This window comes from Oncorhynchus kisutch, linkage group LG6 (genome assembly GCF_002021735.2).
Source record: "Oncorhynchus kisutch isolate 150728-3 linkage group LG6, Okis_V2, whole genome shotgun sequence".
NCBI classification, from domain to species: Eukaryota; Metazoa; Chordata; class Actinopteri; order Salmoniformes; family Salmonidae; genus Oncorhynchus; species Oncorhynchus kisutch.
In genome coordinates, this window is record NC_034179.2 from 55,158,625 (window position 1) to 55,301,434 (window position 142,810).

General features: G+C 42.7%; 4 protein-coding genes across 6 annotated transcripts in view; 1 reads left to right on the plus strand and 3 right to left on the minus strand.

The window, feature by feature from the left end:
* Positions 1–20,746, minus strand: part of LOC109892997 (RING finger protein 145) — a 25,251-nt gene extending 4,505 nt beyond the window's left edge. Inside the window, exons 1-8 of the mRNA XM_020485957.2 lie at positions 20,510–20,746; positions 12,375–12,591; positions 7,050–7,158; positions 5,853–5,944; positions 1,119–1,354; positions 725–900; positions 321–461; positions 1–134 (exon numbers count right to left, since the gene is read on the minus strand). The exon at positions 1–134 is cut by the window's left edge and continues 49 nt beyond it. Coding sequence (XP_020341546.1) covers positions 1–134; positions 321–461; positions 725–900; positions 1,119–1,354; positions 5,853–5,944; positions 7,050–7,158; positions 12,375–12,558 — 1,072 coding nt within the window. The 5' untranslated portion in view covers positions 12,559–12,591; positions 20,510–20,746. The remainder of the gene's footprint in view (positions 135–320; positions 462–724; positions 901–1,118; positions 1,355–5,852; positions 5,945–7,049; positions 7,159–12,374; positions 12,592–20,509) is intronic.
* A 6,566-nt stretch (positions 20,747–27,312) lies between these two features.
* On the plus strand, positions 27,313–40,254 carry LOC109892179 (ubiquitin-like domain-containing CTD phosphatase 1). Of its 2 annotated transcripts, XR_004210335.1 has the most exons (12): positions 27,313–27,508; positions 28,051–28,225; positions 28,485–28,576; positions 28,693–28,778; positions 28,945–29,060; positions 29,260–29,358; positions 29,446–29,483; positions 29,957–30,055; positions 30,167–30,283; positions 35,564–35,691; positions 35,838–36,087; positions 36,273–40,254. XR_004210335.1 is itself a non-coding variant. In XM_020484621.2 (11 exons), exons 2-11 carry the CDS (start codon positions 28,072–28,074, stop codon positions 35,863–35,865), a joined length of 957 nt encoding a protein of 318 aa, XP_020340210.1. In that variant the 5' UTR covers positions 27,313–27,508; positions 28,051–28,071; the 3' UTR covers positions 35,866–40,254. The 2 variants fall into 2 exon arrangements, 1 of the variants encoding a protein (XP_020340210.1); XM_020484621.2 differs by having other exon boundaries at positions 35,838–40,254.
* Positions 40,255–40,381: 127 nt separating this feature from the next.
* On the minus strand, positions 40,382–43,183 carry il12bb (interleukin 12B, b). Of its 2 annotated transcripts, none has more exons than XR_004210336.1 (9): positions 43,055–43,183; positions 42,817–42,907; positions 42,356–42,634; positions 42,149–42,254; positions 41,754–41,920; positions 41,408–41,559; positions 40,986–41,063; positions 40,820–40,850; positions 40,382–40,703 (listed from the first exon to the last, which is right to left on the minus strand). XR_004210336.1 is itself a non-coding variant. In XM_020485958.2 (9 exons), the coding sequence occupies exons 2-8, from the start codon at positions 42,905–42,907 to the stop codon at positions 40,823–40,825; spliced, it is 954 nt and encodes a 317-aa protein (XP_020341547.1). In that variant the 5' UTR covers positions 43,055–43,182; the 3' UTR covers positions 40,382–40,703; positions 40,820–40,822. The 2 variants fall into 2 exon arrangements, 1 of the variants encoding a protein (XP_020341547.1); XM_020485958.2 differs by having other exon boundaries at positions 40,986–41,116; positions 43,055–43,182.
* Positions 43,184–47,910: 4,727 nt separating this feature from the next.
* Positions 47,911–118,349, minus strand: LOC109892999 (ubiquitin domain-containing protein 2). The gene is made up of 3 exons (XM_020485960.2): positions 118,026–118,349; positions 81,393–81,629; positions 47,911–49,410 (listed from the first exon to the last, which is right to left on the minus strand). Exons 1-3 carry the CDS (start codon positions 118,093–118,095, stop codon positions 48,953–48,955), a joined length of 765 nt encoding a protein of 254 aa, XP_020341549.1. The 5' UTR covers positions 118,096–118,349; the 3' UTR covers positions 47,911–48,952.
* Positions 118,350–142,810: the final 24,461 nt, after the last annotated feature.

Genomic DNA, 142,810 nt, shown 5'->3' on the forward strand with positions numbered 1-142,810 from the left:
GCATGGACTGCAGGATGGAGGCCACCACGATGAAGAGGATGATACTGAGGAGGAAGGCTCGGTGGATGACCTGCAGCTCAATCAGACCCGTCTGCACAGCCAGGATCAGTAGCGTGATGCCCTCCGTCATTCCCCTGAGATGGTGAGAGACAGAGCAAGGGGGAAAAAAAGAGAGAGAGAGAGAGAAAGAGAGATTCATAAATAATGTGGTGCTTTCAGTCAGTCAGTCAAAAAAAAAAGAAGATTCCTCATTGTTCAAGCTATGGGACGGGGTTAACACACAACATAAAATGGGCTGAATGAGAATGCGGCTGACTGACCGATGCATGGTGTTGTCATTCATGAAGGCCCGGTAGCCCTGCAGGTAAAACTTGCAGAGGGTGAGGACGCCCAGCGCCACAAAGGACACGGTGAAGACCAGGCCCAGCAGGGAGTAGGGGGTGCTGCAGCACTCTGCAATACTGAAGGGACAGAAGGGGACCGTAAGAGAACTCACTAAACCAATTCAGAGATCATGTATGTATTTGTAATAGATGGCACGTCACATTCTCTTTGTTTACGACAGACAGACATAATAAAGGACTGAAATTGTAGAACTTCAGATTAAATAATGTCGTGCAAAAGTTCCGTCAAAAACAGATCGACTTGGGTTTCCAACTTCTCGGATTCCACGAGAGAAGGGAAAAGGGTTTCTAGTGTTCTAGGAAGCAGTGCCCTGTCCCACCTGGTGAGGAAGAGGAAGAGCAACCTCTCTCTGGAGGTGGGCTTGTCACGGCTACTGAAGTAGGTGTAGATCTGCAGGGCAAACAGCACCAGCCAGAAGCACATGAAGAGGACGGGCAGAACCAGCTGGTTCCACAGGGACATCCCCAGAGCCAGCAGCCCATACACCTCCACCACCTGGGCACAGGAGGACATGGAACAGAGGATGCCACAGATATTGTTAGCTATGAGAAATAAAAACACAGAGACAGCAGCAAACTGATAGATTTACAGTCTTGTGTGTGAAAGAAAAGTGACAATTGGGTGATCGAGTAGTCATTGAATCGCCTCCAGTCTAGAGCCAGCAGACACTTAGCTGGCGTGGAAATAATTCAGTGCCACGCAGACTATTTTACCTGCACCAGCTCCCTGTAGGCTGTCTTGGCCAGGTTGTAGGGCACCAGCAGGTTGGAGGCCAGGAAGTAGATGACCTCGAGGCCTGTGAAGATCATGGCGAAGCGGTTGATGAACACGATGGTCTCCAGGGGGACCAGGCAGAGGCGCGCCACCAGGGGGAGCAGGTGAGCAGAGAACAACCAGATCCTCTTGGTCTGCATGACGCAGGAGCACAGGGTGCACACCACCAGCTGAGCTGGAGAGAGAGGCGGGGGGACAGGAGGGACGGGGTTAACACACTGCAGGTGAACGCCCAGTCTATAGGAGCACACACCGTATCTGAACTGTGTAGTAACATGGAACAGCTGAATCTTAAAAGGGCGAGTGTTCCAAGATCTGACTTGTGGAGTCAAAATGTGCAACGCCCTCGAGGACAAATAAGGCACCTCAAAGAGTTCATTGAGGCCCGGAGCACGTGCATCTTGACCGCTACATGCCCCAAGTTAACTCTGATGACACAGTGCTAAAGCATGTGATGGCACTAGAAAGCTAAGAGACTCGTCATCACACGCGAGAGAAATGACAGACGGAATGAGACACAGTGAAGTCATAACGTCAGATCCAGTCTGTCTCCAGGAGCTGGAGCGTGACGTCCCTGAGGCTGGTGACGACGGCACAGAGAGGCAGCATGTTCCCTAACACTCTAGGGACTAGGCCAAGAGGTCCCTGCCTACTGCTCTCCTGTGTTACTGGGAAAACATGAACCCTCATTGCGACCCGCCTGCAGAACATGCATGAAGATTCGAGTGTCCCTAGAAAGCAACTGTGCAGTACAGCAGTCAGGACTCATGGCTGAATGTGCATCGAGAGTAGCCTTACCCAAAGTACTTAAGTGATTGAACCTAAAAAGGCCAAAGTTCAACAACTGTCCCAAGCCAAGTCAGCACACCGTGCCAAAGGGAATCATCGATCAGTCCCTCCCTCTATGTAAAATGTTAGGGAAAGGGTTACTTAGAGTGGCACACCAATCTTATTTTCACCCCATTTAACACCTGATTTACTTAACAAAACACACATCCCACCCCCAGGTGGTGAAGGTAGGAAACAACATCTCCACTTCACTGACCCTCAATACTGGGGCCCCACATGGGGTGTGTGCTCAGCCCCCTCCTGTACTCCCTGTTCACCCACGACTGCGTGGCCACGCACACCTCCAACTCAATCATCAAGTTTGCAGACGACACAACAGTAGTGGGCTTGATTATCAGCCTAGAAAGAGGTGAGGGCACTCGGAGTGTGGTGTCAGGAAAACAACCTCTCACTCAACGTCAACAAAACAAAGGAGATGATCGTGGACTTCAAGAAACAGCAGAGGGAGTATCTCCATATCCACATTGGAGGGCCAGCAGTGGAGAAGGTGGAAAGTTAAGTTCCTTGGCGTACACATCACAAACTGAAATGATCCACTCACACAGATAGTGTGGTGAAGGCATAACTGCGCTTCTTCAACCTATGGAGGCTGAAGAAATTTGGCTTGTCACCCAAAACCCTGACAAACTTTTACAGATGCACAATCGAGAGCATCCTGTCGGGCTGTATCACAGCCTTGTACGGCAACTGCACCACCCTCAACCGCAAGGCTCTCCAGAGGGTGGTGCGGTCTGCACAACGCATCATCGGGGGTAAACTACCTGCCCTCCATGACATCTACAGCACCCGATGTCACAGGAAGGCCAAAAAGATCATCAAGGACATTAACCACCTGAGCCACTGCCTGTTCACAATGCTACCATCCAGAAGGCAAGGACAGTACAGGTGCATCAAAGCTGGGACCAAGAGACTGAAAAACAGCTTCTATCTCAAGGACATCAGACTGCTAAACAGCAATCACCAACTCAGAGAGGCTGCTGCCTGCATTGAGACCCAATCACTGGCCACTTATAATTAAATGGATCACTAGTCACTTTATACAATACACTCGATATAATGCCACTTTAATAACATTTGCATATCTTACATTACTCATATCATATGTATATACTGTATTTTACAGAAATGTGGCCCAGTGGGACTGTGGCCCAGTGGGACTTACATGTAAGTATATGGCTGAGCGATGGCCGAGCGGCATAGGCGAGGTGCAATAGATGGTATTTTATACCATCTATTGCACCTCGCCTATGCCGCTCGGCCATCGCTCAGCCATATACTTACATGTACATATTCTCATTCACCCCTTTAGACTTGTGTGCATTTGGTAGGTGTTGGGGAACTGTTAGATTACTTGTTAGATATTGCTGCACTGTCGGAACTAGAAGCACAAACATTTTACTGTATTTGACTGTACTTTACTGTATTTATACTTGGGATATTACTTTTCAACAGTAAAAGTACATTTGAAAAAATCACTGGAAGACATCTAAGGGTGCTCCTGTTTTCAAATGGTCAAAGTAGCAGTGTTTAGTCACAGAGAAGGATGAATCTTCTCAGCATCAGAAACAGATAATTGCGTAACTGTCAGTCATTTCACAGGAAGGCTTCCTATTCATGATGAAACTCACTTCTTCCCCTTTTGGGCTTTCAGGTTTTCACTGAGCTCTCAAGCGAACACTATTGTGGGCCGGCTGTATTTTCAGAAGAGGCAGAACCCACACCTCGGTAACATAAAACCTGACAGACACTAGTCGCACTACAGAGCACCTGACACTCTTACGACAAGCAGCACAACAAGAAATATGTCAATGAGTGAGCAAGAAGGGGAAAGACAGAGGCCTGTCTGAGTTGTGTGCGCTCCCATTGTACGGGAGACTGTCGTCACTCCCTCTCTCACTCTGTAGAAGCACCTTTGGCAGCGAGAGAGAGCGAGGAGCTCTGCGGCAAACGGCACCTCAGATCGTCAGATTATACAGCACCCACTGCCAACCTCCTGAACTCTCCTCCCCTCGCTCCTCAGCCGCCTACCTTCTGCCTGACAGGATGAAGCAAAGGAACACGGCCTTTTCCTTTGTCTGAAAAGGTTCTAGGGCGAATAAAACTAGCTCGAGCACTCAGAAGACCGTTAGAATTGAACAATGGCCAGACAGGGAGAAGAAAAACAGAGCAGACTCGGAGACAAAGATAGGCGTTGGATTGATAAAAGGATGTAGAAGAAAATGGGATGTGGAAGAAAATATATATAAAATACTGTGAGTGATGAAGTGTACAATCACCATGTTATCGAGTAAAAGCAGACTTTAGGGCGACTACAAAGTGACTCATAGATTCTCAGAAAGTGGGGTAAGAGAAGTGTGGGGGTGTAAGAGGCTGGTATGGGACCTGTGAGACTGTGGCCCAGTGGGACTGTTTAGTGAGTTAACTATGAGGTTGGTAGTGAAGGTGGGACTGTTTAATTACAGTGCCTTCATAAAGTACTCATACCCATTGAAGTATTCCACATTTTGTTGTCTTACAGCTTGAATTCAAAATGGATCAAATGTATTATTTTCTCACCTATCTACACACAATACCCCATATTGACAAAGTGAAAAACATGTTTTTAGTAATTGTAGCTAATTTATTGAATATGAAACACAGAAATCTCATTTACAGAAGTTTTCACACCCCTGAGTTAATACAAAATAGAAGTACCTGTGGCAGCGATTACAGCTGATTCTTTCTGGGTAATTGTATAAGAGCTTTCCGCACCTGGATTGTGCAACATTTACCCATTATTCTTTTCACAATTCTTCAAGCGCTGTCAAATTGGTGTTTGATCATTGCTAGACATCCATTTTCTGGTCTTATCATATATTTTCAAGTAGATTTAAGTCAAAACTGTAACTCAACCCCTCAGGTACATTCACTGTCTTCTTGGTAAGCAACTTCAGTTTAGATTTGGCATTGTGTTTTAAGTTGTTGTCCTGCTGAAATCTGAATTAATCTCCCAGTGTCTGGTTGAAAGCAGAACCAGATTCTCCTCTAGGATTTTGCCTGTGCTTCGCTCTATTCCGTTTATTTTTATCCTGAAAAACTCCCCAGTCCTTAACGATTACAAGCATACCCATAACATAATGCAGCCACCACTATGCTTGAAAATATGGAGAGTGGTACTCAGTATTGTGTTGTATTGGATTTACCACAAACATAATACTTTGTATTCAGGACAAAAAGTGAATTGCTTTGCCACATTTTTTTGCAGTATTACTTTAATGCCTTGCTGCTAACAGGATGCATGTTTTTGAATATTTCTATTCTATACAGCCTTCCTTCCTTTTCACTGTCAATTTGTTGTTTAGAATTCCCTGAGTGCTTTCCTCCTACGGCAACTGAGTTAGGAAGGATGCCTGTATCTTTGTAGTAAGGGACCTTACAGATAATTGTATGTGTGGGGTAGAGATGAGGTAGTCATTCAAAAATCATGTGTGCAATAATAGTGTTTAACGAGTGAGTCTATGCAACTTACTATGTGACTTGTTAAGGAAATATTTACTTCTGAACTACTTCTGAACTTGGCTTCTGAACTCCTTGCCATAAAGGAGTTGAATACTCATACTCAAGACATTTCAGCTTTTCATATGCATTTGTAAACATTTCTAAAAACATAATTCCACATTATGGGATATAGTGTGTCTAGGCCAGTGACAAAAAACAAACAATTTTAAATCCATTCTGTAACACAACAAAATCTGGAAAAAGTGAATGGGTGTGAATACTTTCTGAAGGCACTGTAGCTGCCTGTGAGGGTGGTGGTGAAGGTGGGACTGTGTTTAGTTAATTACCTATGAGGGCGGTGGAGAAACGGTTCATAGACAGCGCCTCCAGGTAGAGCGGTCCCTCGTACCCGGAGTCCAGCTCACTGCGGACATAATCCCTGAAACACGAAGACAACACAGTCAGAGGTCAGCTCTTGCAGTCCCACCTGCTGTCTTCTGTCCTCACTGGTTAAAACACAGAACCACGCCTCAGAGAATTCAACAAGAGTTAAAGCACAATCAAGGCCAGTAGAAGCCACCAAATAGTCCAGAGCCAGAATCCTAATATGGTCAGAAAGTCACTACTGTAATACCGGTAACTGTTTTATGTAGAGGTCGACCGATTATGATTTTTCAACGCCGATACTGATACCGATTATTGGAGGACCAAAAAGGCCGATACCGATTAATCGGACAATTTTTAAAAATGTATTTGTAATCATGACAATTACAACAATACTGAATGAACACTTATTTTAACTTAATATAATACATCAATAAAATCAATTTAGCCTCAAGTAAATAATGAAACATGTTCAATTTGGTTTAAATAATGCAAAAACAAAGTGTTGGAGAAGAAAGTAAAAGTGCAATATGTGCTATGTAAGAAAGCTAACGTTTCAGTTCCTTGCTCAGAACATGAGAACATATGAAAGCTGGTAGTTCCTTTTAACACGAGTCTTCAATATTCCCAGGTAAGAAGTTTTAGGTTGTAGTTATTATAGGAATTATAGGACTATTTCCCTCTATACCATTTGTATTTCATTAACCTTTGACTATTAGATGTTCTTATAGGCAATTTAGTATTGCCAGTGTAACCGTATGGCTTCCGTCCCTCTCCTCGCTCCTCCCTGGGCTCGAACCAGGAACACAACGACAACAGCCACACTCGAAGCAGCGTTACCCATGCAGAGCAAGGGGAACAACTACTAGAAGGCTCAGAGTGAATGACGTTTGAAACGCTATTAGCGCGCGCTAACTAGCTAGCCATTTCACTTCGGTTACACCAGCCTCATCTCGGGAGTTGATAGGCTTGAAGTCATAAACAGCGCAATGCTTGACGCATAACGAAGAGCTGCTGGCGAAACACACGAAAGTGCTGTTTGAATGAATGTTTACGCGCCTGCTTCTGCCTACCACCGCTCAGTCAGATACTTAGATACTTGTATTCTCAGTCAAGGATTATTTTAGCTATAGTTCCTGTAGTGTGTGTCTCTCTCTCACCTGGAGACTTGGTGTCCGGCGAAGAGCAGCAGGGCGGTGAGCACGTACAGGTAGAGCTTCACCAGGTGCTGACGAGGCAGAGTCAGGAGCACCAGGCTGAGGATGTAACCTGACACACAGCAGAGCAGAGACAGTCAGGACAGTGAATCACAGAAGGAATAAGGGGTCTTTACAGTACAGCCATGAAGTGGAATAATGCACAAAGACGGCTTTTTTTAAAGGGACAAAAATATATGTGCCTGCTTCAGCTGCTGTTGGTCTCACACATATTAAGGAATAGTTTATTAACACGGACGTCCACTACTGTCTAACTGGCATTCACTTCTTGAATAATCCTCAACTGTTATTCCAATCATCTCAGATGAGTTCTATTATCACGAGGACAGTGAAACCAATAACCCTGCCTGCCCTCCGCCATCTTGGTTGAGCGTGGCCTGCCTGGTTTAGTGGAGTCAGCAGAAAACGGTCAGAAGGGAAAATCTCAATTGCATACTCCTCGCGTCCTCGCTCTCTTCACCTACTTCTCAAAATCCATTAGATGGGGGGAAAAAAAGTCAGAGGTCCCTCCTTTTGAGGCGGCAGCGAGGGGAGAGGATACGAGGAGTATGTCATTGAGATTCTCCTCCAGACAAATCAACAGGCACCAAAACGCCAGGGACTCGATTGGCCGACCTGGACCCAGCGTGCAACAGATCCACCCAGCCAATCCATCCTGGGGATTCCATTAGCAGACAGCTAACATGCCCACTCCTCTAAAGCTCTCTCCACCATCCTGCGCACAGACAGTGTGTGTGTGTGCGTGTCAAACATGCAACTTAACCTGGTCAAACAATCAATAAAGGGCAGGGAGCATGACAACAACAGTGGGGGATAAGAGGATAGTTAGCCATTGAGGCTTGAAAGTGTGGTCAGTGGACTGAATCATTCTGGCATGACAACAACTACACAGACAGATACTGATATCATTCTACCTCCCATGAAAACCAAAACGATTATGATCCTCTAAGTCTAAGTGCCACGGGCCCTGACTGGGGTCAGTGTTCCGAGCCAGTGGTGTGTGTGTGGCCAAGTCAGGGTGAGCCAGCCTCACTGTGACAGGCAGCCAGGCTGACGGGGACGGGAGATTAGAGCTTTGTGTGGGCAGTTTTACCCTCCCTCTCTCCCTCCTCGGCCTGTGGCCACCACCGGATGCTGCTTACGTAATCCTGAGAGGAGGAGATGGAGCTATATTCTGCAAGCCGGCAAGGCCGCCACGTCACTGCTGTCAATAGGCTTATCCATGAGCCTCCGTTCTGGTCTGGATGCTCAGTCACAACCATCACAAAGCAGAAAACAGAGAAGTGTGGCGGTAGGACGGGAGAGGAAGCTCTGCTGACGACATGCCTTGAACACAATCAGAACCAGATAAAACCTTGACTGAAAGAAGAAGTCCATACTGTAATCTTAAGAGTGCAAGCTCTTACTTTACAGAGCCTGGTGTTTGGTTAGTAGCCTAGCACCTTCCTGAAGTGGTGAATATGAGTCAGTGTGTTTAACAATGTGTGGGTGCTTTAGTTGGAGAGGCTCCTGCTCGCAGTTGCACTCTCAGAACCCACGCCCCAGAGGGAGGGAGGCTACGGCCAGTCAGGAACACAGCCTTAGACCACTCAGTCATTGTCACCTTACGTGTGCTGCGTTGGTACAGGTCAAAAATCTTAACAGGGCCTGAATAGAAAAAGTAGAGGCCCAGTTTCCCAGCATACCCAACTCACAGGTTCCTATGCCCACCTGACAAACTCAAGTCACGTGCTCCCCAGCCACTCCTCCAGACATGCTCACTACTGAGGGAACATTAAGCAGATAGTGAAAATAATGAAGTCTGACTATAAAAAGGTACATTAAAATAAAATATATATATTTTTTTTAATCCTGTGCCTGGGGCAAACAATTTCACAAAACGAATATAGCCGTCCTGGTGATATTGGCCTAGCTAGGCTTACTGACTCATGGGTCCATAGGGGAGGGATGGGCCTGACAGTATCTGTATAGTGCTCATATAAAAGCCTTCCAGCCATGGTCAGGTGCAGCAATGTGTATTAACAAGAGCACATCCTGTTCCTTGGCCTGCATTAGGTAAGCCAACACAACACAGATGAGAAGGACTTGTTTAACAGCAGAGACAGCGATAAAACAGAGCCGTTAATCCACAGCCATGGATCCAGAGCTATTTTCTACGCAAAGTCATGCAGACAGGACAAAGAGTGGACCGATGTGAAAGAATCATCAGTGCTGGCAGTATAAATACACTGCCCCTAATCGTCCATAAGCAACACAGTTAGAGAAAGACTACAGCAATAGGCTATAGCAAGAGCCAAAATGATGAAAAATGCTAATAAAATGAGATAGGGCCTCATGAGATATGAAATATTTGCTGAAACCTAGAAATACAGTTAAAAGATTTGAGAATATCCTGCTCCCCATCCATCTATTTCCAAGAGAGACATCAGCAGCACACACACACACTGAGGTTCAGTCCAGTCCACGGTTTTCTGCTGCCCAGTGTGTTCATCAGCAAATACCAGCCTCATTGTCACACCCACAAACTTCAGCCAAGTATGCAAAGCCACTAAAAAGACCACTGGTGAGGTCAAGGAAAGTTTGTACACACACAGTATACATACAAAATTAGAAAAAATTACAGTAAAAATAACAATATATATTTAAAAAATATGTAATTCCTTCCCATTGATAATTAGCATATCTAGTGACTGCATTATAGTCGAGGCCTTCTCCTTTCCCCTGGAAAGAGAGTCTTCTTTGAGAGGGGAGGGGATGACTTCGTTCTCCTACTCCCTGCACGGGCCAGCCCCCCAGCCCCCCGTGCAAAGCAGTTAACAATTTGTGCATGGTATTGGTTAAAGGAAAGATTCACCCATTTTGAATGTTATATCGTATTTGTGCATCTCGGAGAGATGGGTGAATGCATTCAAAATGGGTGAATCTTTCCTTTAACACTTCTGTGCACATTTCAAGGTTAATTATACCACCTTGAGCATCACGGAAAGTCCCATTAAAATACTTGGGTCTCGGATGGTGGAAAAAAAGCAGAGGTAAATTACAAAGGAGAGGAAAATGTGTCTGAGCCAAAGTTTCACCATGACAACGTTTAAAAAAAAAAGTGTCCGACTGCAGGCAGACAGTTGCAGCAGCAGATGTCTAAGGTCAGGCCATGCCATGCCATGCTTTAATTAGGAAACAAGCATTCAGCGAACACCCTGCCTTCACTGAGCTCTTTAGTGGGCCAGGCCCACTCTCAAGCAGAGCATAGACATACTGAATCAGAAGTACTGTCTGTGCCCATGTTGACGTGCCATTAGAAATACAAAACGTAGCAGAAGCATGTTCACCCTTACAGTCAACGCTGACTACAAACTGTCAGACTTTATCCTCGTGTCACTGCTTTTATCCTGTCTGAGCTAAATCTACGACAAACCTAAAAGCATTTCAAATGCAACGCCATTCAAGACAGTAGTAGGTTTAAAAATGCTTAGCTGAACTTAAACGATATGCATTTATACCATGGCATTGTTGAATACTCGTTTTTAAATAGCTTGAATGGGCATTCAAACGCGTTAATTATTTCCCTATAAAGCACTGTACAATTCAATTGCTGTAGTTCATTCTCATGTGTTCTATGTTCGAGCTGCTCTTGAAATTAAAAGTTTAATTGTTTCATTTGATTTTCATAGTAAGCGAGGACGGATGGTTTGGTTAGCTAAGCTAGCAAGTCTATCTGGTTACCAAGGCAGCAGCTGTAGCTATCTATTTCAGTGGATGCCAAACACATTTTTACCGGCAAAAATGAACACATTTCAAATTATAGCTATGGTATAAGCGGGATAATGAACTCGGGGGCTCAACGCGTTCTCTGGAAAACAATGCAACATCGTGAAAGTTCAGTGTCACGACGTGCTACACACTTTCCACATCGTGTTGTATTATTTTCCATAGAACGCATAGTCCCCTCGATTATCACTTAAATAGTCCATAAATTACATTCATATGCATGAGACCCAACCATGAAAAACTGGGTCCCAGTTTTACATACTGCGACTGCAGTGTTTTTCCTGGTCAGGCACACGAGTGATACTGCAGCACTACAGCCCAAACAACCTATTGGCTGACAACATTTCTAGCTTTTCTTGGCCACTCCAAAACAGAAAGTGCAAACAGAACCTATCTGACGATTACAACATCATTAAAGATGGACTATATGGGCTATTTACTGCAAATAGCATGGCTGAGTGATTTTAAGTCATAGTCAATCGATTAATAATATAATAATACTCTTAGCAAAAATATTTCTTTAAGTTACAATATGTACAAAAGTTTGGAACTTTTGTGAAACATCACAGCACAGTTGAAAAATATATGGCAAATAGATGATGTTCAGAGATGGGAGTGGTTGAGTGGAGCTGATGGATGGAACTAAAAACAAACTAACAGATAACTATTGTAAAATGTATATAGTACGGATAAACTGGAAGCAGAAGACTAAGAGATGTTGTAAATTAGTTTACTCCGATTAGGGGAAAGATGGAAGGGTAAAACAAAATAATCTCTCTCCACACACACACACAAGTTTGGGGTCACTTAGAAATGTCCTTGTTTTTGTCCTTTAAAATAACATCAAATTGATCAGAAATACAGTGTAGACATTGTTAATGTTGTAAATTACTATTGTATGTGGAAACCTTTTTTATGGAATATCTACATAGGCGTACAGAGGCCCATTACAATCCACCATCACTCCTGTGTTTCAATGGCAAATTGTGTTAGCTAATCCAAGTTAATCATTTTAAAAAGGCAAATTGATCATTAGAAAACCCTTTTGCAATTATGTTAGCACAGCTGAAAACGGTTGTTCTAATTTAAGAAGCAATAAAAACTGGCCTTCAAGAAACTGAAGATCATGTACAGCGCTGTGAACTTCTCCCTTCACAGAACAGCGCAATCTGGCGCTAACCAGAACAGAAAGGGGAGTGGGAGGCCCCGTGCACAACTGAGCAAGAGGACAAGTACATTAGTGTGTATAGTTTGAGAAACAAGTCCTCAACTGGCAGCTTCATTAAATAGTACCCGCAAAACACCAGTCTCAACGTCAACAATGAAGAGGCGACTTTAAAATGTTATATTGGCTAATATAGAAAGAAACGCCAGCTTATAAAAATGAATTTTCACATTATTCAGAAGTGGATGGGTGCTTTAGTCAAAATATGCTGTTGAAAAGTACAAATGCTATAAATGACCACTCAAAGGGCAGCACTGGAGCGGGGTGGTACTGACCAACATAGTGCAGGTAGAGAGCCAGGTACTTGTACTGAAAGAGAGGGTTGTTGTTGAGGCTGCTTCTCTGGATCTTCTGGAAGAAGGAGCTGACATCCCAGCGGTAAAGTACCTCCAGCAGCATGATGCTGGGTACACGCAGCCCCACGTTCAGCACCGCCTCCAGCTTGTCTTTCACCAACATGGCTCCGACGCGGCAAGATACACACTAATATGACTGGACAGGGGGACGGAAAGATAGGGAGAAGAGAGAGGGAGCAAAAAGTGAGCCTGAGGTGCTATAAAATGATAGCACGCAGACAAAGAAAACTGGTAAAATATTTATTTATTTATTATGCAACTAGCTGTTTTTTCAGAGCTTCATAGGTTAAATCAAATCAGTCATAAAATAAATACACGAGAAATAAAAAAGTACATGAGAATAAAATAAATACACAAGAATATACAATAGTGATGGGAAGGGGGAATCGATACACTAAGTGATATTATTTCTGGACTATATTATATAGATACTTTGACATTTTTTGTTGTTGCTACATAGCGTTAGCTAGTGCCAAATGGGCTGTACCTGCGACAAAACACTGGTATTTTTCATCCTATAGCTTGTTTAAATAGTGAGCCAACATGTTTTCAATGCTTTTAATTTCCATGACTGATCAAAACTAATTCTCTCATGCCAGCTCATCTCTCTGCAGCAGACATAGTGAGCAAAATCTAATTGTAATATCAAATTGCAATACATAAAGAATAGTGAGAATCGGAATACATATCGTATTGACGCATCGTGATAATATTGTATCGTGAGGTCCCTGGCAATTCCCAGCCCTAATATAAAGGTCAATATCCATACCAATCAATGAAAGTGATACTGGTTACAGTTGTGTAATTTTAACGCGGTGGCTGTACAGTAATATGCTAAAACTGATAGCCGTGCTGAAAATGAGCACCGCACGCGACAAGAAGTTGCCCCCACCGTTCCTGCTAATTGGGCAACTTCGTCACTTTTTGTTGTCCCGAGTTAGGGAAATGCTGTAAATTAAGAGGACTACGTATTTTGAAGGATAAGAAGTTGAGGATTATAATAAATACCGCTTTGATGTCATACAAGCAGCCAAACACCCGAGAGTCCAAATGTGTACTTCACATTTTCATATCATAAAACGCATGTCATATACAGTGTCAACGTTTTTGATGTACATTTACAAGATGACATAGCGTCATACCCTGGGTTGTTTTGAAAAAAATTAACCCGGTTTGTCTAGTGTGATGAAAATTCACAACAGAACACACACCTGAATGAACAAATTACAATCCCGTTTCTCTGAATAGACTTGTGAAAGTCTAACACCATAAGCGCATTTTATAACTTAGCTAGTCATGTTGGCAATAGAACAAGCTTTAACAAGCGATTTAAAATGGCCACATTTTTTGATTGTGTAAACAACAGTAATTGTTTGATGGCGGAGATGCAGGGCTGTGTTCCAAACAAAACAACTAAAAGTGTGATTACTCTAGTTCCTTAACGGCACAGCTAAGGAGAGCTAAAAAAAAAAAAGAAGCACTGTATAGAAGACTCGTCTTTAAGTCAAATGTGCATTGAAATTACGTAGGAACTGTGCACACTTGGAGACACCAGTTAGTCCTCTCACTCAACCCATTTATTTGTCTCACATTTTAAGGAATATTCTTATCATGTTGTTGAATGTATCAAATGCAGTGAAAAGTACAGCAAATGTAAAATGCACACAAACATTATATGAAGAAAATGTAGCCTGTTTCAGAAGAACATAATAGCATATTCTGGGTCTTCCTTCTTAGGCCCTGATCTGGCATAGTTCATTTAGCAGACAAGATTTCTAGTAAGAATACAATTGATATTTTCCCCCAAACGATTTAGAAGGGAGTGCATACATGTGGCTATTCTGTGTTTAAAGTGACCATTTGAAACAGGTCCTCCTATATGGTTAATTTAGAGTTATTTATGCAACTTTGGTTGTGATACAAACCTTAGAATCTATTAGAAATCAATACATTTAGGCTAAGGCTGCATGAACAAGAAATTAGGATTTGAAAAAAAGTTGCATGAAATCCATGCGATCTGCTGTTGCTTTGCGCAGGCTGCACACACTTCATCAATCTCTGATTTATAATTTGACAAGCACTTGATAATATTCTCACCCATCAGAGTATTCTCAATTTAATGTGGCCTTTACATATAGCCTACTAATATACGGTGTCTTCAGAAAGTACTCACACTTGACTTCTCCCATATTTTGTTGTGTTACAGCCTGAATTTGAAATTGATTAAATGTAGAGTCACTGGCCAACACACAATTTAACTAGGCAAGTCAGTTAAGAACAAATAGTTATTTTCAATGACGGCCTAGGAACAGTGGGTTAACTGCCTTGTTCAGGGGTGGAACGACAGATTTTTACCTTGTCAGCTCAGGGATTTGATCTTGCAACCTTTCGGTTACTAGTCCAACGCTCTAACCACTAGGCTACCTGCCACCCAGGCTTAATGTCAAAGTGGAAGGATGCTTTGATTTGTTTTTACAAATTAATTTAAAAAATGATTAGCTGAAATGTTTGGGTCAATAAGTATTCAACCCCTTTGTTATGGCAAGCATACAATAAGTTCAGGAGTAAAACTTTGCCAAGTCACATGGGCTCCCAAGTGGCACAGCGGTCTAAGGCACAGAGGTGTCACTACAGACCCTGGTTCGATTTCAGGCTGTATCACAACCGGCTTTGATTGGGAGTCCCATAGAGCAGCTTATAATTGGCCCAGCATTGTCTGGGGTAGGCCGTCATTGTAAATAAGAATGTGTTTGTAACTGACTTAACTAGTTAAATAAAGGTTAATTAAAATAAATATCTGCATGGACTCACTGTGTGCAATAAGTGTTTAACATAATTTTTGAATGACTACATCTCCACATAAAAATATCTGTAAGGTTCCTCAGTTGAGCAGGTAATTTCAAACACAGATTCAACCACAAAGACCAGGGAGGTTTTCCAATGCCTCACAATCCAAGCAGACATTGAATATCCCTTTGTTTATGGTGAAGTTATTCATTACACTTTGGATGGTGTATCAATACACCCAGTCGTCACTAAAGATACAGGCTTCCTTCCTAACTCAGTTGACGGAGAGGAAGGAAAGTGCTCAGGGATTTCCCCATGAGGTCATTGGTGACTTTAAAGCAGTTACAGAGTTTAATGGCTGTGATAGGAGAAAACTGAGAATGCAGCAACAGCATTGTAGTTACTCCACAATACTAACCTTAATAACAGAGTGAAAAGAAGAACGCTTATACAGAATAAAAATATTCCAAAACATGCATCCTGTTTGCAACAAGGCACTAAAGTAAAAATGCTAAAAATGTGGCAAAGCAATTCACTTTTTGTACTGAAAAAAAGTGATGTTGTATTGGATTAGCTCCAAACACATTACAGAGTACCATGCTCCATAATTTTCAAGCTAGTGGTGGCTGTACCATGTTATGGGTATCCTTGCAATCATTCAGGACTGTGGATTTTTTCAGGATAAAAAAAGATACAGAATAGAGCTAACCACTGGCAAAATCCTAGAGGAGAACCTGGTTCAGTCTGCTTTCCACCAGACACTGGGAAATGAATTTACCTTTCAGCAGGACAATAACCTAAAACACAAGGACACATCTACACTGGAGTTGCTTACCAAGAAGACAGTGAATGTTCCTGAGAGGCCAAGTTACAGTTTTGACTTAAATCTACTGGAAAAACTATGGCAAGACTGATAACTGTTTTTATGGCCACAATTTTAAAAAGTTAACACAAGTTGCATTTAGAATTGTTATTTGTTGCGCAATAGATTAGGCAAAGAGGTCAATGGAACTCAACCAAAACAATGGAAATACCATGGAAACACATTGGAAAAAGATTCTGTGGGGGAAAGATCACGAGTGTCCTCGCTGCCCTCCTGACAAAATTAGTCTAATTTTGGCTATTGTTTGTGTATTTCAAACTATACTGAACAAAAATATAAAATGCAGCATGTAAAGTATTGCTCCCATGTGTTTCATGAGCTGAAATAAAAGATCCCAGAAATGTTCGATATGCACAAAAAGCTTATTTCTCTCAAATTTGGAGCACAACTTTGTTTATATCCCTGTTAGTGAGCATTTCTCCTTTGCCAAGATAATCCATACACATGACAGGTGTGGCATATCAAGAAGCAGATTAAACAGCATGATTACCCAGGTGCACCTTGTGATGGGGACAAAAGGCCACTAAAATGTGCAGTTTTGACTGCACATTTTGTCTCAAGTTGAGGGAGTGTGCAATTGGCATGCTGACTGTAGGAATGTCCACCAGAGCTGTTGCCAGAGAATTTTTATGTTAATCTCTCTACCATAAACCACCATCATTTTAGAGAATTTGGCAGTACAGCCAACCGGCCTCACAACCGCAGATGACATGTAACCACGTCATCCCAGGACCTTCACATCTGGCTTCTTCATCTGCGGCATCGTCTGAGGGGGTGCTGATGAGTATTTCTGTTTGTAATAAATCCCTTTTGTGGGGAAAAACTTATTCCGATTGGCTGGGTCTTGCTCTCCAGTGGGTGGACCCACACATGGCTGCACCCCTTGCCCAGTCATGTGAAATCCATAGATTTGGGCCTAACAAATTCATTTCAATTGACTGACTTCCTTATATGAACTGTAACTCAGTAAAATTGTTGAAATTGTTGCGTTTATATTATTGTTCAGTATACGTTGAGGTAAAAAATAGGATTATAAACTGGGTGGTTCAAGCCCTGAATTCTGATTGATATACCACAGGTATGATGAAACATTTGCTTTTACCGTTTTAATAAACGTAACCGGTTTATAATAGCTATAAGGCACGTCATGGGTTTGTAGTTTATGGCCAATATACCACACCCACTCGTGCCTTAAGTATAATGCTTGTATGGATGTCAACCACAATAAATGTTGATGTTATCGTCATCAATCAACTGCATTACAGTTAAAAATGACTTGACTACCACACCACCGATTTCTGTATGCTAACTCTACTACCAGCTTATACGAACGGCATTTAGCAGTCACTTCTTCTAAACCTGAAAATGGACAACTTCTAAATGTTATGCATTGAAAACAGCCAAATATATTTCGAAATCGAACTTTATTAACCACATTGTGGGCCTATTACAATACATCAATCATGACGGATTTGACAAATATTCACTTTGTTTGATCAAATTTGTTGAATGTGAGCCAATTCGTCATTGTAAATAAGAATGTGTTCTTAACTGACTTGCCTAGTTAAATAAAATAAAAATACCGCATCCATCTATTCCCTACTGTTTGCGCTCCACTGACCTCTTTATTGCATCCATGCGCAACGACTGGGCTTATAAAAGCACGTTTCACTCCAGTAGCAGCTTTCTGAGGTGCTCTCGCACTGTCTGACAGGTGATAGGCTATTCCGCTTAATTTAATTCCACTACATTATGCAAATTAACCTATAGAACGAAAGCATGACTGGTCAAATGTATTTTCAGCAGCTAACCGATTAATGGATACCCATCAACATCCCTCTATCATTTGATGCAATATTTCATAATGGAAATAGAGATAACGGAAACAGACGTCCAGTAACAGTTACATGGTAAAAGAGTTACAGACATGCAAAATAGCAATAAAATGATCTCTGGATCGGTATTTCTAGGGCAAAAACGTATTCCGATCGAAGACTTAGTAAAAGTAATTAGCTGACAGCAAAAAAAATATACATTGCTAGTTTAAGAGTGGAATTGTATCTATTTGCCACACAGCCAAGCATCCCAACTTGTACATGCATCGACCTGAAATACTGTAAGCGTTCATGTCATAATGATGAGTTAGTTAAGTGGTGTATGGTCATGATGCTTGTCTTTGCCCTTTCACATGATCTGTAAGACAGGTTGGTTATATTTAACCTACCATGTCAAAGACATGCTAATAACTAGTGCCCAATCAGAAATGCAGCTTTTGACCAATGGGTAAAATGTTAATTGTGTAGATAATCCTATAAAGAAAACCAAAGGTTCAAACCTCATGTCTCTATCATAATCCGTTCAAAAATTATTGGTGATTTTACCCTTGTAGGATAGACGGAATTAGAGGTGACTAAATCAAGAGGCCAGAGAAAAAGTGGAAAATATGAAATAAATCACACCAGCTAGGCTGGATTCTGTGCAAGAATTAAGGTTACTGGCTACCTAACACATTCACTTTCCCGTTGAACTCATATTTCTTCTCGAATCACAGGACATTTAACAATATAGCGGTAAGATTGATATCGATTTTGAAACATGCCGTCTTTTCATATTATTTATTTTTATTTTCTAAATGTCATTTTTAAAGATTACTCACAAAAACAAGCAGTTCTCTTAAATGTCAACAGAGCACATAAAACAGGTTAGTAGCACCTTAATTTGAGAGGACGGGCACTTGGTAATGGATGAAAAGGAATAAGTGGAACGGTATCAACATCAAACACATGGTTTTATGGGTTTGATGCCATTCCATTCGCTACGTTCCAGCCGTCCTCCCCTCCACAGGCGTATACCAAGCTTTTTATTTTCCAAAACATTTTACATTTAATACAGCTCGTCATGGTAATTTTGCTTTGAAGACGATGACCACAAAATGTAAAATACTCAAAAGTTGTAACGAGAAACCTGCACTGCCACGTCGGAGCTTGACGGATGGATTTGGTTATGAAATCCAACTTCTTGGATAGAATGTTAACGAAATGTTAGAGACCCCACTGAACGATTCAGAACACGAATAATCATGTATTGGTAAAAATGTATTTTATAACATAAGGTGAAATGTTATCACCAATGTGTGTTTTCACCCACTCTGGGCAGAGTAGGTGGACACCCTATAAGAGGGATGGGAAGCTTTGATGAGGGTGGGGGACACACGAAATCTGAACTCAAGAAGGCCCCAGTGGTTTATGAAGTAAGAGCCAGTCTTAGTCTTTTGCGAGCCCAAAGTTAAAAATGTGTTTTCTCCCCTCTTGACAGCGAGGATACTTTTGATTTAGAGTAATTTCCTGCTATGGGTCTGAGAGAGGCTGTGCGGTCCTCCATTTGCAGGCAGACACTGACGGAGTGGATATCCCATCCATTGAATTACATATAGAACTGATTCATACGAGCTCTGAGATCCCCATCCCCTGGCCCTCATTTTCAGATGGCCTTTTGAACATACAATTATGAAACATACAGGTCCACTGTACCAAGCGTACAATTTTCTAGTTACATCACTTTGTAATTCACATCCATCTGCAATGCCCATGATGACTGGAAACGTAACGTTAGCTAACAAGACCAATTCGCATTATGATTACATAACCGAAATGATGTGAACTATGGTTATACAGGCACCGGATTACGTTATGTTGAGGGTTAAGTTAGCACAGCTATACAAGTCTAGCCCGACATCGAGCTAGTTACACTATATTAACGGTTTGTTGGGCTCCGAGCGTTCATGACATGAACTTTAATAACCTCGCCAAACCAACGTTGGCAGCGGCTACCTAAACGTAATTAGTTGTGCCCTGCAAGAAGGGTGATGAATTGTCACATACTCTCAATCTCATATTCCAAAATGTACCAAACTACAACTACGTACATTTAGAGGGTCGTAAAACGAGACAATATGCTAAAAGTCAGTGGTTTAGCTAACTAGCTATGCATCACGTATGTTAGCAAACGCAGATGAGCAGAGTCGGGACGGGCGAAAAACTGCATTGATGACCCGCCTATATCAATGTAACGTTACCTGATGTTTTTAATAATGGAAAACGACCACCATGCATAGTTTAGCTAGCTAAAAAAATAAAGCACGAGATCAACAGCTGCTCACGATTTAAATTAATCTAGCAACAGCTGGCTAGAAACATTGCTAGCTAACTACGCCTTATCGCAGAACTGCATGTATTGTGTCGCTAACCAGCCAGCTAAATAGGTAATGCTAGGTGCTAGCTAGCTAGCCCCTCGAGAGTCAAAACAATCCAGGTTAGCTAGCAAGCTAGCTGAGTAGCCAAGTTCGCGTTATCAACATTGCCCCACTGAAAAACAAAGAACCTACATTGCAAGAGCGACGTTGACGACGTTAAAGTGAGTTTGAGGATGCTTCTCCGGTCGAATATCAACCATTTTAACTCGGCTTCTCCCGAGTTAACGGTTGAAACGATGGGATTTCCACCATGGATCGAGTCTTCTGCTGCCGCCGCTTCTTTTCCTTATTCTATGGTATATTGGCGTTCGCACAATTTAGTGTGTATGCCGCCACCTACTGTGAGGGATGAAAACAGGATGAAAACGGAGCCTGTGTGTGTGTGTGTGTGTGTAAATAAATAAGCTAAATCAAACTACTTTTCTGTAAAAAAAAAAAAGTTAAACAGATCTGGAGAGCCTGGGAGGGCGAGCATTCGTATGGTGCCGTACCCTTTGCAAGTCTTCCGATGTAAACTCCTGGAGTCCCAAAAGCATTTCTGCCGCAACCACAATAATGTAGTTTATTTTACACTTGAACCAAACCATTTATATCTGTGGCAATGAAAACCCCCAAATCCACCTTTTAACACACCGTTGATTGGCTGCAAAACCCTTGAGTGAGTAGGTGTCCAAACTTTTGACTGGTGATGAAATTGATCAAGTGGTTTGTGCACACCGACTGACCCGCATGGTCGACGGAGTGAAGAATCCCCCTCCTTCCCAAACATTATGCCTTCTAATTGTAGTAGCTGTACTCATAATATACAGGAAAACGATCGCCTTATGGTGAGGATAACCTTGCTGCAAGCCCAACTTCAGACGCAATCGTTAGGCAAGGGTCATTTAAGTGTTGGAAAGGATGAAACCGCGTCTGTGTCACCAATAAGTACAGATAGTATTATAAATCCCCTCGCACAGTACCCTCAGCTGGACAATTTTCTCATGGCTTCTGGAAGGAAATGCTGTAGGAATGCTCAACCGGTGTCGCCCATTCAGCCGACATAAACTTCCAACCGGTTCTCCCCATTTAGTAATGAGTCTGAGGCCGAGCCTTCTCTGGTTTCTCCACACGTTACGGGGTCTGAGACACCCGAAGCCTCCCACCATTAGCTCTGACAAATTGAAAACCCTAGTCACTGGCGATTCCATTACCAGCAGTATTATACTTAAAAAGAATCATCCAGCGATCATACACTGTTTACCCGTTTTAGCTCAGGCTAAGGCTAAAACTGTCGACGGTAGCGAGTATAGGGATATTGTTATCCACGTGGGCACCAATGATGTTAGATGAAACAGTCAGAGGTCACCAAACGAAACACAGCTTCAGCTGTAAGTCGTCTAGAAAGATGTGTCGGGATCGAGTAATTGTCTCTGGCCCCCTCCCAGTTAGGGGGAGTGATGAGTTCTACAGCAGTCTCACAACTCAATCGCTGGTTGAAAACTGTTTTCTGCCCCTCCCAAAATATAGAATTTGTAGATAATTGGCCATCCTTCTGGGACTCACCCACAAACAGGACCAAGCCTGGCCTGCTGAGGAGTGACGGACTCCATCCTAGCTGGAGGGGTGCTCTCATTTTATCTTTGAACATAGACAGTGCTCTAAATCCTCTAGCTCCACAATGACATAGGGTGCAGGCCAGGCAGTAGGCTGTTAGCCAACCTGCCAGTTTAGTGGGGTCTGCCACTAGCACAGTCAGTGTAGTCAGCTCAGCTGTCTCCATTGAGACCGTGTTTGTGCAGCGATCTAGGTTGGGCAAAACTAAACATGGCAGTGTTTGCTTTAGCAACCTCACTGGAATAAAGACCTTCTCCATTCCTGTCATTATTGAAAGAGATTGTGATATCTCACATCTCAAAATAGGGCTACTTAATGTTAGATCCCTCACTTCCAGGCAGTTATAGTTAATGAACTAATCACTGATCATAATCCTGATGTGATTGGCCTGACTGAAACATGGCTTAAACCAGATTAATGGACTGTGTTAAATGAGGCCTCTCCTCCTGGTTACACTAGTGACCATTGACCGTGAGCATCACATAAAGGCGGAGGTGTTGCTAACATTTACCATACCAAATTTCAATTTACCCCCCCCCCCCCCCCCAAAAAAAGACTTGAGTTTTCATATTTTGAGATTCTAGTCATGAAATCTATGCAGCCTACTCAATCACTTTTTATAGCTACTGTTTACAGGCCTCCTAGGCCATATACAGCATTCCTCACTGAGTTCCCTGAATTCCTATCGGACCTTGTAGTCATGGCAGATAATATTCAAATTTTTGGTGATTTTAATATTCAAATGGAAAAGTCCACAGACTCACTCCAAAAGGCTTTCAAAGCCATCATCGTGGGATTTGTCCAACATGTCTCCGGACCTACTCACTGCCACAGTCATACTCTGGACATCGTTTTGTCCCATGGAATAAATGTTGTGGATCTTACTGTTTTTCCTCATAATCCTGGACTATCGGACCACCATTTTATGACGTTTGCAATCGCAAAAAATTATCTGCTCAGACCCTAACCAACGATCATCAAAAGCCGTGCTATAAATTCTCAGACAACCCAAAGATTCCTAGATGCCCTTCCAGACTTCCTCCACCTACCAAAGGACTATCAGAGTACAACAATCGGTTAACCACCTAACTGTGGAACTAAATTTAACCTTGCGTAATACCCTAGATGCAGTCGCACCGCTAAAAACAAAAAACATTTGTCATAAGAAACTAGCTCCCTGGTATACAGAAAATACCCGAGCCCTGAAGCAAGCTTCCAGAAAATTGGAACAGAAATGGTGCTACACCAAACTGGAAGTCTTCCGTGCAGTATCGATCATCCTATTTTTCAAACTTAATTGAGGAGAATAAGAACAATCGAAAACGTATTTTTGATACTGTTGCAAGCTAACTAAAAAGCTGCATTCCCCAAGAGAGGATGGCTTTAACTTAAGCAGTGATCAATTCATGAACTTCTTTAACGAAAGATCATGATCATTAGAAGGCAAATTATGGACTCCTCTTTGAATCTGCGTATTTCTCCAAAGCTCAGTTGTCCTGAGTCTGCACAACCCTGCCAGGACCCAGGATAAAGGGAGACACTCACGTTTTTTAATACTACAGTATATCTCTTGACACAATGATGAAAATAGTCATGGCCTCAAAACCTTCACGCTGCATACTGGACACTATTCCGACTAAACTACTGGAAGAGCTGCTTCCTGTGCTTGGCCCTCCTATGTTGAACATAATAAAAGGCTCCCTATCCACCGGATGTGTACCGAACTGACTAAAAGTGGCAGTAATAAAGCCTCTCTTGAAAAAGCCAAATCTTGACCCAGAAAATATTAAAAACTATATATCGAATCTCCCATTCCTCTCAAAAATTTTGAAAAAGCTATTGCCCAGCAACTCACTGCCTTCCTGAAGACAAACAATGTATACGAAGCGCTTCAGTCTGGTTTTAGACCCCATCATAACACTGAGACTGCACTTGTGAAGGTGGTAAATTACCTTTTAATGGCGTCAGACCAAGGCTCTGCATCTGTCCTCGTGCTCTTAATAAACCTTAGTGCTGCTTTTGATACCATAGATCACCACATTCTTTTGGAGAGATTGGAAACCCAAATTGGTCTACAAGGACAAGTTCTGGTTTAGATCTTATCTGTCGGAAAGATATCAGTTTGTCTCTGTGGATGGTTTGTCCACAGAGGAACACATTTCGGTGTTCCTCGAGGTTCCGTTTTAGGACTACTATTGTTTTCACTATATATTTTACGTCTTGGTGATGTCATTCGGAAACACAATGTTAACTTTCACTGCTATGCTGTACATTTTGATGAAACATGGTGAAGCCCCAAAATTGCCCTCGCTGGAAGCCTCTGTTTCAGACATAAGGAATTGGATGGCGGCAAATTGTTTACTTTTAAACTCGGACAAAACAGAGATGTTTGTGCTAGGTCCGAAGAAACAAAGAGATCTTCTGTTGGATCTGACAATTCATCTTGATGGTTGTACAGTCATCTCAAATAAAAATGTGAACGACCTCGGCATTACTCTGGACCCTGATCTCTCTTTTGACGAACATATCAAGATTTTTGCCATCTACATAATGTTACAAAAATCTGAAACTTTATGTCCAAAAATGATGTGGAAAAATGTATCAATTTTGTCTTTTGTCACTTCTAGATTAGACTATTGCAATGCTCTACTTTCCGGCTTCCCAGATAAAGCACTAAATCAAATTCAGTTAGTGCTAAACACGGCTGCTAGAATCTTGACTAGAACCATAACATTTGATCATATTACTCCAGTGCTAGTCTCTCTACGCTGGTTTCCTGCTAAGGCTAGGGCTGATTTCAAGGTTTTACTGCTAACCTACAAAGCATTACATGGCATTAGCATTACAAAAAGCATTAGCATTACTTCCAATTTGGTCCTGCCGTACATGCTTACAAGTACGCTATGGTCACAAGACGCAGGCCTCCTTATTGTCCCTAGAATTTCTAAGAAAACAGCTGGATGCAGGGCTTTCTCCTATAGAGATCAATTTTTATGGAATGGTCTGCCTATCCATGTGAGAGACGCAGACTCGGTCTCGACCTTTAAGTTTTTATTGAAGACTCATCTCTCAGGTCCTATGATTGAGTGTAGTCTGGCCCAGGGATGTCAAGGTGAACGGAAAGGCACTGGAGAGAAGAACCACCATTGCTGTCTCTGCCTGGCCGGTTCCCCTCTCTCCACTGGGATTTTCTGCCTCTTACCCTATTACAGGGTCTGAGTCAATGGTGCGTCACTTGAGTAAAAAATGCATTCTGATCGTATAACATTTCAAAATGCAATTGTGGGAAGAACACAGCGTTGGAAGCTTATCCCTATCAAAGAGGTGAGGGTCTCAGCTTTCTGTAGGTATAATTTATATTTAGAGTTAGTGATCTAGTTAATACAGGTCCTTGCCGTTCTGCCGCTATTGGCGAGACCAAAAAATGACGCACCCCCGCGCAAAACTTACGTAGAAAAGATGTCGAAAATATATATTTTTTCCAGACGTTGAAGTTAGGTTCTGTTTAGGTTCAGTTATGTATACACCGGAGTCAGAAAGCAAGTGCAGAAGATGAGTTTAATAATGAGAAATACAGATAAACAAAACATGAGAAGTGTACAGAATGTGAATGAAAACAATTACTACCAGTGACTGATGGCTACTGAGGGCTAAATAAAGGGAGAGTAATACGGAAATAATGATGTCCAGGTGTGCGTAATGATGGTTGCCAGGGCCGGTGGTTAGTAGAGCGGGGGAGTGGGAGTCGGCATGACAGGTTCTGAATGAAAGGTGAAAATCTATTTACCATATGTTTAAAATAAGGATTTCCCAGATGTTGAAATCAAGTTTGTTTACGGTTCTGAATGAAAGTTGAAAAAAAATGTATTTTCCTGCTGTATTTTACAGATTTTGAAATCAGGCAAATTTTGGGTTCTGAATAAAAGTTGAAAATAAGTCACTTATGTCATCTATGTTTGTGCAAAATCAAGGCTGGTCCAGACTGGACAAAATCTGAACTAAACATAGATTGATTGGTTCAGATTTGGTCGGGACCGGACCAAAAACCAATATCCGTGGATGTGGAAATCAAGGCCGGTACGGAACTGCATCAAAAAAAGACATACAAAAGGAGTCTGCGTCGATCCGTGCTTACTGGGGTGTAGCCTACAGTGGTGCCTGAAATGTTATTTTAGGAATGCTCATCTATGTGGTAAGCCTACCGTTTGTAAAAAAAAAAAAAAAAAAGAAGGCCATTGCATTGGCTTTATTAGACTTGATTCCTGTGACTAATTAATTTGGCTATTTATGCTCTGAATATCAGCTAGTAGCTACCCAACTTTATCGCAAGCCTATTTGCAATGTATTTTCTTTTTCGCTATGATCAGCTTGTCAAAGAGTTTATGATACAAACTTGGAACCACTGATCATGACAATGGGGTGAAACTCCTGTTACCTCCCTGTGTCTGTGACGCCCGCTGTTTGGTGCACAGCATACCCGGTGGCGAGAGGGGTGAAACAGAAGAGTCATCGTCTGTTCTTTTGAGTTTTGATGCAGAGTCGTTAACCGACAAAGTAATGATAGGATATATCAGTTATCCCATACAAGCTTTTGTGCCGAATCCACTACGATGTTTCAGATGCCAAGTCTCTGATCACAATACAGCAGTGTGTAGGAGGGAGATTCCAAAATGTGAGTAGTGTGCAGGAGGGCATGGGACAAAGGGATGTGTAGAATCAGTGAAAGAAGTGGTATTTGTGTCAGCTGTAGGGGTGCCCATCTTGGAAGTGTCCGGTGCCAGAGGCAGGTTGAGGTTGACAGGGTCAGAGTTGTACAGAAGGTGTCATGTGCTGAGGCAGTGAAGAAAGTAGAGGAAGATGGGTGAGGGATCCTAAAATGCTTATGTGAGTAGTAGACTTTTTCCAGTACAGAGTGATAGGCCTACAAATGAAATGTGCTTCAGTAAGGTTATCAACTGTACTACGGGAATGTAACATAAATCACAGAAAATAGGTGTTGTGGTGGTAGCTGCAAATACTTGGGATTACGAGATTACGAGATTATACTGCAGAAGAGGGGGTGTTGAATGGTAGTGTCCTGTCCTCCCAGGCCGTTGGCCTGATGTAGGATCAGATAGGGTTAAAATAGTAGAATGTGTTTTGGGTTTTGAGTGTAGGGTTAGTTGGCAGCGTTTCTTTAATTTGTATTTCAAAGTATAGTGATTTATACTCCAGTCCAGTTGGTGGCGGTAATGCAACATTATACTGGATTCCACCCGCTGTTAAACCCCACCGAAGCAGAAGAATATTCCTTGCTAGTTGTCTCCATCTGTCGGTATTTTAGTAGTACAACACTCACAGGAAGGCGCAAACCAAGCGTGCTTGGTCACAAACCGGGCCGGGCATCATTGGGAGAAAGGAAGAATTGCTGATTAATCAACGCTGAATGAGTTTTCAGAAATCACCTACTTTATTAATTTATTCCCCATCGTAGCTAGTACGTGTTCCTGTACACCACATAAACGAAGGGTTTTGTGACACAGCGCAATTGTTTAGGTATGAATACGCGGATTGTCTTTGCTATTCTACAAATAGCCTAGCTAACAACAGTCCATGTATGGCAGGCCCTTGAATTAGCTTGCTAGCTAGCTTGAGTGGCTAGCTGGAGTTGGATGAATGAGAGACACGAATGCTGTGTTTTGTTACTACTGCCTGCTTGTTAGTGATGCCAGACAGTATGTGCGTTTATACAATAATCATTTAATCGGATTTTGTCTGAGTGATTGATTAGTTGCGGATAATTGCAAGCTACCTAGCTAACGTCTAGCCTACTTACTGCATGGAATGGGCTGAATGTTGCAACTACAAAGGTACTGCACTGATTCATTTCTGCTAGATAACCTAGTTCGCTATTTAGGTTAGGGATGGCCAAATATAGCTAGCTAACACATTTGAGCTTTATTAAACTTCATTTATCACTTATTTTCATTGCAAAGTAAACGAAGCATTCAATTTCCATTAGATTGCTATCCTGTCATGGTGTATAGATGTAGGTAGGTAGCTAGCTAGCTGATGGATTTCATTCTGCTCTCGTGTAGGTGTCTGAGGTTTGCGCCAGCATGTCTGTGTCTGTGATCATTAAATGGGGTGGACAGGAGTACTCCATCAGTACACTCTCTGAAGAGGACACTGTGCTGGACCTCAAGCAGTCTATCAAGTCCCTGACTGGGGTTCTTCCAGAGAGACAGAAACTCCTAGGATTAAAAGTCAAAGGTAAGACCTAGCTGATGGACTCAAACGTCTCGTCATTCGCTGTGATAGCCGTCGATAACAGGCTGCTATTTCACCGTAAGCACGGCAATACCTTATTCATTCTCGACTTGGAAGACACCCGTGTCGCCTAAACTCCCATCGCTAGTTGCAAGTGGAACGTGTGATTTTTTAAAATAAAATGTAATCATTGTGGACCTCTGCGCCTGTCTGCGTTGTCTTGACAGCTGAGTCATTGTGTGTTAATATTTCTCTATCCCAGGTAAACCAGCAGAGGATGACATGAAGCTGGGCTCACTGAAGCTCAAACCCAAGACCAAGATCATGATGATGGGCAGCAGAGAGGAGAGTCTGGTGTGTCCATCTTCCATCCACTCCAGACAGAAGTATACCAGAAGCAATGTCGTCCTATATTTAGCATGTCAAAGACCTCGTAACACTCAATCACTTTGTGTTTTGTTTTTGCGAAGGAAGACGTTTTAGCACCTCCCCCAGAGAATGATGACGTTGTCAATGACTTTGACATTGAAGAAGAGGTGATTGAAGTAGAGAACAGGTATAGTAGGACTTTGCAGAGACAACTCATTTATACTGTAGCTCCAGTAATACAAGTCATTGATTTGGCCCAAACGTTGCTTGACACTATGGTAAGTTTTCTAAGACGTCTCATAGTCGGTTCAAGGTCTTGTTTTAACTGTGTGCCATGCACTTTGCTCCTTTAGAGAGGAGAACTTGGCCAAGATAGCCCGCCGTGTCAAAGACTACAAAGTGGAGGAGATGAACCCACCCAGGGAAGGAAAGAGGCTGCTAGTACTAGATGTGGACTACACATTGTTTGGTGTGTAGGAAGACTTATCAAAACTGCCCTGGGAAATTCATTTTTTCCTGGTTAAATGCATAATTACACAATTTCAAAATGTGATTTTTATTTGTTGTTTTTGTTTAAGAATTCTGATTATTATTGAAAGATGTTGCTCTTTTCCTGCTGTTTCCTTCAAACTTTTGACTGTTTTCCTCTGTGATTTGTTTCATTCCAGATCACAAGTCATGTGCAGAGACAGGTCAAGAGCTCATGAGGCCTTTTCTCCATGAGTTCTTGACCTCTGCGTTCGAAGACTATGACATTGTAATTTGGTGTAAGTACCAAACTCCTTGTTTTTTGATTTTGGAAAAGTAAATGGAAAGTTCAAGTTAACTCGCCCTAATTAGTTTTCTTGTTCTAGCTGCCACGAGTATGAAGTGGATTGATGCTAAAATGAAAGTATGTATTCCCTTCTGAAATGTTGATTTTTGTATCTTTCTCAGTGAAAGGGAATTTTCCAAAATGTTCAACTTCATGTTCAGCTCCAGCATCACTCCGACATGTGAAAATGGCACGTTTCTATGTTTTATAGTAAAAAAAGAAATAGAGGAAGATAAATGTTAACATATTTTTTACTACAAAACATAGAAACGTGTAATTTTCACATGTTGATTTGAGGTGGTGCTGAAGATGATGAAAATGAAGCAGAACATTTTTGAAAATTCCCTTTAGCTTGTTGACACTTTTCTTGGCCAGAAGAGGGCAATGTTTCCCCCAAAATAGTTTTCACAGCATGTTTTCACAGCAAGACACAGCAAAATTGAGGATCAGTGATTTAATAGCCTGTGTTGACCTGTAGTGTAGAGCATCAGATCAGATGTTGCCTTCCTGTTGTGTATGCGACTGTCTCACTGTACCCTCTGGTTTCTCAGGAGCTAGGAGTGACAGACAACCCTAACTACAAGATCACCTTCATGCTGGACAGTGCAGCCATGATCACAGTGCACACACCTAAGAGGGGTGTAGTGGAGGTGAGTTGTCCTACATTGGAGCATGCAACCTCATAAATCCCACTGATTCATGTCCCATTCGCCTGATGTAACTGTGCCTCCAGTTAGTCTGTCATGTTGGGTGTGTTTCAGGTGAAGCCTCTCGGGGTGATATGGGGCAAGTACAGTGAGTTCTACAGCAAGAGGAACACCATCATGTTCGACGACATTGGCAGAAATTTCCTCATGAACCCACAGAACGGACTGAAGGTAAGTTATGGTAAAACGTCCATTAATTTAATAGACCGGTGTTTCTTTTCTTCAACCTCGGTTGTTGGAGACGGACACGTATTGGAGACTGGCATTTATTACCATTCGAAGTATGGAATGTCCAGCCCACTGCATTATGATTTGCTTTTCTAGCTCTACATGTTGCTAAGAACCAGCTATTGGCATCAATCAGTTCTATAGCCAGTTTAAAATGAGTGTATCCGCTGCATTCATTTAGCTGTGGCGGTGCGCCATGGCAAAATCATTGCTCACTACTTTGAACACCGTTCTAAAGGTTATTTAGCTGTATGCCAGCAGCATACCACCCTGCAATACTACTGCTGGCTTGCTTCTGAAGCTAAGCAGGGTTGGTCCTGGTCAGTCCCTGGATGGGAAACCAGATGCTGCTGGAAGTGGTGTTGGTAGGAGGCACTCTTTCTGGTCTAAAAAATATCGCAATGCCCCAGGGCAGTGATTGGGGACACTGCCCTGTGTAGGGTGCCCGTCTTTCGGGTGGGACGTTAAACGGGTGTCCTGATTCTCTGAGGTCATTAAAGATTCCATGGCACTTATCGTAAGAGTAGGGGTGTTAACCCCGGTGTCCTGGCTAAATTCCCAATCTGGCCCTCAAACCATCACGGTCACCTAATAATACCCAGTTTCCAATTGGCTCATTCATCCTCCTCCTCTCCCCTGTAACTATTCCCCAGGTCGTTTCTCTAAATGAGAACGTGCTCTCAGTCAACTTACCTGGTAAAATAACAAATAAATAAATGTGCCACTGTAGCAGCCAAACATGCCTGCGCACAAAACACAATGCACCCATTCTCAAGACAACGCCAGTCACTGGTACGGAATACATATTAGGAACTTCATCATTCCTCCTCAGAGCTCACCTAGTCAAGTCTCAGTACTGCACTAGTCAAGTCCCCCCCCATCCGAAAGGTCAGACAAAACTGTTAACTTCTAGTATTTCTACATATTTTGCCATGGGGCAGAGAGGGAAGTTTTGTAGCTAAGCTCATGCTATTCTATATTTCCAGCCATGAGGCTGAGAGAAAATGTTGCAGTTTTAAAGCAAATCTACAGTCATTCTAAACATTTAACATTTTGGCATGGCTTATGTGTTTAATATGCTATCTGAAAGTCACCAGAGCTGACTGTTTCAGTCGTTCTACAATAAAATTACCCCCGGATCCCCCGAGCGGGAAGGTGGAAGGGGGTTCTGCAGCCCTCTGTTACAAAAATGTAAAAAAAAATACTGAATAATAGGGCTGGGACTTGCCAGGGACCTCATGATACAATATTATCACAATACTTAGGTGCCGATAGAATTAGAGGTCGACCGATTAATCGGAATGGCCGATTTAATTAGGGCCGATTTCAAGTTAGGGCCGATTTCAAGTTTTCATAACAATCGGTAATCTGTATTTTTGGAAACTGATTTGACCAATTTTTTTATATACCTTTATTTAACTAGGCAAGTCAGTTAAGAACACATTCTTATTTTCAATGACGGCCTAGGAACGGTGGGTTAACTGCCTTGTTCAGGGGCAGAATGACAGATTTTTACCTTGTCAGCTCATGGATTCAATCTTGCAACCTTACAGTTAACTAATCCAACGCTCTAACCACTTGATTACATTGCACTCCATGAGGAGACTGCCTGTTATGCAAATGTCTTAAAATCAATACACAAGTATATATTTTTAAACCTGCATATTTAGTTAATATTGCCTGCTAACATGACTCATTGCGAACTGTGAAGACTATTTCTTCCTAACAAAGACAACCAACTTCACCAAACAGGGGATGATTTAACAAAAGCTCATTTGCGAAAAAATCACAATCGTTGCACGACTGTCCCTAGCCATAAACATCAATGCCTTTCTTAAAATCAATACACAGAAGTATATATTTTTAAACCTGCATATTTAGCAAAAAGAAATCCAGGCTAGCAGGCAATATTAACCAGGTATAATTGTGTCACTTCTCTTGCGTTCATTGCACGCTGAGTCAGTGTATACGCAACAGTTTGGGCCGCCTAATTTGCCAGAATTGTACGTAATTATGACATAACATTGAAGGTTGTGCAATGTAACAGGAATATTTAGACTTATGGATGCCACCTGTTAGATAAAATACGGAACTGTTCCGTATTTCACTGAAATAATAAACGTCTTGTTTTAGAGATGATAGTTTACGGATTCGACCATATTATTTCTGTGTGCTATTATGTTATAATTAAGTCTATGATTTGATAGAGCATTCTGACTTCGCGGTGGTAGGCACCAGCAGGCTCGTAAGCATTCATTCAAGCAGCACTTTCGTGCGTATGACAGCAGCTCTTCGCCATGCTTCAAGCATTGCTCTGTTTATGACTTCAAGCCTATCAACTCCCGAGATTAGGCTGGTGTAACCGATGTGAAATGGCTAGCTAGTTAGCGGGGTGCGCGCTAATAGTGTTTCAAACGTCACTCATTCTGAGACTTGGAGTAGTTGTTCCCCTTGCTCTGCATGGGTAACGCTGCTTCGAGTGTGGCTGTTGTTGATGTGTTCCTGGTTCGAGCCCAAGAAGGGGCGAGGAGAGGGACGGAAGCTATATTGCCAGTGTAACAGTACTAAAGTGCCTATAAGAACATCCAATAGTCAAAGGTATATTAAATACAAATGGTATAGAGAGAAATAGTCCTATAATTCCTATAATAACTACAACCTAAAACTTCTTACCTGGGAATATTGAAGACTCATGTTAAAAGGAACCACCAGCTTTCATATATTCTCATCTTCTGAGCAAGGAACTTAAACGTTAGCTTTCTTACATAGCACATATTGCACTTTTACTTTCTTCTCCAACACTTTGGTTTTGCATTATTTAAACCAAATTGAACATGTTTCATTATTTATTTGAGGCTAAATTGATTTTATTGATGTAATATATTAAGTAAGTGTTCATTCAGTATTGTTGTAATTGTCATTATTACAAATACATTTTTAAGAAAATCGTCCGATTAATCGGTATCGGCTTTTTTGGTCCTCCTATTATCGGTATCGGCGTTGAAAAAATCATAATCGGTCGACCTCTAGATAGAACATGTCTTGGGATTCTTACGATTCTACAGTGCCTTCATAAAGAATTCAGACCCCTTGACATTTCCACATTTTGTTATGTTACAGCCTTATAAAATGGATTGAATAAAACAAAAAAATCTACACACAATAACCCATAATGAGAAACCAATAAACAGCTTTTAGAAATTTGTGCAAATGTATTAATAATAATACAATTATATACCTTATTTACATAAGTATTCAGACACTTTATTATGAGATTCGAAATTGAGTGCATCCTGTTTCCATCGATCATCCTTGAGATGTTTCTACAACTTGATTGGAGTCCACTTGTGGTCAATTCAATTGATTGGACAGGATTTGTAAAGGCACACACTTGTCTACGGTCACACAAGTTGACAGTGCATGTCAGAACAAAAACCAAGCCATGAGGTCGAAGGAATTGTCCATAGAGCTCAGAGACAGCATTGTGTCGAGGCACAGATCTGGGGAAGGGTACCAAAACATGTCTGCAGCTTTGAAGGTCCCAATGAACACCGTGGTCTCCATCATTCTTAAATGGAAAAAGTTTCTTCCTTAAAGTTGGCTGCCCGGCTAAACGGATCAATCGGGGGAGAAGGGCCTTGGTCAGGGACATAACCAAGAACCCGATGGTCACTCTGACAAGAGTGACCATCGGATGAGAGATGAGAGATGAGAGAACCTTCCAGAAAGACAACCATCTCTGCAGCACTCCACAAATCAGGCCTTTATGGTAGAATTGCCAGATGGAAGCCACTCCTCAGTAAAAGGCACATGGCAGCTCGCTTGGAGTTTGCCAAAAGGCAGCAAAAAACAAGATTCTCTAGTTCTCTTGATGAAACCAAGATTGAACTCTTTGGCCTGAATGCCAAGCGTCGCATCTGGATGAAACCTGGCACCATCCCTACAGTGAAGCATGGTGGTGGCGGCATCATGCTGTGGGGATGTTTTTCAGCGGCAGGGATTGGCAGACGAGTCGAAGCTAAATGGAATGCTGAATGGAGAAAAGTACAGAGACCCTTGATGAAAACCTCCAGAGCGCTCAGTTGCTCAGACTGGAGCAAAGGTTCACCTTCCAACAGGACAACGACCCCAAACACACAGCCAAGACGATGCAGTCTCTGAATGTCCTTGACTACCCCAGCCAGAGTGCGGACTTGAACCGAACGGAAATCTCTGGAGAGACCTGAAAATAGCTGTGCAGCAATGCTCCCCATCCAACCTGACAGAGCTTTATTTATTTATTTATTTAACCTTTTATTTAACCAGGCAAGTCAGTTAAGAACAAATTCTTATTTTCAATGATGGCCTGGGAACAGTGGGTTAACTGCCTGTTCAGGGGCAGAATGACAGATTTGTACCTTGTCAGCTCGGGGGTTTGAACTTGCAACCTTCCGGTTACTAGTCCAACGCTCTAACCACTAGGCTAACCTGCCGCCTTAAGAGGATCTGCAGAGAAGAATTGGAGAAACTCCCCAAATACACGTGTGCCAGAATCGCTGCTGTAATCGCTGCTAAAGGTGCTTCAACAAAGTACTGAGTAAAGGGTCTGAATACTTATGTAAATGTAATATTTCAATTTCGAAATTAGCAAATATTTCTGGTGCAGGAACAGTCAACTAGTGCAAAAATAATTTTGCAATATTGTCAAAACGATATATCCCGATATTTCTCATCGATTTTGTAAAAAAGAATCTATTACATCACAACTGAATAACACTGTTTTGGCTTTAGAGTGCATTGTAAATGTTACGAAAGGGGTGAACTAATCAGTTCTCCTCGCTGTTTACATAAACAGAATTGCGTTTTGACATGCAGAGCTCAATCATTCGGCACATGGTAGAGATACAAGCATTTCCCTACACCCGAAATAACATCTGCTAAACGTGTATGCGACCAATGAAATTGGATTTGATGCTTGGACTGTTCCGGTAGAATTTCAAACAAAATGCATTTGCAAGCGTAATTACACTTCATTGGACTCTGCGCTTATTAGAGACTGGCGTTTTATTTGCTCAAATGTGATGGCCGGCCCATTTATAAGAGACCAGCGTTTGTTTGAGACTCAGTATTACGGTAAGTTACCCAACCAAAGCCTACTTGAGGCTTTTGAGTTGACCGTTATTATGGCGTTAATTCTTATAGAAGCCATTTTCAATGTTTTTTTTTCTTTTTCTCTCCCTTTAGATTCGTCCATTCATGAAAGCGCACTTAAACCGTGAGAAAGACAAAGAGCTCTTCAAACTGTCTCAGTATCTTAAAGAGATTGCCAAACTGGAGGACTTCTCTTTTCTCAACCACAAGCATTGGGAGAGGTAAGGTTACTGAAATATTGTTCTGTAACTAATTCAGTTTCCAGTTTTTTTTGCTGCTGCAATACTGACTTTTGAAAATGTTATCTGAGTGAGTCGTTGGTAGATGAAGATAGCTTTGTGACCATTGTCGTGGTGTATGTCTGCAGGTATCTGTCAAAGAAACAGAGCCAGTGAGAGCATTGCTGTGGATATGTGAAGGGATGGTCATTCCTCAACCAGGAACAGTGCTGGACACTGAAGCCCTCACCAAACTACTACTGCCTGTTTCTGACTGGGAGCTGTTTCCCATTGTATGGCTTGTTCTTTGATTTCTGTTCTTCCCCCCTCATCTCTGAAATCCTTTGTTATACTGAAGGTAACAGTTCTGTCACCTATCCATAAACCGGGAGACGCACGGTAAGTACTGTACACATACCGGTACACAGTTTTACATTCAATGGTTTTTGTTAGGTTTCATCCAATCGCTCTTTCAGAGTAGTGACTCTTATCATCTGTAGCTATATGAACATGTTCTATACTGATACCGTTGCATATTCTCTTTCTCTCCCCCCGGCTCTCCCTTATGGCACCATACCAAGTAGAGATGGGGAAGCTAGCACAGGAACTGACTTTTACTGAGTGCACCTGTCACAGGTAGAGTTGATCAGACTTAACTAACCAGTGAGGTGGATTAGGCCTCTATTTGGATGATGTCCATATGCTGCTGCTTGTCACAGAGGTCATTTCAGAAGGAGAGGGAAGATGTTGTCCAACAGGCAGTTTAGTTTATGTCATTGTGTACTGACATCAGCTATGCCTGCCTGGAAATAACATATACAGTGCCTTCAGAAAGTCTTCACACCCTCCACATTTTGTTGTTACAGTCTGAATTTTAAATGGATTTACGTAAAGATTTTGTCACTGGCCTACACACATTACCTGATAATGTCAGAGTGGAAATCTTATTTACATTTTAATTTTTTAAAACAAATTAAAAATGAAAATCTGAAATGTCTTGAATTAGTAAGTATTCAACCCCTTTTATGGAAAGCCTAAAGTTCAGGAGTAAAAATGTGCTTAACAAGTTGCATGGACTCACTCTGTGAGCAATAATAGTGTTTAAAATTATTTTTTGAATGACTACCTCATCGCTGTAGCCCACACATACAATTATCTATAAGGTCCCTCAGTCGAGCAGTGAATTTCAAACACAGATTCAACCACAAAGACCAGGGAGGTTTTCCAATGCCTCACAAAGATTGGTAGATGGGTAAAAAAAAAGCAGACATTGAATTTCCCTTTGAGCATGGCGAAGTTATTAATTTAACTTTGGATGGTGTATCAATACACCCAGTCACTAAGATACAGGCGTCTTTTATAACTTAGTTGCCAGAGAGGAAGGAAACCGCTCAGGGATTTCACCATGAGGCCAAAGGTGACTTTAAAACAGTTTGAGTTTAATGGCTGTGATAGAACTGAGGATGGATCAACATTGTAGTTATCTACAATACTAACCTAAATGACAGAGTCAAAAGAAAGAAGCCTTTACAGAATAAAAATATTCAAAAACATGCGTCCTGTTTGCAGTAAGGCATTGCAAAAATAAAACTGCACAAAATGTGGCAAAGAAATTAACTCTGTCCTGCATACAAAGTGTTATATTTGGGGCAAATCCAAGCATGGTGGTGGCTTCATCATGTTATGGGTATGCTTGTCATCAGCAATGATTATGGAGTTTTTTTTGGATAAAAAGAAACTGAATAGAGCTAAGCACAGGCAAAATCCTAGAGGAAACCCTGACTGTCTGCTTTTCAACTGACATATGGAGACAAATTAGGACAAACACGAGGCCAAATATACACTGGAGTTGCTTACCAAGATGACATTGCATGTTCCTGAGTGGCCTAGTTACAGTTTTGACTTTAAATCTGCTTCAAAATCTATGGCAAGACTTGAAAATGACTGTCAACAACCAACTTGGCAGAGATTGAAGAATTTTAAAAAGAACAATCCAGGTGTGGATGTATTGACTCAACGGGTTGAATACTTATGTAATCACTATATATATATTTGATGTAGAATTTAAAAGAAAAAAAAAATATATATATATATATTTTTTTTTCTTCAAATGTTACAATTTGTCTTCCACTTTGACATTACAGAGTATCTTGTCGATCATTGACAAAATAAATGGCAATTAAATAAATTTTTCATCCCATTTTGTAACAACAAAATGTGGAAGGAGTCTAAGGGTGTGAATACTTTCTGAAGGCACTGTATCTTTGCGTGTGGCTAAACAGTATTTTTTATTATTATTATTATTATGCATTTGACCGAATTTTGATTTGAGCTGAACACTTTTGTCATATTCTCAGGCAAATGTTAAGGCCACTGAAGTTAATGAACCAAACTATACTTGCTGTAGAATGATTGAAAATAAGTTGGAAAAAGGCACTTATGATGTTTTTGAAGGTGGGTGGGAAAATTTGAAAGGCATTGTGTTAGACTCAGCACAAGCACTAGACACTAAACTTCTCAGACTAAACTTCTCAGATTTTGTATGAGGTTTATTTGGAAATAGAATTGTATTGTTTTCAGTTGGATAGTTGGAAGAATGGATATGGTTCTGAACATGGAATCAAACCCATTTGTATCTATTACTAGTATTATCTTTAAGAGGCAATTGAACAGTCTTTGACAGTATTTAGGTTAATTCAATATTTGCCAACATTTTGCTTTATTGGCTCTAACACTAGAGCATCAATGCTCTCACGTCATCCCGCAAAGTTATGCAATAATCTAAAGATCAACTGCTATCAGAGGATATGAATACGTCAGGGTTTACTCTGTTATTTTCTGTTTTGGATTGTCAAATATTTATTTTACAGATTAACTTCTTTGTTTTCTTGTAAAGGACATGTTTTGTCACCTTCATGTCAGGTGTCAAAGGTCAATTTAAAGAAGCATTTCAGTTGTTAAATTAAGGTACTCTCACAGAGTTTCTAAACCCAGAGGTGCAACATCGCGAGCTTCCGGAAAACGCTTGCGAAACAGACCAAACAGACTAAGGTGTTTGAGACGTCAATGGGAGAAGTGAAATAATTCTTCCTTAGTAGTACATGTTTTCTCAATCTAAAGGCACCACCTAGATTCGAGCCAATGTCTTAGGTAGTTGAACATGCTATTACTCCAACCTTGTGACAAACTGACACATTTTAAATTTTCGTCCAAAACTTTATATCAAAGGAGTGCCTTTGATTTGATGGCCTTTAGACCCGATGACGTGTTTCTAAACGAGCTTAGCTAGCCAACGTCGCCGTGACATCATCTACGGGTGTGATTGGGGATTTCTGTTGGAGAAGCTGTTTTAGCCTGTACTGACATACGGTACTGTCTTTGGTACTATCATTTACCAAGCTGTACTCTGTCTACATGCATCTTAGGCACTGAATACACACTTGGATAACCGACATTCAGTATGTATGGTAACTCATGTCTGTTGCTGAAGCAGCACTTGGATAACCGACATTCAGTATGTATGGTAACTCATGTCTGTTGCTGAAGCAGCACTTGGATAACCGACATTCAGTATGTATGGTAACTCATGTCTGTTGCTGAAGCAGCACTTGTCAAACTATTATTTGTTTAGTTCTCAGCTTGTCATATTTGTTACCTCCAGTTAAGTTTGCTTCACAATCACATGGTTTGTGAAAGATGAGGAAACCATCACATTTGTTGTCCTGTGAGATGTCATTTGCAGACTGTTGTACACTCCCCTATGTATATATTTGGACAGGGAAAGTAAAATGTTTCATTTGGCTCTATACTCCAGAGTTTAGGATTTAAGATAATGTTTTATATGATGCGACAGTCCGTGATGTCACCTTTTTTATTTTATGGTATTTTTATACATCTGTTTTACCTTTTAGAAATGAAAGCACTTTGTGTCTAGCCCTCTACCCCACCCTGCCCCCCCACCCACCCATTTGAAGGTGTCATAAGTAAGGACAAATTCACTTGTGTCATTAAAAAGTGTAGTATTTGGTCCCATATTCCTAGCACGCGATGACTACATCAAGCTTGTGACTCTACAAACCTGTTGGATGCTTTTGGTTGTTTTGGTTATGTTTCAATTATGTTGTGCACAATAGAAATGAAACAAATTCATCCAAAATGTCTGTACAGTCAAGCTTGATGTAGTCATGGCACGCTAGGAATGTACACCAAATACTACACTTCTGACAATTTAATACACAAATTGAATTTGTCCAAATACTTCAAATTGGGGGACTAGATGCATAAAGTGCATTCATTCCTAAATGGTAAAACAGAAAACACCTTCAAATAAAAGGTGACATTCTGTACTGTCACCTCATGTAAAACATTTGATCTGAAATACAAAATGCTTCAGTATAGTGCCAAATTAGAAGTTTAAGTTTCACTGTCCAAGTACGTAGGGGGAGGTGTCGGACAGCGTGAACATGTTTTTAACAAGCGGACACCGTATTCCTGTTGTGAACATATCCCGACTGTAAATAAAAGATGACACTTTTTAGAAAATAAACTTTTGTAGTCAGATTTTTACACCCAGTCGTCTCGTCAGTTTTTAATTAGTGTACCCATTGTAAACACTCACCTGTTCCAAGTTTCTTAAAGTCATCTAAATATGATTTGCTTTGTTGATTCCGATGCAAACAAATGAACATGAGCGTGAATCAGTGTGCCGTAGCAATTTATTTTTGCGTCTATTTAATCATTTAGGCAAACATCTTCGTGCTACAGCAATGAAAACCGTCTTGGAAAAGAGATGAGTAACATAAATAATGGTGTAATTACATTTCAGAATTTTTTACAAATAAATAAATAAAAATCCCATACAAACATGGTATACTAGCTACATTTCATAACTTGTCTTCAGTATAATGTCAAATATTTGTTTCTGTACAATGACCAGCCTATTCCATATTTGGATGTTTTGGTTGAAGCTGAGTGATGGTATGTTTGTTGTCAGTCTTCATCTGGATTTCCTTACCCTTTTACAATAAAGAGACAGAAATGAGACATTTTTCTACAAATGACAATTGAGTTTAAAAAATATATGTAAGTATTGGAATGTTTTTGATTAATGGGTGATAAGGAGCCATCAAACCTGTCAGTGTTTTTTAGGTTTATTCTTCACCCTGTTGTACAAAGACACGCCAGTCACAAATCTTTCATCTTTGCACAGTTTAGTGCTGTTGAATTTTTTTACACTCTTAACTACAAATGAAGTTGTGTATTAGAGGGCAGGACAGAGTGAAAAAGTCTAGACTCACTCATAACGTGTCCATTGGCTCCATTGGGAGTCAACCAGGTCATCCTTTGCCCCGAGGCAGAAACAATATTTTTTGTAGCTGCAACGAACAGTGAATTCTGTTGCATTTATGATGGTTTCACTTATAAACACCTATCAAAGAGGAGAGATGGTACCATCACCTTATATTTACATCATTTAGCAGATGCTCTTATGCAGAGCGACTTAGAGGAGAAATTAAAGTTAAGTGCCTTTCTCAAGGGAACATCGCACATTTCACCTAGTGTGTGACCTTTCAGTTACTGGCTCAACGCTCTTAACCGCTAGGCTACCTGCCGGCCCTACCTTAGACAGACCGGCCATGTATCGCAGACTAGAGTGTAAATCAGGACAATTGGGGATTCCAAGGATAAAATCATTGTACATAAAAAAAGGTGCTTATACTTTTTCCTTAGAGTCACAGCTTGCCTCGTGTTGGACCACTTTGACTCGGAATGTGAGGGGGAAGTAAGGGCAGGGGCGGCTCCATGTCGCTGGGTACCCCCACTGAAATGTGTTCCCCTCCACCTTGGTGATGTCGATCTTGTCTGGTTTCACTGAGGAGGGAGACCAGACAGAATCAATATTTCTGAAGGGTTAAATTGGATGAAGTGGGGGGCCGTGTAAATCCTATGATGTACTGAGCAAGGATGAAATTAGATGTACTGTATATTAACTAATACCTGTATGATGTGACGTTGCTGTTTCCAGTGAATGAGTGTGGAGCACGTGAATCCTGGCCTTACTGTACCTATTTCTCGGATGTAGAAGGGTGTGATGGTGTAGTCCTCTAGGAGGTAGTTAGTCCTGAAGTATACAGTGAGTTTGATGCGGGACAACTCCTCAGCAAAGGGGCAACTATCCCGGTCCTGACAGGTCAGGCCTTCACCATCACTGTCTTCGGAGCAAGAGATGGTGCTAGATGAGGAACACAAATCTCCTGGTTAGCCTTGGAGCCCTCTCTCTGAGAGAAACCTCAGGTCCAAACATAACAACAAATCATAAGCTCTTCACAGGGAGTCAATGAATAGAGCATCTGTGCTGCGTTTCAACTTCATGCGACAAGATAAAGCGATGTCAACACAAGTACATGAAAGCCGACTATTGTTTCTATTTACTATCCACTGCGTGTGTTTGAAGACTTACCGTCCTACTTGGACAAAAACAACAGCTGCTGACATCCGATATTCGGTCTTCTTCCAAGAGCAATGAAATATTCCACTATAATTTTTCGCCAAACATCTGATGTACTCTGTGTAAAAAGGTTAACCCAATGAAAAAAATGATTATCTGATTCTATCTTTCTCTCTCTCTCTCTCACACACACACACACACACACACACACACACACACCATCTGTGTCATGTGACTTCTCCAGGACGCGTCTCGTTCTGTTGGGTGATGGTATGTCCTGCACCAACACCAGAGTGTGGTTGAGGTAGTCTCCAGCAGCGTTGTGGCAGCTGTAGTTCCCTCCCATCATCTCCACCACTTCCACATTTATCTGGTTCCCTTTGTTTTCTAGACGCTCCTTGCCATTCCTCCAGATCACCTCTGTGTCCTGGTAGTCCCCACATCGCAGAGGGACCTGCGTCTCAGTGAAGACCTTTTGATCCACCTTGACGACAAGTACTGGGAACCACATGACCACCACTGTTTTAGAATAACCTCCATGTTAAAACACCTTTTATACAAACGTTTGCATTGCTTTGGTGCCTCGGAAATATGAATATTATGACAGCAGAAGTTATATAATCAGAAGTAGATAGTGTATCTGTAAAGAGAAGTAGACATAGGTAGAGATAAACAGTCACCATTTGGCATGAGAGTCACAATGGTCTCATGTTGGCTGCTCGATGCCATATGTAGGATGAGATGCAGGACGTTGAGTAGTAACACATTCATCTGGCAGAAAGAAAATCAAGAGCACTTTCAAGTTCACGTCTATTGATATCTATTGGATCGAAATACTAAGGACCTTCTCCTGAACCAGACAAAAGTCAGAATACTCCAATCAATAAGCTATACTGTAGTAGTATGTGCATATCTTACCTTGATAATGAGATATAAGCAGAGTGTGAGCCTGGCTGGAGTGTCGTGTTGTCATGTGGACCCAGCCAGTATTTATATATCAGTGGAACAAGGAGTAAAGACAGACACGCTCAAAATAAAAAAAGTTCAGCCTGTCAGGTTAGAGGAACTGACCTATTGGTATTTATTTAAATGGGATTTGAGAATGTGTGGTCAGTTGAAAGGTCCAATGGAGCTGTTTGTATCTCTATATCAAATCACTTCTGGGCAGTAATTAAGTACCTTACTGTGATTGTTTTCAATTAAAATGGTCAAAATGAATAAAAATAGAAGAGCTTTTTCTCAAGCAATCATTTTGAAAGGGCTGTCTGGGAGCAGGGGCGTCATGCACCCGCAAAATCTGAGGGGGCACAAAATGCATGAGGATGGCTGGAGGGTGGTCCGTAGGGGTTAGGCCCCTCCGGTTCGGAAGTTGGAGAATTTTGCATTTCTCAAACACCTGAAACAACTTTTTCCTGCAATCTAGAGCCATAATCATTATGCTTAATTCCAACAAAAAAAAACATGTTTATTTTTCTGCATATCTAAGCATACCTCTTGAGTTGTCTGTTGGTTAACTGGTGGTTATTTTTTAATTAAACTAAATATGCTTCTCTGTGTCTTATTTAGTAATCTCTTGCTTTTCTAAAGTCTACTAATCTTGCCAGCAGGCATGCCAGCTGAGATAGTTAGACAAGCTATCCACTCAAATTTTCACATTTTACAAACTCATATTGTGGAAATATATATAAAACACAGTAAAATCATGTTTTTGACTGCACTGGGCCTTTAATTAAGAACTCGACGACTGAATGGATGAGGGCTCTATTTTTGCAACTTCTGTGGTATGGTGACTGACGTCACTACCTGAGAGGGACGTAGCAGTGATGCAATCCATTCATCTGCCATGAGAGCGAATGACCAGGCATCTCAAGATCCCATACTAGTTTCTCTTTTTAGCAGGGGGATGACTTTGTTCTAACCTTGTGTGGGCTCCATCCTGGCTGTCCTATCATATGACAAGTCAGGTTTGCACCCATACTTTAGACGAGGACAGGAATCTTGGACGTGCAGTAGGAGGCTGAGACTAAAGATGACACAGCGATGAAGGGGAACTGGAAATAGTTGGGCTGAGGTGGGAATCACGTAACACTGCCTACCTAGTATCTAACCACGCTCGAGACGTGTCATCAAGGAACTGGAACAGGGAACTGTGTCTGAGGTTCAAGCATAGCACCTCAAGTTCATTGTGATGTAAAACATATGAAAGTTTCTGAGGGTTCCAGAGGGTTCCTGAATGTGTACCTAATAGCTATGTACTGAATAAAAAAAGAAACATCCTCTCACTGTCAACTGCATTTATTTTCAGCAAACTTAACATATGTAAATATTTGTATGAACATAACAAGATTCAACAACTGAGACATAAACTGAACAACAGAAATGTAATAATGTGTCCCTGAACAAAGGGGGGGGGGGGGGGGTCCAAATCAAAAGTAACAGTCAGTAGCTGGTGTGGCCACCAGCTGCATTATGTACTGCAGTGCATCTCCTCATGGACAGCACCAGATTTGACAGTTCTTGCTGTGAGATGTTACCCCACTCTTCCACCAAGGCACCTGCAAGTTCCCGGACATTTCTGGGGGGAATGACCCTAGCCCTCACCCTCTGATCCAACAGGTCCCAGACATGCTCAATGGGATTGAGATCTGGACTCTTCGCTGGCCGTGGCAGAACACTGACAGTCCTGTCTTGCAGGAAATCATGCACAGAACGAGCAGTATGGCTGGTGGCATTGTCATGCTGGAGGGTCATGTCAGGATGAGCCTGCAGGAATGGTATCACATGAGGGATGAGGATATCTTCCCTGTAATGCACAGCATTGAGATTGACTGCAATGACAACAAGCTCAGTCCGATGATGCTGTGACACACCGCCCCAGACCATGACGGACCCTCCACCTCCAAATTGATCCCGCTCCAGAGTACAGGCCTCAGTGTAACGCTCATTCCTTCGACGATAAACGCGAATCTGACCATCACCCCTGGTGAGACAAAACCGCGACTTGTCAGTGAAGAGCACTTTTTTGGAGGGATTGTGCTTTCCTGGTGTAACTTGGGCAGTTGTTGTTGCCATCTTGTATTTGTCCCGCAGGTGTGATGTTCGGATGTACCGATCCTGTGCAGTGGTCTGCCACTGCGAGGACGATCAGCTGTCCGTCCTGTCTCCCTGTAGCGCTGTCTTAGGCGTCTCACAGTATGGACATTGCAATTTATTGCCCTGGCCACATCTGCAGACCTCATGCCTCCTTGCAGCATGCCTAAGGCATGTTCGCAGATGAGCAGGGACCCTGGGCATCTTTCTTTTAGTGTTTTTCAGAGTCAGTAGAAAGTCCTCTTTAGTGTCCTAAGTTTTCATAATTGTGACCTTAATTGCCTACCGTCTGTATGCTGTTAGTGTCTTAACGACCGTTCCACAGGTGCATGTTCATTAATTTTGGTTCAAGCATAGGAAACAGTGTTTAAACCCTTTACAATGAAGATCTGTGAAGTTATTGGTATTTTTACAAATTATCTTTGAAAGACAGGGTCCTGAAAAATGGACGTTTCTGTTTTTGCTGAGTTTATCTCAAATAAGCTAATGAAAGGTTTTCTTCATTTATACACTTCATATCATTGTGTAATTTGTTTTTGAATAGCTTATCCCCCGAGACTGTGCAAACCAATTCAGAGGCAAATTAACCTAATCAGAATGTATGTTTTTATGGTAAATGAAACTGTGATTGCCTTATGAAACGAGGGGGACCAAATCTCAATCTGTGTGCTCCTTGGACTCGGCCATGTGGGCTTCATATGTCCGTACCGTTGGGATGCATGGTAGAGTTCATTAGCAGCAGCAGCATCCTCCCCCCCAGATAAGATGGCCTACTAATTATCCTAGCGTTGGAATGTTGATTAGATATGGCATCCGTTTACAGAGGAATGGATTACACCATCAGACTAATTGCAAAGGAGAGGTGAGCTGAGAGCATTAGAGTCTTTCCCAATGACCCTCTTGGGTGGCGCTGTAGCTGTCAGAGGGTCTCTCTCAATGTCATACACTACAATTAATGTCACATTTGATGAATTCATAATAACGGGTTACATTGTTTGGCTTCCTGTAGTTGGATTCGGGGACATTATTGTCGCAGAGGATTGTAAGCATATCGTAGGGTGAATGTGTCATGGCACGTGCTGTTTTGGGTCTACTGAGAAATAGTCAAATGCATTATTGTGAGCCCCACACCCCTGAATATAAGTAGCTAGCTGTATAACGTTAAAAAGCAAAGACAAATCTTTGATGTTCCTACAAACTTCCTACATCAGCTCTGGGTTTCCCTCCCCTAATACATCATACCAGGCTTTCACATGGCCAGGGGGAATCCCCATGCTGTTTATCTGACAAATCATTTGTAGTAAAAGTATGAAAATATTACAAGGGCAAAGGTCCACAAGCTAAACAACGCATAATTTATGGCTGACAGCAGACTTTCCTCTAGCAGGAAAAAACAGGATTAGGTCCATGGGCTGCCTCATGGACAGGAGTGGATGGTGGTTTGCGTGCCATGGGTGGCCAGGCAAATGAGTATATGCACAGAATATCTAGTCTTCCTAACATGGCCATAAGGTCCCATCTCGCTCTCTCCACTGTGATAAAAAAAAGTGATTTACTCTCTGTCAGCATATGAAAGGAAATATGGAACCACAATCACAAAGCTGCTTCCCTGTTTTTCATTGTCTTTCCAATAGGTGGAATCCCACAGAGGAAGTGGAGGACATTTCTTCCTCCACAGCTGCAGACGTAGGTCAACATCCTCTAAACCCACAACAAAACGTCAGTGTACGGGGTCATTAGGCACGAAATGGGAGAAACCTACATTTTACAGCTCATTCTATTTTCTATTTTAAAATCATGTTAATATTTCATATATTTTTTGGTGATAAGGCCCAGGATTATTACGGATACGTGATAATCTGAAGTACCCTAAAGAGCCACTAGATGTCTTGTGATAGATTACATCAAATCCTTGAAAGATACCAGGATTCCAGTAATATTACCCTCCCTTTGCAAACCTATTCTTCACACCTGTGTGAAGTAGAACCCACAGGTAGTCTTCTATACAGGATAGGTCATATTCCAAATAGGCTGGTTCTGTTCTTCAAACATGCTGGTTCTGTTCTTCCATTTAGTTCTGCATTCTAACCAAAACCCCCAGAGGCTCTTCTATTACCAACAACTGGTCCAATGAAATGAGAGAGAGATTGTGGAGTACAAATGTTGGTCAATTTAATTAAAAACATTCTATTTCAAAATATGCAACTAGGTTTCTGAAATACATTTTTCATGAATAAGTCTTGATGTGCCTTAAAACACTCAAACACACAAAGAGAGAAGCAGAAAAATGTTACTCAAAGTCTTAACAGCTACAGGAGTACAGGACAAGACCTCTGGTGTGACTTATGTCCACACTCCACAGTACAACCCCTAGAGACCTGCTAAGGTCGTAACCTCTTCTTGGTATGTTCTGAGGTCTGGCTCTTGTCACCAGAAGATATTGTGCACGTGAACATAGCTGTACATCCAACACTTTCTCTCGAAAACCTCTCAAACATGCATTTACTCTCGCTCTCTCTATCACACACACACACACACACCAATTGAATACACACTGCGCTGATAAGTATCTTAAAGTATAGTGAAGCAGAATTTCTATACACAGTGCTAGTAACACTTTGCGATGACTGACACCTCATCCCAGCACATTCAGTTTGCATGTTTTCCTTTTTTAAATTTTTTTTAAAGTTCTGCACCTGTAATAACTGGAAACCTACTGTATTTCCATCTCAAGCAAATGTCAGGTGCACACAGACAACTGTAGAGTGAGAGTGTCAAGTTTACGCGATGGGATGTACACTGGAGAATGAGAAGGGAACTAATCTGACGCAGTGACGGCCTACTAACTTCACAAACCAAGACAGGAATTAAAAAGGTATTGTCCAGAGCATGTGATTCGTCTGCTTAAGAGTTGACTGGCAGAGCTACATGTAATGTCTGCAGAAAGAAGCTACAGGTCAAGACTGTTACAGGTAGGATGCATAACAAAGGGAGCAATAGAAGGACAGACAGCTGACTGACTAGAAGCTATAGAGGAGATGGAGAGCAGGCAGGCAGGTAAGGTTCTGGAACATTGACCCAGTCCTCCAAATCAATACAGAATCATCCTTGACAAAGACAAGGACTAAAATGCAACAGCAGTGAAATCAAAACAAGAGTAAGAACAATGCAAAATGAAAAAGTTGTTACTGTATATTCTTCCCCGTTCCTTATAGTTTCCCCAGATCTTTATTTTTTTGGTTGTTCAGTTTCCACTAAAAGCAAGACAAGTTTTTAAAAATAGTTTTTATAAAAGGTTGATTTGTTAAAAGTCAGGTTGGCAGGTGGTCCTGTCTTGTGGTTGAGTCTCTTCTGCTCCTGGTTGGTTGTCTTCAATCGAGGAGGCGGAGTCTTCCTGTTCCGGCTGAGACACAGACACGCCCCTGCTGCTATCCTAGCATGCCTTGCAGAATAACCTCGCCGTCCCGTCGAGGAGGGAGAAGAGGGAGGGAGGTAACACAGCTTAACAAACACTCAACTGTAAATAAACCTTTTCAATGGTTCTCTAGTCCTGTTTCAGCCCATTTGCAGACACGTGTTTAATCTTCTACCTGCTTAGCTCCTTCACACACCCCCCTCAACACAGACACACACTTCCACCCCTCTCTCGCTCGCTCTCTTAGACACAAGCTGGTCCTCCCATTGTGGTCCTCTCTCCTCCTGCATGCCCACCCCGGGTGCCAGGCACTAGTTTTCCACGGGTGTGGGGTCCTGGGGTAGTGTGGCGGGCGTGGCTGGTATAGGGGTGGGCGGTGCCTGGGTGGGCAGGGGGGCGGGCGGCTGGCTGACAATCACCTGCACCACGTAGTCCCTGGAGATCTTCAACTCCTCCAGCTTCATCTTGTCCGTGAGTGGCCGGCCCGAGAAGAACCAGCGCTGGGTGGCCGCCGCCACGCCCTCCACCGTCTGCAGCCGGCGCTTCATGTGCTGCACCGTGTCCGTGGTCCTCACCGCCAGGCGCAGGTCCCGGCCCGTAGACAAGCGCAGGCGCAGCTGGCACTCCTGGCCCTCGCTGGGTGGCGGCTCGCTGACCTCCAGACTCTCCGGGTCACTCTTCTCCTCGATCATGTTGACAGGTGGCGACAGGCAGTAGACTGGCAGCTGGTAGCGGTTCCCCAGCTCGTCATAGCACTCAGTCAGCGCGCCTGCAGGGGGACACAGAAGGACAGAGGAACAAAGTCACTCACGGAACAGGACAGACCATTGACTTCTGATTATTCACTCAGTCTGACTTAGTCAGTTCAAAATCGTTCCCTCATATTCAGAGGACTGTGAACATTTGTCTTTTCATCCGTTTTGCTCGATAACGTTCTAGCTATTGCATTTCTAGAGAAATGATGTTTCCCGTACTCTCAATCTCTCGCCCTCTGCTCGTTTTGATCAATTATGCCGTATGGGTGTTTTTTTTTAATGTCATGATGATCATGATGGAATGGAATTTTTGACAAAATAGATGAATGTGACCGAGTGAACCAGTGGAAGACTATACAGCCTAAACAGATAGACAAGTATCCCTCAGTCAACTGTAGTAGTGACACTGTGGCTGCTCCTCCTTGTGAATGGCCTGTCATGGGAAGTGAGAGTGGCGAGTGAGAGTTGGAGAGAGGGAGAATGGAGAGAAATTAGAGTTTAGTTTAGGATCCCCATTAGTTAATGCAGATGCAGTAGCTACTCTTCCTTGGGACCACACAAAACGTACAAATACCCAACAAAGTACAGACCAGTTATACATAGACAAGAAAAACATGACATACATAAAATTCTAAATAAATTCTATAGAGTTACATAATGGAAAGACAACAAAAATACTATTTACACACTATTCATAAATACAGTACATATTCATATTCTTATATTACAGTGCAGATTAAATCGTTTTTTTCTCTCCTCTCAATCCACACACAATACCCCATAATGACAAAGCAAAAACAGATGAGATTTTTGCTAATGTATATAAAAAAACAACAGAAATATCACATTTACATAAGTATTCAGACCCTTTACTAAGTACTGTGTTGAACATCTCTGGCAGCAATTACAGCCCCGAGTCTTCTTGTGTATGATGCTACAAGCTTGGCACACCTGTATTTGGAGAGTTTCTCCCATCTTCTCTGCAGATCCTCTCAAGCTCTGTCAGGTTGGATGGGAAGTGTCACTCAGTTATTTTCAGGTCTTTCCAGAGATGTTCGATCGGGTACAAGTCCAGGCTCTGCCTGGGCCGCTCAAGGACATTCAGAGACTTGTCCCAAAGTCAGTCCTGCATGGTCTTGGCTGTGTGCTTAGGTGAACCTTCGCCCCAGTCTGAGGTCTTGAGCGCTCTGGAGCATGTTTTCATCAAGGATCTCTCTGTACTTTGCTCCGTTCATCTTTCCCTCCAGCCTGACTAGTCTCCGAGTGCCTGCCGCTGAAAAACATCCCCACAGCATGATGCTGCCACCACCATGCTTCATCATAGGGATGGTGCCAGGTTTCCTCCAGATGTGATGCTTGGCATTCAGGCCAAAGAGTTAAATCTTGGTTTCATCAGACCAGAGAATCTTGTTTCTCATAGAGTTTTTAGGTGCCTTTTGGCAAACTCCAAGTGGGTTGTCTTTTACTGAGGAGTAGCTTCCGTCTGGCCACTCTACCTTAAAGGCCTGATTGGTGGAGTGCTACAGAGATGGTTGTCCTTCTGGAAGGTTCTCCCATCTCCACAGAGAAACTTGGTCACCTCCTTGACCAAGGCCCTTGTTCCCTGATTGCTCAGTTTGGCCTGGCGGCCACATCTAGGAAGAGTCTTTGTTGTTCCAAACTTCTTCCTTTTAAGAATGATGAAGGCCACACTGTGTTCTTGGGGCCCTTCAATGCTGCATACATGTTTTGGTACCCCTCCCAGATCTGTGCCTCAACACAATCCTGTCTTGGAGCTCTATGGACAGTTCATTTGACCGCATGGCTTGGTTTTTGCTCTGACATGCACTGTCAACTGTGGGACCTTATATAGACAGGTGTGTCTTTACAAATCATGTCCAATCAATTGAATTTGTAGAAACATCTCAAGGATGATCAATGGAAACAGGATGCACCTGAGCTCAATTTCGCGTCTCATAGCAAAGGATCTGAATACTTATGGAAATAAGGTGCCTTTTATTTTTAAGACATGAAAACATTTCTACAATTTTCGCGTCGTCATTATGGGGTATTATGTGTAGATTGGTGAGTACATTCTTTTTTATTTAAACCATTTTAGAATAAGGCAGTAAGGGAACAAAATGTGGTTAAAAGTCAAGTGGTCTGAATACTTTCCAAATGCGCTGTAGATTGTCATTATGGAACCTATTTCCCACCCTCTTTCCTTAAGACATTAACATGCTATAACTGATGCACATCAAGAAATAATGGAGACAAAGCAATGGAAAACGATTTTGGTTTAAACTGCATTCCAATGTATACTTAGCTGAAAGAAGAAAACGCATGCTCAGTTCTTGGGAAATTTGAAAAGGGAAGTGAAGGAATTCCCCCACGTGGTTCTTTTTAATAGGTGGGTGGGGTTAAAGTCTTCAATGAAACTGACATTAAATGTGAAGAATGATACATTTGTTTCTATTAGGGCATAATGTAGCCTATTCATTTATATGCCATTGTAGGCTACTGATACAATAAACATGTTGAAATGAAGATATCACTGGAGTCATTGCAAATCAATTTGTGCCACTTGTGTAGCCTACCGGGACATGGAAAACGGATTAAATAAATATCCCATAACTTCAGTTTATTGTTGTAGCCTTGTGTTATTATGCAATAATTAATGGGCATGTTTAGTTCATTCAATCGGAAGTTATCAAAGCTCTATCGCAATTGTCGATTAGAACGTATTAGATTGACGGTAACTAGTCAGATTAGGCTACAGGTAAAACAAATGTTTTTTATTAAACACTGGCTGTTGTTGACAATAATATTTATATGAATTGAATATGCTTAATATTTAATTCAGTGATTGCAATTATCACCCACTCCTCAGTAGCCTAATCCAGCAGGCTATTGGGAAACACATGCACTTCTTATCTCGAAATTGACTCACTATTCATGTTGAATAAATTAGTCTGTTAATTGGAACTAAGCAAGCTGCTAAATTGTTTAATTTAAATATTGCCTACATATTGCCTAGGCTACTGTAGACGATCTGAAATGAGATTTGGGCCTATCAGGGGCTATAGGCTACCTAGGTTTATATAAGCAAACCATGGCATAGTTGCAATCATAAACCCAGATTTTAGTCTGTAGCCTATGCCTATTGAAATGACAAGTCAATCTCGCAAATGGGCCATTTATAACGGTCTGTAGTCTTAACATTGGGCACAATTGCCAGAAAACAGCCTAGCATAAATTTTTTGATGTTCGTTTTAAAAAAGAAAACATTTAATGTTTTAATACATTAAAATAAAACATTTAATGTAGCTCAAGATTGTAGGTTCCCGTAGGAAACACTGACCAACACTTTTGGTTCCTACCAGTCACAATAACTCCTCCCTGGCATTTTCATTATTTTTCATGTCAAACAACACTGGCTGCATTCCAAAAATAAAAATACATCCTCTCCCCTCAGCCCTCAAATAAGGTGGACACTTCTGATGACGTATGAGGAGTTGACACTTGTAGGGCAAGGGAAGAATGAATGAATTCATTTAAAAATGGATAGCCCTTGCCCAGAGATTTGTCACTCGTTCGTCCCACGGTTGTGTTTTCAGTCATCATGGAACCACCGGTAGCTATTGTGTGCTTTTTATGCACTACAGTCAATTATGATTGCATTTCATATCTTGGCTAGAAGACAACGCATCCGCAGACATCGAATGTTAGCCATTCGACGATATCAGGTAAATCGAAAATTTGTGTGATGTCAGAGATAGTTGTATGCGCTAGATAACGATTCCAAAAGCTACTCAAAGCACATTTAGAACTTGTATTATTCAAAAAAAACATAAAATACCGTCAAAATTTGAAAGAAACGTTGATATTTGGGCCATATTGCCCAGCCCTACAAACAGCCCAACCCTCCACACACCCCTTTGAATAGCACACACAGGCACACATAGAATCTGGTTTAAGCGCAAAGGCTGAGAAACAGCACTGTCGTGATAAAATGATCAAATGTGTGGTGGAGGTGAGGTGATTCACAGATGTCTCGCAGACAGTGTAAATTTAGAGATAAAAGCCAGTCCTGTTTGGATAAAGGTGTCTACTAAATTGCATAATATTATATGATTCACCTTATTTCCCAATCCCCTCGATCAAAGCTGGGATTCTCTGGAGGTCTCTCTTTATGTCACACACTTTTCTGTCACATCAGCACACAGGACTAGAAAGGAAATACCAATGAATAACAAAGACTCAACGGTGTCAAGCAGGGTCTCAGTTGATCATTGTTTTATGTTGGGACAGACCATGTCAATACTCCAGTCACCACTCGTCATACAGAGGCTACTTGACAACACGACACACTCAATAATGTCACCAGAATAAACAATGGTAACAGCACCTCAGAAGCACCCGGAGACTCTCTATAAGCATGTTGATTTGATGAGGATCATTAAGTACTGGCTTTCTACTCTCAACGGCTCTTATCACAGGAGTACTTCATATGAGTGAGAGAGAGGGAGAGAGAGAGGGAGAGACAGAGAGGGGAGAGAGGTAGAAAGAGAGAGAACGAATGAAAGGAAAAAGGCTTGATAAGGAAAGAGCCATCTTGAGGAGGGTGAAGAGTGTCTGTAAGGAGTTGTGTTCGCAGTGATTGGAGGGGGTGTGTTACAGTTAGCACCCCAGTTCTGTCACTCAAGATTGTGCGAGGGGCTGAGTGAGGGGGCATTGAGTGACGCATGGCTTTCTCCTCAGCGAGCAGTCAATGACAGGCAGAAGCACAACAATACAGCCTTCAGCAGTTCCGTTATCACGCCGTCTGATTTGTTGACAACACTATCCACTCTAGATGCAAATCACACTCAAACAGCCTGCCTCTGTCTCTGTGCTGTGCAGTGGCAGAACCCCACCTGTTGTTGCCTGTTTTGCATGTTATTTTGGCATTTTGTCACATATCAGTTTGCAAACAATGTAAAAATAAATAAACAGAGTTAATAAAGCTGCATATAAACATAGTCTCTTTTTTGTTTTCTTGTGTAAGGCAGCTCAAAATGCAGGTGTTTCAGCCTAGCTCAGTGCTTTCTGTGGTGGAGGAGCAGACAGTGGAAAATACAGAGAGAGTATGGGGTTGGCAATTTTCTCTAGTTGCGCCGTGATTGGCTCAGTGTTCTGTCACTCATTGGGACACGACGTCGCCACAAAATCTACAGGGAAAGCTAGAAAGTTCAAGCCCCCCTTGGGTGCTGCCATATATTTACATTTGAAGGCTCAAGGTCATTGGCCACAGATAAAATGACGTCAAATCACGTTATATCTACCGTGGCTTTGATTGGACTGATCATGTCAATATCATACTTTCAAAACCTTAGCTAGCATAATGCTGAGTCCAAAAATGTATTCTATGCTGCTGCATAAATGATGTAATATGCCAGGGGGATATGTATACTGTAGCTAAGAAAGTAATACTATGTGTATGTTGTGGAGTTAGCTGTTAGTAACCCATGTGCCTCACCGTAATAATTTGGTCACTTTCTCCCCCATAACTTAGCCTACTATGTAGCCTATAGCCTGTAATAGAGAAATGTCATCATCAAATATTGTAAGAGCTTTCATTGTCTGCTTATATGCCACATTTATTCATCCTACGGGGAGAATAATGTAAGAATGGCCCATGTTCTGAATTCTGTCCCTGTACATTTCAAAAGTACTAAATAAATAGTTATATTGACTACGTCCGTCTTTGCTCGCTCATTAATGTCTTAATCAAAATTACAGTTTGCCTTTTATCCGCACAATTGTTCTCTTATGCATTTTTTACATTTGAGTAATTTAGCAGACTATTACTGAAATCAAACGCACAACCCTAGCATTGCAAGCACCATGCTCTACCAACTGAGCTACATGGGAGCATAGTTTGTGCATCTCAATTGTCATTAGAAACTACATTTGTTTAAGCAAGTCAGCCACATCAGCTATGTTTTTTTTAAAGGCAGTAAATGAGGCTGAATTAACTGTTTCGCTGCCAGACAAGGCTCAGCTGACAGCCAGGTGTAGCAGTGGTAAGGATTCACTCCATGGTGTTGGAAAGAAAGCTCTGCTGTTGGGACAGCTTTGTGTAGGCCCTAACAGTTTGTGGACACCGCTTGTCACAGTTAAAGTGCAATTAATGTATTGTTTAGTGTTGTGTAGTGTAGTGGCTTTGCTGGTATGCATCCCCAATTTTTTTTTGAGTTTGCATTCTACAAACGGTGGAATAGGCAGAATATAATAACACAACAACTGATGGCAGTATCTAACTACTGTAGCTAACTAGCAGGCTAACATCTGTATCTAGCCTGCAAGCTAGAAAGCAACGCAAAAGGGATTGCAAACAGGTTAGCATAACTCTAGCCAAACAAAACATTGTTTTTCTAAATATTAGCTAGCATTTATGAGGCCAGCAACTGCGTTCCTCCAACATTATAATGAAAAGGTGCCTCTTGGTCCCAAATCAGAAGTTCTCTGGAAACTTGTGGGGGGAGTGCTGATGACGTCGCCAACTGTATGCGCTTTCGGTAGCCTGATTGCGTCCAGACTGAGGAGAAATCCAAAAACAATGCATTCCTGACCACCTCCTGAAGTGGTCAGCCAGACCTGAACACAATCAGACCACAAGGCGACTTTTGTGCGTCCAGACTAGAGGTCGACCGATTAAAATCGGAATGGCCGATTAATTAGGGCCGATTTCAAGTTTTCATAACAATCGGAAATCGGTATATTTGGGCGCTGATTTCTGAATATTATTATTATTTTTTACATTTTAAATAATTTTTTTATACCTTTTTATTTAACTAGGCAAGTCAGTTAAGAACACATTCTTATTTTCAATGACTGCCTAGGAACTGTGGGTTAACTGCTTTGTTCAGGGGCAGAACGACAGATTTTCACCATGTCAGCTCAGGGGTTTCAATCTTGCAGCTGCACAGTTATCTAGTCCAACACTCTAACCATTACACTCCACGAGTAGCCTGCCTGTTACACGAATGTAGTAGAAGCCAAGATAAATGGCTAGCTAGCATTAAACCTATCTTATAAAAAACAATCAATCATAATGACTAGTTATAACTACTGATCCAGTTTAGCAGGCAATAATAACCTGGTAAAATTGTGTCATTTCTCTTGCGTTCATTGCACGCAAGTCAGGGTATATGCAACAGTTTGGGCTGCCTGGCTCATTGCGAACTAATTTGCCAGAATTTTACGTAATTATGACATACATTGAAGGTTGTGCAATGTAACAAGAATATTTTGACTTAGGGATGCCACCCCTTAGATAAAATACCGAACGTTTTGTTTTCGAAATGATAGTTTCCGGACTCGATCATATTAATGACCAAAGGCTCGTATTTCTGTGTGTTATTATGTTATAATTAAGTCTGATTTGATAGAGCAGTCTGACTGAGCAGCAGCAGGCCCGTAATCATTAATTCAAACAGCACTTTCGTGCGTTTTGCCAGCAGCTCTTCGGAAGCACAGCGCTGTTTCTTAACACAGCACGCATCCAACCCGGAAGCCAGTCGCACCAATGTGTCGGAGGAAACACTGTGAACCTGGCAACCTTGGTTAGCGCGCACTGCGCCCGGCCCGCCACAGGAGTCGCTGATGCGCGATGAGACAAGTATATACCTACCGGCCAAACCCTCCCTAACCCGGACGACGCTAGGCCAATTGTGCGTCGCCCCACGGACCTCCCGGTCACGGCCGGTTACGACAGAGCCTGGGCGCAGAACCCAGAGTCTCTGGTGGCACAGCTGGCGCTGCAGTACAGCGCCCTTAGCCACTGCGCCACCCGGGAGGCCCCAGACCCGTCTTTTCAATGCAATCTAGTTTTTCTTATAACAGAAGTCGTACGTAAGTGTCAATTGTAGACACGACCTTCAAGACACGACCAAGGGTCTTACATTATAGAAAGCCTGGGCTGTGGAACAGATGATAACTGGACTGTAGCCTATGTTGTAGGGCTGCAGCATCACTGTGTGAAGAGAAAACATACGGTAGTCAAATGGTGTCACTGATATACTGTACGGTCTTCAGGGGGTTGAAATGGAGATACAGACAGGTTAGAAAAATACTATCCCTTTACCTACATGCTACCCAGACTCCCTGCTCTGGCCAAACGCTAAGCCACGGCTACGGACATTAGTTCCTTCTCAGCAGTGAGTCTGGATCGGAGTATCTTTCTGACCCGTAGTCCAGAAACCGATGGATTAGGCCCGAGCCAGAACGCACGTGGGTAAAATGTGAAAATGAAAATGTGTCATTGGCTTTGATACTCTGACTGGTTAAAGACGATTCAATTGCTGATTACTTTTTTTCGTACAACGCCCCCCACCCCCCTAGTCTATTTCTCCTCAGCCAATTACAAAAAAGGCTTGATATTACCTTGAGTATCATTTAAAAACAGCTAAGCGTTTCTCTCTGTTGAAAACTATAAAGCCCATCCACCTCATACATATAAGACTTATTTGATCTATGTCAACATGGTAGTAATGGTATAAAAAGAGAGTGAGCGATGTCTGGCCTCTGGAGACACTACCATCATTATTACTCAGTCTCCCTGTCTTTACCGAGGCTCAGCAAACAGTCCATCTGGCCCCAGTCAGCCTCTCTAGACCAGACCAGTCACTGCAGTGCAGTCAGTCAGCAGGTAGTGGGGAGAGACCTATATAGAATTATTTTCTAATAATTTATTGGGTAAAAAAAGGCGATCCTTTTCACTATGCAGAGTGTGTAGTATGCTACTGTTCAGTTATGGAGATTAACTACAGCCTCTTCACTGTCAGGCATCAATCAAATCACATCAGTTTAGCTTGAAGGCCACAACCATCGGGACAAGATGAATACCTATGTAAGAATGCTGTTCGTTCACTATAGCTCAGCAGTTAACACCATAGTACCCTCCAAGCTATCATTAAGCCCGAGGCCCTGGGACTGAACCCCGCCCTGTGCAATTGGGTCCTGGACTTCCTAACAGGCCACCCCCAGGTGGTGAAGGTAGGAAACAACACCTCCACATCGCTGATCCTTAACACTGGGGCCCCACAAGGGTGCATGCTCAGCCCCCTCATGTACTCCCTGTTCATCCATGACTGCATGGCCATGCACGCCTCCAACTCAATCATCAAGTTTGCAGATGACACAACAGGGTGGTGTGGTCTGCACAACACATCACCGGATGCAAACTACCTGCCCTCCATGATAATATTATTATTAACATTTTTTTTTTTACATTTATTTGACTAGGCAAGTTAAGAACAAATTCTTATTTTCAATGACAGTCTAGGAACAGTGGGCCTTGTTCAGGAGCAGAACAACAGATATTTACCCTGTCAGCTCAGGGATTCGAACTTGCAAGTCCAAGTGGTTAGAGTCCAACGCTTTAACCACTAGGCTACCTGCCGCTACAGAAGCTGAAGTCACAGAAACGCCAAAAAGCCATATCTCAGACTGGCCAATAAAAACAAAAGATTAAGATGTGCAAAAGAACAAACACTGGACAGAGATATGGCTTTTTCATTGCAACTCTGCCTAGAAGGCCAGCATCCCGGGGTCACCTCTTCACTGTTGACGTTGAGACTGGTGTTTTGTGGGTAATATTTAATGAAGCTGCCAGTTGAGGACTTGTGAGGCGTTTGTTTCTCAAACTAGACACTCTAATGTACTGGTCCTCTTGCTCAAATGTGCCTCCCACTCCTCTTTCTATTGAGCCAGTTTGCGCTGTTCTGTGAAGGGAGTATTACGAGATCTTTAGTTTCTTGCCAATTTCTTGCATGGAATAACCTTAATTTCTCAGAACAAGAATAGACTGACGAGTTTCAGAAGAAAGATCTTAGTTTCTGGCCATTTTGAGCCTGTAATCGAACCCACAAATGCTGATACTCCAGATACTAAACAAGTCTAAAGGTGGACAGTTTTATTGCTTCTTCAATCAGAACAACAGTTTTCAGCTGTGCTAACATAATTGCAAAAGGGTTTTCTAGTGATCAAATAGCCTTTTAAATGATAAACTTGGATTAGCTAACACAACGTGCCATTGGAACACAGGAATGATGGTTGCTGATAATGGGCCTCTGTACGCCTATGTAGATATTCCATAAAACATCTGCCATTTCCAGCTACAATAGTCATTTACAACATTAACAATGTCCACACTGTATTTCTGATCAATTTGATGTTATTTTAAATGGACGAAAAAGTTGCTTTCTTTCAAAAACAAGGGCATTTCTAAGTGACCCCAAACTTTTGAACGGTAGTGTAGAGCCAGCCATACATCTTTCTGTTTTACTCCTGGACATGTTCTATGTGCGCAGCATAACAGGATGTGGTAATATACCGTTTTTCTTTCCTATATATAAATGTACTGCGTTCTCAGGCAGAATGAGGTAAGTGATTGTGAAGGACATGGTGGTGCGGTGCGTGCTGAGACTAGGCGGGACTGGAGACTAATGCTCTCCATTCATCTCCTCCTATGAACTGTAACTCAGTAAAATTGTTAATTGTTGCGTTTTTTTTTATATATATACAGTGTATTCGGAAAGTATTCAGACTCCTTGACTTTTTCCACATTTCGTTACGTTACAGCCTTATTCTAAAATGGATTAAATTATTATTCAACCTACACACAATACCCCATAATGACAAAGAGAAAAATATTTTCAAAAAATGTTGTTTTTACATAAGTAAAAATGCTATGAGACTCAAAACTGCGCTCAGGTGCATGCTGTTTCCATCATCCTTGATGTTTCTACAACTTGATTGGAGTCCACCTGCGGTAAATTAAATTGATTGGACATGATTTGGAAAGGCACACACCTGTCTATACAAGGTCCCACAGTTGACAGTGCATGTCAGAGCTCCGAGACAGGATTGTGTTGAGGCACAGATCCGGCGGGAACCAAAAACATTTCTTCAGCATTGAAGGTCTCCAAGAGCACATTAACCTCCATCATTCTTAAATGGAAGAAGGTTGGGACCACCAAGAGCTGTCCACCCAGCCAAACTGAGCAATCAGGGGAGAAGGTCCTTGGTCAGGGAGGTGACCAGGAACCCTGTGGTCACTCAGTCAAAGCTCCAGAGTTCCTCTGTGGAGATGGGAGAGCCTTCCAGGAGGACAACCATTTCTACAGCACTCCACCAATCAGACCTTTATGGTAGAGTTGCCAGACAGAAGCCACTCCTCAGTAAAAGGTACATGACAGCCTGCTTGGAATTTCCCAAAGGGCACCTAAAGACTGACCTCTGGTCTGATGAAACCAAGATTTAACTCTTTGGCCTGAATGCCAAGCGTCATGTCTGGAGGAAACTGGGCACCATCGCTACAGTGAAGCATAGTGGTGGCAGCATCATGCTGTGGAGATGTTTTTCAGCGGCAGGGACTGGGAGACTAGTCAGGATCGAGGTAAAGATGATTGGAGGAAAGATCCTTGATGAAAATCTGTTCCAGAGCGCTAAGTACCTCAGACTGGGGGCAAAGGTTCACCTTCCTACAGGACAACGACCCTAAGCACACAGGCAAGACAACGCAGGAGTGGCTTCGGGACAAGTCTCTGAATGTCCTTGAGTGTATAATATATATGTGTGTATTATATTAGCGCTGACCCCATTTTATTTGACTGGTGGATTATTTAGTCGATAGGCTGTTGTTCAGCTGAGAGCAGTCGCATATAGATTGTCATCAAGGCAATGGGTGGCTACTTTGAAGAATCTCTTTTTTTGATTAGTACATGATTCCATATGTGTTATTTCTTAGTGTTGTCTTCACTATTATTCTACAATGTAGAAAATAATAAAAATAAAGAAATACCCTGGAATGAGTAGGTGTGTCAACTTTTGACTGGTAATCAACTTTTGACTGGTAGTATCCAATATAGAAATATAATAATGGTCAACATTTAGAATGTAATTCAACAAATAAAATGTAAAATCTGTGGCCAACCATGTATTTTGATGGTGTCCGGTTTCAATTGCCAGGCTATGATCACTAATTCTGTATTTGGTTAAGGTTTTTATTTGTTTGGGGGTATTTTACACTGGTTAACTATTCAGCTAAAGTGGTCTCTTTCCAATGTTTGGTAGCTCTCTCTCTCTCTCTCTCTCTCGCTCTCTTTCCCATTGAGAGAAAATGAGTGATGATGGGAGGAGAAGAAGAGGTGGTACAGTACAGTGGCCAGTGAAGAGAAACAATTTATCCTTCTAAAGGAAGGCAGTAGTAATGAGAGGACAGTAAGCATGAAATTAGTCACTTGAAATAAATAAATTAGGCCTAATCTATTGATTTCACATGACAAGGCAGGGGCGCAGCCATGGGTGGGCATAGGCACACCCACTGGGGAGCCAGGCCCAGTCAATCATAATTTGTTTTTCCCCACAAAAGGGCTTTATTATAGAAAGAAATACTCAATTTCATCAGCGGTCCGGGTGGCTCTCAGACAATCCCGCAAGTGAAGAAGCCGGATGTGGAGGTCCTAGGCTAGCATGGTTACACATGGTCTACGGTTATGAGGTCGGTTGGACGTACTGCCAAATTCTCTAAAATGACATTGGAGGTGGCTTATGGTAGAGAAATGAACATTAAATTATCTAGCAACAGCTCTGGTGGACATTCATGTAGTCAGCATGCTAATTCCACGCTCCCTCAAAAGTGGAGACTTCTGTGGCATTGTGTTGTGTGACAAAACTGCACATTTTAGAGGGGCCTTTTATTGTCCCCATTACAAGGTGCACTTGTGTAATGAGCATGTTGTTTAATCAGCTTCTTGATATGCCACACTTGTCAGGTGGATGGATTATCTTGGCAAAGGAGAAATGCTCCCTAACAGGGATGTAAACAAAATTTTACACAAATTGAGAGAAATAAGCATTTAGTGTGTATGGAACACTTCTGTGATTTATTATTTCAGCTCATGTAACAGGGGACTGACAATTTACATGCGTTTTGTATTTTTAGTTCAGTATAGAAAGATGGAGAATAGATAGATGGAGATGAAAAGGCAGAGAGAGAATAGTAGTCAATATCTAGTTAGAGGATGCAACATTGTATCTGTCCCATTATGGCATCTGTGAGAGCATGGCCAGCGCCATTGAGGCCATCTCCATATCATTTTTTCTTCTTCTACGAGTTGGTAAACAAACCCCCCCCCCCCCCCGGAAAGCGTCCTAAAGAGCGATGGTCTGGCCTCCCACCAGAGCCATTACACTCAGCGCTACAACAGCTCCTCAATGACACCAGATGGCTGGGAACAATTGGACCATCAAAACGCCAGCCAAGGCCAGACGACAGGCCCACTCAATTATCACCATGCATCAGACGTAGAGGCAGTGCTGGTATGTCTTTGAGATGCCCCTTTAATTTTCACCTGAGTGTAAAGGAGCAGCGTTCAGGGGCACAAAGTGTGTTCTCTCTCGCACAGGCCCACTGACTTAACAAGATCAGCGCTGACAGAACAGGAGAGTTACATTAACTCCCTTTAGAGACACATGGGTGCTGCTTATGAAATGATGCAGGAAAACTGGCCATTGCCAAGTGTAATATGTGATATTTCAGAGCTATTGAATGGAGTGTTCAGCTTGTACAGGCCTAATGGCTGCATGTTGCTACAGTACTGTAAAGCAATGACGTCTCCATGGACTGGTTATGCTATAGCTATAGCAGCACTGACCCTTCTCATTCCCACCCAGCTCCATGTCTCAAATGACAACCTATTCCTTATTTAGTGCACTAGGGCCCATCAGAGCAGGGATCATCAACTAGATTCAGCCACGGGACAGTTTTATCTTGATTGGATGGGCGGGGTGCCGGAAGATAATTACAAGTAATTATAGACTGCAACTTGACAGCAAGACCCCAAACAGTTAGAAAAGGACCTGCATAAACTTGTTCACATTTTCTGACTGGTGCTCACGTCGCCTTGATTGTTGTTTTCATTACTACATGATAATAACTTTGGACATGGGTGAGTTTCTATCAAAGTAAGTGCTCACTGTATGTATGGAGCATAATGTGTGTGTATTCCCAAAGTGGGTGGGGTTATATCCTGCCTGGTTGGCCCTGTCCGGGGGTATTGTCGGACGGGGCCACAGTGTCTCCCGACCCCTCCTGTCTCAGCCTCCAATATTTGTGCTGCAGTAGTTTATGTGTCGGTGGGCTAGGGTCAGTCTGTTATGTCTGGAGTATTTCTCCTGTCTTATCCGGTGTCCTGTGTGAATTTAAGTATGCTCTCTCTAATTCTCTCCCTCTTTCTTTCTTTTGGAGAACCTGAACCCTAGGACCATGCCTCAGGACTACCTGGCCTGATGACTCCTTGCTGTCCCCAGTCCACCTGGCCGTGCTGCTGCTCCAGTTTCAACTGTTCTGCCTGCGGCTATGGAATCCTGACCTGTTCACCGGATGTGCTACCTGTCCCAGACCTGCTGTTTCCAACTCTCTAGAGACAGCAGGAGCGGTAGAGATACTCTGAATGATCGGCTATGAAAAGCCAACTGACATTTACTCCTGCGGTGCTGACCTGTTGCACCCTCGACAACCACTGTGATTATTATTTGACCCTGCTCGTTATCTTTGAACATTTGAACATCTTGGCCATGTTCTGTTATAATCTCCACCCGGCACAGCCAGAAGAGGACTGGCCACCCCTCATAACCTGGTTCCTCTCTAGGTTTCTTCCTAGGTTCTGGCCTTTCTAGGGAGTTTTTCCTAGCCACCGTGCTTCTACACCTGTATTGCATGCGGTTTGGGGTTTTAGGCTGGGTTTCTGTACAGCACTTTGTGACATCAGCTGATGTAAGAAGGACTATATAAATAAATTTGAATTTGATTGATAACCACGCGCAAGGTAACGTCACTAATTTCATAGCCTTTATGTTATACTCAATCGTGCTTATGTAGCTAGCTACATTCTTCTATTAGCGATGTAAAACAATGATAATTGCGTTAGAGAGGTATTAGCTTGTGTTGTCTTTTGAAGCTACCCTGGCCTTATGTTTTCTTTTGGCCTGTTTAGCATTGCTCTGTCCTGCCCCCTTGTGGAGCTTAACAGTTACTGTTTCTTACTGTTATATAACTCATATTTGTGATTTTGTCAATGCAATTTGTGATTTTTATAGCAGTGTTATGTTTCTTGCTATATCGTATTCTAATAATTCCTCTTTATTCTGTACTTTTAAAAACCAGATAACAGTCATGAACATTATTTGCCAGTATCACAACTGGAGCTGGACATCTTTGGAGCTGAAGATTGAGGCCAGCGTTTGTATGTTAGTGTACACTCCTTAACAGTTTTACTGGGTGAAAACACAGCAAGGACTATATGGAATTGTCATCCATTTCATTGAAGTATTGGGTGGTGGTTGAACAACAAAAACGTGTTTTACTAGAGGGGGAAAAAAACAGCAAGGAAAGACTGGTAACTTATGAATATGCATAACCCATATTCATGCAGTGACTGAACAACAACTGCATTTCCACCCCTCCCCGCCCCCAACCCCCACCTCTAAAGGCACAGTATCATAGTATCATGGCAGATCACCGGTCAAGTCACCCGTCAGGTCAGTCAGTAATCGCTACAGATAAGCTCAATAGTGCCTGAGCATATGGTACTCCCCAAAGCATGGTGAAACACAGAGGTGTGTCATAAGCTAAACACGGGTGCTTTGTCAACCTCCTCTGCTTCCTTCTTCCAGTCCCAGACCGGCAGACTATGCAGTGCCTCAGTGTGCCTTGAGCACCAGTTTGGAGGGACTTGCAGGGAAAATTCCACGCAGTGAGGCGTAGGGGATTGTCTGCAGCAGGACGGTCCCCAGTGGATGGACACCAAGGGGTGTGGTGCTCCTCTAACAGCTCTCTCATGAGGCTTTTGGTAGGTAATTACTTTACCAATGAGGGAGGGGAGAGGATGATGAGGCAGTGGGTAGGTGGGTGAGATATTGTCACTATAGTTGCATAATGAAACTGTATGTGAACTGTACGTCCAATTACAAAAAAATACCTTGTTCAGTAATCATCTCACTTGTCATGCCACTTTACTGCCAACCGTTCTTCTTGAACTCCACCTCCCCTCTCTGCATCCGAATGCCGGCATCCCCTTCCTGTTGACAGGCCCCCGTGCTGTTGGAGAGCAGATGCTGGAAGAGTGTGGGACTGCTGTACCAATTGTTCACATACAAAGTGTGTCCCTTGCCGAGATGAGGAGCCAGCGTGGTCATCACCACGGACCCGGACACCCCAAGCCCCTCATAATGTTGGATGTCAGTGGTGGACCCTGTGTAAACTATAATGTCCTGGACAAATCCTGTCTTCACGTCGCACATGACAAAGAACTTGACCCCAAACCTGTGCCTTTTGGAGGGAATATATTGACGGAACACCAGCCTACCCTTCCATAACATCAGGGACTCATCAACCCATAGGTCCTTGTATGGCACAAAGACCCAACAAAATTCTGATGTCAGGCTGGTAAGAACATTTCTTATTTTGTGTAACGGGTCATTTAGGTCGGCAGTAGCATTGCTGACGAAATGCAGGCATCGCTGCAGAACTAGGAAGCGGTCTTGGGAAAAGAGGGTGGCAACGAAGGGAGTTGCAAACATGGGATCTGTGCTCCAGTATTCTCTTCGGGAGTTCTTCTTTGTCACCAGGAAGGTATAAATTTCACTCATTGTGGTTGTCACCCATTTAGCGAGTTTCCCCCTCACTCCTGGATCCCTCTTCTCATGTAGCTGCCACCAGTCTCCCACCAGCTCCTCTGTCCGAAATAGCTTGAAGCCCTCTGCCTCAGGGGGAAATGGGAAGGGGCTTTGCACTCCAGACTGGGACTCAAAGCAAACTGCAGGGCCAGGAGGGGTGAAATAGCCGGCGGCCTTCCAGCTACCACAGACCTCCTGTACTTCATCCACTGTCGGTCTGCCTCCACCACCATCTTCAGAAGGGACCTGGGACTTCGTCAGTGGACAAGGGGTCCTCAGATTCAGGGTTCTCAATGGCTACAAGGTTGGTGGGGCAGCTCCTCACTGTCAGAATCTGATTCCTGACTTTCATACTCATTTATAAAAATCTCCAGAATTTCCACATTTGTGAGTCGTCTCCCTTTGAAAGACATTGCTAATGCTACAGCATACATAAACAACAACACCGAATGGCTATGTGACTGACTGCCGGCACGCATCACTGGTATCAATAAATCCCTATCAGAAAATGTTTTGTGCGGTAATTATTTATTTATTTACTGTTTTATTCACTCTAGGTGGGTGAGGACAGTGTGGAGAGCAATTGAGATTGCGTCGTCTATGGATATGATGGTGCGGTATGCAAATTGGAGTGGGTCTAGGGTGTCTGGGATTGTGGAGTTAATGTGTGCCATAACCAGCCTCTCAAAGCACTTCATGATTACAGAAGTGAGAGCTACAGGACGGCAGTCATTGTGTCACGAAGCCTTAAGAGTTCTTGGGGACAAGAATGATTGTGGTCATCTTAAAACATGGGACCAGGAGAGGTTGAAAATTACTGTGAAAATTACTGAATATGCCAGCCAGCTGTTCTGCGCCTGCTCTCAGAACGCGCCCTTGGACATGAAGATGGCGCCGGAGGGAATGGCTGCTGTCTTATCGGCTATTAACCAACAATGCTATTTTGTTTGTTTTTCCACATTGTTCGTAACTTGTTTTGTGAGTGGCTAATCTGCCTTTGCCTTCCATCCTGTTAGCTAATAAAAGGGATGAACTGAAAGCAAGTGTATCCTATCAACGGGACATTAACAACTGTAATATCGTATGTTTCACCGAGTCCTGGCTGAATGACGACATTAAGAACATACAGCTGGCGGGTTATACAGTATCGGCAGGATAGAACAGCAGCAGTAAGACACTCATGATAAGCTGTAGACCACACTACCTACCTAGAGTTTTCATCTGTATTTTTCGTAGCTGTCTACATACCACCACAGACCGATGCAGGCACTGAAACCGCACTCAATGAGCTGTATACCGCCATAAGCAAACATGAAAACGCTCATCCAGAGGCGGCACTCCTAATGTCTGGGGACTTTAATGCAGGGAAACTTAAATCAGTTTCACCTCATTTCTATCAGCATGTTAAATGTGCAACCAGAGGGAAAACAAAATCTAGACCACCTTTACTCCACACACAGAGACACGTACAAAGCTCTCCCTCCATTTGGCAAATCTGACCATAACTCTATCCTCCTGATTCCTGCTAACAAGCAAAAATGAAAGCAGGAAGGACCTGTGACTCGGTCTATAAAAAAAGTGGTCAGATGAAGCATATACTAAACTACAGGACTGTTACAGGACTGTTTTGCTAGCACAGACTGGAATATGTTCTGGGATTCACCCGATGGCATTGAGGAGTACACCACATCAGTCACTGGCTTCATCAATAAGTCCATCGATTACGTCGTCCCCACAGGGACTGCACGTACATACCCCAACCAGAAGGTATGGATAACAGGCAACATTCACACTGAGCTAAAAGGTAGAGCTGCCGCTTTCAAAGAGCTGGACTCTAACCCAGAAGCTTATAAGAAATCCTGCTATGCCCTCTGACGAACCATCAAACAGGCAAAGGGTCAATACTGGACTAAGATAGAATCGTACTACACCGGCTCCGACGCTTGTTGGAGGTGGCAGGGCATGCAAACTATTACAGACTACAAAGGGAAGCAAAACTGAGAGCTGCCCAGTGACACAAGCCTACCAGACGAGCTAAATAACTTCTATGCTCGCTTCGAGGCAAGTAACACTGAAACATACGAGAGAATCAGCTGTTTCGGACGACTGTGTGATCACGCTCTTCGCAGTCGATGTGAGTAAGACATTTAAACAGGTCAACATTCACAAGGCTGCAGGACCATACGGATTACCAGGAGATGTACTCCGAGCATGCACTGACCACCTGGAAAATGTCTTCACTGACATTTTCAACCTCTCCCTGTCTGAGTCTGTAATACCAACATGTTTCAAGCAGACCACAATAGTCCCTGTGCCCAATAACACTAAGGTAACTTGCCTAAATGACTACCGACCTGTAGTACTCACATCTGTAGCCATGAAATAATTTTAAAAGGCTAGTCATGGCTCACATTAACACCATTATCCCAGAAACCATAGACCCACTCCAATTTGCATACCGCACCAACAGATCCACAGACGATGCAACTCTATTGCACTCCACACTGCTCTTTCACACCTGGACAAAAGGAACACCTATGTGAGAATGCTGTTCATTGATTACAGCTCAGCGTTCAACACCATAATGCCCTCAAAGCTCATCACTTAGCTAAGGACCCTGGGTCTAAACACCCTCTGCAACTGGATCCTGGACTTCCTGATGGGCCACTGCTAGGTGGTAAGGGTAGGTAACCACACATCCACCACGCTGATCTTCAACACGGGGGGGCCCCTCAGGGTTGCGTGTTCAGTCCCCTCCTGTACTCCCTGTTCACTCATGACTGCATGGCCAGGCACGGCTCCAACACCATCATTAAGTTTGCTGATGACACAACAGTGGTAGACCTGATCACAACAATGAGGCAGCCTATAAGAGAGGAGGTCAGAGACCTGACCGTGTGGTGCCAGGACAACAACCTATCCCTCAACGTGATCAAGACAAAGGAGATGATTGTGGACTACAGGAAGAGGACCGAGCACGTCCCCATTCTCATCGCAGGGCTGTAGTGGAGCAGGTTGAGAGCTTTAAGTTCCTAGGCGTCCACATCACCAGCAAACTAACATGGTCCAAGCACACCAAGACAGCCGTGAAGAGGGTACGACAAAACATATTCCCTCAGGAGACTGAAAAGATTTGGCATGGGTCCTCAGATCCTCAAAAGGTTTTACAGCTGCACCAGAGAGCATCCTGACGGGTTGCATCACTGCCTGGTATGGCAACTGCTCAGCCTCCGACTGCAAGTTTACTAGAGGGTAGTGTGTAGGGAAGACACGGTTACCAGATTCACGATAAACCATGGTAAAATTCTCAACGGTTAATATTACAGTTTCAAATTTTAATTATCATTAAAACCGTGTTTGATTATCACGGTTTGAAAAACTCTCGGTAAATGCTGTCCAGTATCAACCAAAGTTAGCAACAGTCTGACGCAGACGCAGCATGCAACCTGGGTTTTGTTTTGTGTGAAAACATGGCGGAAGGCAGTGACCGCGATCGGGAGATTTTTCAGCCTTCCAAAAGGACCAAATCTGAAGTGTGGTCGTATTTTGGGTTTTTTCAAGAGTGCTGAGGGAAACTTAACTGAAGATGGTCCCACTGTCTGCAGAACATGCCAAAAAAATAAATAATAATAATTGCTGCGAAAGGGGGCAACACTTAAAATCTCGAGTCATCTTCGTGACCACCACCCACTACTTTATAGCGAATGTAAGGTAAGTTAACTTTTAGCACAATACATGTGGGGACTTCAGAATTGGGGATTTTTAACATTTTTTTATAATTTTTTTATTTCACCTTTATTTAACCAGGTAGGCTAGTTGAGAACAAGTTCTCATTTGCAACTGCGACCTGGCCAAGATAAAGCATAGCAGTGTGAACAGACAACAGAGTTACACATGGAGTAAACAATTAACAAGTCAATAACACAGTAGAAAAAAAAGAGAGTCTATATACATTGTGTGCAAAAGGCATGAGGAGGTAGGCGAATAATTACAATTTTGCAGATTAACACTGGAGTGATAAATGATCAGATGGTCATGTACAGGTAGAGATATTGGTGTGCAAAAGAGCAGAAAAGTAAATAAATATAAACAGTATGGGGATGAGGTAGGTAAAAATGGGTGGGCTATTTACCGATAGACTATGTACAGCTGCAGCGATCGGTTAGCTGCTCAGATAGCAGATGTTTGAAGTTGGTGAGGGAGATAAAAGTCTCCAACTTCAGCGATTTTTGCAATTCGTTCCAGTCACAGGCAGCAGAGAACTGGAACGAAAGGCAGCCAAATGAGGTGTTGGCTTTAGGGATGATCAGTGAGATACACCTGCTGGAGAGCGTGCTGCGGGTGGGTGTTGCCATCGTGACCAGTGAACTGAGATAAGGCGGAGCTTTACCTAGCATGGACTTGTAGATGACCTGGAGCCAGTGGGTCTGGCGACGAATATGTAGCGAGGGCCAGCCGACTACAGCATACAGGTCGCAGTGGTGGGTGGTATAAGGTGCTTTAGTGACAAAACGGATGGCACTGTGATAAACTGCATCCAGTTTGCAGAGTAGTGTTGGAAGCTATATTGTAGATGACATCGCCGAAGTCGAGGATCGGTAGGATAGTCCGTTTTACTAGGGTAAGTTTGGCAGCGTGAGTGAAGGAGGCTTTGTTACGGAATAGAAAGCCGACTCTAGATTTGATTTTCGATTGGAGATGTTTGATATGAGTCTGGAAGGAGAGTTTACAGTCTAGCCAGACACCTAGGTACTTATAGATGTCCACATATTCAAGGTCGGAACCATCCAGGGTGGTGATGCTGGTCAGGCGTGCGGGTGCCGGCAGCGAATGGTTGAAAAGCATGCATTTGGTTTTACTAGCGTTTAAGAGCAGTTGGAGGCCACGGAAGGAGTGTTGTATGGCATTGAAGCTCGTTTGGAGGTTAGATAGCACAGTGTCCAAGGACGGGCTGGAAGTATACAGAATGGTGTCGTCTGCGTAGAGGTGGATCAGGGAATCGCCCGCAGCAAGAGCAACATCATTGATATATACAGAGAAAAGAGTCGGCCCGAGAATTGAACCCTGTGGCACCCCCATAGAGACTGCCAGAGGACCGGACTGCATGCCCTCCGATTTGACACACTGAACTCTGTCTGCAAAGTAGTTGGTGAACCAGGCACGGCAGTCATCAGAAAAACCGAGGCTACTGAGTCTGCTGATAAGAATATGGTGATTGACAGAATCGAAAGCCTTGGTAAGGTCGATGAAGACGGCTGCACAGTACTGTCTTTTATCGATGGCGGTTATGATATCCTTTAGTACCTTGAGTGTGGCTGAGGTGCACCCGTGACCGGCTCGGAAACCAGATTGCAGAGAGAGAAGGTACGGTGGGATTCGAGATGGTCAGTGACCTGTTTGTTGACTTGGCTTTCGAAGACCTTAGATAGGCAGGGCAGGATGGATATAGGTCTGTAACAGTTTGGGTCCAGGGTGTCTCCCACTTTGAAGAGGGGGATGACTGCGGCAGCTTTCCAATCCTTGGGGTTCTCAGACGATATGAAAGAGAGGTTGAACAGGTTGGTAATAGGGGTTGCGACAATGGCGGCGGATAGTTTCAGAAATAGAGGGTCCAGATTGTCAAGCCCAGCTGATTTGTACGGGTCCAGGTTTTGCAGCTCTTTCAGAACATCTGCTATCTGGATTTGGGTAAAGGAGAACCTGGAGAGGCTTGGGCGAGTAGCTGCGGGGAGGGGCGGAGCTGTTGGCCGAGGTTGGAGTAGCCAGGCGCTAACCACCTGATTACATTGCACTCCACGAGGAGCCTGCCTGTTATGCGAATGCAGTAAGAAGTCAAGGTAAGTTGCTAGCTAGCATTAAAAACTTATCTTATAAAAAACAATCAATCATAATCACTAGTTAACTACACATGGTTGATGATATTACTAGTTTATCTAGCCTGTCCTGCGTTGCATATAATCGATGCGGTGTGCATTCGCGAAAAAGAACCGTCGTTGCTCCAACGTGTACCTAACCATAAACATCAATGCCTTTCTTAAAATCAATACACAAGTATATATTTTTAAACCTGCATATTTAGTTAATATTGCCTGCTAACATTAATTTCTTTTAACTAGGAAAAATGGTGTCACTTCTCTTGCAACAGAGTCAGGGTATATGCAGCAGTTTGGACCGCCTAGCTCATTGCAAACTGTGTGAAGACTATTTCTTCCTAACAAAGACAGCCAACTTCGCCAAACGGGGGATGATTTAACAAAAGTGCATTTGCGGGGAAAAGAAAAACAGTCGATGCACGACTGTACCTAACCATAAACATCAATGCCTTTCTTAAAAATCAATATACAGAAGTATATATTTTTTAAACCTGCTTATTTAGTTAAAAGAATTTTAACCAGGTGAAATTGTGTCACTTCTCTTGCGTTCATTGCACGCAGAGTCAGGGTATATGCAACATCTATAAGAACATCCAATAGTCAAAAGGTATATGAAATACAAATGGTAGAGAGAGAAATAGTCCTATAATTCCTATAATAACTACAACCTAAAACTTCTTACCTGGGAATATTGAAGACTCATGTTAAAAGGAACCACCAGCTTACATATGTTCTCATGTTCTGAGCAAGGAACTTAAATGTTAGCTTTCTTACATGGCACATATTGCACTTTTACTTTCTTCTCCAACACTTTGTTTTTGCATTATTTAGACCAAATTGAACATGTTTCATTATTTACTTGAGGCTAAATTGATTTTATTGATGTATTATATTTCATTCAGTATTGTTGTAATTGTCATTATTACCAAATATTTTTTGTATTTATATATATATATATATTTTTTAAATCGGCATGGGCTTTTTTTGGTCCTCCAATAATCGGTATGGGCGTTGAAAAATCATTATCGGTCGACCTCTAGTCTGCAGACTCTATTCACCCATTGCACATGATAACACGTTATGGAGTTTAGTCACCCACCCAACATATTTTGTTATATTAAAATCCTGCAGACGTCGACTTGGTTGTAAAAGTGTTCCAACAGGAGAAACACTATAGACTCCTATACACGACTCCTGTATTTATGTCAATTGTTGGTCTCATTGCAATTACTATCACTGTCTTCTTAAGACTCATTTGTATTTATGTACAGTTGAAATCAGACGTTTACATACACCTTAGCCAAATACATTTAAACACAGTTTTTCATAATTCCTGACATTTAATCCTAGTAAAAATTCCCTGTCTTAGGTCAGTTAGGATCACCACTTTATTTTAAGAATGTGAAATGTCAGAATAATAGTAGAGAGAATGATTTCAGCTTTAATTTCTTTCATCATATTCCCAGTGGGCCAGAAGTTTACATACACTCAATTAGTATTTGGTAGCATTGCCTTTAAATTGTTTAACTTGGGTCAAACATTTTGGGTAGCTTTCCACAAGCTTCCCACAATAAGTTGGTTGAATTTTGGTACATTCCTCCTGACAGAGCTGATGTAACTGAGTCAGGTTTATAAGGACTCCTTGCTTGCACATGCTTTTTCAATTCTGCCCACACATTTTCTATAGGTTTGAGGTCAGGGCTTTGTGATGGCCACTCCAGTATCTTGACTTTGCTGTCCTTAAGCCATTTTAACATTTATTTAACCAGGTAGGCCAGTTGAGAACAAGTTCTCATTTACAACTGCGACCTGGCCAAGATAAAAAGCAAAGCAGTGCGACAAAAACAACAGTTGAACATAAACAATAACACAATAGAAAAATCTATGTACAGTGTGTGCAAATGTAGAAGATTAGGGAGGTATAAGGCAATAAATAGGCCAGAGGCAAAATAATGACAATTTAGCATTAACACTGGAGTGATAGATGTGCAGATGATGATGTGCAAGTAGAGATACTGGGGTGCAAAAGAGCAAGAAGATAAATAACAATATGGGAATGAGGTAGTTGAGTGTGCTATTTACAGATTGGCTGAGTACAGGCATAGGAAGTTGGGCATCATGTGTCTTAGTGACGCAGAATTAAAATCGCCAGGCAACCAGAACAGCAGCCTCTGGATGTAGGTTTCCTTGCTTGTTTATAGCCTTGTACAGTCCATTAAGTGCCAGCTTGTTATTTGTCTTATCCTGGAGGTAGAATATGTCTTGTGATGCAGTGTGATATGCTCCCTGCACTGCAGTGCTGGTATGTTTATTACATCACAATGCGATAAGACTCCACAGAAAGGGAGGACTGTTGCAGTGTGGGAAAAGTTTCCGGTGTTGTTTACATACACCTTAGCCAAATACATTTAAAAACTCAGTTTTTCACAATTCCTGACATTTAATCCTGGTAAAAATTCCCTGTCTTAGGTCAGTTAGGATCACCACTTTATTTTAAGAATGTGAAATGTCAGAATAATAGTACAGATAATTATTTATTTCAGCTTTTATTTCTTTCATCACATTCCCAGTGGGTCAGAAGTTTACATACAGTCAATTAGTATTTTGTAGCATTGCCTTTAAAATTGTTTAACTTGGGTCAAACATTTTGGGTAGCATTCCACAAGCTTCCCACAATAAGTTGGGTGAATTTTGGCCCATTCCTCCTGACAGAACTGGTGCAACTGGTTTATAGGCCTCCTTGCTTGCACACGCTTTTTCAGTTCTGCCCACAAATTTTCTATAGGATTGAGGTCAGGGCTTTGTGATGGCCACTCCAATACCTTGACTTTGTTGTCCTTAACTTCTTAAGGGGGCAGCATTTTCACTTTTGGATAAATAGCGTGCCCAATTTCAACTTCCTGCTACTCATGCCAAGAATATAAGATATGCATATTATTAGTAGATTTGGATAGAAAACACTGAAGTTTCTAAAACTGTTTGAATCATGTCTGAGTATACCAGAACTTATGTAGCAGGCAAAACTAACCGTTCAGATTTTTTTTTAGGTCTCTGTCTGTTCAGTGAGTTCTCGTTGGCAAACGATATTTCTTAGGAACTTGTTTTCAGTTCCTCCCGCTTCCACTGGATGTCACCAGTCGTCTTTGGAATTTGGTTGAGGTTATTCATTTGTGCAATGAAGAAGTAGGCCATCTGGGAACTGCGTAACACTGTTGAGAGTTGCGCAAGACGTGAAAAGTAGCTTGGTTTGTTGTGTTCCTGTATTGAACACAGATAGGGGTGGCAGGGTAGCCTAGTGGTTAGAGCGTTGGACTAGTAACCGGAAGGTTGCAAGGTCAAACCCCCGAGCTGACAGGCAGTTAACGCACTGTTCCTAGGCCGTCATTGAAAAGAAGAATTTGTTCTTAGCTGACTTGCCTAGTTAAATAAAAGGTAAAAAAAAAAATAGACCCGTCTTCAATTTGATCGATTATTACCGTTTAAAAATACCTAAAGTTGTATTACAAAAATAGTTTGAAATATTTTGTAGTGACGTTGTGCATTTTGAAAGCTGTTTTTTTCTGGATCAAACGCGCCAAATAGACATTTTTGATATATATGGACGGAATTAATCGAACAAAAACGACCAATTGTGATGTTTATGGGACATATTGGAGTGCCAACAAAAGAAGCTCGTCAAAGGTAAGCCATGTTTTATATTTTATTTCTGCGTTTTTTGTAGTGCCTGCAGGGTTGAAATATGCTACCCTCTTTGTTTACTGTTGTGCTATCATCAGATAATAGCTTCTTATGCTGTCGCCGAAAAACCCTTTTCAAATCTGACATGTTGGTTGGATTCACGTGTAGCTTTAATTGAGTATCTTACATGTGTGATTTAACGAAAGTTAGATTTTTATATCATTTTTATTTTATTTGCCGCGCTGCATTTTCCCTGGCTGTTGCCCAAGTGGGATGCAACCGTCCCCTATACCATAAGAAGTTAAGCCATTTTGCCACAACTTTGGAAGTATGCTTGGGGTCATTGTCCATTTGGAAGACCCATTTGCGACTAAGCTTTAACTTCCTGACTGATGTCTTGAGATTTTGCTTCAATATATCCACATCCTTTTCCTTCCTCATGACACCATCTATTTTGTGAAGTGCACCAGTCCCTCCTGCAGCAAAGCACCCCCACAACATGATGCTGCCACCCCCGTGCTTCACGGTTGGGATGGTGTTCTTCGCCATACAAGCCTCCCCCTTATCCTCCAAACATAACGATGGTCATTATGGCCAAACAGTTCTATTTCTGCTTCAGCAGACCAGAGGACATTTCTATAAAAAAAATACGATCTTTGTCCCCATGTGGAGTTGCAAACCGTAGTCTGGCTTTTTTATGACGGTTTTGGAGCAGTGGCTTCTTTCATGCTGAGCAGCGTTTCAGGTTATGTCAATATAGGACTTGTTTTAATGTGGATATAGATACTTCTGTACCGGTTTGCTCCACCACCTTCACAAGGTCCTTTGCTGTTGTTCTGGGATATCTCTAGGAGACAGAACGCATCTCCTTCCTGAGCAGTATGAAGGCTGAGTGATCCCATGGTGTTTATACTTGCGTACTATTGTTTGTACAGATGAACGTGGTACCTTCAGGCTTTTGGAAATTGCTCCCAAGGAAGAACCAGACTTGTGGAGGTCTACAATCTTTTTTATGAGGGCTTGGCTGATTTCTTTAGATTTTCCCATGATGTCAAGCAAAGTTTGAAGGTAGGCTTTCAAATACATGTTACACCTCCAATAGGTACACCTCCAATAGGCGAAGTGACATAGAAGCTTCTGATAATTTGAGTCTAAAGCCATGATATCATTTTCTGGAATTTTCCAAGCTGTTTAACGGCACAGTCAACTTAGTGTATGTCAAACTTCTGACCCACTGGAATTGTGATACAGCGAATAAGTGAAATAATCTGTCTGTAAACAATTGTTGCAAAGTAGATGTCCTAACCGACTTACCAAAACAAGTTCTAATGACTTCAACCTAAGTGTATGCAAACTTCCAACTTCAACTGTACATGACACACAGCTAGCGGTCTGGCCGTCTGTCTCCCTGCTAGGACACATGAGAAGTCTCTTTCAAAATAACCATGTCTCCCTCTCTCTGGGGTCATGAGCATGCCCTAAATAGCTAGGCCTCCTTTCGGCACCAGTGTCAGACAGCAGGGATGGAGGTGGGCGGGGGGGGGGGGTTGCTCAGGTGTAACTCAGAATCATGGCCGGCATATAATATCACAAGACTTTGTAGTTCCAGCTGAGATCCACTCATTGTAGATCAGAGCCCGTATCAATAAAGCCTCTCAGAGTAGGAGTGCTGATCTAGGATCAGGTCCCCGCCTGTCAATAGGTCTTATTCACTATGATCTATACTTTAAAAACCTGCACTCCTACTCTGAGACGCTTTGTGGATACAGGCCCAAGACTGGCGTGTCTAAAATAAATGCACAGTAGCGGCAAACTGACACTGGAACACTGTCAACTGACCCTCTCATAACCAAACATGTAACCCATATCTCAAACTGATCACATCACCGTATTTTGTTCATGAACTAGCAGTCAGAAATGTTGATAGCTACTGTAGTAATAGAAGTATGTTGACAAGACAAAGGAGGCCTGAATCTATGAACCTGGCAGTCGGACAGCAATGCCAGTGGAGTGCTGATAGGGAGAGATTCTATATTGACTGAACCCTGGTGATTGATTTTCCTTTGTGTGTGAGAGACCGAGAGAGAGGAGAGCGAGAGAGGCCTGTTTGTGAGATTCCTCCCTCCCTGCCTGTCTGCCAGTGATTGCAATGTACTAGAGGGGTGTGTTTTCCCCTGCTCTCTCAGGAGACATTGACCGCAGGCCTCAGGAATCCACAGCTGCAGCTCCACAGCACCGCATTAAAGCAGCCAGCCAGCCCAGCTAATCTACCTCTAATCTGGACAGGGGTGGGGGGGATACACAAGGCTAATTTACACCAACCCAGTGACACCCGGTCTGAGACAAAATGGCAGACGATTGGCGGGGGAGATAAGGATGTCTCAGTGTATTATGGAGCGACCGGGGGCCGTGAGAGAGAAATGGCCAAATCCATGTTCTGATGAGGCAGCACTCGTGTACTTTTTACTGTTGGTAACCTTGCTGAGAGCTTCCCAGAGACCATCTAACAGCTTCAACCATGTCATGTCACTGGTCATATAACCGGACATATAGAACAGGCAAAGCGGGGGCAGTGTTTTTCCACCTCATGAATGGGCGTGTGTGTTTATTAGGGCTGGGCGATAAGGCCTAAAAATCTAAGTTTTCTCATTTATGAGCAACTCACAATACTGTGCATTCGGAAAGTGTTCAGACCACTTAACTTTTTACACATTTTGACAAAGCAAAAAGAGGTTTTTCAGAAATGTTTGCAAATGTATTAAAACATAAAGAAGAGGAATATCACATTTACATAAATATTCAGACCCTATACTCAGTACTTTGTTGAATGACCTTTGGCAAATATTACAGCCTCGAGTCTTCTTGGGTATGCTTGGCACACCTGTATTTTGGGAGTTCTCCCATTCTTCTCTGCAGATCCTCTCAAGCTCTGTCAGGATGGATGGGGAACATCGCTGCACAGCTATTTTCAGGTCTCTCCAGAGATGTTCAACTGGGTTCAAGTTCGGGCTCTGGCTGGGCCTCTCAAGGACATTCAGAGACTTGTCCTGAAGCCACTCCTGCACTGTCTTGACTGTGTGATTAGGGTTGTTGTCCTGTTGGAAGGTGAACCTTCGCCCCAGTCTGAAGTCTTGAGCAGGTTTTTAAAAATCAAGGATCTCTCTGCACTTTGCCTCGATCCTGACTAGTCACCCAGTGCCTGACGCTGAAAAACATACCAACAGGATGATACTGCCACCACCCTGTTTCACCGTAGGGATGGTGTCAGGTTTCCTCCAGACGTGACGCTTGGCATTCAGGCCAAAGAGTTCAATCTTGTTTCTCATAGTCAGAGTTTTTAGGTGCCTTTTGGCAAACTCCAAGCAGGCGGTCATGTGCCTTTTACTGAGGAGTGGCTTCTGTCTGGCCACTCTACCATAAAGGCCTGATTGGTGGAGTGCTGCAGAGATGTTTGTGCTTCTGGAAGGTTCTCCCACCTCCACAGATGTCAGTGTGACCTTCAGGTTCTTGGTCATCTCCCTGACCAAAGCCCTTCTCCCCTGATTGCTCAGTTTGGACAGGTGGCCAGCTCTAAGAAGAGTCTTTGTGGTTCCAAACGTCTTCCATTTAATAACGATGGCCACTGTGTTCTTGGGGACCTTAACTACTGTAGAATTGTTGTTGTACCCTTCCCCAGATCTGTGCCTCGACACAATCCTGTCTTTGTTTTTGCTCTAACATGCAACTGTGGGACCTTATATAGCCAGGTGTGTGCCTTTCCAAACCATGTCCAATCAATTTGATTTACCACAGGTGGAGTCCAATCAAGTTGTAGAAACATCACAAGGATGATCAATGGAAACAGGATGGACCTGAGCTCATTTTCAATTCACATAGCAAAGGGTCTGAATACTTACAGTGCCAGTCAAAAGTTGACACACCTACTCATTCCAGGGTTTTTCTTTATTTTTTACAATTTTCTACATTGTAAAATAATAGTGAAATACATCAAAACTATGAAATAACACATATGGGATCATGTACAGTAGTAACCAAATGTGTTAAACAAATCAAACCATATTTTATATTTGGGATTCTTCAAAGAAGCCACCCTTGGCCTTGACAGCTTTGCACACTCTTGGCATTTGCTCAATCAACTTCAACTGGAATGCTTTTCCAATAGTCTTGAAGGAGTTCCCACATATGCTGTTCCCACAAACGGACAATAAAAATAAAAAACTTTATTCTTGAGATACAGGCACTCTTTCTCACTCTCCTTCTCTTTCTCTCTGGGCTCTGTGTTGGTGCATGGACTTTTAAAGGTGAGCTCACCCTGTCTGCCACTGTACAGATCAAACCACTCTCCCCTGCTGTCTCTATGGCTCAGATTCAAACCACTCCCAGAGCAGCGCCAAGGCAGGCACCACACAAACCTTTTAGCAGTGTTTTTGGTGAGAGACCAAAAACACCAGATGAGTGGAGGGTGGGGAACCTGACTTCAAAGCAGAAGTCAAAAGAGAAGAAGGAGAGCAGAGGGCAGGCTAGTATGGACAAACACAGGGCTGACCTTAACCTTGATGGCTCATTCCATCTATTCTACAGTATCTCAGCCAGCCGGCCGGCCTCTGGCTCTTTGCGGCAGTGTAACTTCAGAGCAGGACAGTTGGACTATCTTCATAGAGCTAATTGGTTCTGTTCAACAGCCGGCCTCACAATCAGCAAGGCTGCAGGAGGACCTGTCTGTCTGTCTGTCTGTCTGTCTGAGAGAGAGGAGCCGTCCGTCCGTCCGTCCGTCCGTCCGTCCGTCCGTCCGTGTGTGTGTGTGTGTGTCTGGGAGGAGGGATTAAAGAGATTATGTAATATTCCTCTCCACAGACCACGGACTGACAGCTTCAGCTGGTAGGGAAGTATATGGAAGCGGGGGCCTGCTGCATCGCATGCAGAGAAATTGGATGACAGAACTGACTGAAGCAAAACAGAGACGGAGACAACGTAATGGTGTGACGAGATAAGAGAAAGGAAGGCCTCAAAAAGACTCAGGAAAGCCAACCGACATACCACCCAGCCAGCTTTCCTCTGAAGTTAAACAGGATTGGGTCTGTGAAGACACAGTAAGGTTGGAGAACCAGTAGGGGACACTCTTTCCTCTGCTCTAAGGAGAGTCCAATGCCCCAGGGTAGTGACAGGGACCCTGCCCTGCAGAGTCCTTAGGATGAGATGTTAAACCGAGGTCCTGTGGTCACAAAAGATCCCACGGCATTTCTCTCTCCAAAATGGACACCACAAATCAGCCAGGTGTGTTAAGCCGTCAGCATGCTTCAGCTAGCCGAACAAGTGTGCTTACGTATTCCCTGAAAGGACCTTCACTTGAAAAACGAGAGAAAAAAGGAGCAATAGTACCGTTTGTCCATTTTAGGAAGCCGTAGCCAATATACACTTCCTCAAAATAGTCCGAAAAGTATGACACGGATGGTGTGCAGAAAAAGAGGGGTGTGTGTGTGTGTTGAATCATTGTGACAGACGTAGAACAGATAGAGGGCGAGAGCTGATAGATGTGTCATGTCTGCTGTAGAGAGATGGTGTGTGTGTTTCATAACGTGAGGCAGTGTTATGCTATAACAGTGAGGGGACAGTTGAAAGAGGGCAGGGGTCTATGGAATGTGTGACGTATCGTGTGGCAGTGTTATGTTACAGGCTAACAAAGAGAGGGGGAAGATAGACAGAGCTGATAAAGGAGTAGATATGTTGTGTGTGTGTCGTACCGTGTGGCAATGTTATGCTGGCCCCGTCGATGATGGCCTGGGCCAGTTCATGGTCGTTGCTCTCGAAGGCCTGGGCGGCGGCCCTGAGCGCGTCCCAGATCTCCTTGCGGCCCTCGAAGGCGGGCGCAGTGTCCCAGAACTCATCCCGCTTACTGCGCAGCTGGCCGTCCGTCATTGGATAGTCACTCTTCCATTTGGGCTTCTCTCTCTTCAAGGCCTGGTTACGCCCAAGAGCCACTGAGAAAGAAAGAGTTCTAAATTTGTTTGTGTATTAATTTCTTATGTACAGTTGAAGTCGGAAGTTTACCTACACCTTAGCCAAATACATTTAAACTCAGTTTTTCACCATTTCTGACATTTAATCCTAGTAAAAATTCCCTGTCTTAGGTCAGTTAGGATCACCACTTTATTTTAATGTGAAATTATTTATTTCAACCATTCTTTCATCACATTCCCAGTGGGTCAGAAGTTTACATGCTATGAAATACTAATTGAGTGTATTGCCTTTAAATTGTTTAACTTGGGTCAAATGTTTCAGGTAGCCTTCCACAAGCATCCCACAATAACTTAGGTACATTTTGGCCCATTCCTCCTGACAGAGCTGGTGTAACTGAGTCAGGTTTGTAGGCCTCTTTGCTTGCACACACTTTTTCAGTTCTGCCCAGAAATGTTTCTATAGGATTGAGGTCAGGGCTTTGTGATGGCCACTCCAATACCTTGACTTTGTTGTCCTTAAGCCATTTTGCCGCAACCTTGGAAGTATGCTTGGGGTCATTGTCCATTTGGAAGACCCATTTGTGACCAAGCCTGAACTTTGACTGATGTATTTAGATGTTGCTTCAATATATCCACATAATTGTCCTGCCTCATGATGCCATCTTTGTGAAGTGCACCAGTCCCTCCGGCAGCAAAGCACCCCCACAACATGATGCTGCCACCCCGTTGCTTCACGGTTGGGATGGTGTTCTTCGGCTTGCAAGCCCCTTTTTCCCTCCAAACATAACAATTGTAATTATGGCCAAACTGTTCTATTTTTGTTTCATCAGACCAGAGGACATTTCTCCAAAAAGTATGATCTTTGTCCCCATGTGCAGTTGCAAACCGTAGTCTGGCTTTTTTATGGCTGTTTTGGAGCAGTGGTTTCTTCCTCTTCCTTGCTGAGTGGCCTTTCAGGTTATGTTGATATAGGACTCGTTTTAATGTGGATATAGATACTTGTACCCGTTTCCTCCAGCATCTTCACAAGGTCTTTTGCTGCTGCTCTGGGATTGATTTGCACTTTCCGCATCAAAATACGTTCATCTCTAAGAGAAAGAACTCCTTCCTGAGTGGTATGACAGCTGTGTGGACCCATGGTGTTTAGACTTGCGTACGATTGTTTGTACAGATGAACGTGGTACCTTCAGGCGTTTGGAAATTGCTCCCAAGGATGAACCAGACTTGTCTATAATTGTTTTCTGAGGTCTTGGCTGATTTCTTTTGATTTTCCCATGATGACAAGCAAAGAGGCAAAATACCTTCACAGGTACATCTCCAATTGACTCCAATAATGTCAATTAGCCTATCAGAAGCTTCTAAAGCAATGATATCATTTTCTGGAATTTTCCAAGCTGTTTAAAGGCTCAGTCAACTTGGTGTATGTAAACTTCTGACCCAATGGAGTTGTGATACAATGAATTATAAAAGGAAAATGTCTGTAAACAATTGTTGGGAAAATGTATTGTGTCCTAACCGACTTGCCAAAACTATAGTTTGTTAACAAAACATTTGTGGAGTGGATGAAAAACAAGTTTTAATGACTCCAACCTAAGTGTATGTAAACTTCCAACTTCATCTGTACTTTAATTCTAACCATGTGATATATGACTATACATACACTGATATGAAATGAGATCATTAACTATTGTTATATCCTGGGCTTGTAGTTCTCGACCTTAAGACCTACGACCACAATTCCAGTTTCTTAACACCAAAGGTTAAGACATAATAACACTTCCAGAAACATGGTGTCATACACTGAACAAAAATGTAAACGCAACATGTAAAGTGTTGGTCCCATGTTTCATGAGATAAAATAAAAGATCCCATATGGAACATATGCACAAAAAGCTTATTTCTCTCAAATGTTTTTGCACAAATTTGTTCACATCCCTGTTAGTATTTCTCCATCCACCTGACAGTTGTGGTATATCAAGAAGTTGATTTAACAGCATGATCATTACACAGGTGCACCTTGTGCCGAGGACAATTAAAGGCCACTCTAAAATGTGCAGTTTTGTCACAACACAATGCCACAGATCTCAAGTTGAGGGAGCGTGCAATTGGCATGCTGACTGCAATAAAGTCTACCAGCGCCGTTGCCAGTGAATTTAATGTTAATCTCTCTACCATAAGCCGCCTCCAACGTCATTTTAGAGAATTTGGCTGTACGTCCAACTGGCCTCACAATCGCAGACCACGTGTATGGCGTCACGTCAGAGTGCCCCATGGTGGTGCTGGGGTTATGGTATGGGCAGGCATAAACTACAGACAACGAGCACAACTGCTCAGCTCTTCAGACCAGTGTTGTGGACTAAGCAATATCAGACTTGGACCCCTCCTCCGTTAGGGCATCCACTGTCGGACCACCGACACTATTGTCTGACCACTGCCAGTCTTTTTGAAAAGACTTCTCCACCCAAAGACCACACTAACAGAGCCCCGTACACGGATTCACGTAAATAAAACATACATATGGGCCCCTGACAGTCCAACACACTTAAAAACACAGCATTGCGCTGCCTAGAAATTACAACCTGTATCAATGATTTCCATTCAACTATATTTCAGCCCAAACCTCAAACATAACTTTGGCTGTAAATAAATGTAATTAGATTATCATAAAGCAGACACAAAACCGCATTTAAGCAACATTAAAAACAAATATTTAAAAAAAACTGTTCTAATTGGAAACCTCAAAAAATAAAAAATATTTGATGCTGAATGTAATCTCATAAAGGGAAAAAAAAAACAGACCTTGATCAAATAGAATACGTCACCAACCACAGGATAGAGACGGATTCAGAGTATTCTGAGAACTCTGAAAGAGATTGAAGACCCCATTGATGGAAACCAGTTCTGAATGAAATGGTCTAAATGGAAAACAGAGGAATGACCTAGCCATTCAAAATTGCAACATTTGGAAGATTAATTTTTGAAAGTCTCTATGGAATAATACCATCAGACGACCCCAAAAATATGCCAGAAAAATCTCAGCTCCCTTGAACACACAATTTCAAAAAATCAAGAACCCAAATTGAACACCAAATTACACAGGCTGAACTGTCAAAGAAAATACAAAGCCTGGAAAGGCATGTGGTCCTGACAACATCAGGAATGGAATGCTTCAACACAGTACTACTGAGCTGCAGGATGCCTTATTAAAACTATTCAACCTGGTTTTGGAGAGTGGCTGCTTCCCTGATATTTGGAACCAGGGGCTCGTAACCCACATGTATATATAAAAAAAAGGTGAGAAACTAGACCCTAATAACTATAGGATACTATGTGTCACTAGTAACATGGGGAAACTGTTCTGCTGTATTCTCAATAACCAAATACAGACCTTCCTTACACAACAATGCTCTCAGCAAAAAAATGATAGGCTTTCTACCCAAACACAGAACAGACCACACACACACACACAAAGCATGTTCATCAGGAAAGAAGAAAATAATTTGCATGTTTTGTTGATTTTAAGAATGCTTTTGATTCCATATGGCATTCTGGATTATACTACAAAACCCTCCAAAAAGGGGAAAGTATACAACATCAAAATCTATTTACTCAAACACATGTAGTATTGAACAAACACATGTAGTATTGAACAATAAAATAACTGTCTGACCTTGTTCAACATCTACATCAATGGACTCACCCTCTACGCAGATGACCTCGTCCTACTGTCACCAATAGAGCAATGTCTACAGGAACAACTTAACACTCTTTGGGAATACAGCATCAACTGGGCAATCAACATATCAACTTTCAGGAAACCAAAGTCGTGATTTTTCCAGTAGAAAGGCCAGGATTCAGAGCAGCAGACACTCCTTCAAATGAGGAAATACCATGGTTGAACATGCCCAACTACCTTGGACCAAAAATCTGTGCCTCTGGTGGATTTGGTCTGGCAGTGAATGCACTAAAAGAAACAGCCCGCAAAGCATTGTACTCCATAAAAAAAAAATCTATTCTCAATAATCCTATCCAATTTTGGTGCAAAATATTCAAGTGTAATTTTAACTTTTGCACTATAATGGAAGCGAGGTTTGGGGTTCAACCGCTAATTACAATTATAAGCATTGGGAGAAAAACCCAAAAGAAAATCTACATACAGACATCTGCAGAATAATCTTAAATATCAAAAAGAAAATAACAGATAATGCATGCAGAGCGGAATTCGCAAGATTCCCTTTATAAAATTGTAAATATAAAGAAAAGGACTAACATTTTGGCACCATTTGAAATGAAGCCCCAAAACATCCGTACAATTCAAAGCACTAGAAACCCAAGACCTGAACCCTGAAAAGAGTCCCCTATGTCAGCTGTTAAAAACACTAAACAAACCTATTTTTCATACACAGGGAAATCAAATCACATTGTTACAGAAATAAAAACCAATTTGACAAATTGGGGAAATGACACAAAAACACAGAATAAACTCAATTGCTATTTGGCCTTCAAAAACCCCTACCCCGGCCAACAGCTCTGCACCCTCCGCAGCAACTCGAATCCCACCGTACCTTCTCCGCTTTGCAATCTGGTTTCCGAGCTGGTCATGGGTGCACGTCAGCCACGCTCAAGGTCCTAAATGATATCATAACCACCATCGATAAAAGACAGTACTGTGCAGCTGTCTACATCGACCTGGCCAAGGATTTCGACTCTGTCAATCACCACATTCTTAAATCGGCAGACAGGCCTTGGTTTCTCAAATGACTGCCTCGCCTGGTTCACCAACTACTTCTCAGATAGAGTTCAGTGTGTCAAATCGGAGGGCCTGTTGTCAGGACCTCTGGCAGTCTCTATGGGGGGAGCCACATGGTTCAATTCTCGGGCCGACTCTCTTCTCTGTATACATCAATGATGTTGCTGTTGCTGCTGGTGATAATCTGATCCACCTCTACGCAGACGACACCATTCTGTATACTTCTGGCCCTTCTTTGGACACTGTGTTAACTAACCTCCAAACGAGTTTCAATACCATACAACACTCCTTCTCTGGCCTCCAACTGCTCTTAAATACTAGTAAAACTAAATGCATGCTCTTCGACCGATCGCTGCCCACAGAATATGTGGACAACTACAAATACCTAGGTGTCTGGTTAGACTGTAAACTCTCCTTCCAGACTCACATTAAGCATCTCCAATCCAAAATTAAATCTAGAATCGACTTCCTATTTCGCAACAAAGCCTCCTTCACTAATGCTGCTAAACATACTTGAGGTCGACCTATTAATCGAAATGGCCGATTAATTAGGACAGATTTCAAGTTTTCATAACAATCGGAAATCAGTATTTTTGGGCGCCGATATCCGATTATTATTATTATACCTTCATTTAACTAGGCAAGTCAGTTAAGAAAACATTCTTATTTTCAATGACGGCCTAGGAACGGTGGGTTAACTGCCTGTTCAGGGGCAGAACGACAGATTTTCACCTTGTCAGCTCAGGGGTTTCAATCTTGCAACCGTACAGTTAACTAGTCCAACGCTCTAACCCTTGCACTCCACGAGTAGCCTACCTGTTACGCGAATGCAGTAGAAGCCAAGCTAAATTGCTAGCTAGCATTAAACTTCTCTTATAAAAAACAATCAATCATAATCACTAGTTATAACTACTAATCCAGCTGAGCAGGCAATATTAACCAGGTGAAATTGTGTCATTTCTCTTGCGCTCATTGCATGCAGAGTCAGGGTATATGCAACAGTTTGGGCTGGCTGGCTCATTGCGAACTAATTTGCCAGAATTTTACGTAATTATGACATAACATTGAAGGTTGTGTAATGTAACAAGAATATTTAGATTTAGGAATGCCACCCGTTAGATAAAATACCAAACGGTTCCATATTTCACTGAAATACAGTGGGGCAAAAAAGTATTTAGTCAGCCACCAATTGTGCAAGTTCTCCCACTTAAAAAGAGGAGGCCTGTTTTTTTAATTTTCATCATAGGTACACTTCAACTATGACAGACAAAATGAGAAAAGAAAATCCAGAAAATCACATTGTAGGATTTTTTATGAATTTATTTGCAAATTATGGTGGAAAATAAGTATTTGGTCAATAACAAAAGTTTCTCAATACTTTGTTATATACCCTTTGTTGGCAATGACAGAGGTCAAATGTTTTCTGTAAGTCTTCACAAGGTTTTCACACACTGTTGCTGGTATGTTGGTCCATTCCTCCATGCAGATCTCCTCTAGAGCAGTGATGTTTTGGGGCTGTTGCTGGGCAACACGGACTTTCAACTCCCTCCAAATATTTTCTATGGGGTTGAGATCTGGAGACTGGCTGGGCCACTCCAGGACCTTGAAATGCTTCTTACGAAGCCACTCCTTCGTTGCCCGGGCGGTGAGTTTGGGATCATTGTCATGCTGAAAGACCCAGCCACATTTCATCTTCAATGCCCTTGCTGATGGAAGGAGGTTTTCACTCAAAATCTCACGATACATGGCCCCATTCATTCTTTCCTTTACACGGATCAGTCGTCCTGGTCACTTTGCAGAAAAACAGCCCCAACGCATGATGTTTCCACCCCCATGCTTCACAGTAGGTATGGTGTTCTTTGGCTGCAACTTAGCATTCTTTGTCCTCCAAACACGACGAGTTGAGTTTTTACAAAAAAAAATACATTTTGGTTTCATCTGACCATATGACATTCTTCCAATCTTCTTCTGGATCATCCATATGCTCTCTAGCAAACTTCAGACGGGCCTGGACATGTACTGGCTTAAGCAGGGGGACATGTCTGGCACTGCAGGATTTGAGTCCCTGGCGGCGTAGTGTGTTACTGATGGTAGGCTTTGTTACTTTGGTCCCAGCTCTCTGCAGGTCATTCACTAGGTCCCCCCGTGTGGTTCTGGGATTTTCACTCACCGTTCTTGTGATCATTTTGACCCCACGGGGTGAGATCTTGCGTGGAGCCCCAGATCGAGGGAGATTATCAGTGGTCTTGTATGTCTTCCATTTCCTAATAATTGCTCCCATAGTTGATTTCTTCAAACCAAGCTGCTTACCTATTGCAGATGCAGTCTTCCCAGCCTGGTGCAGGTCTACAATTTTGTTTCTGGTGTCCTTTGACAGCTCTTTGGTCTTGGCCATAGTGGAGTTTGGAGTGTGATTGAGGTTGTGGACAGGTGTCTTTTATACTGATAACAAGTTCAAACAGGTGCCATTAATACAGGTAACAAGTGGAGGACAGAGGAGCCTCTTAAAGAAGAAGTTACAGGTCTGTGAGAGCCAGAAATCTTGCTTGTTTATAGGTGACCAAATACTTATTTTCCACCATAATTTGCAAATAAATTCATTAAAAATCCTACAATGTGATTTTCTGGATTTCTTTCCCCTCATTTTGTCTGTCATAGTTGAAGTGTACCTATGATGGAAATTACAGGCCTCTCTCATCTTTTTAAGTGGGAGAACTTGCACAATTGGTGGCTGACTAAATACTTTTTTGCCCGACTGTATATGATTGCCATAGCCTGAGGGACATCCCTTGACCATTAATTCACTGAAGTATTGACATTTTATATAACTTACAAGTAATACATAGTGTAACCATCATCCATGTACAGTTTATTTATTTGTTAGCCATTCTTTTTTTTAAATCTTATTTTTTACTTCATTGAATGTGTCAATAGAAGACTACACAGTACAACAGCAGTAGTGTTGTACCTGTATACATGATTATATATGTACTATTATTACTACTACTGAAAGGAACTGTATTTCATTAACTTCATTGCATTGTACTGTATTTACTGAAATGCTGTACCACTATACTGCTTTGGCAATAAAGCAATATGAATTTTAACACTTGAATTTGAGAAAGGGAGAGAAAGAAAAAAAAAGAGAAAAAGAAAAGAGAGCGAGAGAAATCGAGAAAGACAAATGGTAGTAACAAGAAAATTGTAGTAACAATTGGACATCATAACATTCTGGAAACATTCAGTATAGCAATTGGAGCCTATTTACAACTTTGCCTGTTCTACAATTTTGCTTTAATTCCACTGAGGTCAGCTAAAGCACGATTTAATGATTTATAAAAACGACTATTTATATCCATAATAACTTTACAATCATGTTGCTGAAGTAGGCATCTGGTGCACATAAAGTGAGTGGGCTACTGTGTTGCACAACTCCTGCCTGGCTGTTTGCATTCATGTAAAGCTGTGTGAGAGAGAACAAAGAGGGTAGAGACAGACAGAGACACTCCCTCCCTCCCTCCTGTTTTGGAGACTGACTGAACTTAAATAATTCCATCCCTCCCCTCCCCCTCAGTCTGCTCTGCCTGTTTGTCTGAAGTTAGAGCTGGGAGACGCTCACACACGCGCGCTCACCTGCCAGTGTGTCAACAGTCAGAGCCCACAGCTCAGCCCCTGCAACATGTTCATGCATGGAGGCACACTGTAAACACAGAGCTCCATCCCAACAGTCATGATCACCCTTAAGCACTGTGCTATCAGCAGACCCACACACTGGCTGAGCCTGAGCCTGAGCCCTCGTCAAACATGGAACCCGTGAGAGCCCTGGGGGTGAATAAGGTGGCAGGTAGCCTACCGGTTAGAGACCAGCCAGAAACCGGAGGGTTGCCAGTTCAATCTTGGGTCTGACCGGAAAAATATGACGGGAAGTGAGCTGGCAACCGGAGGGTTGTGGTAGCCCCCTGCTCCAACCTCTCCTACCTGTATGTGTACTGTATGTGTGTCTTTTAGAGGGGTTGGGATAAAGCAGAAGCAACATTTTGGTTGGACCTTGTGTACAACTGACAAATAAATTGAACTTCATCTTAAAAACGGCTGGTTTAAGGCCTGTTCCACGGACAGACAGGGTTGCCATCCAAGCCAAGATCTTAGGCAGCCTTACATCGGAAAATAGAGGGAAGGTCGGGAGAGGAAGGTATACTGGGGAAACCATCTGTCTGCTATTATTCAACACCTTGGCTCTGGGACTGACAAACAATATCTAGAGCCCTGCCCTGACACAGAGACAGAGAGAGAGACCTGCTCTCCTTGGGTGCTGCTGCTGCTTCCAGCCACATGTACCAACAGCACATCGTCTCACATAGTCTCCCTCACAGCACAGCAGACATGTGTTCCATAACCGTTGCCATGGGCACCCAGCCACAGACAGAGGCAGGCTGATGTGAATTGTTTAACGGGGACTTAGCTTATGGTATTATCAGAGAGCAGCCTCCATAGGTTTAGGGTCTCAAAAACACACAGCCTCTGAGGTTAGAGCTGGGAGACAGTCGTCTGCACACACACACACACACACACACACACACATTTTGCTGTGCTAATAGGAGAGTTGGTGGGTATCCCTCAGTCTGAACACAGTTTGCAGCATTCCCAGTGAGAGAGTGAGTGACAGAGACACCGGGTCATACATTGTCAGGCCACTCCACATGCTGTGCATCAATAATTCAGCCATGGGCGATGAATCTGTGCACCTTCCTGCCCTTACTCCTAGTTGACACAGAAACAACTAGTCTATACATTGACAGAGAGAGAGACAGGACAGCAACACAATTAGACATATTAGAAATAATTAACAAAAAAAACAGAGCAATCTATAATGCTATTTGGCCCTAAACAGAGAGTACACAGTGGCAGAACACCTGACAAAATTAAGCAAAGCTTTGACTATGTACAGACTGAGCATAGCCTTGCTATTGAGAGGCCACCATAGCCAGACCTGGCAGGCTGTGTGCACGCTGCCCACAAAATTAGGTGGAAACTGAGCTCTTCTCAAAGCGCGCATAGAAGTTATTTAGCTCGTCTGGTAGGCTCGTGTCACTGGGAAGCTCACGGCTGTGCTTCCCTTTGTAGTTTGTAATAGCTTGCAAGCCCTGCCACATCCGACGAGCGTCGGAGTCGGTGTAGTACGATTCTTGTACGTACGGTCAATGTGGGGACAACGTTATCGATGCACTTATTGATGAAGCCAGTGACTGATGTGGTATGCTCCTCAATGCCATCGGGAGAATCCCGGAACATATTCCAGCCTGTGCTAGAAAAACAGTCCTGTAGTTTAGCATCTGCGTCATCTGACCACTTCCGTATTAAGAGAGTAACTGTTACTTCCTGCTTTAGTTTTTGCTTGTAAAGCCGGAATCAGGAGGATAGAGTTATGGTCAGATTTGCCAAATGGAGGGTGAGCTTTGTACACATATCTGTGTGTGGAGTAAAGGTGGTCTTGAGTTTTCTTCCCCTCTGGTTGCACATTTAACATGATGAGGTAAAATGGATTTAAGTCTCCGGCCACTAGGAGCGCCGCCTCTGGATTAGTATTGTCTTGTTTGCTTAAGGCCTTACACAGATGGTTGAGTGTGGTCTTCGTGCCAGCATCGGTTTGTGGTGGTAAATAAAAAATATAGATCAACTCTTGGCAAATAGTGTGGTCTACAGCTTATCATTAGATACTCTACCGCGAGCAAAACCTTGAGACTTCCATAGGGTGGCGCACAATTGGCTCAGCGTCGTCAGGGTTAGGGGGAGTTTGGCAGTCATTGTAAAATACGAATTTGTTCTTAACTGACTTGCCTAGATAAAAAAAAAAAAAAATGTTTTAAAGATTCTGCAACAGCTGTTATTTACAAATAGACCGAGACCCCATGTCTTACCGAGGTGAGTCATCGCTTTCCTGATATCCAGACGCTCTTGTCGGTCGTAAGAGAACGTGGCAGAAACATTATGTACAATATAAGTTACAAATAACGTGGGGAAAAAACACACAATAGCACAATTGGTTAATAGCACATCTCTTCCGGCACCATTTACTTGCAAGTTAAAATTAGGGGTTATGCAGAAAAAATATATAAAAACACAAAGAAATCTCCTGCTGCGTTTGGTAAATGCAGATCTAAAATGCTTCTCATTGTAATTTCTGCTCTGCATCAGACTCATTTTGTGCTTCAGTTGAACTTCTCCACTCAGATGAGAATTCACAAATGGGCATTTATCAGCAGACAGTGCTCAGACTTTTCCTCAGCGTAGCCAACCTACTTTTCTCCTGTAAATTTCAAGATTCACTTTAAGCAAACGATCAGGAAAAGTAGCCGGCGACATTATTTATATGATAAACATTCAAAATACGATGGTCATGCATCGTTTTTGCAAAAATGACTGCTTTTTCATTGTAAACTCATTTACTTGTGTGGCTGCCGGCAAAATAGCGTAGCACTTCTGTCGTCATCTGATGAAAATTAAGCTATTTTCTGCTGGATGTGTTGCGCTAATGCATTTTCTTTATGTGCCTGTTCACCCTATGAAGCAAAAAAATATGTATAAACACTTGGCTTTCAATATAAAATGCAACCCCTGTCAATACACAGATGGACCTGCTCCCGCTTTCACCCAGTGTGCTGCTTACAAACTATGGTAAGCTTCATAATGTGAAAGGTGAAATGAAGAACGTGATCTACTGTATCTCCTAACGTATTGCACAAGTTGACTGCAGGCGTTTACTTAAAATGTAGCTACAAATTTTTTAAATGTATTTAAAAACTTCAAAGATGTAGTATAAAACGGTATTGAAAAACCACCCAGTGGCCATTTCCAAATACCCCGGTACACAGAGATTTCGGAAAGATTTGATAACCCTGATATTTTGTTACGTTACAGCCTTAAAAATCCTCAATCTACATACAATACTCCATAATTTCAAAGCAAAAATAAGTTTACATTTTTGAAAATGTATGAAAAATAAAAATAGCTTATTTACTTAGGTATTCAGACCCTTTGCTATGAGACTCAATTGAGCTCAGCTGCATCCTGTTTCGATTGATCATCCTTGAGACGTTTCTACAACTTGATTTGGAGTCCACCTGTGGTAAATTAAATTGGACATGATTTGGAAAGGCACACACCTGTCTATATAAGGTCCCACAGTTGACAGAGCATGTCAGAGCAAAAACCAAGCCATGGGGGCGAAGGAATTGTGCGTAGAGCGCCAAGACAGGATTGTGTCAAGGCACAGTTCTGGGGAAGGGTACCAAAATGTCTGCAGCATTGAAGGTCCCCTAGAGACCTCCTGATTGGCGCAGTGGTCTAAGGCACTGCACCCCAGTGCTAGCTGTACCACGAGAGATCCTGGTTCGAGTCCAGGCTCTGTTGCTGGCGGAGACCCATGGGGCGGCACACAGCAATCAGGGGAGAAGGGCCTTGGCCAGAGTGGTGACCAAGAACCCGATGGTCTGACAGAGCTCTAGAGTTCCTCTGTAGAGATGGAAGAAACTTCCAGAAGGACAACCATCTCTACTCCACCAAATCAGGCCTTTATGGTAGATTGGCCAGTCGGAAGCCACTGATCAATAAAAAGGAACGTGAAATCCCACTTGGAGTTTGCCAAAAAGGCACCTAAACACTCTCAGACCATGAGAAAGAAGATTTAACTACTTTTTGGATTTTGCCAACCATCACATCTGGAAGAAACCTGGTGTGAAGAATCCCTACTGTGAAGCATGGTGGTGGCAGCATCATGCTGTGGGGACGTTTTTCAATGGCAGGGACTGGGAGAATAGTCAGGGTTGAGGGAAAGATAACCAGAGCAAAGTGCTGAGAGATCCTCGATGAAGTCCTGAGTGCTCTGGAGCAGGTTCTCAGACCGGGGTGAAGATTCACCCTCCAACAGGACAATGGTCCTGAACACAGACAATGCAGAAGTGGCTTTGTGACAAATGTCCTTGAATGATCCAGACAGACCACGGACAAAACATTTCTGGAGAGACCTGAAAATAGCTGTGCAGCGACACTCCCCATCCAACCTGACAGAGCTTGAGAGGATCTGCAGAGAAGAATGGGCGAAACTCCCCAGATGTGGCAAGCTTGTAGAGTCTGTAAATGCTGCCAAAGATGCTTCAACAAAGTACTGAGTGAAGGGTCTGAATACTTATGTAAATGTGATATTTCAGTATATTTTTTTTATAAAATATGCAACATTTCTAAAAACCTGTTTTTGCTTTGTCATTATGAGGTGTTGTGTGTAGATTGATGAGGGGGAAATAAAAATGTAATCCATTTTAGAACAAGGCAGTAATATAACAAAATGTGGAAAAAGCATTTTGAATGCACTGTATGCTATGCGCAGCACTTCGTTCAATTTATCGAATCAGGTAATGTTTTCTTACTCAAACCACGAGTAACACCTGTCAAACTCAGACATTTCTCTCAAAAACACAGATGTCGAATCACACGGGACAAGTATTATCAGAAGACCTTGGAGTAAGCCAAAAAAAACAGTAGGTTATTCTGGCTGGAATTGTTAATCTCCTGCCATGTAAACATGACTGACATGGCAGATTTGGACGGGACTAAAATTACAGATGTGTTGTTTTGTGCTCGTTCACATAATTACATTACCCAAACTCCCCCAGTAAAACAGATGCCATCCGAATAGGGCTCGTGATTTTATACTTAACAAAGATTGAAAAAAAATTGAAGTTCTCACCAACAGGGTTGAGGGGCATGTATTTTTAAAATGTCTAAATAATACATCTCCAGAAATGACTGTCAAAGCAACAAAATAACTAGGGCTTCACAATGATGGTGAAAAGCACTTAAGAAAGTCTTCATTCATATAAAAAAAAATCTGTGTTTATTTTCAGAAAACTTAACATGTGTAAATATTGGCATGAACATAACAAGATTCAACAACAGACATACACTGAACAATTTCCACAGACATGTGACTAACAGACATGGAATAATGTGTCCCTGAACAAAGGTCAAAATCAGAAGTAACAGTCAGTATCTGGTGTGGCCACCAGCTGCATTAACTTCTTGGATATAGGGGGCGCTCTTAATTTATGGATTTAAAAAAACGTGCCCGTTTTAAGCGCAATATTTTGTCACGAAAAGATGCTCGACTATGCATATAATTGACAGCTTTGGAAAGAAAACACTGACGTTTCCAAAACTGCAAAGATATTATCTGTGAGTGCCACAGAACTCATGCTACAGGCGAAACCAAGATGAAACTACAAACAGGAAATGAGCAGAATTTGAGGCTCTGTTTTCTATTGTCTCCTTATATGGCTGTGAATTCGCCAGGAATGAGCCTGCCCTTTCTGTCGTTTCTCCAAGGTGTCTGCAGCATTGTGACGTATTTGTAGGCATATCATTGGAAGATTGGCCATAAGAGACTACATTTACCAGGTGTCCGCCCGGTGTCCTTTGTCTAAATTGGTGCGTAATCTACAAGCTGCACGCAGTCATCCAGTGATTGAGAGGAGAGAGGAGGATTCCACGAACGATATATCATGAAGAGATATGTGAAAAACACCTTGAGGATTGATTCTAAACAACGTTTACCATGTTTCAGTCGATATTATGGAGTTAATTTGGAAAAAAGTTTGGCGTTTTGATGACTGAATTTCCATTTTTTTTTGGTAGCCAAACGTGACGCACCAAACAGAGCGATTTCTCCTAAACAAATAATCTTTCAGGAAAAACTGAGCATTTGCTATCTGAGTCTCCTCATTGAAAAAATCCGAAGTTCTTCAAAGGTAAATGATTTATTTGAATGCTTTTCTGGTTTTTGTGAAAATGTTGCCTGCTGATGCTAATGCTAGCTACGCTAGCTGTTACACAAATGCTTGTTTTGCTATGGTTGAGAAGCATATTTTGAAAATCTGAGATGACAGTGTTGTTAACAAAAGGCTAAGCTTGAGAGCTAGCATATTAATTTCATTTCATTTGCGATTTTCATGAATAGTTAACGTTGCGTTATGGTAATGAGCTTGAGGCTGTATTCACGATCCCGGATCCGGGATGGCTAGAATCAAGTCCAACCTCATGGACTGCACCAGATTTGCCAGTTCTTGCTGTGAGATGTTACCCCACTCTTCCACCAAGGCACCTGTAAGTTCCCAGACATTCTTGGGGAGGGAATTACCCTAGCACTCGCCCTCTGATCCAACAGGTCCCAGACGTGCTCAATGGGATTGAGATCCAGGCTCTTCGCTGGCCATGGTAGAACACTGACATTCATGTCTTGCAGGAATGAGCAGTATGGCTGGTATGGCACGCACAGAATGAGCTGTATGGCTGGTGGCATTGTCATGCTGGAGGGTCATGTCAGGATGAGCCTGCAGGAAGGGTACGATCAACTGTCCGTCATGTCTCCCTGTAGCACTGTCTTAGGCATCTCACAGTATGGACATCGCAAATTATTGCCCTGGCCACATCTGCAGTCCTCATGCCTTCTTGCAGCATGCCCAAGGCATGTTCACGCAGATGAGCAGGCTTTTAAAATATTGGTGCACAATTTCTACTTGAAATATAAAAAATGAGGGCCTCCCGAGTGGCGCAGTGGTCTAAGGCACTGCATCGCAATGCTAGAGGCACTACTACAAACCCTGGTTAATTCCTGGGCTGTGCCACAACTGGCCGTGGCCAGGGGTCCCTTAGGACGGCACACTCATTAGCCCAGCATAGTACGGGTTAGGGGAAGGTTTGGCCAGTGGGACTTTACTTTGCTCATCGCGCTCTAGCGACTCCTTGTGGCGGGCTGGGTGGCAGTGGCTGACACAGTGTTTCCTCCGACACATTGGTGCGGCTGGCTTCCGGGTTAAGTTGGCTGGTGTTAATAAGGAGCGCGAGAGGACACGAGGACACATGACTCCACCTTATCCTCTCCCGAGCCCGTTGAGGAGATGCAATGATGAGACAAGATTGAAATTGGGGAGAAAAAACAAAACTATATATATTAAATGGGTGCAAAAGGGACTCATTTCATGAAATGACCCTACTACCACCACCACAGCTACTACTACTATTGATACTAGTAATACTTTCACCACGATCCTAACAACTAATACCACCACCACTACAATAACTACTACCACCATGACTCCTACTACCACTACCTTTTGCTCCAGTTCCTCATTCAATATTAGTTCCTTTGTTGTGTGAGAGAGCCTGCCTGCTGTGTTCCCTGCCTACCGGGGCTTTAAGATGAACAGTAGATAAGTGATTCCTCATTCGAAAGAGAGGCCATGTTTACACTCCAGCTGCAGACACAAAATCCATGCTCTGATTAGCATCACAGGCGTATTTCCTGTTCAGTGACTAATGTACTGGAACTGAAATAAGATGGGCGGGCACATTAATCTAATTTATCAGAGCCACCGTTGCATTTACAAGTGCTGTTAGTAGGGTTGCAAAGGGTAGTGAAACTTTCTGGTAAATTCCATGGGTAGTTAAGCCGGGAATTTGTGGAATTTTGCATGAATTCATCAAAAAAAGTTAGCTTATAACAGTGAACCTTTTTTTGTGGGATACACAAGTCAATTTCAGGTCTTGTAGCATATTTTGGTTAAACTATCCCCAAGTCAATGGAATTGCTACCCTCTGCATGCCCATGTGCATTCTTCCATCACATGTACAGCTGATTCTCAAGATCTTGCACACTAATGAGATGCTATTGAGCCCACACTACTACACTGTCCGAGCCAAGGACCACAGTTGAAGTAAGAAGTTTACATACACCTTAGCCAAATACATTTCAACTCGGTTTTACAATTTTGGCCCATTCCTCCTGACAGAGCTGGTGTAACAGAGTCAGGTTTGTAGGCCTCCTTGCTCGCACACACTTTTTCCGTTCTGCCCACACATTTTCTATAGGGTGGAGGTCACGGCGTTGTGATGGTCACTCCAATACCTTGACTTTGTTGTCCTTAAGCCATTTTGCCACAACCTTGGAAGTATGCTTGGGGTCATTGTCCATTTGGAAGACCCATTTGTGACCAAGCTTTAACTTCTTGACTGATGTCTTGAGATGTTGTTTCAATATATCCACATAATTTCCCTCCCTCATGATGCCATCTATTTTGTGAAGTGCACCAGTCCCTCCTACAGCAAAGCACCCCCGCAACATGATGCTCCCACCCCGTGCTTCACGGTTGGGATGGTGTTCTTCGGCTTGCAAGCCTACCCCCTTTTCCTCCAAAAATATGGTCATTATGCCAAACAGTTCTATTTTTGTTTCATCCAAAAAGTACGATCTTTGTCCCCATGTGCAGTTGCAAACCGTAGTCTGGCTTTTATATGGCGGTTTTGGAGCAGTGGCTTCTTCCTTGCTGAGCGACCATTCAGGTTATGTCAATATAGGACTTGTTTTACTGTGGATATAGGTACTTTGCACCTGTTTCCTCCAGCATCTTCAAAAAGGTCCTTTGCTGTTGTTCTGGGATTGATTTGCACTTTCTGCACCAAAGTACGTTCATCTCTAGGAGACAGAACACGTCTCCTTCCTGAGCGGTATGACAGCTGCATGGTCCCATGGTGTTTATACTTAAATACTATTGTTTGTACAAATGAATGTGGTACCTTCAGGCGTTTGGAAATTTCTCCCAAGGATGTACCAGACTTGGAGGTCTACCATTTTTATCCTGAGGTCTTGGCTGCTTTCATTTGATTTTCCCATGATGTCAAGCAAAGAGGCATTGAGTTTGAAGGTAGGCCTTCAAATACTTCCATTGGTACACTTCCAATTGACTCAAATGATGTCAATTAGCCTATCAAAAGCTTCTAAAGCCATAATATTTTCTGGAATTTTCCAAGCTGTTTAAAGGCACAGTCAACATAGTGTATGTAAACTTCTGACCCAACGGAATTGTGATGCAGTGAATTATAAGTTAAATAATCTGTTAACAAGAAATGTGTGGAGTGGTTGAAAAATGAGTTAATGACTCCAACCTAAGCATGGAAACTTGCGACTACAACTATACATGATTTCTGGTTTTGATTACAATATTGGCTGGGGTGAATATATTTTTTACATGACATACATGATTTTTTTGTTAACTAGTAAATAGTATCCTACAGCAAAGTGTGTTTAAATAATTTCTAACTTCTGCTAGTTAGTTTTAGCTTGCTTGAGCCTGCTAACTAAGGAGTGTTTATTCACCCGTTTTCATACGCGTTTCATTTGAAAACATTTATCTTACAAAAGGAGTTGTTTAATATAACTGCTTAACTAATAATCTGTACATGTAATTGTAGTTGGGTTTTTTTTACAACATTTTCCTAATCTTTACAGGAAAATGCCACGGGCAGCATATGATGTGTGGAGACATTTCACTGCATCTAAAAGCTGTGTACATTTGCAAATACTGTGCCAAATCTGTGTGAAGAATGCAACAAAGATGCAGAATCATCTGGCCAAGTGCATAAAGTTCCCTCAGCACTCACAACATCTGACAAAAGTCCCTCTACTTCTATTCGAGGTGAAAATTAGGAATCAGACACCTTATCGATAGCAGCAGCTCATGGTCCTCCTGGAAACAGAAGTTTTGACTCAATGAAGCAATGTAGCCAGAGAAATGATGATGAATGTCTTACTCGAGCTGTGTATGCAACTGGTTCACCTCTGATGCTCATAGGAAATGTGTATTGGAAGAGATTTCGGAATGTTCTTCGCCCAGCATACACCCCTCCAACCAGACATGCTTTATCTACTCATTTGCTGGATGCAGAGTTCAAGTGAAGGTCAAGCAAATTATGAGAAAGCAGACTATTGCAATCATCCCGGATGGGTGGTCAAACGTTCGTGGGCAAGGAATAATTAACTACATCATCTCCACACCTCAACCAGTATTCTACAAGAGCACAGACACGAGGGACACTGGTGACACTGCACTGGTGACAGACAATGCTGCGAACATGAAGGCTGCTTGGTCTTAAGTGGAGGAGTCCTACCCTCACATCACAACCATCGGCTGTGTTGCTCATGCATTGAATTTGCTCCTCAAGGATATCATGGCACTGAAAACAATGGATACACACTACAAGAGAGCCAAATGGTTAGGTATGTGAATGTTCATCAAGTTACAGCAGCAATCTACCTCACCAAGCAAAGTGAGAAGAATAAGAGCACCACATTGAAGTTGCCCAGCAACACCCGTTGGAGTGTTATTATCATGTTTGACAGTCTCCTGGAGGGGAAGGAGTCTCTCCAAGAAATGGCCATATCAGTCTGCTGAGCAGTCTGCCAACAGCCCTATCAAGAGGATCCTCTCCTGGATGATGCATTTTGGGAGAGAGTGGTAAGCAGCCTGAAACCTATAGCAGTAGCCATTGCACGGATTGAGGGAGACAATGCCATCCTGTCTGTTGTTCAGACTCTGCTTGCAAATGTAAAATAAGAAATCCATACAGCCCTGCCCACTTCACTGTTGCTCCATGCCGAGGAAACTGCAGTTCTGAAATACATCAAAAGCGCCAAGATTTCTGCCTGAAGCCCATACACGCCACAGCGTACATTTTGGACCCCAAATATGCTGGCAAGAGCATCCTATCTGGTTCAGAGATCAACAAGGCCTATGGTGTCATCACTACTGTGTCTCACCACCTTGGCCTGGATGAGGGCAAGGTTCTTGGCAGTCTGGTGAAGTACAATTCCAAGCAAGGGCTTTGGGATGGAGATGCAATATGGCAGTCGTGCAAACATATCTCATCAGCCACCTGGTGGAAGGGACTTTGTAGATCTGAGGCTCTTTCCCCCGTTGCCTCAATCCTCCTCCAAATCCCACCAACATCAGCCGCCTCAGAGCGCAACTGGTCCTTGTTTGGAAACAAACACACAAACAGGCTGACCAATACAAGGGTTGAAAAATTGGTGGCCACCCGGGCAAATTTGAGGCTTTTTCAGCCTGACAACGAGCCATCCTGACAACGAGACATCCCAAAATACATCATCCAGGAGGATCCTCTTGATAGGGCTGTTGGCAGACTGTGCTCGACAGTGAAGATGAGGCCTCAGAGTATGATATTCAAGAGATGGATATTGAGGAGGTCCAGGGAGAAGACGTGGAAGCCTGAGAGGAAGACAACCAAAGCTTTGCACGGAACCCAAAACCGTCTGCGCGCGTGCGCCATCGTGCAGAAATGTATTTTGCCCCCCCACGCGATCACGATACGCAGGTTAGAATATCAAAACAAACTCTGAACCAATGACATTCATTTGGGGATAGGTTGAAAATCATTAAACATGCATTGCAATTTAGCAAGTTAGCTTGCACTTGCTAGCTAACGTTAATTTGTCCTATTTAGCTAGCTTGCTGTTGCTAGCTAATTTGTCCTGGGATATAAACATTGAGTTGTTATTTTACCTGAAATGCACAAGGACCTCTACTCCAACAATTAATCCAACCGAATCGTTTCTAGTCATCTCTCCTCTTTCAAGGCTTTTTCATCGTTTAACTTATATGGTGATCGCATCTAAACTTTCATTGTATTACCACAACTACTGGCAAAACAGTTTGTCTTTCAGTCACCCACGTGGGTACCTGCTTCCAATGAGGAGATGGCACGTGGGTACATGCTTCTATAAACCAATCAGGATATGGGAGAGGCAGGACTTTCAGCGCGATCTGTGTCAGAAAGAGGAATGAGTTCTATTTTAGCCCTTAATATCGCAGACGCTCGTTGGCGCACGCGAGCAGTGTGGGTGCAATAATTGAATAACATAGATTTCTAAATGTAATTTGCGACGCTCGCGCATTCAATATTAATCTTTCTTTTGTTGTTCAGTGAAATCATCCCATGTGAAGAGTCAACTCATTTCATTTGTTTTTAGAATTTCTATTGGAAGGATTTAATCCTTTGCAATTATGTCTACTTATGATAAGGTAAAAGGTTTAGGATTGTCTCCATATGATATGGTAAATATATCCAATGCAAAAAACATCTACATTTAAAAATGGTATTATTATTATTATTAATTTGCATATATTTACATGAATTCCCATGTGTTCCCGTTAATTCCCACGGAAAGTTTCCACCTCTGAATATTCCCCAAAATGTGCAACCCTAGCTGTTAGTCACCCTGGGCAGAGCAGGCATAGCCCTCCTCCCCAGATCACCAGGCTGGAACATAGAGTACTGATCACAACAGAACCATCTCAACAGTATGGACAGAGATACAGCTGCGTGGGGCATGGGCTGGACTCAATAAACACAGGTTAACAACACCTCTAATACACAGCAGGGGCCCATATGGGAACAGTCTGTGACCTTAAGAGGGCCCTGACGTAACATGCCTGTAAAGAGTATGAGGCCACGGGATGTAAGACTGACTAACTGGCAGTGGTGTAGTGAAGGAGGTACTAGGGCCTAGGGAGCTGTAGAGATCAGAGATATGGGGTAAACCACCATTCACATTGGGCCTGGCAGGAGTAAAGCGCAATTACTGTTAGACACCAGTGTGTCATGGAGATAAAAGCATGCGGTTTAGACCAAATACATTGTGTTCCACTTAAAATAGACCCGGCCAACATCTGTGCCCCCTAGCATGGACGGAATGAACACTCTCCTAGAGGATGCAAGATGGCCAGCTCAATAGTAGAAATGCCGACACTACCACAGACATCTAAACCATGAACAACAGAACAACTTCTGAACAATGCAATGGATGTATCATTACTGAAACACACAAAGTACTAAAGAATATGCTGTATAGTTACTGTGCCATGACCCACTGAATTAGACATGTTTTTGCAGGATTTAGAACATGCAAATTGAATTTTGACCAAAATTCCAATTGAGAAGCATCTGAAATAAGCTCTAATTAAATCCCAGCTCCTGTGTGGGTGAGGATAATCACAATCTATACTAAACGAAATAAAACATGCAACAATTTAATTGATTTTACTGAGTTACGGTTCATATAAGGAAATTAGGCCGTAATCTATGGATTTCACATGACTGGGCAGGGGTGTAGGCATGGAAAGCCATATGTCCACCCACTGGGGAGCCAGACCCAGGCAATCATAATATTTTTTCCCCACAAAGGGGAGTTCTTACAGACAGAAATACTTCTCAGTTTCATCAGCTGTCCGGGTGCCTCGTCTCAGATGATCCCGCAGGTGAAGAAGCCGGATGTGGAGGTCCTGGACTGGCGTGGTTACACGTGGTCTGCGGTTGTGAGGCCGGTTGGACGTACTACCAAATTCCCTAAAAACGTTGGAGGCGGCTTATAAAAACCTTGTTTTTATAAAATGAACCGAGAATTTAATCCGGACGCATTTTGTCAATTATAATTTGGGGTGAAAATGTAACAAATTCTGGCTAAAATGTAACATTTATTTAAAAATGACACTTTCCCAAAAACTACACATCTTAGTACTCAGAAAAATAGTTGATTTTTTAGGATGCATCATGGTTTTGTAACTCAATTTGCTACAGACATTTTAAAACTGCTTTCATGAGAACCACACATTTTCTCCGAGGCAGCTCGTAGCCTACGGGTCTAATGTGTGGATCATGCCATTGAAGGCTTTCTTTCCCACCGTTTAGATGGAAACCATTTATTTTGTTATATACGTTATTGCCTTGAGGAAAATCACCTTCGTTAAATCCTTGGTTTCCTCTTTCTCGTTGGGTCTAGAGCCAAAGAGTATCCAAAATTGGGGCAGTGGCATTTGAGCCATTTTCCCTCCTTTTATTCCCCATCTCTCTTATCGAACTACAAAAGGTAGAAGAGTTCACTCCTTTTATCACCCAAAAAGTTAGTCGGCTGTATGACCCCCCCACCCCCTCATGTCAAGAGAAGTGTAATGACCCTTACTCATATTGTTGTGATGTGATTTAGCAAACAGCGCACATAAATCAAAAATACAAATGTAATAGATTACAAACGGTTCTAACGGTATTGAAAAACCAGACCGACGGTACCGTCAAACATCCCTGTTTACTGTACAAGCCCATATGGTATACCGCCCAAGCGCATTCGGAAAGAATTCAGACCCCTTAACTTTTTCCAAATGTTCTTACATAAAATTATTTTTGTCAATCTACACACAATACCCCCTAATGACAAAGCGAAACCAGGTTTAGACATTTTTGTACATTGATTTTTAAAAAATGAATGCCTTATTTACACAAGTATTCAAGACCCTTTGCTATGACACTCTAAATTGAGCAGAGGTGCATCCTGTTTTGATTGATCATCTTTGAGATGGTTCTACAACTTGGTGTACACCTGTGGTAAATTCAATTGATTAGACATGATTTGGAAAGGCACACACACTTGTCTATAAAACAGGTGCCACTGTTGACAGTGCATGTCAGAGCAAAAACCAAGGAATTGTCCATAGAGCTCAGAGACAGGATTGTGTCGAGGCACAGATCTGGGGAAGGATACCAACAAATGTTTAAAGCATTGAAGGTCCACAAGAACACTGTGGCCTCCATAATTCTTAAATGGAAGAAGTTTGGAACCACCAAGACTCTTTCTTCCTAGAGCTGGCTGCCTAGCCAAACTGAGGAATCAGGGGAGAAGGGCCTTGGTCGGGGAGGTGACCAGGAACCCGATGGTCCCTCTGACCAAGCTCCAGAGTTCCTCTGTGGAGATGGTTGTCCTTCTGGAAGGTTCACCCATCTCTACAGCACTCCACCAATCAGGCCTTTATGGTAGAGCGGCCAGACGGAAGCCTCATGTCATGACGTGCCCTGGCGGGGAGGCTCATGGGGAGGGGGGCTCTCTCTCTCTCCAGTTTTATGACAGGACATAAATACTTGGTAGAAACTGCCATGCAGTACTGAGAGAGTCTACCAGAACAAAGACCTTATTTTGTTCAAAACTCCTAATCCCCAAAATGGGAGAACTAAACAATACTCCTACTTTTGAGAATGTGAGAATGGTCTGTGGACACTTAAGGACTTAAGGGACAGTTGTGTTTCATTTGGTGATCTCATGAAGGACAGGAAACACACAACTGTATCTCTGTATTTCCCAGCTGTCAGGTTTACATCTAAATATTGTGAAACGTATGTGATTAAACATGAACCCATTTGTGAAAAGATGTCATGTGATGTTAACCCATACTCTCATTTAGAAGGTTTTCATATAAGGTTAACCAAATCAATGGCCAAGCCCACGTGAGCATAGACATAACGTCAGCGTCATGGAACCGCCCTTCTCTACTCTGAAGTAACCACCCGTGAGGAAATATACATTTCATGCCAAAGAGACCCACGGTAAGCCAGACGTTTTGAATGGTTAAGAAGTCAGAGAACACCGGGACAAATCAAATCAAATGTATTTGTCACATACACATGGTTAGCAGATGTTAATGCAAGTGTAGTGAGATGCTTGTGCTTCTAGTTCCGACAATGCGGTAATAACCAACGAGTAATCTAACCTAACAATTCCAAAACTACCACCTTATACACACACAAGTGTAAAGGGATAAAGAATATGTACATAAAGATATGAATGAGTGATGGTACAGAACGGCATAGGCAAGATGCAGTAGATGGTATCGAGTACAGTGGGGCAAAAAAGTATGTAGTCAGCCACCAATTGTGCAAGTTCTCCCAAGATGAGAGAGGCCTGTAATTTTCATCATAGGTACACTTCAACTATGACAGACAAAATGAGAAAAAAAAATCCAGAAAATCACATTGTAGGATTTTTAATGAATTTATTTGAAAATTATGGTGGAAAATAAGTATTTGGTCAATAACAAAAGTTTCTCAATACTTTGTTATATACCCTTTGTTGGCAATGACAGAGGTCAAACGTTTTCTGTAAGTCTTCACAAGGTTTCACACTGTTGCTGGTATTTTGGCCCATTCCTCCATGCAGATCTCCTCTAGAGCAGTGATGTTTTGGGGCTGTTGCTGGGCAACACGGACTTTCAACTCCCTCCAAATATTTTCTATGGGGTTGAGATCTGGAGACTGGCTAGGCCACTCCAGGACCTTGAAATGCTTCTTACGAAGCCACTCCTTCGTTGCCCGGGGGGGTGTGTTTGGGATCATTGTCAGGCTGAAAGACCCAGCCACGTTTCATCTTCAATGCCCTTGCTGATGGAAGGAGGTTTTCACTCAATCTCACGATACATGGCCCCATTCATTCTTTCCTTTACACGGTCCTGGTCCCTTTTCAGAAAAACAGCCCCAAAGCATGATGTTTCCACCCTTATGCTTCACCGTAGGGATGGTGTTCTTTGGCTGCAACTCAGCATTCTTTGTCCTCCAAACACGACGAGTTGAGTTTTTACAAAAAAAATACATTTTGGTTTCATCTGACCATATGACATTCTTCTTCTGGATCATCCATATGCTCTCTAGCAAACTTCAGATGGGCCTGGACATGTACTGGCTTAAGCAGGGGGACATGTCTGGCACTGCAGGATTTGAGTCCCTGGCGGCGTAGTGTGTTACTGATGGTAGGCTTTGTTACTTTGGTCCCAGCTCTCTGCAGGTCATTCACTAGGTCCCCCCGTGTGGTTCTGGGATTTTCACTCACCGTTCTTGTGATCATTTTGACCCCACGGGGTGAGATCTTGCGTGGAGCCCCAGATCGAGGGAGATTATCAGTGGTCTTGTATGTCTTCCATTTCCTAATAATTGCTCCCATAGTTGATTTCTTCAAACCAAGCTGCTTACCTATTGCAGATGCAGTCTTCCCAGCCTGGTGCAGGTCTACAATTTTGTTTCTGGTGTCCTTTGACAGCTCTTTGGTCTTGGCCATAGTAGCTCTTTGGTCTTGGAGTGTGACTATTTGAGGTTGTGGACAGGTGTCTTTTATACTGATAACAAGTTCAAACAGGTGCCATGAATACAGGTAATGAGTGGAGGACAGAGGAGCCTCTTAAAGAAGAAGTTACAGGTCTGTGAGAGCTAGAAATCTTGCTTGTTTGTAGGTGACCAAATACTTATTTTCCACCATAATTTGCAAATAAATTCATTAAAAATCCTACAATGTGATTTTCTGGATTTTTTTCTCATTTTATCTGTCATAGTTGAAGTGTACCTATGATGAAAATTACAGGCCTCATCTTTTTAAATGGGAGAACTTGTGGCTGACTAAATACTTTTTTGCCCCACGGTACATATGAGATGAGTAATGTAGGGTATGTAAACAAAGTGGCATAGTTTAAAGTGGCTAGTGATACATGTATTACATAAAGACGCAGTAGATGATATAGAGTACAGTATATACATATGAAATGAGTAATGTAGTGTATGTAAACATTAAGTAGCATTGTTTAAAGTGGCTAGTGATATATTTGACATCAATTTCCATATATTCCCATTATTAAAGTGGCTGGAGTTGAGTCAGTGTGTTGGCAGCAGCCACTCAATGTTAGTGGTGGCTGTTTAACAGTCTGATGGCCTTGAGATAAAAGCTGTTTTTCAGTCTCTCGGTCCCTGCTTTGATGCACCTGTACTGACCTCGCCTTCTGGATGATAGCGGGGTGAACAGGCAGTGGCTCGGGTGGTTGTTGTCCTTAATGATCTTTATGGCCGTCCTGTGACATCGGGTGGTGTAGGTGTCCTGAGGGCAGGTAGTTTGCCCCCGGTGATGCGTTGTGCAGACCTCACTACCCTCTGGAGAGCCTTACGGTTGTGGGCGGAGCAGTTGCCGTACCAGGCGGTGATACAGCCCGACAGGATGCTCTCGATTGTGCATCTTTAGAAGTTTGTGAGTGCTTTTGGTGACAAGCCAAATTTCTTCAGCCTCCTGGAGGTTGAAGAGGCGCTGCTGCGCCTTCTGCACGACACTGTCTGTGTGGGTGGACCAATTCAGTTTGTCCGTGATGTGTACGCCGAGGAACTTAAAACTTACTACCCTCTCCACTACTGTCCCATCGATGTGGATAGGGGGGTGCTCCCTCTGCTGTTTCCTTAAGTCCACAATCATCTCCTTTGTTTTGTTGACGTTCAGTGCAAGGTTATTTTCCTGACACCACATTCCGAGGGCCCTCACCTCCTCCCTGTAGACCGTCTCGTCATTGTTGGTAATCAAGCTTACCACTGTAGTGTCGTCCGCAAACTTGATTGAGTTGGAGGCGTGCATGGCCACGCAGTCGTGGGTGAACAGGGAGTACAGGAGAGGGCTCAGACGCATCTTTGTGGGGCCCCAGTGTTGAGGATCAGCGGAGTGGAGATGTTGTTACCTACCCTCACCACCTGACTCACCAGAGTCCCCACGTTGGAATGGCTACAATTCTATAGGCCACGGAGACTATACAGCTGTAGTTTGGCTACACAGCTGGAAATGGTTCAACTCGGAGACTCGATCACTACAGAATAAGAGCAAATCTTAGACGTATAATTACTAGTCTGCAGAAAGAAATTACGTAAGTCTAGAACACAGTCTACCGTGAGGCGTTGTGCCACGAGGTGTTGCTTTATCAGTTTTTTTTTAAACCAAGTTTCCGTTCTGTTCTGGGCCAGCTGCAGCTTAACTAGGTCTTTCCTTGCAGCACTCGACCACATGACTGGACAATAATCAAGATAAGACAAAACTAGAGCCTGCTGAACTTGCTTTTTGGAGTGTGGTGTCAAAAAAGCAGAGCATCTCTTTATTACGGACAGACCTCTCCACATCTTTACAACCATTGAATCTATATGTTTTGACCATGACAGTTTACAATCTAACGGTAACGCCAAGTAATTTAGTCTCCTCAACTTGTTCAACAGCCACAACATTCATTACCAGATTCAGCGGAGGCCTAGAACTTAGGAATGATTGTACCAAATACAATGCTCTTAGTTTTAGAGATGGTCAGGCGCAGTATATTACTGGCCACCCATTCCAAAGCAGACTGCAACTCTTTGTTACGGGTTTCAGTGACTTCATTAGCTGTGGTTGCTGATGGGTATATGCTTGAATCATCAGCATACATAGAAACACATGCTTTGTTTAATGCCAGCGGCAGGTCATTGGTAAAATTAGAAAAAAAAAAGAGTGGAAGGCCTAGAGAGCTGCCCTGCAGTACACCACACTTTACATGTTTGATATTAGAGAAGCATCCATTAAAGAAAACTCTCGGTTCTATTAGATGGATAGCTCTGAATCCAAGATATGGCAGAAGTTGAAAAGCCATAACACATGTTTTTTCAACAACAGGTTACAGTCAATAATATCAAAGGCTGCACTGAAATCTAACAATACAGCTCCCACAATATTATTTTTTTTAAATGTATTTCAACCAATCATCAGTCATTTGTGTCAGTGCCCTTCTCTAGAAGCATGCTGAAAGTCTTAATTTGTTTACAGAGAAATAGCATTGTATTTGGACAAAACTTTTTCAAGAGCTGGCATCAAGCTTATAGGTCTGCTGTTAGAACCAATAAAGGCCGCTTTACCACTCTTGGGAAGTGGAATTACTTTGGCTTCCCTCCATGTCTGAGGAATAAGACTCTATAGCCATTCCTACCATCCTCTGTAGCTTTCCATCTAAGTTGTTAATGCCAGGAGGTTTGTCATTATTGATTGATAACACTTTTTCCACTTCTCCCACACTAACTTTAAAACTTGCAATGCTTTTCTTTTTTATGCATGAATACGAAAGCTCAATGTTTGCCCACTTTGCCAATGACGCAATCATTAAAATAATTGGCAACAACAAATGGTTTGGTGATGAATAAGCCATCTGATTCGATGAACGATGGAGTTCAATTTGAATTTTCAAATAATTTCATTTAAAGTACTCCAAAGTTGTTTTTCTATCACTCATCTTGGATTCATAATACAGTTTAGTCACATCATTTCTCAATTTGCAGTAAGTCAGCCAGTCAGAGTGCCAGCCAGACTCAGCCACTCCTTTTGCCCCATCTCTTTCAACCAAACAGTTTTTCCATTTATCATCAACCCAGTTCTAACAGTCAGTTTCCTAACAGGTGCATGTTTCTCAATAATTGGAAGAAGAATTTCATAAATTCCTCAAGTGCAGCATCTGGATTCTCCTGATTAATCACATCAGAGCAACAAATATTTTTAACATCATCCACATAAAAGTCACGGCTAAAATATTTTGTATTATCTTTGGCTTTCCTAGATATAGTCACTACATTGTGATAACTGCATTGTGATAACTGCATCCAATGGGTACAGCTTAAGAACAAAGTTCTACAAATGTGATCGATACATGTGGATGATCTTGTTCCTGTAGTGTTTGTAAACACCCTGGTAGTTTTATTAATAACCCAAACCAGATTACAAGCACTGGTTACAGTGAGAAGCTTCCTCTTGAGCAGACAGCTTGATGAAAACCAGTCAATATTCAGGCCCCCAAGAAAGTAGACCCCTTGGTTTACATCACATACTATCAAGCATTTCACACATTACTTAGATACTGACTGTTAGCACTTGGTGGCCTATTGCAACACCCCAAAAGAAAAGGCTTTAGACGTGCCAAGTGAACCTGCAACACTTTAATAACACATGATCTTCTCTAAGCATTACAGGGATGTGGCTCTGAATATATACAACACCTCCCCCATAAGCATTTATGTCTCTTATATAGATGTTATATTGCTACTGCTGTAGCATCAAATTAATTATCTAACCAAGTCTCAGAAATGGCTAATATATTAATGTATCTGATGTTAGAAAGTTTCCATGAACCTTATTTCTAAGGCTACATATGGGCTATTTTAAGCCCTTTCCTGGGTAGCTTATCAGAGATAGACATAATATGGAAAAGAGAAAACAAAGCAAGAGAAAAATATATATACATTCAGCAGTGTGTGTGCTGCGGAGTTCAGCAGCTACGAACCCATTGGCTTGGCTCCGTCATCCCTTCCGGGCTTCTGGGATGGAGGGTGGATAATGAGCCAGTGGGGATGTTTTTCAGAGGCATCGACTGGGAGAGAGGAAGATGAACGGAGCAAAGTACAGAGAGATCCTTGATGAAAACCTGCTACAGAGTGCTCAGGACCTCAGACTGGGGTGAAGGTTCACCTTCCAACAGGACAACGACCCTAAGCACACAGCCAAGACAACACAGGAGTGGCTTCGGGACAAGTTTCTGAATGTCATTGAGTCGCCCAGCCAGAGTCTGGACTTGAGCCCGATCAAACATCTCTGGAGAGACCTGAAAATAGCGGTGCTCCCCATCCACCTTGACAGAGCTTGAGAAGATCTGCAGAGAATGGGAGAAGCTCTCCATATACAGGTGTGCCAAGCTTGCAGCATCAGGGCCTCCCGAGTGGCGCAGCGGTCTAAGGCACAGCATAGCAGTGCTAGAGGCATTACTACAGACCTGGGTTCATTGCCGGACTGTGCCATTACTCCCATAGGACAGCGCACAATTCGCCCAGCGTCGTCCGCGTTAAGGGAGGGTTTGGGCCTTACTTGGCTCGTCGTGCCCTAGCGACTCCTTGTGGTGGGCCAGGTGCCTGCAGGCTGACCAGGGCGCCAGTTGAACGGTGTTTCCTCCGACACATTGGTGCGGCTGGCTTCCGGGTTAAGCTGGCAGGTTTTAAGGAGCGCAGTTAGCTGGTCATGTTTCGGAGGTTGCATGACTCCACCTTCGCCTCTCCCAAGCCCGTTGGGGTGTTGCAGTGATGTGACAAGATAGAAATTGGGGAGAAAAAAGGGGGTCTGAATACTTATGTAAAATGTGCTATTGTTTAAAAAAATATATATATACACATTTTGGTAAGAACGGTAAGAAGAGATGCCCCTCTCCCCACAGGTGTGATTATTACCTCTGAGGGTTTAGAGCTTGAGGTAGTCACCTCAGATAAGTACTTGGGAGTATGGCTAGACATCGTACAAACATGTCTAGCCACTGTCCTCTCAGCACATATCAAAGCTGCAGGCTAAAGTTAAATCTAGACTTGGTTTCCTCTATCGTAGTAGCTCCTCTTTCACCCCAGCTGCCAAACTAACCCTGATTCAAATGACCATCCTACCCATGCTAGATTACAGAGACACCCGTTCTGCCAGTCACATTCTGTTAAAGGTCCCCAAAGCACACACATCCATGGGTCTCTCGTCTTTTCATTTCGCTGCAGCTAGCGACTGGAACGAGCTGCAACAAACACTCAAACTGGACAGTTTTATCTCAATCTCTTCATTCAAAAGACACAATCATGGACACTCACTGACAGTTGTGGCTGCTTTGTGTGATGCATTGTTGTCTATACCTTCTTGCCCTTTGTGCTGTTGTCTGTGCCCAATACTGTTTGTACGATGTTTTGTGCTACTACCGCGTTGACATGTGATGCAGCCTTGGTGTGTTGTTGTCTTAGGTCACTCTTTATGTAGTGTTGTGTTGTCTCTTGTCGTGATGTGTGTTTTGTCTTTTTATAATTTTTTTAATCCCAGCCCCCGTAGGAGGTCTTTTGCCTTTTGGTAGGCCGTTGTAAATTTTTGTAAATAAGAATTTGTTCTTGACTGACTTGCCTAGTTGAAAAAAAAATTGAATGGTGTATGCATGTGTGTTTGTGTTGGTATGCGTGTGTGTGATTGTGTGTGCTTGCGTATGTAGTGAATGTGTGTGGGTTGTGTGGCAGTGTCAATGTAGTGTGTGTACAGTATATGTATATAGTCTAGTGAGAGTGTGTGTAGGGTCAGTGCAAGATAGTCTATTAATGGTACCCGAACTATTTAGTAGTCTTATGGGTTGAGGGTAGAAGCTGTCTCAGAGCCTGTTAGTTCAGTCCCAGGGTCCCTAGCTTGGTGATGAGATTGAGGAGAGTATGGTGTTGAATGCTGAGCTGTAGTCTATGAACAGTATTCTCACATAGTTATTTCCTCTCTTGTCCTCTCTTGTCCAGGTGGGAGAGGGTGGTGTGAAGTGCAATTGAGATTGTGTCATCTGTGGATCTGTTGGGACGGTATGCTAATTGGAGTGGGTCCAGGGTGTCTGGGATGATGGTGTGGATGTGTGTCATGACCAGCCTTTCAAAGCACTTCATCATTACATATGTGAGTGCAACAGGGCGATAGTCCTTTAAGCAGGTTAAGTTAGACCTCTTGGGAACAGGGTGGTCAGCTTGAAACGTTGGGATTACAGACTGAGACAAGGAGAGATTGAAAATGTCTAGGAAGACGCCTGCCAGCTGGTCTGCGCATGCTTTGAGAAAGGGCCTTGGTATTCAGTCTCAGCCCTGTGGTATTCAGTCTCAGCCCTGTGGTGTTCAGTCTCAGCCCTGTGGTGTTCAGTCTCAGCCCTGTGGTGTTCAGTCTCAGCCCTGTGGTGTTCAGTCTCAGCCCTGTGGTGTTCAGTCTCAGCCCTGTGGTGTTCAGTCTCAGCCCTGTGGTGTTCAGTCTCAGCCCTGTGGTGTTCAGTCTCAGCCCTGTGGTGTTCAGTCTCAGCCCTGTGGTGTTCAGTCTCAGCCCTGTGGTGTTCAGTCTCAGCCCTGTGGTGTTCAGTCTCAGCCCTGTGGTGTTCAGTCTCAGCCCTGTGGTGTTCAGTCTCAGCCTTGTGGTGTTCAGTCTCAGCCTTGTGGTGTTCAGTCTCAGCCTTGTGGTGTTCAGTCTCAGCCTTGTGGTGTTCAGTCTCAGCCTTGTGGTGTTCAGTCTCAGCCTTGTGTGTTAACCTGTGTAAACGGTTTGCTCACAAATCGGCCACAGAGAGAGAACTCATAGTCATCCGGGAAAAACAGGGGCATTCCACGCAAGGCAAACTATTATATTCCTCGAAGCGAGCATAAAAGGAATTTAGGAGTTGCCCAGTGACGCAGAACTCGTGGCTGGGTTTCCCTTTGTAATCAGTTATCGAATGCAAGCCCAGCCACCTACGACGAACGTCGGAGCCGGTATAATAGGATTTGACCTTCCTCCTATATTGTCCTTTTGCACGTTTGATGTCTCGGAGGTCAGAGGTCTTAAATACGTCCTTGTCCCATTCCTTGTAAGCGGTAGCTCTAGCCTTTAGCCCTGTGTGGATATTGCCTGTAATCCATGGTTTTTGGATTGGATATGTTCTTATAGTCACTGCGGGGATGACATTGTCTATGCACTTTTTGATGAAGCCTGTGACTATTGTGGTAAACTCCTCAATGCAATCGGATGAATCCCGGAACATATCCTAGGCTGTACTAGCAAAACAATCTTGAAGCCACGCGTCTGCTTCATCTGACCACTTCCGTATTGAGCATATCACTGGTACTTCCTGTTTGAGCTTTTGTTTGTAAACAGGAAGCAGGAAAATGGAGTCATGGTCAAATGTTCCAAAGAGAGAACGAGGGGAGAGACCTTGTATGCGCTTCTGTCGGTAGAATAAAAGTGGTATTTAGTGCCCCTAGTGGCGCAGGAGACTTGTTGGTAGAAGTGAAGTAGGGCGGTTTTAAGTCTCCCCGTGTTAAAGTCTCCGCCCACCAAAACATTGCCTCCGGGTGAGTGGTTTCTTGTTTGTTTATGGCCCCATACAGTTTGTTGAGTGCCAGAGTGGTGTTGGCTTGTGGAGGGATGTAGACAACCGTGACTCTTGGTAGATAAAAAAGGTCTGCAGCTTACCATGAGGTATTCTATATCAGGTGAGCAAAAGCTCAAGATTTCCTTCACAATTGAAGCAGAACACCAGTTGTTATTTATGAGGAAAAGAAAAAAAAAACACTACCTCCTTTTAACTTCCCTGAAGTCGGGCCGTTCGATTCTGTCGCTGCATGAAGAATCTACTGAGTACAACGTGCATAGCGTTATCAACCAGCCACGTCTCAGTAAGACATAATATTGCGACTTTTCAAGTCTCGCTGATGGACAAGCTTCGGTCAATAGTCTCCCATCTTATTCTCGAAGTGACTGGACATTTGCCAATATAACTGAGGGGAATGCCATTTGATTCTCTCTTCGCCTCAATTTCACCAGGACTCCACCTCGTCTACGCCTGTAGCGTTTTGGTAGCCCATGGAACAAAGGAATAGGGTCCAGTACGAACAGTGGAACAGCTGAGGCCGAGTTGTAGTGGAAGTAGAAATTGAGGTTAGTAACTGTCGATCTGATGTCGAGAAGTGCTTGGCGGTCAAGTGTGATAATAGTATGAACTGTACAAAAAAAGTAAAGATAAACACAAAAGTAACTATATAGCAAAGTTGGAACTCGTAAGATGTTGCCCTTCTCCGTTACTGTATCGCATAGGGACAAGTAAACCAAATATCTTGTTTGTATTGTCCTATAATTCTAAGCCCACATCGAGACTTGCTAGTGATTGCTAAAGTGACTTGTTTTAGCAATTTTAAAACAATTTTCCTGCAATTCTATATTGTTCTCAAAGGGGAATTCATGTGTACTTGACAGAACACAACCTTTTTTCTTAGGTTTTTACCACAATAAATGATATTCAAAGAATAGATTGGACTAGTTTTTCTGGCTAGATTAAGTGATTGATTTGGTAGGGTTTCAGACCTGCCACTTTGACTCAAACATCCTGCCCCCTCACTGACAGTCCCACCCAAAGTGATTGATTGACAGGCCAAAGTGTTAAAAGGGATAGTTCACCCAAATTACAAATTGGTATTTTCAATAAAATACATAATTTGAAGAACAAACATCATTGTAACAATTCATATCTTGCAGTAAAACTCTAAATATGGCTTTAATCTCAAGAGAAGACAGGTTTAATATAAAAAAATGATATTATCAAATATTATCAAAAGGCCTGGACGATATCCAAAACAATTATAAAAGTCACATCTTTCTACTCAATACCGCAACTCATTTTTACCAATCTGGGAGATAAAGTCGTTAAAGTAGTATTCAATCATTTTGCTGTGTATTTCGGATGGAATCAAGGCATTAGAACGTACCACTAAGAGAGAGCTCGTTCTGCTACATGGTTAAAACTGAATCATTTTGATCTCATGGATGGTCAGTCCTTACATCCATTGCTCGGTCTATGAATCTGAGAATGGTTTTATTTCTCAAGTCCCTCCCTCAGCTATTTACCAAAACTAGGGGTGGAGTGATGGCTTTGTTGTTGTTTGAACTCTGGATTGGCCCTTTAAATAAATAAAAAACATGACATTTATTTAAACTTGGTTCAAACAAAATCATAGAATATTTTGACAACCCTGTCTGTAAACTTTCAATTTATATAAAACTCAACCGTTTATATTTTTCTGTGACTAAGACAGATGTCTCATGGTAGGGTGGGATATGGAAAATAGGTCAACTTTGAGCACCTCCATCTCCTGAATGTTTTGGTGTTCAGGTCCAAAAAGTCACTTTCTGACCACTTCTACCATGAACAAACATGTTTGGAAGGTTCTGTCAAATCAAAAGGGGTGCAGTCAGAATGTGATTGAATTCATATAGAACAACCCCCCTGGGTTAAGCCTTTTCCTGGATGAATCCCTATCTTGCTCTCCTCATCTCGCTCTACATTATTATGTAGAATCTTGACAGTTGCAAGTTACATTAGCTGCACAAATGTTCAGCAGTGTACATTTGGTTACAACACAAACATCACTAGCCTGGGTGCATGCCAGTCTGCTTCTGCGCTCTTGCCAACTCCTCATGGCAAGGAGTGAAATGTTAGCTAAACTAACAGGTACCCAGGCTAAAACTTTGCTTCCTGGTTATAGCAATATAACAGTGTGGGCCTAATAACATGTGGTAACAGTGATCCCAAGACACTGTTGCATTGGGAGGCCCACCTCAGGGACAAGTGCATTGCCTCGGTGTGCCATGCAAACATGAAGATGATACTGGTTATCTATGCAAGGAGACAACATTTACACTTCTTCTTTGTGTGCCTGTACAAGCCTCATCCCCGCAACCACAAGCTCAATCAAACCACGTTACAATCCTAACAATAACAACATATGCAACATTAGACACCGGAAATCCCGACTGGTGAGGAAACAACAACGTGAAGTAGGGACCCGAGGGTCATAGGAGACCAACCAGCAGATTAATACCAGCCTCTCATTCACAAAGCCTGGGATACAGTGTGCTACACGAATGAACACGGTGGCAACAAAAAAAACATCAACTATGCGTCACTGAGATATGCAGATATTGGTTAATGTTGAATACAGAGATAAAGTACAGTTAATGGAGACGTGAACGGGCCAAGCGGTGGCGTTCTCTCGAAATCTAGACCCACCACCACCGGTGTTTTTGGTGCAACTCCCCCATCCTCTTGAGTCCTGCAGTTAGTTGAGAATAAAAATTGTACGCTCCCCCACTTTAGAATGTCGACCCCCCCAAAAAAGACGCATGAAATTGAAACAGAATTAAGCTACAGGATTGCAAAAAAAAAAATGCATCTGAGAACACAACAAAGCATTATTGTTGTTTGTGTTGACCATTATGATTTTATACATTCTTGAGCCAAAACGGTGACCCACATTTGACTGATTATGTAGCAAGATAGCTAGCTAGCATGCTAACCGGCTGGCTAACTACAACATCAAACGCCTTCATTCAAAGCAGACAAAGGCAGTCATTTAACACCGAACAGTAGGCATCTTCAAGATCATAAAATGTTGCCTAGCTATGAAGCTATTAGCACGGGGCCAGATGGGCTATCGAGCTGAAAAGTCGTGGCCGCCACGATGTTCTAGGCGGCTGTAATAAAGGAAGACACCCGGAGGCAAGACGCATGAAATTGGCATGTACCAAAAAGCACCGACTACAGACCAAATACCACCCCGACGTTATGTAACTTATTTCCTACCTCCAGTTCCGTCAGAGTTTTCGTTTAGACTGCCTGAAGAATCATGGTGACTGCCCACACAACCACCCATGGATGTTTTAACTGCGCTACCCCCGCAGACCCACTTGTGTTCTTTTCCCCCTTCCTCAACTCTTCATCTCAGAAAATAAATTGACAGGGAGCGAGCATCCGCTGGGAAGAGGCGGAGTGAGCACACATCACAAGGTGACTGCTTCTCACGAAGAAAAGAGGGGGACTGAGAAAGGGAGAAATATAGGTAAGGAATGGGCTGGTGAGAGGGGAGGACAAAGGGAGAAGACACTGGGAAACCACTCAGCATAGTGTAACTGAGATGGGAACAGGTTCTATCTATAAGGTCCAACTCCAGGTGTCATAAAAAAAACACCTCCCCACCTTAAAACATATTTTCACATGAAACTCCCCTTCTACTGTAAAAAAATAAATAAATTGCACACCCTCCCCCCTTTTTTAAATTTAACTAGGCAAGTCAATTAAGAACACATTCTTATTTACAATGACAGCATACCCCAGCCAAACAATTGTGTACCGTCCTATGGGACTCCCAATCACTGCCAGATGTGATTCAGCCAGGGACTGTAGTGATGCCTCTTGCACTGAGATGCAGTGCCTTAGACCCCTGCACCACATGGGAGCCCGGTGAATTAAAGGTGCTTATTTAAATTTTTGCATTGTAATTTCAGAAAATGTCCATAATACATTTGGCATTATGATAGTGTTAAACAGTATTACTTAACCGCCAGTGTTGTGATTGGTTGTGATAATCGCCTATTGATTTCTCCTGCCAGAGCAGCATCTGTTGTCAAAATCGGAAAGCTGTTCTGACTTTGTGGCTGTGTTATCTAGTGGAAATCATTCTATAATTTCCTGGTTGCTAAATATCTACACTGTTTTCTCAATTTCAGTTTAGCCATAATGATTATGGCACCAGATTGCAAGAAAAAGGGTGTTTCTGGTGTTTTAAAAACGCATCCTCATGTACATTGTGCCCCCTCTAAAATAATGAGTACATGACGCCCCTGACTGTAGCGACACTGTGTTTAAATGTGGATATCGACTTTTCCACGTAAACTTGCTTTTGTGGCACTGTCGACGCTACGCAAGGCTATGGGCCAGAAGGGTGAAGGTTCGCCGACCACCATGAACAAGACTCTCCCTGTCTGTCTCATTACAATACAATCAGAGATGACTGCAAATATTTATCAGCTAGGGGTGAATCAGATTTTCAACATTTTGATGCTATATTTCTAATTCTTATTTTAAAAGGTTTCTGTGCCAATGCACCACACACAACCAATAAGCAATACATAACTCCATACCGATTACCGACTTCGGGCACTTCAACATCATGGGTTGAGTTTTCAACACCACAATCAAATAGGCCTAGAGTGTATCAATCTCAACAAACAGAAAGTACACATTTCCGTTGGACCTTGCATGCAATCGACCAATAAAGTGATCTTGATCTTGATCTTAATGTCTCTTTCCTTTCCTCAATTGACAGGTGCACAGTTTGGATGCTAGAATTGCACATTTTAAAGGTTAAAGGAAAAATAGTTGGATTATATTGAGGCGTTATGGCTCTAGGTGCGCGAGAAATAACCGCTCCGGTCAGAGAGGACGCAGATTGCGCATCTTGAATAACTGGGCCTGCTGGTAACATAGGCCTATGGGGGCACATTATTATAAAACGACTTGAGAGAATGATGGTACACAATTGACAGCGCATCTCAGTATCAGAAGTAAAAATACAACCAGACTGTCCTACTCCCGCCCAATAAGCAAAGATACATATTTTAGTTTAGTAAGGTAGAGCACAGTATATTATAGTACAGTCACGGTTGGGGAGTAACGGATTACATGTAATGGGTTACAAAAAAACGGTAACTGTAATCCGTTACGTCACCAGCAAAAATATTGTAATCAGATTACAGATTACAGATTACTTTTGAAGAACCAGATAATTATTTCGAGGATTACTTTTAAATTTAGAAAGGACGTTTGCGGAAAAAAATCTTTGACACTTCTCTGTTATCTCATTGACATTCAAATCAGCATTGAAACAAGACACATGTCAATTTGATCCACCTGAGCAAGTCTGACCACATATCAGAGACCACTATGATGACACACCAAATGGGTTTGATGGAAAAGAGCAGGAATAGGCTTTTGTAGGCTGTTCACACATCTAAATCTGTATTTGAACCCAATAATGGTTAAATTCAAGAAGTTTAAGCTGCCCGTCAATCATTGTTTTTTAAACCAGTGGACAGCCACTGAAAAATGCACTCTTTCAACAGCTGCATAGCGGGGATCCCAGCCTATGGAATATAAGTGGGGCTTTTAATCTAATTCATGCAGATGAACACAAAAAAATCCATAGGTCTAATGGACACAAGCTCAAACTCGCACATTTTTGATACACTTAAAGACACAATCTGTAGTTGCTACATCCATTTTATATATATATATATATATATATATATCCATTGATTCTTGAAGAATATAACTTTTAAATGCCTCATGAGCTTAGTTCAACTGTCACTCTCCATGAGAACCCAAAATATAAGCATGTATTTCTCCAATGTTTGTAAACATTGTAAATGTAAACAAACACTGTATAGACTCATAACATGGTTAAAACAACAATGTTGATATCATGGATGGTCAGTCATTGCATCCATAGCTCTGCCTATTAATCGGAGAGTGGTTACATTTTATCAAAACAGAGACCATTTTGTTATTGTTGCACCTGTGGGTTTGCCCTTTAAACAGCTGCATATTGTCAAGATATAAAAGTGTCACCAACAATAGGCCAATAGCAAATGCAGCATATGGCATTCATTGTTCACATGTAAATAAGTATTTCGTTTTGGGGTCATGCTCAGGTAAAACAATTTGGATAATCTATACTTCCATATTTCCAAGTCCTATTCTTGAAGATCAAGGGGCATAACATTTATTGGAATGAGTGGAATTCTGATATACTTGGGCTTTTAATGTAACAATATAATTTAATTGTATCTCCAGTGTCTCCTGACCCCTCCTGTCTCAGCCTCCAGTATTTATGCTGCAGTAGTTTGTGTCGGGGGGCTAGGGTCAGTTTGTTATATCTGGAGTACTTCTCCTGTCCTATTCGGTGTCCTGTGTGAATCTAAGTGTGCGTTCTCTAATTCTCTCCTTCTCTCTTTCTTTCTCTCTCTCGGAGGACATGAGCCCTAGGAACATGCCCCAGGATTACCTGACATGATGACTCCTTGCTGTCCCCAGTCCACCTGGCCGTGCTGCTGCTCCAGTTTCAACTGTTCTGACTTATTATTATACGACCATGCTGGTCATTTATGAACATTTGAACATCTTGGCCATGTTCTGTTATAATCTCCACCCGGCACAGCCAGAAGAGGACTGGCCACCCCACATAGCCTGGTTCCTCTCTACGTTTCTTCCTAGGTTTTGGCCTTTCTAGGGAGTTTTTCCTAGCCACCGTGCTTCTACACCTGCATTGCTTGCTGTTTGGGGTTTTAGGCTGGGTTTCTGTACAGCACTTTGAGATATCAGCTGATGTACGAAGGGCTATATAAATACATTTGATTTGATTTGATATTATTATATATAGTAGAAAGCGATGAATTAGAAGAAGCCTACATAACCAACCAATAAAGGAAAATTTAACATCCATATATGGCCAGCTATGTAAACTTTAACATTGATTTATCCTGCAATAGATGTCGTTCTGTTGAAAACATATATTTTTGTCTTCTTCTAATTCCTCTTAAGGGGAAAGTAATCTAAAAGTAACTGAATGTAATCGGAGAGTTACATTACTGATTACAATTTTGGACAAGTAACTAGTAATTGTATTGGATTACATTTAGAAAGTAACCTACCCACTCCTGACTACAGTACGGTATGGTACGGTAGAGTACAGCTTTTTCAGTATAGTGTGGTACAGTACAGTACATTAGAGTTTATTCAGTAAAGTACAGTACAATATAGTTTAATTTAGTAGAGTACAGTGCTGTGGAGTTTAATTCCATAAAGTAGAAGTACAGTACAGTTTAGTTCAGTAGAGTAGATTAGAGTAAAGTAGGGTACACAACTTTTCTGTGCTCTTCTGTACTGTACTGTGCTGTGCTGTCCAAACTTGTCTATGATTGGTTTAGATTTGGTCCAGAACGGACCAAATCGTTGCCGACTTTAGACGTCTATGTTTGGGCCAAATATAGGCCTGAATACAATTATTCATTACATTGTGGTGTTGTAGGCCAGTCTATGTATTGTCCCGGAACAAGATCAATAGGGGAGCTTTATGATCTGCGTGTCTCATGTCTTCACTGTTCTTTCATGCGCAAACGACGCAGCTGGCCTCTCCGCTGCCTATCAGCTATTCCTCTGTGTTCTTGTGGATTTACATTGAAAATTGGTGCAGCTTTGAATGATTATACCTTTGGTCTGATTGCTAGTTACCCTATTGCAGATCTGGACAAACTATTCACCTACCACTATTGTCACTATGATTGGTGTATAGAGGGTAGGATAGACAGTATAGTAAACATGTGGAAAGGCTTAGTGCATATGGGAAGTACCAAAACACCTTGACAGGGGAGGTGCATGCAAGCAGATGAGGATATTTGGCTACGATGGAAGACATTACATAGTAAAACCCGCAAAATGGTGAATGTAAACCAGGGGAAAAATGTACTACCCTCCCTTGTGCCCCATAAAAAAACACACACAACCCCCTTCCCATAAACGTAGATATGTCCCTTACAAAGAGCAGTATAATGTATGTGAGAAAATACTGATGAGGCAGATGTTATTGCAACATAATTACAAAAGAGAAGCCAGAGGCTGGACAATCAGAATATTTAGAATAATCTACATCAACTCCAGGAAAATCCTGGAATGTTGGCTCAAAGTTTTCCAACCTTCTCTGAGCCAAATTCCCCTGATTATTTGCCATAGCAACTAAAGACAATAGACTGTTGAATTCACTTGGAGATTCCGTGTAAACGTTGGAATGTGGGTAACACTCCAAAATTGACACAACTGACAGGATAATGTAAAATTCCTTGAAGTGACCTACATTTACTCTCCTTAGAGGTGCAACATACAGAATGAACAGCGGACAACAGAAATATGTTCCCAAGGTCTTCCCTTGCATTGCTTATTACAGTCTAAGCAATGAAAGAGTGAACGTGCACTGTAATTGAGTGCCATATCCATCAGGCATGAAAACATTAATTTGAAAATAATAAATCATAATGTTGTCTGCTCATGCTGTGGGTGCGGTTGGCATTCCTTCAGCTGCAGAGACAATGCCTCCACCCAATTTAAACAATAACTCATTACTGACTGAGGAAAACCCTCCATTACCACAGAAAGTAGACCAATACATGGAATGGATTCTGAACTTGTTATATGGCGCCCCCTTGTGTTGGTGTCCTGAGGCAAACATTGGTGATCGAGAAAGTCTCCTGCATGTCTGCCATTTATTGAAAGAAAAACCTGGATTGCAGAACTTTTCATCATAGAAATGTGTCAAACACTGGGCTTAAAACAAACATTTCTCAAGATGTTTGTATGTCAGCTGAAACCCATTGAAGAATACCAAGTAATCATTGTGGAAGTTGATGTAAAACGGACAAAAGTTGTAAAAACTCCACAGCCTGGCACCCTGCCCTCAAAGGATAACTCACAATACTTCACAGACAAGTCCAGAAAGCCCAATCAGTTAATGGTTTACATGATTAGACACTGATATTTACAGACGATATACAGTGCCTTCAGAAATTATTCACACCCCACTCTTCATATTCTCAAGCATGGTTGTGGCTGCATCATGTTACGGGTATGCTTGTGATCAGCAAGGACTAGGGAGTTATTTAGGATAAAAAAATAAAAGGAACAGAGGTAAGCACAGGCAAAATCCTAGAGGGAAACCTGGTTCATTCTGCTTTCCTAGAGACACTGGGAGACAAATTCACCTTTCAGCAGGACAATAACCTAAAACACAAGGCCAAATATACACTGGTTGCTTACCAAGATGACATTGAATGTTCCTGAGTGGCCTAGTTACAGTTTTGACCTAAAATCTAATGCAAGACTTGAAATAGCAATAATCAACAACCAACTAGTCTGAGCTCTGAGAATTTAAAAAAGAATAATGTGCAAATATTGTACAATCCAGGTGTGCAGAGTTCTTACAGACTTACTCGAGAAAGAGTCACAGATCACGTATTTACAGTATGTCAGTGAGATATTCTGTGTATTATCATAATCAAATTTGCTACATTTCTAAAATCACCTTTTCACTTTGTCATTATGGGGTATTATCTGCTGATGGGTGAGAAAGAAAAAAAACTAATGTAATCCCTTTTGAATTGAGGCTGTAGCACAACAAAATGTGGAATAGATCAATGGGTCTGAATCATTTCTGAAGGCGGTCTACATTTTAGTAATTTAGCAGACAAATAAAATACAATAAAATGTTTCACATGCTTCATAAACACAGGTACTTACGTCGATTACAGAGAGATGAAGATTAAAAATAGTCTGTCACTCAATTGATCTGTTCCACCTTTAACCAACATCTCAAGATAAACATTAACTACAGACCCCTCAGGCTTCATCCTCCCATTCCAGCTTGAACAGGGTTGATGATCAACACAATCAATAGAAGTGTTGATTTATTTGAGGTCTCTTAGCGTTTAAGGAGAGGCGTGAGGATCTTTGCCACTGTTGATCAGTTGGTCGATACTTGACTAGATTAAAACGCTTTCTAAAACGCTTTCACATTTGTTCTTTCATCAGAACTGATTGCTTATGAGTACCTTCATGTGTGTGTAAAATATTACTGTTCTCAGATTTTTTTAATAATAGGTTTATGATGTGTATGAAAATGTGTTATTTTCTAGCAAAAGCTATATATCCACTGTTTAGCTGGAATGGAATGTTCGTATCCTGTATATTTGACTGTGATATGTGGTTTTGTAACCTAGGAACACTATATACAGTGCCTTCGGAAAGTATTCAGACCCCTTGGCATTTTCCACATTTTGTTATGTTACAGCCTTATTCTAAAATGGATTAAATACATATTTTTCTCTCAGCAATCTACACACAATACCAAAATGACAAAATGAAAAAACAGTTAAAAAATAAAAAGTTTTCACATTTATTAAATATATTCAGATCCTTTGCTATGAGACTCCAAATTGAGCTCAGGTGCATCCTGTTTCCATTGATCATCCTTGAGATGTTTCTACAACTTGATTGGAGTCGACCTGTGGTAAATTCAATTGATTGGGCATGATTTGGAAAGGCACACACCTGTCTATATAAGGTCCCACAGTAGACAGTGCATCTCAGAGCAAAAACAAAGCCATGAGGTAAAAGGAAATGTCCGTAGAGCTCAGAGACAGGATTGTGTCTAGGCACAGATCTGGAGAAGGGTACCAAAAAAATTCTGCAGCATTGAAGGTCCCCAAGAACACAGTGTCCTCCATCCTTCCTAAATAGACTACGTTTGTAATCAGCAAGGCTCTTCCTAGAGTTGGTCACCCGGCCAAACTGAGCAATTGGGGGAGAAGGGCCTTGCTCAGGGAGGTGACCAAGAACCCGATGATCACTCTGACATAGTGCTTGAGTTCCTCTGCGGAGATGGGAGAACCTTCCAGAAGGACAACCAATCAGGCCTTTATGGTAGAGTGGCCAGACAGCAAAAGGCACATAACAGCCCGCGTGGAGTTTGCCAAAAGGCACCTAAAGGACTCTCAGACCATGAGGAACAAGATTCTTTGGTCTGATGATGCCAAGATTAAACTCTTTGGCCTGAATGCCAAGCGTCACTTCTGGAGGAAACCTGGCACCATCCCTACAGTTAAGCGCGGTGGTGGCAGGATCATGCTGTGGGGATGTTTTTCAGCGGCAGGGACTGGGAAACTAGTCAGGATCGAGGGAAAGATTGAACGGAGCTAAATACAGAGAGATCCTTGATAACAACCTGCTCCAGAGTGCTCAGGACCTCAGACTGGGGCGCAGGTTCACCTTCCAACGGGACAACGACCCTAAGCACACAGCCAAGACAACGCAGGAGTGGCTTCGGGACAAGTCTCTGAATGTCATTGAGTGGCCCAGCCAGAGCCTGGACTTGAACCCGATCAAATATCTCTGGAGAGACCTGAAAATAGCTGTGCAGCAACGCTCCCCATCCAACCTGACAGAGCTTGAGAGGATCTGCAGAGAAGAATGGAAGAAACTCCCCTTATACAGGTGTGCCATGCCTGTAGCGTCATACCCAGAGACTCAAGGATGTAATCGCTGCCAAAGGTGCTTCAACAAAGTACTGAGTAAAGGGACTGAATACTTAAGTAAATGTGATATTTCAGTTTTTTTATTTGATAAATTAGCAAAAAGGATGGGGTATTGAGTGTAAATAGATTTTTTTTTATTAATCAATTTTAGAAGAAGTCTGTAATGTAATAAAATGTGGAAAAAGTCAAGGGGTCTGAATTCTTTCCGAGTGCACAGTATACAAAAGTATTTGGACACCCCTTCAAATGAGAGGAATCGTCTATTTTAGCCACACCCGTTGCTGACAGATGTATAAAACCGAGCACACAGCCATGCAATCTCCATGTAAACATTGGCAGTAGAATGGCTTTACTGAAGAGCACAATGACTTTCAACGTGGCACCGTCATTTTGTATTTTTTTATTTAACCTTTAGGAAAGTCAGTTAAGAACAAATTCTTATTTACAATGACAGCCTACCAAAAGGCAAAAGGCCTCATGCGGGGACGGGGGCCTGAGATTCAATATAAAAAAACAAAATAAAAATATAGGACAAAACACATATCACGTCAAGAGAGACACCACAACACTACATAAAGAGAGACCTAAGTCTACAACATAGCATGGCAGCAACACATTAAAACACAGCATGGTAGCAACACAACATGGCAACAACATGGTAGCAACACAACATGTTAGCAGCACACATGGTACAAACATTATTGGGCAGAGACAACAGCACAAAGGGTAGGAAGGTAAAGACAACAATACATCACACAAAGCAGCCACAACTGTCAGTAAGAGTGTCCATGATTGAGTTATTTAATTACATTTTGCCACCTTTCCAACAAGTCAGTTCGTCAAATGGGGTTTGGCGAATGCCAGAAGAATGCTACCTGCCCCAATGCATAGTGCCAACTGTAAAGTTAGTGTAAACTGTAAAGCACAGAGCCCTGACCTCGACCCCTTTGGGATGAATTGGAACGCCGACATTGGCTAGGAAGTTTTTCCTAGCCACTGTGCTTCTACATCTTGATTGCTTGCTGTTATTGGTTTTAGGCTGGGTTTCTGTACAGCACTTTGTGACATCGGCTGATGTAAAAATGGCTATATAAATACATTTGATTGATTGATTGATAATGCTCTTGTGGCTGAATGGAAGCAAGACCCCGCAGCAATGTTCCAACATCTAGTGGAAAGCCTTCTACTAGAGTGGAGGCTGTTATTGCAGCAAAGGGGGGGGATCAACATCATATTAATGCCCACGATTTTGGAATGAGACGTTCAACAGGCAGGTGTCCACATACTTATGGTCATGTAGTGTATCTAGTGTAAATTGCAATGGATAAGATCATCTTCTAAATGACTGAAATGTCAAATGTACATGTTTTACATACAGATCTCATATTACAATACAAATACAAAATCATTATATTAATATCACAAAATGGATCATTTGTACATTTCAATATTCAAAATGTGTAAAACCTAGTAGTACTACTTATTTCTTTGAGAGTGAGGCGGATACTGTATAGCATTTTTTTTTTTACAGGATTATTTGTCTCTGAAATGAACAAAGGGAAAACGTGTTTTTTTAATATCAGGTACATCTGTAATATTATTAGTATATTGTGTGTTGTAATTATCATGTACTCCTGTTGTGGTACATTTTTTATTATGTTTTAACTACAGTTACCCCAGTCAACAAGCCCCAAACCAGCGAGCGTAAAGAGAGTAGAATGATCTGTCGTGGCTGCATTGCAAGAGACACTTGTATCAAGCTGAAAAGAAGACGCACATGACAATCAGAGAAAAGGAGGCAGTCATCATTATGACACTCATTATTGTGACACTCAGAACCAGATAACACAATCAATCTTCTAAGCCTCATGCTTGATCTTTGATTGAATCTTTATGCTTGGTACTTTAAAATCAGTTTTTGATTCAGTAAGCAGCTTATCCTTATCATATCCTCACTGCCAGTCATTCTTCTTATTGCCTAGTCATATCCAAGGACATTATGGGAAGCACCTATTCAGCTGTACAGAGATTAGTGTGAGTAGCATGTCCCAGGACCCTGGGTACAGGAGCTGAGGGCTCACATCCATTGTTTCCTTTCAGTTAATCACTTCCTGTTTGATGATGAATGGCTGAATGAGTGTGGATAATGTGATGTCCACTCAGATGGCATTTGATGTGACTGGGTCTCTGTTACACTCTGAGAGTTTTCTGCTTTTTTAAACATTAAGAGAGGAAATACTAGTCGCCTGTGAATAGCCATGACATTATTTTGAGGACTAGAGCAACAAATGGGGTAAAAAAAAAGAAGTAAATTCTTCCAATTGAATAGAGATTCTATCCATTACGTAAAGCAAGGGAGGATGTGAAGGAAGAAGAGAAGTAAGTAGCCTAGTTGGGGAAGCCACAGGGTCTAGTCAGACTACACCCTGTGTTAGACTACTACCCAAATGGCCAGAGATGTCAGTGAGTGTTGTTAGCTTTGCTCTCATTTCCCCTGTGAACGACGCTGGGCAAAGCAAAGCGTTTTAATTATGTAGTGATTCTGTGAACCAATACTTTGTGTGTATTAACCCTGACCATGTAGACTAAGCTTAGAGTTTCTTATCTTTTTGTTGCCTTTTCCATCGTTGGTCTTGATCTTATACAAGTTATGTTTGGTTGTACAAAACAAGCTCCACACTGCCACCCAGCAGCAAAAAAACATCTGTCTCACAGACAGTGCATATACATCTGCTGTTTTCACACAAGAAGCCAGGATTTAATAACAGCCCCTCCAGGATGCTCGCTGTCTGTTTCAATTATCCCCCGGTGGCGAAAATAGGCCCTCACATCTCCTGCCCTATATTTAATAAATTCACTCTCATCCTGCAGAGTTGGAGAGGGCAGATTACTCCCCTACTTTATCTAACATATGCAGAAAAAAGCTTCACAACTGGATTGCAAGAAGTCAGATACAGTATATTAACCAAACACAAACAGTGACATTGCCTCATGGATATATCTGTCTAAGATCGTTCAGGAAGGATTTAATGTATCTGTTTTGTAATATCAATTTATTGTCAGTTATTTACAGGACTGAAAGCAACATTGTATATAGGCTAAGAATATGATATAATTCCTAATTCTATGATGATAACACTGTAATCACAGAGTTTCTAAACTCAGAGGCGCAACGTTGCGAGACTTCCGGGAACGCTTTCCGAAACAGACCAAACAGACCAGGCCAGGGTTTGAGGTTTGAGATGTCAATGAAAGAAGTCAAGAGTTCTTCCTCTTGTTGTTAATTTTCTCAATGTCTAAAGGCACAACCTAGATTTGTGCCAATGTCTTAAGTAGTTGAACATTGTATTACTCTAACCTTATGAAAGTGACAAACTGACCTGTTTAAATTTTTTTGAATCAAAACAACTTTATATCGAAGGAGTGCCTTTGATTTGATGGCCTGCACATGTGCAGTTCAACGAGAGAAAACCGTTAGACCCGATGATGTGTTTCTATGCATGAGCTTAGCTAGCCAACATCGCCATGACATCCCATACAAGTGTGATCAGGGATTTCTATTGGAGAAGCAGTTTTAGCGTATCTTCATACTGTACTGTCTTTGGTGTAATGGTTTGCTGCTTTATCTGTGAAATGCAATCAATGGGAGCATGATTGGACAGATAGGAGTCTATGTCCTCTTTTGACAGCTAAAGGGAAGCAAGTTTAACCCCATCTCTAGTTACATAATGTGCCCCCTTTGTGGGCCAAATCATCCTCATTTAACTAGTAACATACGGTCATAATGTCCTTCTCATGTCCTTTCCATGTTGTCATCAAGCGTTTTGACAAAGGGACTGTGAACAGAGCTTGTTTGTAGCTGAACACATTGATTGGATAGCAGTAAGCCTGTTATATTGGGACTTCTGTTCAACAGTGAAGTGTGTTGTTGCACGGTGTACCCACCATAAAAAAGACACATTTCCATGGATACAAAAATATGTGGTCAGGTAATTGAGAAGACCTTTGCATCTGAACACGCTGACCAAACATTCGTCATTAGTGGACCGTGCCCTGTTGATGCAGCAAGCAATCCAAACACCATTAACTATGTCAGAAGATGTACAACCCACTGGTTGAATCAACGTTGTTTCAATGTAATTTTTCTACATATTGTGACATGGAATCCATGTGAAAAACACATTGGATTTGAAAAAAAGTAATCAACAAGTACTGTTTTCATTTCATTTCAACCAGCGTTGGGCCCTCAGTGTTGGGCCCTCAGATTCCCAGCTCCTACTGCTGCACCATTGAGAGCATCTTGACTGGCTGCATCACTGCTTGGTATGCCATTTGCTCGGCATCCTGACCGCAATGCACTACAGAGAGTAGTGCGTACGGCCCAGTACATCAGTGGGGCCGAGCCACCTGCCATCCATGACCTCTATACCAGGAGGTGTCAGAGGAAGGCCCAAACAATTGTCAAAGACTCCAGCCACCCAAGCCATAGACTGTTCTCTCTGCTACGGCATGGCACGTGGTACCGGAGCACCAAGTCTGGAACCAAAAAGCACCTGAACAGCTTCTACCCCCAAGCCATAAGACTGATGAAAATTTCATCAAATGGCTACGCTGACAATTTACATTGACCACCTTTATTATTTATTTATTGACCTTAATTGGAGTGGCAGGTAGCCTAGTGGTTAGAGCTGTCACGACTTCCACCAAAGTCGTTTCCTCTCCTTGTTCAGGCGGCGTTCGGCGTTCGCCGTCGCCGGTCTTCTAGCAATCGTCGATCCACTTTTCATTTTCCATTTGTTTTGTCTTGTTTTCCTACACACCTGGTTTCCATTTCCCTCATTATTTGTTTTGTATTTAACCCACTGTTCCCTCGATGTCTTTCTGTGGAATTGTTTGTTGTAAGTGCTTGTGCACATGTTTACTGGTGCACGGCGGGTTTTTTGTACCCATATTCTGTTGTATTTTTTGGGTTTTGGATTAAACTGCTCCGGCTACTACCTAGTTCTGCTCTCCTGCGTCTGACTTCCCTGCCACCAGTTACGCACACCTTTACAGAATTCCACACCACCATATGGAGTCAGCAGGAGCAGGTGCCCCTGGTATAGGGGTTGAGGAGCGCGTCAAGGAGCAAGTGGCAATGATCCACCATCTCGGCGCCACAATGGAACGCGTTGTCCAAACCATGGACCGCTGGGAGAGACAGGGAGTTCCTCCAGTGCCTCCCCCAGCACAACCAGGGCCTCCACTACTCGCCTCCCCTTCACACAGTCCAAGTGGGATTTGTCTCGCCCTTCCCCGGGACTTCGACGGGATGGCTGCATGCTGCCAGGGTTTCCTATTGCAGCTATAGCTCTACCTGGCAACCGTCCACCTGGCTCCTTCGGGCCGTGAGAGGGTGTCCGCCCTCTTCTCGTGCCTCTCAGGGAAAGCCCTGGACCATTTTGAGGATTTCACCCACCGTTTTCGGGCAGTCTTCAACCACCCACCTGAGGCTAGAGCGGCGGGTGAACGTCTCTACCACCTGAGGCAGGACGAGGAGCGTCCAGGAGTTCGCCATGGACTTTCGGACCCTGGCCGCTGGCGCAGGATGGAGCGGCTGGGCCCTGATCGACCACTATCGCAGCAGTTTGCGCGAGAACGTCCGTCGGGAGTTGGCCTGCAGGGACACCACCCTCACCTTCGACCAGCTGGTGGAGCTGTCGGTTGGATAACCTGCTGGCTACCCTCGGACGTCCAGAGCGGGGTCTGTCACTTCCATCCCCCAGCACCACCACTCCGATGGAGCTGGGAGGTGCTGTTCGGATGGAGACCAGAGGAGGTTTCGTCTCGTGCACCATCTGTGGCCGCAGAGGTCACACTACTGGTCGGTACCGGGTTGGATCCTCTGGGGATCGAGGCAGTAGGCAGGGAACTCTGGTGTCACCCCAGGTGAGCCGGCACCATTCTCACCCAGAGCCCTCTGTTGCATACATGTTTTTGTATGTCACTTTTCCTGAATTTTCCCCGCATTCCCAGCATAAGGTGCTCGTCGATTGAGGCGCGGCTGGGAATTTTATAGACAAATTGTTTACCCATAGTTTAGGGATCCCCATTGTTCCCGTGGCTGTGCCTTTCCCCGTTCACGCCTTAGACAGTCGACCAATAGGGTCAGGGTTGATTAGGGAGACCACTGCTCCCCTGGGCATGGTGAAGCAGGGGGATCACAAGGAGTCTCTTTCTTATTGACTCTCCTGCGTTTCCCGTGGTCCTAGGCCTACCTTGGTTAGCCTGTCACAATCCCACTGTCTCGTGGCAACAGAGGGTTCTCAGGGGTTGTCGCGAGAGTGCTCGGGTAGATGTTTCTGTTGGTGCTACTACGGTGGAGAGTCCAGACCAGGTTTCCACCGTGCGCATCCCCCCTGAACATGCCGATTTGTCTCTCACCTTCTCCAAAAAGAAGGCGACTCAATTGCCACCCCATCGACGGGGGGATTGTGCGATAAATCTCTTGGTAGACGCCGCACTTCCCAGGAGTTACTTGTAACCCCTGTCACAGGCGGAGACGGCAGCTATGGAAACATATGTCTCCGAATCCCTGCGCCAGGGGTACATTTGGTCCTCCACTTCACCCGCCTCCTCTAGTTTATTTATTGTGAAGAAGAAGGAGGGAGGTCTGCGCCCGTGTATTGACTATCAATGTCTAAACCAGATCACTGTGAGATACAGCTACCCACTACCTCTCATAGCCACAGCGATTGAGTCAATGCACGGGGCGCGCTTCTTCACCAAACTAGATCTCAGGAGCGTATCCGGGAGGGAGACGAGTGGAAGACCGTTTGCCGTGCTCTCTCAGCGCTCGGGTATGCCACCAAAGCGAAACTATGACGTGGAGGACAAGGAAGCTGTTGGCTGACGTCAAGGCTCTGAAGGCGTGGAGATATTGGCTTGAGGGGGCGAAACACCCCTTTCTCATCTGGACTGACCACCGCAACCTGGAGTACATCCGGGCGGCGAGGAGACTGAACTCTCCCCAGGCAAGGTGGGCCATGTTTTTCACCCGTTTTGTTTTCACCATCTCTTACATACCAGGTTCCCAGAATGCCAAGGCAGACGCACTGATACAGAGGAGCGGCCCATGGATCCCACTCCCATACTCCCGGCCTCTTGCCTGGTGGCGCCGGTAGTGTGGGAGCTGGACGTGGACATTGAGCAGGCGCTACGTGCAGAGCCAACTTCCCTCCAGTGTCCCGCTGGGAGTCTGTACGTTCCGTCTGCTGTCCATGACCAGCTGATCTATTGGGCCCACACGTCACCCTCCTCTGGTCATCCAGGCATCGGTCGGACGGTGCGCTGTCTGAGTGGGAAGTACTGGTAGCCCACTTTGGCTAAGGACGTGAGGGTTTATGTTTCCTCCTGCTCGGTGTGTGCCCAGTGTAAGGCTCCTAGGCACCTGCCCAGAGGTAAGCTACACTCCTTACCCGTTCCACAACGTCCGTGGTCGCACCTGTCGGTGGATTTCCTTACTGATCTTCCTCCCTCACAGGGTAACACCACAATCCTGGTCGTCTCCTCCCTCTGCCCGGTCTCCCTATGGCCCTACAGACTGTGGAGGCCTTGTTTACACACGTCTTCCGGCACTGCGGGGTGCCTGAGGACATAGTGTTTGATCGGGGTTCACAGTTCACTTCTAGGGTCTGGAGGGCGTTCATGGAACGTCTGGGGGTCTCGATCAACCCTAGACACACTCAATTTGCATACCGCCCCAAACAGATCCACAGATGATGCAATCTCTATTGTACTCCACACTGCCTTTTTCATACCTGGACAAAAAGAACACCTATGTGAGAATGCTATTCATTGACTACAGCTCAGTGTTCAACACCATAGTGCCCTCAAAGCTCATCACTAAGCTAAGGACTCTGGGACTAAGCACCTCCCTCTGCAAATGGATCCTGGACTTCCTAACGGGCCGCCCCCAGGTGGTAAGGGTAGGTAACCACACATCCGCCATGCTGATCCTCAACAGGGGGGCCCCTCAGGGGTGCGTGCTCAGTCCCCTCCTGTACTCCCTGTTCATTCATGACTGCATGGCCAGGCACGACTCCAACACCATCATTAAGTTTGCTGATGACACAACAGTAGTAGGCCTGATCACCAACAATGATGAGACAGCCTATAGGGAGGAGGTCAGAGAACTGATCGTGTAGTGCAAGGACAACAACCTCTCCCTCAAGGCGATGAAGACAAAGGAGATGATTGTGGACTACAGGAATAGGATGACCGAGCACGCCCCCATTCTCATCGACAAGGCTGTAGTGGAGCAAGTTGAGAGCTTCACACATCATCCACATCACCAACATACTATCATGGTCCAAGCACACCGAGACAGCTGTGAAGAGGGCCCGACATAACCTATTCCCCCTCAGGAGACTGAAAAGATTTGGCATGGGTCCTCAGATCCTTAAAAGGTTTTACAGCTGCACCATCGAGAGCATCCTGACCGGTTGCATCACTGCCTGGTATGGCAACTGTTCAGTCTCCAACCGTAAGGCACTACAGAGGGTAATGCATACGGCCCAGTACATCACCGGGGCCAAGCTTCCTTTCATCTAAGACCTCTATACCAGGCAGTGTCAGAAGAAGGTCCTAGAAATTGTCAAAGACTCCAGCCACCCTAGTCATAGACTGTTCTCTCTGCTACCACATGCCCAGTGGTACCCGGAACACCAAGTCTAGGTCCAAGAGGCTTCTAAACAGGTTCTACCCCCAAGTCATCAGACTCCTGAACATCTAATCAAATGGCTACCCAGACTATTTGCATTGCCCCCTCCCCCTCTACACTGTTGCTAATCTCTGTTATTATCTATGCATAGTCACTTTAATAACTCTACCTACATGTACAATTTTACCTCAACATCAGTGTCCCTGCACATTGACTCTGTACCCCTGTATATAGTCCCGCTATTGTTATTTACTGCTGCTCTTTAATTATTTGTTATTCTTATCTCTTACTTTTTTTAGGTATTTTCTTGAAACTGCACTGTTGGTTAAGGGCTTGTAAATAAGCATTTCACTGTAAGGTCTACACATGTTGTATTCGACGCATGTGACAAATAAAATTGGATTTGATCAATGGAACTACAGTAGAGATAGTCAGCAGTTTTAAGTTCATCAGCATCCACATCACAGAGGGATTGACATGGTCTAACAACGCCATCACTCTTGTAAAGAGGGCGCAACAGTGTCTCTACTTCCTAAGGCAGCTGAAGAAATTTGGCATGTCACCCGGGTCCTCTCCAAATACTACCGCTGCACCATTGAGAGCGTCCTGACTGTTTGCATCACAGCCTGGTACCGGTATTACTCCGTCCATGACCGTAAGGCTCTCCAACAAGTAAGTGAAAACGACCCAGTACTTCACTGGGACCGTGCTCCCATCCATCCATCCATCCATCCATCCAGGACATCTACTCAAAACGGTGCCTGAGGAAGGACCGCAGCATCATCAAGGACCCCACACACGAGCTGTTCACTCTTTTACCATCAGGCAGACAGTATCAGGGCATGAGGTCTCAGAGACAGTTTCTATCTTCAAGCTAAACAGACTACTGAACACTTGAACTGGACTGACCACCTGCACTGACTCTCCGTATCTTAGAACACATGCACTCTCTCTCTCTCTCACACACACACACACACGCATGCACGCGCACGCACACGCACACACCACAACTGCTGCTACCAGACTCCATTTATGATTGCTAAATACTGCACAATTTAAGCACTTGTCCCTCAATCCCCTTCCCCAAAACACGTGTAAATAAATTGTGCCCTCCTGTGATATACTGTACTTATGCTAAAATGTGATTCTATTCTACTGCGCCATTTACTTTATGTTCATATTCTTATATTTGATCATTTCTTATAGTTGTTGTATTGACGAGAAGGATCCTGCAAGTAAGCATAAGGCCATTAAATGTATTTAATGTGACACGTTCACAGTCATCCCAGTGAAGGACTTTTCTGGAAACTTCACCTGTGTCAAATAAGAGACCTGCACCCCAGCGTTCAGTTTTTCATGATATTAAACGCTCAACTCGTTTGGAGCTACTGTCTCCGCTGTGTTCCACAGGCTGTACGGACACCGGGTACGCAGACACTGTAGCTTCTACTCTGACGACCACCGCTGCACTATGCACTGTCGTGTTCAGGGTGTAGGGCGGCTAGCGTCTCCACCCGACAATTGGGATCTACGAGGCCTTCTCCCCAGCCAATTTCTGCGGCTCCTGTCACTGATCGGAGATACGGTAGCAGGGGGTTCTGACCGGCGCTCATCATCGGAAGCTCAATGGTAAGGAACATCTCCTTGCCAGGGATTCGAACCCTATGCTATCCGGGTGCAAAAGTGAAGTATTTCACTACGCTACTTCCTGAAGCCATAAGCCAAAATACACAGACGGATACTGTTATAGTACATGTAGGATTTAATGACACTAAGTTGGCCAGCTCTGAACTGCTCAAAAGTGACTCCATGGAACTAATTGCAAAAATGGAGATACCTAAACAAGCGTCCCATTATAAACTGTCTCATACCCACGATAAGACGTGGATAGGGTAGATTCAGTAGGTTGCTATCACTTCAGGTCTGGCTAAAGAGTTCTTGTAACGCTGTCAATGTTGTCTTTATTGATAACTTTTATACTTTTTGGAAAGAGAAAAGATTCTACAAAGAAGATGGAATTCACCCAAACTGTCTCGGGGTTATACATTGCATGGCCATTTTAAGGCTGCTCTGAGAGACTGACTGCAATATAACCCCAACCATCATCACACATCAAACTGTTTCTGATGTTAAATACTCTACTCCAGTCAAGGAAATCTACATTAGCTACATACATTAGGATCGGGCCCTTGGTTTCAATTTCCTCCTAAAATGACATACCCAAATCTAACTGCCTGTTGCTCAGGACCTGAAGCAAGGATATGCATATTCTTGATACCATTTGAAAGGAAACACTTTGAAGTTTGTTGAAATGTAATGTAATGTAGAATATGACACATTAGATCTGGTAAAAGGTAAATACAAACTAGAAACGTTTTCTTGTGTTTTTCCCCATCTTCGATTTGCAAGAGAAGGGCTATACATTGAGATAGGATTCTAGGTGTATTTTACAAGATGACAGCTGTGTGTGTGCAAAGTTTCAGACTGATCCAGTGAATAATTACATCACTACACATTATGTTGTATCAGGTCTACCAGGAGTTTCACCAAATGTGCCAAATTAGTCAATTTATACATTTGCAAGTACATAGCTATAAAGAACATACAAAAAGGCTATGGTAATAAACATGTTAAAGTTTACACACACCCAGGAATATCATACATGATGGATCATTAGCTTCCCTACAGAAAATACACTAACCTTCAGACATCTAGATGGCTGCGAGGGGGTGGGGGTGGAGCCAAAGACAGCAGTGGGGTCAAACTGTAGACCCCAGTTCCTACATTTGAATAAAAAAAATGATTTTATCAAACAAAACTTTGCTACGTTTTATCTCTGGAACCCTCAGGATGATAAGTCAGAGCAAGATTACTGAATGTAAGTACATTATTTACCTTCAGAGGCGAATATATCAAACCAGTTGACGTGATAAAAGTGTTTTGTTGTGGCCTATCCTCAAACAATAGCATGGTATTTTTTGTTGTTGCTGTAATAGCTACTGTAAATTGGACACTGCAGTTAGATGAACAAGAATATAAGCTTTCATGTCTATGACCTGGAAAATTGTCTATTGTTTACAGTGTCATTCTAGTAACATTATCGCATATTGAGCAACGACTGTCCCGGTTTAGGGACACCGATCCCGTAGAGGTTATTAATTTCAATAGGGTTTAAGTAGCAGGCCCATCAGGGCAGGCTTTATTAACCTTATTTCTATTCCTAATGAAATCTCCTGACTCACTTAATGATCAAGTTTTAATGACCTGGTTAGGGTAAATGTGGACACCGCTGCTGTTATTAAGTCTCGCAAAGTTTTGGGTTCGTTACATTAAAATGTGCGAAGAATGATGTCAAAGATGGACTCCATCGATATCTGGACGCATGACACGCACACAGACATCCTCGTGTTATCAGAGACCGTGTTAAATGATTTGATCATGGATAAGGGCATTGACTTTGCTAATTACAACATTTTTAGATGTTAGAGGTGTATCTGGCTACAGCAACCTACTCTATCGTCAAACCTAATCTACGCAGAAACCCAAAACAGGCGTATATATCCTCTAAACCCAGTGGTGGGCCGTCAGGGCCAGCAAGGCCTTCTCTGCTGGCCTAAACATCATCAGAATATAATTTTTTTTAAATATATTTTCCCACAAATATGTATTAAATTATTCCCCAGAGTAAGAGTTATACTCTTCATTTCATAGCTTTCCTCTTGGTTGCACTGCTTCCAGCCCCAGGTTGAGATTTGGAGGGCTGGTCTTTATGTTAGATCTTTTATCCAATCATATTCAGCCATCATGTGTTGCCAGGGGTCTAAAATCTGCCCTCAGGCCTTCAGAATCAACAGTGCGGGCGCTTGTAGCTTAAAGTGAATGGAAATTAAAATTTAGTGTCAACCAATCAGCTTTAGAGTTGGCTATTGTACGCCTACTGGCTGGCTCCAGTGTTACACAGGAGCCAGCTAGCAGGCGTAGTGCGTGCACGTCTTTTGATTGGATTACCAATATTGAGAGGCAGGTATATGCAACCTCAGAACTAGGAAACTGAATTTTATAAACTAATTAATTTGCGTACTACTAAGCTGTTTTTTTTAACCCACAATGGCGGAAGGAGGAGAAGATATCGATTTGGTCGAGGATATAATTATAACGCCATTCTCAAGACAAACTTTTCAAGAAAAGCTAGACATTGTCAGGAGAGGTCGCCCGACGCTACAAAGCCTGTCACAGGCGGGAAAGGGGTTCGTTCGCCATTTTCAAAGTTCCAACTACGAGCGCTATCAATGGCTCACAGGCTCCGAGAAGCACTGCAAACTGTACTGCTGGGAATGCCTATTATTTGCAAGTGATAGATTTGGTGTTTGGAGCCACACTGGCTTTGCAAACTTGAGTTGTCTAACCAAGGCAGCAATGAGACACGGCTGGGCACTTACAAGCAATGGTGCTTTTGAAAACTTTTGGGGACACCCGAGTGGATCTACAGCTCAACGAACAAGCGCGCAGGGCAACGAAGCTGCACAATGAAAAGGTATTGTACTCTTCCCCTGCAATTCTATGAATAAAAATGTCAATTTCAAGTTGACGCAACGCCTGGTTTTATACTGCGTTTCTGTCTAAATGTATAGTGTCTAACCATGGCATCATAATGATGGTAATAAGAGGTGGATTATTTCGGGTGGGTCTGTGTAGGACCTCACTGAAGTCCCAGCCCCCAGGCCCACGGCACGCCACTGTCTAAACCCCTCCCTTGAACAGACACATGTCCAATTTTTATTTTTTATTTATTTAAGCTTTATTTAACCAGGTAGACAAGTTGAGAACAAGTGTGACGTAGATGTCCGCCAATGGCCGCGGGCAGCATTTGGTACTTTAACGCACGCACACATTCTTCACTCCTCCCTGCTACGTTATCAGATAACAATGTGGGTCGACACACAGGTTAACTTCTCTATCTTAGTACATACATTTCACACTTACTTCACTAATAGCCAGTTATGGGATGAAGAAATAAACAGACAAGTGGTCATATTTAATATAAGCAATATTTATTACACTTATCGATGCTATGGATGAGCGCGTTTGTTTGTTTGTTTGTTCTGTTCCTCTCTCTCTCCATCTCTGTAGCTTCCGGGTATGCTGGATAGGGACCCGAGCTAAGGGAATGGGCTGACTTTGTAGTGTCTGTCCCGAATGGCTCATTAATGTAAATGGGCATATTGAAAGACACTATGTCAGTAGTGATGTAACTGTGCAAATGTTATATTGGGATATTGTTTCATAAAAAACATATTGCAACATATATACTTTAGTATGTTTAGTGAATGGAAAATGTAGGGTTGAATAGGTAATTGCTTAATTAATTAGTGTTAATTATTCTGAGGGGAAGGGCTAGTCCTATTAAAGGAGCCTCTCTCAGTTCATGGAGAGACATTTTGGATTGAGCTGTGGATGGGGCAGCCTTGTTTTTAGCTGTCCCATAAAGGTAAATGATTGATGGCAGTAGTGTTGTTTTTGTTCTGGAATCACTATGTAAATAAACACCCATGCACAGAACTTTTGCGGCTCCGCCATCTTTTTATTTCGATAGAGGTTAGGTTTTCCAGTTTAGCCTTCTGGCCTACTCTACGTGACAACGTTCTCATTTGCAACTGCGACCTGGCCAAGATAAAGCAAAGCAGTTCGACACATACAACAACACAGAGTTACACATGGAATAAACAAACAGACAATCAATAATACAGTAGAAAAGTCTATATACAGCATGTACAAATGAGGTAGGATAAGAGAGGTAAGGTAATAAATAGGCCATGGTATTATTACAATATAGCAATAAAACACTGGAATGGTAGAATGTGCAGAAGATGAATGTGCAAGAAGAGATACTGGGTGCAAAGGAGCAAGATAAATATATAAATACAATATGGGGATGAGGTAGATTGGATGGGCTATTTACATATGGGCTATGTACAGGTGCAGTGATCTGTGAGCTGCTCTGACAGCTGGTGTTTAAAGCTAGTGAGGGAGGTAAGAGTCTCCAGCTTTAGTGATTTTTGTAGTTTGTTCCAGTCATTGGCAGCAGAGAACTGGAAGGAGAGGCGGCCAAAGGAAGAATTGGCTTTGGGGGTTACCAGTGAGATATACCTGCTTGAGCGAGTGCTACGGGTGGGTGCTGCTATGGTGACCAGTGAGCTGAGATAAGGCGGGGCTTTACGTAGCAGAGACTTGTAGATGACCTGGAGCCAGTGGGTTTGGTGATGAGTATGAGGCGAGGGTCAGCCAACGAGAGCGTGCAGGTTGCAGTGGTGGGTAGTATATGGGACTTTGGTGGCAAAACGGATGGCACTGTGATAGACTGCATCCAATTAGTTGAGTAGAGTGTTGGAGGCTATTTACAATTTTTTTAATGACATCGCTATTTTAAATGACATCGCCGAAGTCGAGGATCGGTAGGATGGTAAGTTTTACGAGGGTATGTTTGGCAGCATGAGTGAAGGATGCTTTGTTTGCGAAATAGGAAGCCGATTCTAGATTTATTTTTAGATTGGAGATGCTTAATGTGAGTCTGGATGGAGAGTTTACAGTCTAACCAGACACCTAGGTATTTGTAGTTGTCCACATATTCGTAGTCAGAACCATCCAGAGTAGGTATGCTGGACGGGCAGGCAGGTGTGGGCAGCGATCGGTTGAAGAGCATGCATTTAGTTTTACTTGCATTTAAGAGCAGTTGGAGGCCACGGAAGGAGAATTGTATGGCATTGAAGCTTGTCTGGAGGTTAGTTAACACAGTGTCCAAAGAAGGGCCAGAGGTATACAGAATGGTGTCGTCTGCATAGAGGTGGATCAAAGAATCACCAGCAGCAAAAGCGACATCATTGATGTATACAGAGAAGAGAGTCGGCCCGAGAATTTAACCCCCAGGCCCTCCGATTTGACACACTGATCTCTATCAGAGAAGTAGTTGGTGAACCAGGCGAGGAAATCGTTTGAGAAACCAAGGCTGTTGAGTGTTATTGACAGAGTCGAAATCCTAGGCCAATTCGATGAATAGAGCTGCACAGTAATGTCTCTTATCGATGGTGGTTATGATATCGTTTAGGACCTTGAGTGTGCCTGAGGTGCACCCATGAAACCAGATTGCATAGCGGAGAAGGTACAGTGTGATTCAAAATAGTCGGTAATCTGTTTGTTAACTTGGCTTTCGAAGACCTTAGAAAGGCAGGGTAGAATAGAAATAGGTCTGTAGAAATGACAAGTAACCACATAACTAATAGCCAATGTAACTGGCTTCCTCATAATAACCACATAATTACCTCATAATAACTCAAATGACACAGACAAGACATGACAAACAGAACTTTGACACAACGTGGGAAGTATGAACAAAGGAAAGTATTAACAGAATTAAACAAACATATTCTCTAACTCGTTGACAATGATTCTGTGCACCAAAACAACATTTCACTGTTGTAGGCAGGAAACAGGTAGCCTAAATAACTGCATTTATGTGTGGAACTGACTATTCGAAAATACTGTACAAAAATGTACATAAAGAACTGGGCATGAGCTACAAACAGTAGCTTACTGCTAACAAAGGAGCTAAAAGAAGAATATAGTCATGTGCTGTGTAATGATTCTAGAAAGAAATGGAAAAATGTCTCATTCGCACACTGGCCCAAATTCCTGGAGTGCCCTTAGGCTCTACAGCCCTTATTGCTAATTCTGTCTCCTTCACCCTGTCTCCTATT

What these genes read in the sequence shown, in the direction of transcription:
- LOC109892179 (XM_020484621.2), top strand. Translation starts at nt 28,072, where the DNA reads ATGTCTGTGTCTGTGATCATTAAATGGGGTGGACAGGAGTACTCCATC. An exon ending in CCTAGGATTAAAAGTCAAAG is followed by an intron (nt 28,226 to 28,484) that starts GTAAGACCTAGC and finishes TCTCTATCCCAG; the next exon opens with GTAAACCAGCAGAGGATGAC. An exon ending in ACCCACAGAACGGACTGAAG is followed by an intron (nt 30,284 to 35,563) that starts GTAAGTTATGGT and finishes CTCTCCCTTTAG; the next exon opens with ATTCGTCCATTCATGAAAGC.
- il12bb (XM_020485958.2), bottom strand. Translation starts at nt 42,907, where the DNA reads ATGAATGTGTTACTACTCAACGTCCTGCATCTCATCCTACATATGGCA. An exon ending in GAAGTCACATGACACAGATG is followed by an intron (nt 42,255 to 42,355) that starts GTGTGTGTGTGT and finishes CTTTTTACACAG; the next exon opens with AGTACATCAGATGTTTGGCG. An exon ending in AGCCAATGGACACGTTATGA is followed by an intron (nt 40,851 to 40,985) that starts GTGAGTCTAGAC and finishes TTTGTACAACAG; the next exon opens with GGTGAAGAATAAACCTAAAA.
- LOC109892999 (XM_020485960.2), bottom strand. Translation starts at nt 118,095, where the DNA reads ATGGGTGGTTGTGTGGGCAGTCACCATGATTCTTCAGGCAGTCTAAAC. An exon ending in AAACTCTGACGGAACTGGAG is followed by an intron (nt 81,630 to 118,025) that starts GTAGGAAATAAG and finishes TTTCTTTCTCAG; the next exon opens with TGGCTCTTGGGCGTAACCAG. An exon ending in CAGCATAACATTGCCACACG is followed by an intron (nt 49,411 to 81,392) that starts GTACGACACACA and finishes GTCCCCCTGCAG; the next exon opens with GCGCGCTGACTGAGTGCTAT.